Below are 144,179 nucleotides of genomic sequence, written 5' to 3'. Positions count from 1 at the left end.
ATGAAATGGAGCGCGGACCGCATTGGCTTCAATCTCAAAAGTAGCAACTCTCTGATCCTTGGTTGTGCGGACCGCACTAAATCGAGTGCGGTCGCAGTAACTGCAGTGTGCCTGATTTGCCTGAGTTGCATACTCTCTGAACCTCACTTGTGCGGACCGCACAGAATGGTGTGCGGTCGCACTTGCCTTGTTCTGCCTGAGCTTTGTCTTGCCTTGATAATTGTGCAAGTTTCACTCCTTTTTGAGCTGATCTTTGACATCTTGTCACTTTGTTGATCAAACCTGCAATCAAGCACAACTTGTGAGCCTTTGGGACTATTTTGTACACATTTTTAATCAAAACTTAAGCAAGAAGGAGTACAAAATGTAGAAAATTCCTAGTTATCAACTCCCCCAAGCTTAAGTTTTTGCTTGTCCTCAAGCAAATAAAATAAGACCCACCCCTCAAGTGAAAATCCCAGAAAATTCAGTTGTCCCAAAGTAACCTCATCTAGCATCAATTGAGACTAACAATTGCCCTCAATACAAATGAATCATTAACAACATTTACTTCTTGAAACAACATGGATTAAGTGCAACACAAGAGCATCAAGAGTTTGTAAGCACGTGATTTTTGCCCTATATGAGAATTACTCCCAAAAAATTCAAAAATAAAATGATTTTTCTTTGGTGTGCAATTTTGTGATATTTTGTGATATTTTGTGTAACTATTTGTATGTTTGTCTGTGCATGTTTATTTGTTAAATTATTAAAAATACAAAAATATGTCGCATTTTGCATGTAGGATTTAATTCTACAATTGTTAGTAATTAAATTTGTTTTACAAAAATAGGCATCGTTTGCATTTTTAGCATTTAATGTCCAAATATACAATTTATGCTTAAATTTTATGCTTAATTATTACTTAATTGTGCATTAATTGTTATTGGCAGTTAATTTACGCTTTTATAACTTAATTTAGTTCTTAATAATAATTTAAGCATTTTTTAGAATTTAGTTTTAGAAAAAATAAAAGAAGAAAAAGAGCAACAAATAAAAGAAAGTCGGAATTGGGCCTCTTCTTCAAATTCAAGCCACAAGCCCAAAAAATACCCAATCTTCCAAAACGACCCAGTCCATTTTGAACTGGGTCGACCCGGTCCATAACTCAATACCCTTATTATCTTGCATTTCAAAAATAAAACAAAAACAAAAAGAAAAACAAAATCAAAAAAACCCTAACCTAAACACTAAACTACCCGCCCCCCTATCATTCTTCTTCTTCTTTTCTTCATTTTCCCAAAAGCTCAAAACCTTCCAACCATGGCTGCCCAACGTCGACCACCCTCCACCACGACCACCCCATCACACTCACACACACACGCACCAACAACTCCATAGCTGCCCTCCTCCATCGAGCTTCGTCATCCATGGCGAGCTCAAAGCTCGTCCATGGCTACCCTCAACTTCACGTCCAAGTAGACCAGTCCGACGAGGTGGAGCTCGACGTCCATAGCTGCTCGAGTTGGAGCTCGATGAACTGCTGCTGCTGCTCACGCAGCTGCTTCAGCTTCCTTCGTCCCCGTCGGCTTCGTCGCCGCTACTTCTCCTCCTTCCTCCGAGCTGTTGTTGCCGCGAAGCTGATCATTTTCCTCCTTCCAGTCACGACGAGGTCGAGCTGCTGCTGTTTTGAGTCGGCATCTGCTGCTTCACTTCATCGTTCCAACAGCTGCTACTATTTTGACGTTACTTCTTAAAGTCGAGTTCAAGCTTTTGTTCGATCTTTGGTCGATATTTGTCAAAAACAGTCCATACATGGTTCGAGTTCGTTGTTGTTCATCTTAGGTTAGTTGTTCTAAGTTTTATTTTTGTCCATATTTTTGTTTGATATTTTCCGGATCCAAAATCGTTAAATGATTCAATTCTTGTTTTGTTTGTTCGTCGTTGAAATAATTTTTTAGTTTGTTCATGTGTTTTGTTGAATTAATTTTCAAATTTTAAATGAAAATTTAATTAGTGGTTTTTCATGTTTATTTCATGTTTGTTTTATTGTTTAGGTAAAAGTTGTTAGTCTAATGTTGGTGAGATACAAATTGAAGTTTAATTAATTGTTTCTTCAATTCGTTTCATGTGTTTATGTATTTTTAGAAATTGTTAATATTGTTAAGTTCAAGTTTAGGTTCATAAGTGTTTCTTCGTCGATCTTGTTATTTGTCTAAAAGAATTTAGTTGTGTTAGGGAAATATGTTGGTTTAATCGTTTGAATCCATCATGTTTGTTGTTTAAAATAGATTTCATTCATGTTCATACTTTGTTTGTTTGTTCTTGAATCCGAAATTTGTATAGCTTGATTTCTTGTTTACCATTTATTATTATTTCTTGAATTGGTCTCATAATCTTGTTTAAAGTTTAATATAGGAATTGTTTGTTGTAATGTTGTTAGAGTTGATTTTAAGTTCAATATTATTGAATTTAGAAATCTAAATATACTTGTTTGATTGTTGTTGTTGAATCTGAAAATAGGTTTGTTTGTTGCTAAAAATATTGTTCAATCAAATTTTAGTTGTTCTTTGTTGTTCAATCATGTTCATGTGATTTGTTGTTGAAATGTTGAAGAAATCATGTTCATGAGATTTGTTGTTTGAATTTATGTAGAAATTGGTCATATTGACTATATTTTGGTTGAGTTTGATTAATTGATTTGTTATAGCTGATGGGGTAATTCGGTAAATCGCAGTACGTTTGGGGGTAAAATAGTAATTGCAATAAGGTCGGAGGGGTATTTTAGGAATTGTACATTTTGTAATTTTTTATATGAAGCATGGGGGACAAAATGTAATGGGATGGGTTGTGATATAGTTGTTTAATATAAAGGGGGGACAAGACAAAATTTAGTGGGGAGGAATCTTGTATTTATTTAGTGAAGCATGGGGGACAAAAGATAATGGGGTGGTGATGATATATTTATTTAATGTAATGGGGATGAGTGGGAAGATAATGGGTTTGATAGGGGAAAGGGATTGATTTTAATTGATTAAAGAGTTGGGATTATATATAGGAAGTCTTGAACACAAAACAGAAAAACAGAGAGAGAAGAACAAGAGAGGAAAGAATCTGAAATAAGAGATAAAAAGTGACAGAACAGAAAAACACAAAGAGAGAGAAAAAAAAAGAGCTGAATATTTAAGAGAGAGAAAAATTCCGAAAAATATTGAAACTTTCAAAATAAAAAAAAACTAAAAAATTTTCTGCTTTCTTTCATTGTTTGAAATCAGCATTAATTGTTGTTGTTTCATAAAAGTTGGAAGCATTTGTTTTGGGATTACTACTCCACCGGTTTGTTACTGGTTTGTTACTGTTGCTGGGCTGTTGTTGTTGTGTTGTACTGTTATTATTGCTGCTGATTCTCATCTTCATTTTCTTTTGCTTCCAATATCAGGTACACAACTGACACGCTGGTTATTGTAATCCGAATATAAAGCATGAATACGAAAAATGAAGAGTTGAAATTCTGAATTATATTTAATTATATTCTGAATTTTATTTGTATGTACAAATTATTTAGCTTGCAAAAATCAGAATCATGTAGTTGTTTAATATATATATAGTGAAACATCGGATGATAGCTTAACAGACGAACTATCTATATATTGCTTTAAAAATAAATAAATGGTGTAGTAACTTCGTCTAGTTAATTCTCTATTGTTGGATGATTACCATGTCTCAAAAAGCACATTAATTCATCGAATAAACCGTTTCGGAACTTGTAGGAATATTGTTTAGCTAGATACTATTGGTTAATTTCAGCATGTAAATAAATTAGGACTTTCTTTATTTTCATTTTTTTTAAAGACAAATTTAATAGGAAAAGATGTAGGCACTTTAGGATTATCCTTTTAAAATAAATGGGATGAGCCTCGCCCAATAAAACGCACAAATTGCAGGGCCCTCGATAAATATTTAATTGAATACTTAGACTTCGGGATGGGCCGTTTAGCAAATTTCACGGCCTTCCCCAAAGTAATAAAGCGTTAGACTCTTTAGGCACGATTTTAATAATATTACATCCCTAAACTCGGGTGCGCATTTATGCGACCAAAATCTAAATCTCAACGGAGTCAAAATGTGTCAACAACCACGGGTGCATTGATTGTGACGTTGTTCGAAACACATTTTCACGACGTTGCAATTCTATTAAAAATAATAATAATAACGGTTTAAAGTTGATAAAAGCACATAAATTATAATATGTATTAAAATCAGATACCTAGTCATTACAACAGTTTAAGCGACCGTGCTAGAACCACGGGATTCGGGGGTGCCTAACACCTTCCCTCGGGTCAACAGAATTCCTTACTTAGAATTTCTGGTTCGCAGACTTCATTTGGAAAGTCGAATATTTTTCTCTATTCGGGATTCAATCGGTGACTTGGGACACCATAAATTTCCCAAGTGGCGACTCTGAAATAAATAAATAAATCCTGTTTCGATTGTCCTTTAATTGGAAAAACTCCTGTACCCTCGCGGGGCCGGAAAAATGAGGTGTGACAGCTCTGGCGACTCTGCTGGGGACAAGTAACCCAGAACCACTGGTTCAGGGTTAGAAATTCGAGCTTAAAATAACTGTTATAGTTGGCTTTATTTATTATCTGATTTTTACATGTTTATGCTTAATGTGCTAAATGATGCTTTTACCGCTTTAATATTATCTGAATTGTGTATATAAAACTGCTACGAAACCCTTCTTCTTTCTGAGTCTTCTGAATTTATGGTGTACACGTGCGCGTGGCCCACCTTTCTGTTAGAAGTCATACCAAATAAGACGAAGTTGGGACAAGTAACTAGGCCGGGCAGACTTTCGTGCTCCCGGTACGTTGCCCCCATTTCGGCTCAAGCTGTCCACTTGGGTAAGTCAGGGCTAGAACAATATGCCTCAGGTTTTCCACTTAGAATAACTCAACTTCATGTCGGATCCCTAGTAGGAACGATTATTTGCATCACGTGCATTTGACTTTGGAGGCTCAACACAGGGGTTGGGTCTGTCTAGGACAGGTGTACCAAAAAATGAAAATGACCATCCTGATGCATCTTACTTGCTGCTACTTGCGCATTTATTTGATCCGGATTTGTGTGTTGACTGACTTTTGAATATCAGGAATAATATTTTGAAATTGAAAAAAAAAAAAGAAATAGCGGTTAGGGAATTGATTGTTTATTTTTGTAAAAAAAAAACCAATGCCCAAATACTGTCAAAACTCTGCCGAAATTTTGAGAAAATGAAAAAAAAATATTTTATTAGGTGTTTTATTAAAAGCAAAGAAAAATAGAAAGAAAAAAAATTGTTGTTCTGTCTTATTTTTCAATATATATATATATATATATATATATATATATATATATATATATATATATATATATATATATATATATATATATATATATATAAAATAAAATAAAAAAGAAAATAGTTTGTCTTCCCCTGAAAAATGACAATGAAAAAAGGTCTTATTTTAAAATAGTTTTTTTTTTATTTTTCGAAAATGCCAAAATGAAAATAAAAGAGTCGTGCTTGGAAAGTGGTTTTGTTATTTGTTGCTGAAAAAGAAAAAAAATCATGTTTTAAAACAGTTCGATTTATTTGCCCGAACTAATCGGGTTTGATTCTCACCGGATGTGAGATACGTAGGCAACCCTCATCGGGTTCAACCCCCCCCCCCCTTTTGCTAAAATAGCCAAAAACAAAGAACTACGCGGGTTTGATTCTCACCGGATGTGAGATACGTAGGCAACCCTCATCGGGTCCAACCTCCCTTTTTGCTAAAATAGCCAAAAATAAATAAATAAATAAAAAAAATGTCAAAATTTTAATTTTGTCATAAATAAGTCAGGTGATGTCCAACCTCCCCTTTTGCAAAAAAAAATAGCAAAAAAAAGTATATATGTCAAATTTTAGTTTCATCATAAAGAAGTTGGGTGGCGTTGTTTTGTGTTTTGTCAAGACACAGCCGAATGTTCCCGAAAGGGACGCCGGAAGGCTGACTTTGCATAAACAGCCACTTTTCGGGTCATGTTTAAGATTTGGTCTAGTGGACCCACACAGCCTTAAAATATCTTTGTCCCCGAGGCGCTGAAGGGCCGTGTTTGCAACACCCGGTTTTTATTATAATTTGAAAAGAAAAAAACAAAGAGTCAACGGTCAGGTAAATACCGTTTGGATTTTTGGTCAAAATAAGTCGAGCCAGCTTCGGCCGCATCTTAAACCGTTCTTGCCGAATAGCCTTAGAGTATCTTTCAGTTGTCGAAAGGCTATTTTCGTAAAAGAACGGACAAGTTTGTAAAGTGTCATAAAATAATCCTCCCCGACGTCAAATTCATGTGAAATTTGGAGGGGGCCACGTTTGCAAAAATAACCGTTCGGTTGCATTTGTCAAACGGAGAAAGGAAACTGGCCGTTTGTTTTTGGAGTTTGTAAATCTTTTGATTAAAATATGTGGGTTGTTTGATTTTCAAGTTTGTAGGTCATCTTCAAACCATTGAAACCCAGTTTGTTTTAATATGAAAATTGAAAAAAAATGATTAGTATTGTTTATCTTTTATTGGTCCGAACTACGCAAGGTCTGATTCATGTGGGGTCATGATACGTAGGCAATCTCCATAAGATTCGACCACAACAAAAAAATCGAAAAAAAAAATGAAAAAAAAATCGAAAAAAAGAAAAGAAATAATGAAGAAAAAAAAATCGAAAAAAAGAAAGGAAAAAAAAAGAAAAAAGAAAATGAAAAAAAAAGGAAAAGATGTTATTAATAATGGGGACCGACGGAGTCCATTCTAACCTGTTTCGCTTTGAATCACAAAGAAAGTTAAGGTGGTTGGTTTGTGGTAAGCCGGAAATACAAGACCCAGAAGCACACTTTGCGGGGATCAGGCCTGATGACGTAAGCACTCGGATCCTATTGGGGACTTGTTGACTAAAGTTGATGATATTGAAGTTGGCAATGGTCTGGGCAATACTGATGCGAAGCTCAGTGGCTGAGATGCCAGTTTTGATAAAATGGGAGGACGCTCCGTTCCTTGGTCAGCAAGAGAGAAGCTTGTGGTGGCTTATTTTGTTGTCATTTCTGGTGTTCGGATTATTAGGGTTGTAATTCAGATATTGTCTTGTGTCAAACTGTCTTATCTTTCCGTTTTGTCATTACGGTTTGTTTAAGTTTGTCCAGGCTGTGTTAGGATTTTATTCTGGTTGTTTTGTTTGTTTTGTTAGTCAAACCATCTCGCCGGTAGTCTAAAGCAAATCCGGTCCTTTATTATTTCCAGTTTTCTTTTTGTTTAATACTTTTATCATTTTTATTCAATGCCGATTCTAGTGACATGACATGTGCACACAGTTTGGGCCTAGTCTTTAAAGTTAATCATAAAACCCTGGGAAGGTGATCAAAGCATTTAAAGAAAATAAGAACGGTTTGAGATTATTTGAAGCCCGAGTCATGTGGAACTGGGGCAAGCAAAACATAAAGAAAACCTTTAAATGCAAGATTCGCCAAATTGGCATGAGGGTCGTTCATGAGAGTGAGAGTGTCGCCCAACAGTGCTTTAGAAATGACAAATGAAAAAGCAAATGTTTAATATAATTGTCAAGTCCAGCACCATCGGAAGAGACTATAAATCTATGTTCAATTATGATGTTTGCACTTGGCATGTTTTGAAGACTGGAATGACGAAGGCATTTTGTTCTGCTACCTAAACACTTTGTCCTTCGTTACCCCTTTTGAGCCTTATTTATTTTTCTTTCATACCCCTCGTTCGGAATCAATAGCAACGACTAGGAAATACGAGCCTGGAAGGTAAAGAAAAGAAGAAAAAAATCAATAAAAAAAAACGAAAAAAAAAAGAGGAGAAAAATGATAACAAATAAAACAAAAGTAAGTCAAATGAAAAAGAAGAATTGGGAACTACGTTTGACCTGATTCCTCAAAGAGGATACGTAGGCGCCTCACGGCTCGGTCATGGTGTAATAAAAAAAAATAAAAAAAAATAATCCCCAAGCAAGAAACTGGGGCAAGAGTTGTGCTCGTTGTAAACAAAATTGGTTCCGAAGGTTGTAATGTTAAACCCTAAATTTATTTTATTTTTGAGCCTTTAATACCCTTTCTTTCTAGCCTATCCAAAAAACCACATTACGGTCCAAAAAAAGACCTTCTGACCAGTCTGCAAAGGATGCCAAGTCAGACAAATGAGAGTCTTACCGGCGAACATAACATTCTGTTCTACAACAGAAAGGACTCTAATCTCCAGCAGAGAGAGTCATATCGGCAACACTCCAAATCCCCAGCTGGAAAGTGATACAAATGAGAGAGTCTTATCGGTGAAAATCTTCACGGACACCATAAGGCGATGAAAGCTGAGAGAAAAAACCCAAAATGAGAGAGGCTTGATAGTGAAAATCCTTCGGGCACTACAAGTCGAATAAGATTGAGAATCAGATGGGGAATTGCCAATTAAAGGTCTTGAAAGACGATTAACGGCAGAGGATAGGCCACATGTGCATGTCACGACCATTAGAGTCGGTGTCGACGTTTGATAGGTTTTTATTTATAGTTTCTTTTGTTAAAGAGTCATCTTTTTCCGTTGTCTTTTATTCTGTTCTTTTTTTTCCTTTCATAAGAAAAATTCCCCAGTAGAGTCTGTTTGGTCAAAACCAGAGGGAAATGACTTCAAAATAGGCCGTCAGCTTTCCAAGATAAGATCTGACTAGTACATACAAATGGTATATTCAGCAAGGAACAAGCGCGAAGCCAGTGTCAAAAAAGATATCCCCAGCAAAAGGGAATTGACAAAAAGATCAACGAGTGTCAAGAGGGATATCCTTGCCAAAATCAAAGGTTATTAAAACCTCAAGGCCAAAGCCCGTGGACAAAACAAGGAGAGCAATAAGCATGATTTGTGAAATTCATGCGAGACTAAAAGGTCGGGAAAATGCAAGTTTCCGAGCCATGCCACGAAAGAAGAGAGATATCCCCAGCAGAAAAGGATTATCCCCAGCAAATAATATCATCCCCAACAAGTTTTGGAACGCAGAGCAGGGAAGGAGAAAGGGAAAAGTCATCCCAGTAGGCGTATCACAACCAACCACCGTATTTTAAACTAACGAATTTTGTTTGATTTGAAACAGGTAAAAGAAATGGCATTTATAACGGAAATGCATGCCACAAGAAAGATTGTCAAACTGGGGCAGAAAATTTTCTTTTCAGTTAGAAAATTTTCTGGAAATCAGGTACCCATTTGGGGAAGAATAAAGATAGCACCAAGGAAGTGGTCTTTGAACCAGGGTTGCCCCCAACATAATAAGTTTCCAATGGAGGAAGTTGATCCCCAGCAGACAGAACCAAGGAGATGAAATTGGTGTTTAGAAAAAGCAAGAGCCATTATCATCCCCAACAGCTTCCAGAAGAATGAAGCATCGATTTGAAGGGATAAAATTCCCTAGCAACGTTATTCTCAACAACGTTATCCCAAGAAGATAACACTTTTATCCCCAGCAGTGTTGAGAGAAAATAAATAATAATAAAAAAAACCAAAAAAAAAAATTTGAATTTGAAGGAGGGGAAGAAAGGAGACTCCCACAGTGGTATTATCCCCAGCAAGCAAGAACAAAGCAGCACGAAGGATGAAGAAAGGAAATAGTAATCAGGCGTCCACCTGGAGAACAAGGATGAGGAAAGGAAATAGCAGTCAGGCGTCCACCTGGAGAATAAGGAAGAACAATGGAAATGTTAGCAATCAGGCGTCCACCTGGAGAACAAGGATGAAGAATTGAAATGGCAATCACGCGTCCACCTGGAGAACAAGGATGAGGAGAGGAAATAGCAATCAGGCGTCCACCTGGAGAACAAGGATGAAGAGAGGAAATAGCAATTTGTGTCAAGAAACAACCGGTGAAGGAAATAGAAGAAATCAGGCGTCCACCTGGAGAATAAGGAAGAACAATGGAAATGTTAGCAATCAGGCGTCCACCTGGAGAACAAGGATGAAGAATTGAAATGGCAATCAGGCGTCCACCTGGAGAACAAGGATGAAGAGAGGAAATAGCAATCAGGCGTCCACCTGGAGAACAAAGATGAGGAAAGGAAATAGCAATCAGGCGTCCACCTGGAGAACAAGGATGAAGAATGGAAATGTTAGCAATCAGGCGTCCACCTGGAGAACAAGGATGAAGAAAAGAAATAGCAATCAGGCGTCCACCTGGAGAACAAGGATGAAGAATTGAAATGGCAATCAGGCGTCCACCTGGAGAACAAGGAAGAGCAAAGGAAATAGCAATCAGGCGTCCACCTGGAGAATAAGGAAGAACAATGGAAATGTTAGCAATCAGGCATCCACCTGGAGAACAAGGATGAAGAATTGAAATGGCAATCAGGCGTCCACCTGGAGAACAAGGATGAAGAGAGGAAATAGCAATCAGGCGTCCACCTGGAGAACAAGGATGAAGAGAGGAAATAGCAATCAGGCGTCCACCTGGAGAACAAGGATGAGGAAAGGAAATAGCAATCAGGCGTCCACCTGGAGAACAAGGATGAAGAATGGAAATGTTAGCAATCAGGCGTCCACCTGGAGAACAAGGATGAAGAAAAGAAATAGCAATCAGGCGTCCACCTGGAGAACAAGGATGAAGAATTGAAATGGCAATCAGGCGTCCACCTGGAGAACAAGGAAGAGCAAAGGAAATAACAATCAGGCGTCCACCTGGAGAACAAGGATGAAGAAAGGAAATAGTAATCAGGCGTCCACTTGGAGAACAAGGATGAGGAAAGGAAATAGCAGTCAGGCGTCCACCTGGAGAATAAGGAAGAACAATGGAAATGTTAGCAATCAGGCGTCCACCTGGAGAACAAGGATGAAGAATTGAAATGGCAATCAGGCGTCCACCTGGAGAACAAGGATGAAGAGAGGAAATAGCAATCAGGCGTCCACCTGGAGAACAAGGATGAAGAGAGAAAATAGCAATCAGGCGTCCACCTGGAGAACAAGGATGAGGAAAGGAAATAGCAATCAGGCGTCCACCTGGAGAACAAGGATGAAGAATGGAAATGCTAGCAATCAGGCGTCCACCTGGAGAACAAGGATGAAGAAAAGAAATAGCAATCAGGCGTCCACCTGGAGAACAAGGATGAAGAATTGAAATGGCAATCAGGCGTCCACCTGGAGAACAAGGAAGAGCAAAGGAAATAGCAGTCAGGCGCCCACCTGGAGAATAAGGGAATACAGTTGAAGTATCAGCAGTCAGGCGCCCACCTGGAGAATAAGGGAATACAGTTGAAGTATCAGCAGTCAGGCGCCCACCTGGAGAATAAGGGAATACAGTTGAAATATCAACAGTCAGGCGCCCACCTGGAGAATAAGGGAATACAGTTGAAGTATCAGCAGTCAGGCGCCCACCTAGAGAATAAGGGAATACAGTTGAAGTATCAGCAGTCAGGCGCCCACTTGGAGAATAAGGGAATACAGTTGAAGTATCAACATTCAGGAGCCCACCTGGAGAATAAGGGAATACATTTCAAATTTTAAGTAGTCAGGAGCCCCCCTGAAGAATAGAATGGCGATTTATTGGTTGAAGTCAGGAGCCCGCCTGAAGAGAGGAATGACGATTATTTCTTGTTGTTGAAATCAGGAGCCCGCCTGAAGAGTGGAAAGGCATTTTATGTTAGAAGTTGTTGTTGAAGTCAGGAGCCCGCCTGAAGAGAGGAATGGCGTTTATTTTTAAAGTTGTTGAAGTTGGGAGCCCGCCCATAGAACAGAGGCATACATTCAGTCTTTACATTTCAAGCATTGAAGTTGGGAGCCCGCCCAGATAACAGAGGCATACATTTCAGTCTTTATATTTTAAGCGTTGAAATTGGGAGCCCGCCCAGATAACAGAGGCATACATTTCAGTCTTTACATTTCAAGAGTTGAAGTTGGGAGCCCGCACAGATAACAGAGGCATACATTTCAGTCTTTAATTTTCAAGTATTGAAGTTGGGAGCCCGCCCATACAACAGAGGCATACATTTCAAGATCAAGTCATAGGACAATAAAACAGAGGGTTACAATAGGAATCCCCAGCAGGAAACAATAAAATTCCCCGGCACCGGGAAGCAGAAGGTTGCAACAAGAGGTCCCAGCACAAACTCAAGTGCATGTGTCAAAAAGAAGAAAAGCACCGGAAAAAATGCAAGCAGACAAGAAAGCAAGGCAACAAGAAAAATTACAGTCTACCCTAGCTTCTTGTTTTCTTTTAAACACGGTGTAACAAGGAGATCGGTAAGCAGTGGTAATAGCATGCAACAATAGTAACATTGCAGTCCCACGGTAGTCCCAGCTACCAAAACTTCCCGAACTACATTGACCTGATTCCTGTTTAGCCCAGGATATGTAGGAAACCTTTGAAGCAAAGGTTCGGTCAAATCTTTTTCAAAAAAAATGCTTCACACGGAGTACTCGGATGGGCAAAAATCGCTCGCTTTATCTTTGCACGAAAACCCTTCGTGTCTTCGGGCAAAGAGGGGCAGCTGTAAGCACGTGATTTTTTCCCTATATGAGAATTACTCCCAAAAAATTCAAAAATAAAATGATTTTTCTTTGGTGTGCAATTTTGTGATATTTTGTGATATTTTGTGTAACTATTTGTATGTTTGTCTGTGCATGTTTATTTGTTAAATTATTAAAAATACAAAAATATGTCGAATTTTGCATGTAGGATTTAATTCTACAATTGTTAGTAATTAAATTTGTTTTACAAAAAATAAAAATTACAAAAATAGGCATCGTTTGCATTTTTAGCATTTAACGTCCAAATATACAATTTTATGCTTAATTATTACTTAATTGTGCATTAATTGTTATTGGGAGTTAATTTGCGCTTTTATAACTTAATTTAGTTCTTAATAATAATTTAAGCATTTTTAGAATTTAGTTTTAGAAAAAATAAAAGAAGAAAAAGAGCAAAAAATAAAGAAAGTCGGAATTGGGCCTCTTCTTCAAATTCAAGCCACAAGCCCAAAAAATACCCAATCTTCCAAAACGACCCAGTCCATTTCGAACTGGGTCGACCCGGTCCATAACCCACTACCCTTATTATCTTGCATTTCAAAAAATAAAACAAAAACAAAAAGAAAAACAAAATCAAAAAAACCCTAACCTAAACACTAAACTACCCCCCCCCTATCATTCTTCTTCTTCTTTTCTTCATTTTCCCAAAAGCTCAAAACCTTCCAACCATGGCTGCCCAACGTCGACCACCCTCCACCACGACCACCCCATCACACTCACACACACACGCACCAACAACTCCATAGCTGCCCTCCTCCATCGAGCTTCGTCATCCATGACTAGCTCAAAGCTCGTCCATGGCTGCCCTCAACTTCACGTCCAAGTAGACCAGTCCGACGAGGTGGAGCTCGACGTCCATGGCTGCTCGAGTTGGAGCTCGACGAACTGCTGCTGCTGCTCACGCAGCTGCTTCAGCTTCCTTCATCCCCGTCGGCTTCGTCGCCGCTACTTCTCCTACTTCCTCCGAGCTGCTGCTGCCGCGATGCTGCTCATTTTCCTCCTTCCAGTCACGACGAGGTCGAGCTGCTGCTGTTTTGAGTCGGCATCTGCTGCTTCACTTCATCGTTCCAACAGCTGCTACTATTTTGACGTTACTTCTTAAAGTCGAGTTCAAGCTTTTGTTCGATCTTTGGTCGATATTTGTCAAAAACAGTCCATACATGGTTCAGGTTCGTCGTTGTTCATCTCCGGTTAGTTGTTCTAAGTTTTATTTTTGTCCATATTTTTTTTTGATATTTTCCGGATCCAAAATCGTTAAATGATTCAATTCTTGTTTTGTTTGTTCGTCGTTGAAATAATTTTTTAGTTTGTTCATGTGTTTTGTTGAATTAATTTTCAGATTTTAAATGAAAATTTAATTAGTGGTTTTTCATGTTTATTTCATGTTTGTTTTATTGTTTAGGTAAAAGTTGTTAGTCTAATGTTGGTGAGATACAAATTGAAGTTTAATTAATTGTTTCTTCAATTTGTTTCATGTGTTTATGTATTTTTAGAAATTGTTAATATTGTTAAGTTCAAGTTTAGGTTCGTAAGTGTTTCTTCGTCGATCTTGTTATTTGTCTAAAAGAATTTAGTTGTGTTAGGGAAATATGTTGGTTTAATCGTTTGAATCCATCATGTTTGTTGTTTAAAATAGATTTCATTCATGTTCATACTTTGTTTGTTTGTTCTTGAATCCGAAATTTGTATAGCTTGATTTCTTGTTTACCATTTATTATTATTTCTTGAATTGGTCTCATAATCTTGTTTAAAGTTTAATATAGGAATTGTTTGTTGTAATGTTGTTAGAGTTGATTTTAAGTTCAATATTATTGAATTTAGAAATCTAAATATACTTGTTTGATTGTTGTTGTTGAATCTGAAAATAGGTTTGTTTGTTGCTAAAAATATTGTTCAATCAAATTTTAGTTGTTCTTTGTTGTTCAATCATGTTCATGTGATTTGTTGTTGAAATGTTGAAGAAATCATGTTCATGAGATTTGTTGTTTGAATTTATGTAGAAATTGGTCCTATTGACTATATTTTGGTTGAATTTGATTAATTGATTTGTTATAGCTGATGGGGTAATTCGGTAAATCGTAGTACGTTTGGGGGTAAAATAGTAATTGCAATAAGGTCGGAGGGGTATTTTAGGAATTGTACATTTTGTAATTTTTTATATGAAGCATGGGGGACAAAATGTAATGGGATGGGTTGTGATATAGTTGTTTAATATAAAGGGGGGACAAGACAAAATTTAGTGGGGAGGAATCTTGTATTTATTTAGTGAAGCATGGGGGACAAAAGATAATGGTGTGGTGATGATATATTTATTTAATGTAATGGGGATGAGTGGGAAGATAATGGGTTTGGTAGGGGAAAGGGATTGATTTTAATTGATTAAAGGGTTGGGATTATATATAGGAAGTCTTGAACACAAAACAGAAAAACAGAGAGAGAAGAACAAGAGAGGAACGAATCTTAAATAAGAGATAAAAAGAGACAGAACAGAAAAATACAAAGAGAAAAAAAAAAAAGAGCTGAATATTTAAGAGAGAGAAAAATTCCGAAAAATATTGAAACTTTCAAAATTAAAAAAAAAACTAAAAAATCTTCTGCTTTCTTTCATTGTTTGAAATCAGCATTAATTGTTGTTGTTTCATAAAAGTTGGAAGCATTTGTTTTGGGATTACTACTCCACCGGTCTGTTACTGGTTTGTTACTGTTGCTGGACTGTTGTTGCTGTGTTGTACTGTTATTACTGCTGCTGATTCTCATCTTCATTTTCTTTTGCTTCCAATATCAAGTACACAACTGACACGCTGGTTATTGTAATCCGAATATGAAGCATGAATACGAAAAATGAAGAGTTGAAATTCTGAATTATATTTAATTATATTCTGAATTTTATTTGTATGTACAAATTATTTAGCTTGCAAAAATCATAATCATGTAGCTGTTTAATATATATATATAGTGAAACATCGGATGATAGCTTAACGGACGAACTATCTATATATTGCTTTAAAAATAAATAAATGGTGTAACAACTTCGTCTAGTTAATTCTCTATTGTTGGATGATTACCATGTCTCAAAAAGCACATTAATTCATCGAATAAACCGTTTCGGAACTTGTAGGAATATTGTTTAGCTAGATACTATTGGTTAATTTCAGTATGTAAATAAATTAGGACTTTCTTTATTTTCATTTTTTTAAAAGACAAATTTAATAGGAAAAGATGTAGGCACTTTAGGATTATCCTTTTAAAATAAATGGGATGGGCCTCGCCCAATAAAACGCACAAATTGCAGGGCCCTCGATAAATATTTAATTGAATACTTAGACTTCGGGATGGGCCGTTTAGCAAATTTCACGGCCTTCCCCAAAGTAATAAAGCGTTAGACTCTTTAGGCACGATTTTAATAATATTACATCCCTAAACTCGGGTGCGCATTTATGCGACCAAAATCCAAATCTCAACGGAGTCAAAATGTGTCAACAACCACGGGTGCATTGATTGTGATGTTGTTCAAAACACATTTTTACGACGTTGCAATTCTATTAAAAATAATAATAATAACGGTTTAAAGTTAATAAAAGCACATAAATTATAATATGTATTAAAATCAGATACCTAGCCATTACAACAGTTTAAGCGACCGTGCTAGAACCACGGGATTCGGGGGTGCCTAACACCTTCCCTCGGGTCAACAGAATTCCTTACTTAGAATTTCTGGTTCGCAGACTTCATTTGGAAAGTCGAATATTTTCCTCGATTCGGGATTCAATCGGTGACTTGGGACACCATAAATCTCCCAAGTGGCGACTCTGAAATAAATAAATAAATCTCGTTTCGATTGTCCTTTAATTGAAAAAACTCCTGTACCCTCGCGGGGCCGGAAAAATGAGGTGTGACAGAGTTGACTCAACACATCAAAGAACTCTTTCTATTACTTTGGTCATTGTGGAACCCAAACTCAAACATCCTCAACTCTCCCTAAGCAAACCTCACCTTTAGAATAGTGGCACTCAAAACGAGGTTAATGGAAGTTCACTCATCTCTCTCAAGAAAAAGTCACAAGTCCAGCTCTAAGTACCATATGCTTGCCCCTTATGTGAGTCACCACTAATGTAAGCTACATTCAACTCAAGATCATATAGGGCTTTTGTGGAGACATGGTGAAGGCTTTTGGTTTAGGGTAGGAAATGTTTGGTCTAAGTAGGTTTCATCTTCCCTTAAGCACTTCTTTTGTTTCATTTGGCACACATTCCCTTGACTCTTTGAGTCATTTCACTTCTTTCTAAGGGGTTAGAGAGACACACTGTCACTCTTTCTTATACATTTCAAACCTTTTCTCTTTTTTCAACTTTCCACACCTTTCATTCTTTGCTTTTCTTGAATCCTTTTTTTATTCTTTTTCACATTGAACATTCTTTTTGTCTTTTTGCTTTTCTTTCTTTTTCATTGCTTTTCCTTTTCTTTATTTTTGTGTCTTTTTACCACTTTGTTGCAATCCTCATCTCTCCCCCCAAAATTATACTTTTGCCATGTGCTAAAGGAAAGATTGGATGCCAAGAGAGGGTCTCTTTTAGAACGGGTATAGGCTTGTATCATGGTTCTTGAAGGAAAAAGGTCTAAGGCTCAAAAGGGTTGACTAGGGATCTTATCATTGGTAGGTTATGAAAGTGTTCAAGCTATCATTTGGACCAAGGAGAGCCTATAATCATGTCTCAAGTAAAAATTCACTTAGGATTTCACCTCAACAAACATTCAGGGCAAGTTCTAGACCAATGGCTCAGGACTTGGACTTGCAATGCAATTTCTCGCCATACAAGCTATGGGATTGCTAAAGACACAGAGTTGGGGGCCCACAATGACCTTAGATAAGATTTAAGCATACAGTGGTCCCGAAAAATCACTTGATGATTATCGGTCAACACAAGAGTCTCAAAGTCACGACTTTCACCATCCTAAACACAACAATTTCTTTTTGACCATAAGATTAAAGGCAAATGTGCTAGGCCCAAGTGAAGTTTTGCTTGAGGCACCCTTAACCACTAACTAATAAAAACAAAAAGAAAAACGGACTAAAACCCTTAAGAAGGTTGTCACGCCATCCATCATTGAGAAGAGCCACCCGGTTCACACAAACTCCACCTTTGGAAAAAACTGTGGCATTAAGAAAACCAAAGGCTTATTGCAAACTTTCAAAACACGAAGCTATGAACATAAATAAGAAGCTAAGAACGAAAAATTGCAGAAAGTAAAATGAATATATACAAGAGGGGATTTGTCGAATATACAATAGATGGGATGAATATGTACAATGTAACATAACATTATATACAGAATCAAAGTAAAATATAAGTACGATAAATGTAACAAAATGTTAAAATTATATACAACCCAAAGATGAAAAATAAAGAAAACATAAAAACTGTCAAATATATATAGTAATCCAAATCCATAAATGTAGGGCCTACCCCCTCAAATGAAAGCTGGCATTGTCCCCAATGCCAACTAAACTAAATAATCACCAAAAAGAAAAAGGAATAGGATATAGAGACTCCCTATGGCCCGTCTGCATGCATGGGCTCCTGAGTGGTCCCTGGGTCCTCACTGTGCTCGAAAACCTCAGACTGGTTCCTTATGGCCTGCTGCTCTACTGCTGGGACCTGGGTCTGGACTTGGACAAGCTCCTGAGGTGCATCCTATGGCTGACTAGAGGAGGCCTCCGGTGGGTATGCCAAATGGATGACTGCATCGTCCGCTCTGGAATCATCATCTTCCTCTTGGGAGGCCTCTGGGACTGCTCGGGCTGGGGATGAGCTGATAGTACTGGGTCCTGTAGCAATAAGTCCAAAGGCAGATGATCTGCCTTCATCCTGTCAACATCAACCCTCAATGCCTTTACGGACTCCTTGGAAGTCTGCGTCTTCCTCAACTTCTTGTTCTCCTTAGCAAGCTCCTTGAGAGCCTTGTTGTGTGAATCAACTACATCTATGAGCACCTTCTGAGTGTCGAGAATTTTCTTTTGGTTGGCTAGAATCTCCTTGAGGGCATCCTCTATGGACTGTGGAACCTGTGGAGGCGGAGGAGCTGACTGAGCCTCTACTGTGGTAGTAAGGATAGACAACTTGGATGACGCTGTCTGCATCCAGTTATTGATACTGAGAAGAGCATGGTTCAGTCTGTGGGCAGTCACTGGGTAAGCTCGGGAAGAGGGTATCTCCGGATCTGCTGAGGTGGATGGGCTAGGAGGAATGTCTGTGGAGGTGGAGGTAGGCTGAGCAGGAGCCACTACCATAACTGGCTCTTCAGACTGGCCAGTTAGAGCAGTAGTTGTTCCCTTAAAGTTCTTGCTATTTGGGTTGTCATCCCTCTGCATGCTTTACTAAGAGAACGAGGCCCGCACTTTGACCTTGATTTCAAATGGCCTCTTTTCAACTTTGAGGTCCCTGAAGTACATAGTCAAGAAACTGGGGAAAGGGTAGTTTCTATCATGCTCATTGCCTACAAGTGTGATTACCCGAGACATTACCTTCCCGACATTAATCGGTCACCCCGCCATGATCGATGCCACCAAAACTGCCCGATGAAGAGGGAGGGAGTTGTCATGAGTAGTAGGATTCAATCTGCTGCACACAAATGTTTCCCACCCTTTGGCTTCAAAATTCAGACTTCTTCTCAAAAATCTTACTCCCGCATTTAGCCAATCGGGGGTGGTACCTGGGATTTCCAGATACTGTGCCAACTAGGGACGAACTTCCTCGCCCAATTCCATCTTTGCCATATACAGTTCATCATCCTCCTCATCAAAGCCGAGGTAATCATTTATTGTTTTCCCATCAAAAAGTACCTTCAGATTTCGCACCTTGGTCACTTTTGTGCCCTTTTTGATGTGGGCAACATTGGTATAGAATTCCTTGACCATGTGCTCGTTTGCATCTACACATTCACCCAAAAAAGTACTCCCAGTTAACTCTCTCCCTAAATTTCCTCCTCACATTGGGGTTGTGAGGCAGTAAGTCCCTATCCACAAAGCTCCTCTCCGGGATTAATTTCCTCACCGGCCACCATTCCCTAAACTTGTGATAAGCTACCTCACTGACAAATCGGTCTTGCCACACCTCCGGTTTCCTAGTTCTCGCAACCCCGCCAACCTGAGGTTCACCCCCTTCTCCTACTTCTCCTTCTCCTCCTACTTCCTCATCATCTCCTACTGCACCTTCTCCGGATAATGAAGCTGTGGGAGTATTCATCATCACCACCTTCAGCTGAGCCTTCAGACGACCTAGAAGGTACATTTACTGAAGCTTGGGTAGCAGGGGGAGTAGGAGGAGTGTCTCTTAGTCTGTTTCTCTCTGGCTAGTCAGGGATGTACTCCGGGATTGAGTCTGAAGATATCTCCTAGGAGGGCTCGTACTCACTCCTAGACATGTCAATGGCCATATCAGCAGCTTTAATCATCTTCCTCATGTTTCTAATATTTTGTCGGGCCTAAACAGTCAATCTTACAATTTTCTGTTTCCCTCCCCGGGAGGATTCTCCTCTACCTGGTTGTTTAGAGCCCTTGTCCCTTTGTTTCACCATTGTTTGCAAACAAGTTCAAGTATGCTTTGTTAGTATCAGTGGATTCAATTAAGTTCATAGTTTCAGAAGAATAAAGGTTGCAGACAGTTGCAGAAATCACACAGTGCGAACCGCACAAAATGGAGTGCGACCGCACGGAGGCCAATGCGGTCCGCACAAAATGTCAATGCAGTCCGCACAGAGGTGGGGGTTCAGACTACCCACTCTCTGAAAAATTGCTCTAGGACCACATAAAAAGGCAATACGGTCCGCATTGAGGCACCGCGGAGCGCACAAGATGTAATGCGGCCGCGGTCCTCGAAGATCAGCCTTTAGGACTTTCAGCAATGTGGTCCGCAGAAAATGGTACTGCAGACCGCACAAGGGCACCGCGGACCGCACAAAATCGACTGTGGTCCGCACTGGGTGCCCAGCTACAGCACTAACTTAGGGTTTAAAATCATTTGCTTTTAAGTCTAATATTTCACCTTAGTAAGGTTCCTAAGTGATTGCCCATTGTTTTTAACCACCTAATTATACTTTAATCAAAGAATTAATTACCTTAACCTAACCAATTGAAGAAAATACGGGAATACTAGAATAAGAGACAAGAAAAACAAAAAGTAAAGGAGAATAACAAAATTAAAGCAATTAAAAAGAAGTTAAGTTACCAGTTGTGAGATGAAATGAAGATTAATGAATCCAGGCAATTAATTACGAGCAACAGGGGTGACGATTAGTGCTTTAAGAGTTCTGAGAGTTCAAGGATCGAAAAGTGTAAAAGGAGGGCCTCAGGCCCTATTTATAGAAAAGGACTTGGGGCCCAGCTTACCAACCAATGCGGACCGCACAGAATCGACTGTGGTCCGCACCACACAACTTGATTTAAGTTTGAGAAGGCAACCCACTGCGGTCTGCACAAAATGTCATGCAGCCACAGTGGTCCACCGCAGACTGCACAAAATTTAGTGCGGCCGCAGTGGCAAACTTCACAAAGCTGGACATTTCACTCTTCATCAGTGCGGTCCGCAATAAATGTAGTGCGTCCGCATTGAAAACTTCAGAGACCTGACACTTTTTCCACTATGTCCTGCACTGCATCAACACAATCTTGTAGCATCTCAGAACCAGTCAGTTTGGAAATTTAACGATGCTACCATGAAAATCAAAGAAAAACATATGGGTTGTCTCCCAAGAAGCGCCTGATTTAACGTCGCGGCACGACACAGGTTACCATCACATCATTTGAGATGAAGAAGTGCCACAACGTGACTGTCATCAATTTTTCCCAAGTAGTTCTTGACCCTATGCCCATTCACTCTAAAAACTTCACCATTTTCTTTCTTTAAATCAAGAGCATCAAACGGGGTCACACACAACACTTCGAAAGGTCCACTCCATTTTGACTTGAGCTTTCCCGGAAACAGACGTAACCGGGAGTTGAACAAGAGAACCAAATCGCCCACTTTGAACTCGTTGCTACGAGCATATTTATCATGAAGGTACTTCATCTTGTCCTTGTACAAGGACGAACTGGAGTAGGCATGGAATCATAATTCATCAAGTTCATTAAGCTGCTCCACATGAAGATTAGCTGCAACATCCCATTCAAGATTTAGCTTCCTCAAAGCCCACATAGCCTTGTGCTCTAACTCAACCGGTAGATGGCAAGCTTTCCCAAACACCATCTGATACGGAGACATACCAATCGGAGTCTTCTAACCAGTCCTATAAGCCCATAAAGCGTCATCCAACTTCTTTGACCAATCGGTCCTATTTGCATTGACCGTCTTTGACAATATGCTTTTGATTTCCATGTTGGAGACTTCAACTTGACCACTTGCTTGAGGATTATAGGGAGTAGAAACTTTGTGATTGACACCATACTTTGAAAGCAAAGTGTCAAAAGCTCTATTGCCAAAATGAGACCCCCATCACTTATGATTGCACAAGGAGTACCAAACCTTGTAAAGATGCTCTTCTTGAGAAATGCAACAACACTCTGGGCCTCATTATTGGGCAAATCCATGGCTTCAACCCACTTTGAAACATAGTCCACCGCCACAAGAATGTATGTGTTCCCACACGAGCTAACAAACGGGCCCATAAAATCAATGCCTCATACATCAAAAATATCAACCTCAAGGATGGTATTGAGAGGCATCTCATCTTTCTTCGAATTCCCCCCGCTCTTTGGCATTCGTCGCATCTCTTCACAAATCACCCGCATCTTTGAACAAAGTTGGCTAATAAAACCCACAGCTAAGAACTTTAGAAGCTGTGAAAATGTTGGTTTATGTTTAGTTAACAATGGCATGCTGAAAATGTTGGTTTATGTTTAGTCAACAATGGCATGCCAATTGGAAGAGTTGGTGGAAAGAGTTGGTGTGGATGCTAGGAGGAAGCTTCCTCCTTTGATGTCACCCATGACATCAAGAGGAGGTACTTTGATGTCAGCAATGACATCAAGAGGAGGTCTTTACCTCTATAAATAGATGCACTCCTTCACTTGTAGAAATCATCCCAAAATAATACAATACATTGTAGTAAGTAGAGAGTTAAGAGAGAAATTCTCTTAAGTGTAATTGGGAAATCTCCCCTTCCTTTGTTAATATTAAAAGGACAATTGTTCTCTGGTGGACGTAGGATTATTTTGATCCGAACCACGTTAAATCTTGTGTTCTTTCTTTTACGTTTCCGCTAACAATTGGTATCAGAGCGACAGGATCCTTTAACGATCCAAGGAGGAAGAACAAGCAAATATGAGTTCCATGAAGTTTGAAATTGATAGATTCAATGGACGCAACAACTTCAATATCTGGAAGATCCAGATGATGGCGTTACTGCGGAGGGAAGGTTCAATCCATGCTATTGACAGAAAGTATCCTACGGATATATCAGCTCCCGACAAGGAGAAGATTGAAGGGGATGCATTGAGTGCAATCCAACTATCCCTTGCACCTAACGTGCTTTGTGAAGTGAGTACGGGTACCGAAGAGACGGCCAAACAGTTGTGGGAAAAGCTAGAAGGGCTATACCAAGACTGATCAGTGACAACAAGAATGTTGTTACAACGGCGTCTTCACACATTTAAGATGGGGCCAGGTACTTCGTTACAAGATCATTTAGATGCGTTTAATAAACTTGTCATGGACTTACAGATTGCAGGAATTAAAAGGGAGGAGGAGACGCTTGCATGTGCTTTGCTATTTTCATTGACTTTAGGATATCGTGATATTGAGAATTCAATGATGTATAGCAAGGAGCCTATCAAGCTTGAGCAAGTGCGGCAGGCACTTAACTCTAGTGATGTGCGGAGGCACATTGAAGGAGATAGAGATGACCAGGCAAGTGGCCTCTTTGTTAGAAGCCGGACTAGCCAACAGGGAAAGACCAAATCAAAGCACAGATCAAAGTCTCGTGTGAACAAGAAGAATACAGAGTGTTGGGGTTGTGGCAAGAAGGGGCACTTTGAACGAGATTGCCCAATGTCAAAGTCCAAGGAAAAGGCGAGTGCATCTACAGTTGAACAGGTACATAATTTTGATAATGATTATGTACTAACAACATCGTGTAATAATAATAGTAGTTATGAAAACAAATGGGTGTTAGACTCTGCTTGTACTCTGCATATGACGTTCCGAAAAGACTGGTTTAGCAGCTACGAGAAAAGTGGAGGAACCGTAGTAATGGGCAATAATGCAACTTGTGCAATAGTTGGCATTGGCTCAGTTCGGGTTCGCTGCCATGATGGAATCGTGAGGACTATTACACAAGTCCGTCATGTTCCTGATCTGAAGAAGAATTTGATCTCTTTGGGTACTCTGGATGAACAAGGCTACAGGTACATGAGCGAAGCAGGAACTATGAAGGTGACTAAAGGTTCTTTAGTCATGCTGAAAGGCAAGCTGGAGAACGGCCTTTACACATTGGCCGGAAGCACCATTGTTGGCTCTGCAAATGCATCTACAGTGCAGTTATCTAATGATGACAAGGCAAGACTATGGCACATGAGACTGGGTCATATGAGCGCACGTGGACTGGAGATGTTGAGCAATCGTAAACTTTTGGAAGGTGAGAAGATCAGCACGCTTGACTTCTGTGAGCACTGCGTTCTAGGGAAGCAGAAGAAGGTCAGCTTCAGCACTGGCAAACACAAGACAAGAGGAGTGCTAGACTACATCCATTCAGATCTATGGGGTCCTTCTAAACTTCCATCGAAGGGCGGAAAGAGGTATCTTCTCATTTTTATTGATGATTTCTCACGAAAGGTTTGGGTGTATTTTTTGAAGGCAAAAAGTGATGCTTTTGAAGCATTTAAAGAGTGGAGGATTTTGATTGAAAATCAAATGGAGCGGAAAATCAAGTATCTTCGCACAGACAATGGCTTGGAGTTTTGCAATGAAGAGTTTAATGAATTCTGCAAGGTTCATGGGATCTCAAGACATAGGACTGTCAGGCATACCCCACAGCAGAATGGAGTTGCCGAGAGAATGAACAGAACTCTTCTTGAAAAGGCTCGTTGTATGCTCCTACAAGCCAAAATGTCCAAAGTATTTTGGGCTGAAGCAGTTCACACTGCTGCTCATATTGTCAATCGATCTCCAGCATCGGCAATTGACTTTAAGACTCCGAATGAGGTATGGTCAGGTGAACCCTCTAACTATTCATACTTACGAGTATTTGGGTGTCCAGCTTATTATCACGTTAATGAAGGAAAGCTTGAACCAAGGGCTAAGAAGGTCATATTCGTAGGGTATGTGGATGGAGTAAAAGGGTACAAACTTTGGTGTTTGTCTTTACTCAAATTTATAGTTAGTAGAGATGTCACCTTCGATGAATCCTCTATACTTGATCCCCGTAAAGTTTCCGTGGAGTTTTCAGGAAACAAGAACAACGAGCAGGTGGAGCTTCCGGTGGAGCTTGCCAAGGAAAAGGATCAAGAGACTCAGGTTAAAGATGAGTCAGAAGATGTAGGCGTTGAAGAACTTGCTGTCAATGAACCATACACAATTGCGAAGGGGAGGGAGAAGAGGCAAACACGAGAACCGGAACGCCTTATAAATCAAGCAAACTTGATTGCATATGCGTTCGTAGCTGCACAAGAAGAGATTAAAGATCTGGAGCCCTCCTCGTATATTGAAGCAACTTCTTGCAAGGATGCCGCACAATGGCGGTTAGCCATGACTGAAGAGATGGAGTCTCTTCACAAGAATCAGACATGGGTCTTAGTGAAAAGACAAAAGGGGAAGAGGACAGTTGGATGCAAGTGGGTCTACCGAAAGAAAGAGGGAATTTCTGAAGTGGAAGATGTTAGGTTCAAGGCGAGATTGGTTGCAAAAGGTTTCAGCCAAAAGGAGGGAATTGACTACAATGAGATTTTCTCTCCGGTCGTGAAGCATAGCTCAATTCGCGTGCTACTAGCATTGGTTGCACAATTTGACTTGGAGCTTCAACAGCTTGATGTCAAAACTGCTTTCTTACACGGTGATCTAGAAGAGACAATCTATATGGATCAACCTGAAGGTTTCCTAGCTGAGGGAAAAGAAGATCACGTATGCCAACTAAAGAAGTCTTTGTATGGTTTGAAGCAATCCCCTAGACAGTGGTACAAGAGGTTTGATGCATTCATGACTACACATGAATTCTCAAGGAGTGCATTTGATAGTTGTGTGTATCACAAGAAGATGTCTGGTAACTCAATGATTTATTTACTGTTGTATGTTGATGATATGCTTATTGCTGCTAACAACATTACAGAGATAAATGCTTTGAAGAAACTATTGAGTAAGGAATTTGACATGAAGGATTTAGGAGCTGCAAAGAAAATCCTTGGTATGGAGATTTCAAGAGAAGACGATGTTGTACATCTTTCTCAGAAGAGGTATATTGAAAGGGTTCTCGAGAGATTCAATATGCAAACGTGCAAGCCTGTAAGTACACCATTAGCTCCTCATTTTAAACTTTCAGAGTCACAAATGCCTCAGTCCGAGGATGAGGTGGAGCATATGTCAAAGATTCCTTATGCCAGTGCAGTTGGTAGTATTATGTATGCTATGGTATGCACACGTCCAGATATTGCTCAATCTGTAAGTGTGGTAAGTAGATACATGTCCAACCCAGGAAAGAGGCATTGGGAAGCTGTCAAGTGGATATTGAGATATTTCAAAGGAGCTTCTGGTGTTGGTCTTACCTTTCGAAAAAGTGGTACAGGTATTTCAATTCTCGGTTATGTGGATTCTGACTATGCAGGAGATCTTGACAGAAGAAGGTCCACAACTGAATACATCTTTACCCTCGTTGGCAGTGCCGTCAGTTGGAAGTCGACTTTGCAGTCGATTGTCGCTTTGTCTACGACAGAAGCAGAATACATGGCAGCAGCGGAGGCGGTAAAGGAAGCTATCTGGTTGAAAAGTTTAGTAGCGGAATTGAGTTTGGTTCAGCTGGAATCAACTCTTAGATGTGATAGTCAGAGTGCTATTCATCTAATGAAAAATCAGAGATTTCATGAGCGCACTAAACACATTGATGTCAGATTTTATTTTATTCGAGATGTTATTGATGAGGGAACTATCAAGGTCGTGAAGGTTATCACAGATGATAATGCTGCAGACATGTTGACCAAGATAGTCCCGCTCGCTAAGTTTGCACACTGCAAGGACTTGGCGGGGGTGTGCATCAACTGATGCAACTCCGAAGAGAACAGTTGCTAGGTGGAGGTGGCATGTTCAACAATGGTTTGATTCTTCTTGTTTCTTACAACGGGGTTGCCCAGTAAGCTTAGAAGTTTTGGCCAGAGTTGTTCACACGCTCGAAACGCAAACCAAGGTGGAGATTGAAAATGTTGGTTTATGTTTAGTTAACAATGGCATGCTGAAAATGTTGGTTTATGTTTAGTCAACAATGGCATGCCAATTGGAAGAGTTGGTGGAAAGAGTTGGTGTGGATGCTAGGAGGAAGCTTCCTCCTTTGATGTCACCCATGACATCAAGAGGAGGTACTTTGATGTCAGCAATGACATCAAGAGGAGGTCTTTACCTCTATAAATAGATGCACTCCTTCACTTGTAGAAATCATCCCAAAATAATACAATACATTGTAGTAAGTAGAGAGTTAAGAGAGAAATTCTCTTAAGTGTAATTGGGAAATCTCTCCTTCCTTTGTTAATATTAAAAGGACAATTGTTCTCTGGTGGACGTAGGATTATTTTGATCCGAACCACGTTAAATCTTGTGTTCTTTCTTTTACGTTTCCGCTAACAAGCTGTCCTCGCCCCGCCATGATGGCCATCATAGGGAGAGGAATGACAAGCCTCCAAGATACTCAATTGCTCTTCCTATGGGACATGCCTTCGGATCACACAATCCGTGCAAATCTTGAATAAGTACGGCTCAACCCAATAGAAATCCAAACTATCCCGCTTGAGCTTCTTCTTTTGGTTAAAAGAGAGCTCACACGGGATTATACCAGTCACAAGGAATTTAGCAACATCGGCAAACCATGGCATATCATTCATCGACACCAAAAGGAGTTGTTCGTCGGGAAATGAATCATTGATCTCTAGGCCATCACGAGGCCTCCCCTCCTCCTCCAAGCGGGACAAGTGGTCCACCACTTGGTTCTCACTACCCTTCCGGTCCACAATCTCCAAATCAAACTCTTGAAGTAACAAGACCCATTGTATCAGTCTAGCTTTGGAATCCTTCTTCGTCATCAAGTACTGGAGTGCGGCATGGTCAGTTTGAATAATAACCTTAGCACCCATAAGATACAGCCGGAATTTTTCCATTGCGAATACAATAGCCAAAAGTTCTTTCTCAGTCACTGTGTAGTTCACTTGAGCATCATTCATTATCTTGTTTGCATAGTACACCGGATGAAATATTTTGTTCACTCTTTTACCCAAAACCGCCTCAATCACAACATTGCTCGCATCACACATGAGCTCAAAAGGTAAGATCCAATTAGGCGCGGTAATGATAGGAGTGGTGGTCAACTTATGCTTGAGAAGTTCAAAGGCTTGCGTACACTTTTCATCAAACACGAATTTAGCATCTTTTTCCAAAAACTTGACAAGGGATTCACTACCTTCGAAACGTCATTCATAAATCTCCAGTAGAACCCCGCATGCCCAAGAAAACTTCATACTCCCTTGACAGATGTAGGGGGAGGGAGCCTTGAGATTACATCTATCTTTGCTTTATCTACCTCAATATCATGCTTCAAAATTTTATGCCCAAGAACTATTCCTTCTTCTACCATAAAGTAGCATTTCTTCCAATTGAGGACAAGATTGGTTTCTTCACAACGGGCCAAAACTCTATCAAGATTCTTCAAGCATTCATCAAATGAATCCCCCACAACATTAAAGGGAGCCATGAACACCTCCAAAATGTCTTCTACCATATCGGTAAAAATGGTCATCATACACCGCTGAAATGTAGCCGGTGCATAACACAACCCAAAAGGCATCCTAGAAAAGGCAAAAGTGCCATATGGACAAGTGAATGTGGACTTCTCCTGATCTTGCGGAGCAATCAAGATTTGGTTGTACCCAGAATACCCATCCAAGAAACAGTATAAGGCACGCCCAGCAAGTCGATCCAACATCTGATCAAGAAAAGGCAAAGGAAAGTGATCCTTGCTGGTCACTTTATTCAACTTGTGGTAGTCCATGCATACCCTCAAACCGGTAACAGTTCTTGTAGGAATCAACTCATTTTGAGAATTTGTAAACACGGTCATGCTACCCTTCTTCGGTACACATTGCACCGGTGAAGTCCAAGAGCTATCAGAGATGGGGTACACAACCCCGGCATCCAACCACTTGATCACCTCATTTTTCATAACTTCTTGCATTGCCTCGTTCAACCTCCTTTGATGCTCCAAGGAGGGCTTTGCATCATCTTCCAGAATAATCTTGTGCATATAGAATGCCGGGCTTATTCCCCGAATATCAGCTAAAGTCCATCCAATTGCCTTTTTCTGCTTTTGAAGCACCGCCAATGTGGCATCAACCTACATATTAGTAAGTCAAGAAGAAAGAATAACTGGCAAAGTAGAATTTGAGCCTAAGAAGTCATACCTGAGGTGCGGAGGCAGCGGTTTCAACTCCAACACCGGAGGCTCCTCAATTAAAGGTTTTATTGGTGGAGTCTTTCTATTCTCGAGATCCAAAGATAATTTCCTAAGCTCATAAGAGTAAGAGACAATTCCATGTAAAGCATTCACGCATTCCACTCGGCTTGCATCCTCATTGACATCAAGATTCAACAATACGACCTCTAATGGGTCCTCCACAATGATCATTGCACTGGTGTCATCAATTATCACTGCTGTGATGAGGTCCACAAAAGAGCACACCTCGGTACTATTGCGCTGCTTCATTGATTTGAATACATGAAAGACCACCTTTTCATCACCCACCCGGAAGGTGAGTTCCCCTACTTCCACATCAACTAAGGTCCACCTCGCAGTCCAAGATCACAAAGTCAGCTGGCAAGATAAATTTGTCCACTCGGAAAAGCACATCATCAATAATACCCAATGGTCTCTTCATTGTTCTATCTGCCATTTGTAATCTCATGGAAGTCGGTCTCGGTTACCCAATACCCAAAGTCTTGAAAACGGAATAGGGCATCAAATTGATACTAGCCCCCAAATCACATAGAGCTTTAGAAAAATTCGCACTCCCAATGGTGCAAGGAATAGTGAAAGCACAGGGATCTTCAAGCTTCGAGGCCATTGAATGCACTATTGCACTAACTTGGTGAGTCATCTTTTATAGTTTCACAGTCCATAGATCGCTTCTTTGTTAGCAAGTCCGTCATAAATTTAGCATAGCCCAGCATTTGTTCAAGAGCCTCCACCAAAGGCACATTGATGGATAAGCTCTTAATCATGTCAATGAATTTTTTAAACTGATTTTTATTTTTCTACTTCGCGAGCCTTTGAGGATAAGGCAGAGGTGGCCTTGGCAAAGGAGCCTTGGCTTTAAGCACAACCGGCTCTGGCATGTCTATTATGTGATCCCTAGACGGGTTCACATCATTTTGAGTTTCCACCTCGACATCTTGAATATCAATCCTCACTTCTTCATTCACATTTTCATCAATCACATTTTCAACCACCAAAGGAACTTCATCTTCTTGCAACTCAACATTACCATCCACAATTTGCTTTTGTATGGAGGCATGCACATCACCGCCTCTCCCACTTGTTGTTGTTACCGCCATAACATGATTGTTCCCACCCTTCGGGTTAACTACCGTATCACTTGGTAGTGCACCCTTAGGGCGAGTATTTAAAAACTGAGAGATTTGGCCTAATTGTACCTCCAAGTTTCTGATAGAGGTATTGTGGGAAGCCAACTGTGCATCAGAATTCACATTCTTCTTCATCATCTGTTCGAACATAATTTCAATTCTACCCATGTCATTGCCAGAAGAACTAGGACCTTGAGATGGAAATGAGAGTGGATTGTTCGGTTGTTGGTACATTGGGGGCCTTTGAAAGCCTTGCCCCTGGTTTCCTTGGTTTCCATTGTTCCATCCACCTTGATTGTTATTACCACCCCAATTGTTGTTATTACCATTCCAATTTTCTTGGTTGCTTTGATTGTTATTCTGATTTCCCCAGTTGTTGTTTTGGTTGTTTTTCCCCCAATTACCATTGCCTTGTTGTTGATTGCCCCAATTGCCTTGGGGTCTCCATTGTTGTTGGTTGGAAGAATTTCCTTTTTGGCCTTGATAATTATTCACGTATTGCAAATCTTCACTTTGTTCATCATAACCATCATTTTGAAATCCATCACAATCATTATCGAATTGCTATGAATTCTCTTGGTTCTATTGCCCTTTTTGTCTTATTTTGTTGACAATCATGTTAATAGCTTCCATGGCATTCACTTGGCGCGGATTTTGAACTTGTTGCGACTGTGCCTTTGCTAGTTGGTTCATTGTAGTTGTCAACTCAGCTATAGTGTGCCCATGATCATGTAATTCCTTGTGCAAATGGATAACCGCGGGGTCACCCTGGGGCACATTGGCTCTACTTTGCCAAGCGGAAGAAGTGTCAGTCATCTCATCAAGAATGTCACAAGCCTCATCATACGACAGCTTCATGAAGTTGCCTCTAGTAAGTTGGTTCACTATGCATTGGTTTGTTGTATTAATGCCCCGGTAGAAGGTTTGTTGAACATCGCCTCAGTTATATCATTGTTGGGGTATTCCTTCACCATTTTTCTATAACGCTCCCAAATCTCATGCAAAGGTTCCATGGGCTCTCTCTTGAACGCCAAGATCTCATCTCTCAATGCAGTCATATGCCTCAGTGAGAAAAATTTTGCAATGAATTTGTCCGCCAACTCATCCCAAGTAGTGATGGAATGGTTGGGAAGTCGCTCGAGCCAATCCAATGCTTTCCCTCTAAGTGAGAATGGGAAGAGTCTCAACCTAAGAGCATCCTCGGACACATTAGTTTGCTTGCTTCCCCAACATGTATCCACGAACCCCTTGAGATGTGTGTAAGCATTTTGATTTGCAACGCCCGTGAAGTACCCGCGTTGCTCTAGTAAGGTCAACATCACATTGGTTATTTGAAAATTTCCCACCCGGATTCGGGGTGGGACAATAGCACTTACATAGCCTTGGTTCGGAAGCACTCTAGGAGCCACTCTTGGGGGTGGCGGAGGAGGGTCTAGAATATTGTCATTAACATTAGCATTAGCCTGGCGGCCTCTACGTTGTCCTTGAGGTACAAGAGGCACCTCATATCTCCGACATCATCTACCTCCTCCCCCGCAATCACATTTCCAAGAGGGTCATTTGCGTTGTTCGCTGTCATTTGGTACCTGAGTTGTGACACAAACAAATTAGTAACAAAGAAGGAAAGAAGAACAATACACAAAACTATTTAAATAGATAGCCAAAACCGTTAGCTCCCCGGCAACGGCGCCAAAAAGTTAATTAAAGCCTACCTTGCACTACTATTGAGTAGCGAGAGAGGGTCGAAGCAGTTTTTACCCGATTTAGGGTCGAGATCGATTTTCACAGAGAGCTAGATGTTGGAGTCGGGTATCGATCTAATTTAGAGTTGGGTATGTGTTCCAAATTACACTTCTAAACATTTTTGGGTTTTTGTTTTACTTCTACTTTTATCAAACTACAATGGTAAATTAAACTAGAATAAACTAAGAGTAAAATTTGTGGATTGTTCAAATGGTTTAAAAGGCACTAGGGTAGTGACTTTCGCCCAGGTGGTCAATTGACGGATACTTGAGTCTAAGGCATGATTAATATATTTGGGGAATATAATATAACCGTTGCATGATTTTACCACTCTACACCTCTCGGTGGTTCAAGTGGTTTTGCCCGAATTGACTTTCTCAAGACCAATTGGGTATGCAAATTTGCACAAGCAATCAAGGTTCAAGTCGGGTATTACTCTCTTGAGGTTTAACCCTTTAATTGGGGCTATCAATCTCTTGAGTATGCCCCAATTCCTTGCTGGACCAATTTCAGAAACTCAAGCTCTCTTTCTCAAGAAGAGCTCAAGTCAACTAAACACAAACTAGTGCTTGCAACCACTAATTCAGCAATTAAACATTAAATTAGCTCAAATATCAAACACTCATAGTCAATCTAGCCCTAAAACACAAGATCCATCAATCACCCACACTAGGGTTGAGCCACAACCCTATCTTATGGGTTTAGCTACTCATAATTAAAGAAGAAAAGCAAGAAATAGATGAAGAAAAAATCATATTAATTAATTACTAAGATAAACAAGAAGATTCAATGTTGAAATGTAGATAAAATTGCCCAAAATAGCTAAAATATTCGAACTCACGAGCACAGCTCTCAGCTAAAACTATCTGATCCTAAAAATGGGAAAAGAAGCTATTTATACTAAGCTGAAAAATCAGGACACAAATACCTCTGCGGGGCTAGTGCGGCCTCACTAAGGCTCTAGACTTGAAAATCGAACTCTCTGAACTGGGGCAATGCGGACCGCACAGAATGGACTGCGACCACGATGGCCTCTAGTGCAGTCCACATGAAATGGAGCACGGACCGCATTAGCTTCAACCTCAAAAATAGCAACTCTCTGATCCTTGGTTGTGCGGACCACACTAAATCGAGTGTGGCCACAGTAACTTCAGTTCGGACCGCATTAAATCTCATGTGGCCGCATTGCCTGATTTTCCTGAGTTGCATACTCTCTGAACCTTACTTGTGCGGACCGCATAGAATGGTGTGCGGCCGCACTGGCTTTGTTTTGCCTGAGCTTTGTCTTGCCTTGATACTTGTGCAAGTATCACTCCTTTTTTAGCTGACCTTTGACATCTTGTCACTTTGTTGATCAAACTTGCAATCAACCACAACGTGTGAGCCTTTGGGACTATTTTGTACACATTTCTAATCAAAACTTAAGCAAGAAGAAGTATAAAATTTAGCAAAATCCCTAGTTATCAATGGTCACAGGCATAACAGTACAATCCGCCCGGTGTTGTTGGAGACATAACAACATAATCCGCCTGATGTGGTCACAGGCATAACAATATAATCCGTTCGATGTGCTCACAGGCATAACAACACAATCAACTCGGCGTGGTCACAATAATCCAGTCCAAATCATATCACACAGAAGCAAATATACAAAAATACATGTATATGATAAATGAATAACAAATCTCGTGCTCCTGGACTGGTATAAGTGACATGCTAAAGTGTAGGCATGTGCATAGTGAACATTCATAGCTCAAATCGACTATTTCATCACAGAAATAACAATTATCAAGTTCAATTAGGGATTAAGCCTCTATGTAACCTCAAACATGGCTTAAATAGTTCGCAAGAATGTTATATGAGAAACATCATAACTTAAAGCTTAACAGTCAATTTTAATCATACCATAGCCTAAGTACAATCCGAGCATGAAAAGCCTAAGTACAACCAGAGCATGAATAAATACCTCGATGTTAACACATGGGCTCAAACCAACACATGTGCGCACCCATAGCACGTAGCTATCACAAATAATTAAGGCAACTAGGGCCTCAACCATGTTTAGATAAGATACTTACCTCAAGCAAGCCAAATTACTCCCCCCAATAAGCCCTTCCCGCGTGTATCAACCTCCGAAGGCTCAAATCTAGCAAAAATACGTAATACTATCAATAAAAACCATAGGAAGAGATCCCAACAGACAAAGCTAAGGTTTTTAACTCAAATCAAAAAGTCAACTCAAAACGTTAACCGCAGGAACGCACCTCGAAACCTGACGAAATTTACAAATTTTGAACACTCATTCAATTACGAGCCTAACCATACCAAAATTGTCCAATTCTAACCACAAATCGACCCTCAAATTCTCAAATTTCACTCTCCAATAACATAGTCCAAAAATTCCCAAATTCTACTTAAATTTACGAAAATTAGGTGTCATAATCAATGGATATTCAATATTTATGGACAAAAGTGATTAAAAGTCACTAACCTTTTCAATATAGGTGAAAATCTCCCCAAATATTGCCCTTATACGAACTTAAAAATCCCAAAAATGAGAAAAATAATTAAACCCTTCAATTTAAATCACTGCACAGCGATCTCGCTTCTGCGACCCTCAGAGTCGTACCTGCGATGCTGCACCTGCAGATTCAACCATCGCAGGTGCGAGATTTCATTAATTCTCCGACCTAATGCACCTGCGAACAAAGCTCCGCACCTGCGAGAATGCTTCTACGGCCTTTTGCCTACTCTTACGCATCCGCACCTGCGGATCAACCATCGCATCTGCGTCCAAGGCGAGACCATTGTCGCTCTGCATCTGCGGACTCCTCATCGCGGAAGCGCATCAGCTTCTGCGGAAATGCTCCTGCATCTACCATCTTTCCAATCTTTACTTTTCTTCACATCTGAGGCCATCTCACCACACCTGCAGTGCCGTATCTGCGTCCATTTCCACAGCAGGTGCAAACACACCAGATGCCCGAAACTTCAGCCAACACTCCAAGACCAAAACTAATTCTAATTCCAACTGAAACACATCTAGGGCCCCCGAGACCCCATCCAAACATGCCAACAAGTCCTAAAACACAATAAGAACTCGCTCGAAGCCTCAATTCACATCAAACAATAACAAAATCACAAATCACATATCGATTCAAGCCTAATGAACAAATAAACTTCCAACTTAATGTTGAATCATATCAAACCAACTCCAATTGACCTCAAATTTTGCACACAATTCATAAATCACACAATGGACCTATTCCAGCTTTCGGAATCAAAATCCGAACCTGATACCCATCAGGTCAACTCTCGGTCAAACCTCTCAACCTTCCAAAAAGCTTCAACTTCCCATTTTTTGCCAAAATGTACCAAATTGACCTACGTACCTCCAAATCTATATTTGGACATGTGCATAAGTCTTGAATCATCATACAAAGCTAACGGAACTATCAAAACTCCATTTTGGAGTTATATAATATAAAAGTCAAACTCCGGTCAACTCTTTCAACTTAAGCTTTCAACATTGGAACTAAGTGTCCCAATTCACTTCGAAACATCCCCGGAAACAAACCAACCACCTCGGCAAGTCACATAACTATAAATGAACATAGAATAAGCAATAACCAGGGGAACGGGGCTATAATACATAAAATGACCAGCTGGGTCGTCACAATATGAAATGGCAATCCTGGCAGAAAAACCCATGCTGGAGCAATATAAAGGTCTTCCTCAATCTTGAAATTAGGTGACCATTTTTGTAGCCACATTTGTCTTCAATCAATTTCAATTACCCTTTTAGACCACATCGTCTTCCAATCCTCCTCATTAAATAAATCAATGAAAATATTGTAATTGTCAAAAACTCTGAGATCCTTTAAGAGTGATAAGCTCCTTAAGCATTGACCTAATTCTATCAATTTGGGGGCGAGGTTTAAGAAATCGACCAATGATAGTTTGAAGCATTTGCAGGAAACATTTGACATACTGAGAAAATACAACATGAAGCTGAACCTAGAGAAGTGTGCCTTCAGAGTCGGCTAGGGCAAGTTCCTCAGTTTCATGGTGTCTAACCGGGGAATAGAGGTCAACCCAGACAAGTTAAAAGCCATAGAAAATATCATCGTAGTTGACAACATCAAGGCAGTACAAAGACTGACCGGGCGAATAGCCGCATTGGGTTGGTTTATTTAGAGGTCATCATACAAAGCCACCGATTTTGCTTATTACTAAAGAACAAGAACGACTTCTCTTAGACCTCGGAATGTCAACAGGCTTTAGAAGAACTCAAACAATACCTATCAAGCCCTCCTTTGCTGCACACCCCGAAGGCGAACGAGCAGTTATACCTCTACTTGGCAGTCTCTGAGGTAGCAGTAAGTGGTGTCCTGGTCCGAAAAGAAGAAGGTACGCAATTTCCTATCAATTATGTTAGTAGAACCCTAGGCAATGCCGAAACAAGGTATCCGTACTTAGAGAAATTAACGCTCACCTTATTAAGCGCATCTAAGAAATTAAAACAATACTTTCAATGTCACCCCATATGTGTCATGACCTCGTATTTGCTGCCACACCTCCTTTTTTCGAGGGATAGGGAGTTTTTCTAATTAAAGTGACATTAATCGAAATAAAATTATTTGTTTAATTTTAGATTCGCCACTTGGAATATTTGTTATGGTGTCCCAAGTCACCGGTTTATTTTAAAATCCCAAATCGAGAAAATTGACTTTGTTTTAAGGTCCGCGAAAACCACAAGACCGGGTAAGGAATTTTGTTAACCCGAGAGAAGGTGTTAGGCATTCTCGTATTTCCTAGTTTTAGCACGGTCACTTTGATCATACCTGGCCTAATTAAATTGTTTATTTACACATTTTTAGAGCCTATGTACATTTACCTTTTTAGCGCTTTTAATTATGGCGTTACAGATTTATCTTTGAAGCAGATCACATGTGTATAAATTCGCTTTATTTGGGGTACTAAAATCATGTCACGCATACGTGTACAAGATTAATCATGTTTTATTAATTAAGATTATTTTGGCCAAAGTCGCGTGCACGCGTACTTTGATTTATTTTGAAAATCATAATTACGTCACGCGAACGTGTACATAATCATGATAATAGATTAAAATGCGCATAAAGCATTCTACGCATATTTATGTTTTATTTAATTTTCTAAGTCATTATTACCTAAATTAAAGATTGTGGGTGCTAGGTTGCTGACTAACAATTATTGGCGGGTTACCTAATCAATTCTGGTAATGAATTAGGCGGGTCTATACTTTTACAGGGTTATGAAGGTAACTATATTTTCATTAGTCTATATCTAAGGCTCGTATGCATCTGGTTGATTTTATAAGTTGCTAAACTACATCAGATGGAAAGAAGAACGTTTGCATTTAGAAACAAATTGATTCCAACAAATTCGAATATTTAAAACAAAAAATGCGTACAAGCGTTGTTTGGACTAAAATTGAACACTAGATTAATTACAACTCAATGAGAATTTCAGTGATTAGTTGGAAACAAAACAAGTCAAGTAACTTTCACACAGGCCTATGCTAATTCCATCAAAATAAGTTAAAATTAAGTCAAATTAGCAAGTAGCATGGAAGAATATTGTGAATACATGAACAAACATCTACTACATTTTTATATTATTTCCATATAATAACAACAATCACAAAAACTTAAAAAGGCAGATTTATAAATATTAAGCACAAAAACCATCACACAATGGCATCAGTTCCAAACAAACAACAAAGCAATTGCAATTATATCAAATATTTCATTAATTCAAAGTAGGATTACATTCTGGGAGATCAGTCAGTACCTTAGCAAAAACAAACCAAAATGAAAAAAGGCCTCTGATTTTGAGAAGCACAGCTGGAAATAGAGTCAGCTACAACTTGATAAAATAGTAGCAAACAAGCAGAGAAAATAGCATCTTTTGGCAACTGAAATGGACAACTGCCCTATTTTCAGCATCTTTTCTAATAGCTGTCCTTTTTAACTTCTAAGTTAAAACCCTTTATACCCCAATCGGACCTAATTGTTGCATTTTAGTCCCTCTCTTATATTTAGAACATTCTCAAACAGTTATAGCCTAAGATTCTTTCAGATTTAAAGACTACCTTGCCCTTCCAACCTTTTGTAATTACCCCTCCCTTTATCTTTCCCTCAATTAAACTACAGATGTGTATTCGAATTACAGAAACAAACAACACCTTAAACCTCAATTAATTAACACCTAATTAACTAATATTAAAAATAAAAATAATCACACAAAGGATTATATTTTTAGGAGAATTAAACCACATGCTAAAGAGAATTGCCTAAACAACAACTAATCTGTTGATGATTCCAAAAAGACAGAAAAACTCACAACATTAATGGGACTGAAATTCAAAGAGAAAAGAAAAGGAAAAGAGATATACCTTTAAACCAGGCTAGAATAGCAGATTGAACGCCAATAAGCAAAGGCTCAAACACTGACTCTTGATTCGACCGGATTTCGCCAACCGTGTAATTAATCGAAACTAACATCAATAGATTGTTCTCGTTGAGAACAATCAAATGATGTTAATTTCAATCTCACACAGACCCGAATTTGGGAAAAGAAAAGAAAAACAAGAAACAAAATTAGGGAAAGAAGTCTAGGGTTTTAGGTTATTCTGAAATTCAGAAGATTTGGTGGGGGTTTTGGAGGAAACAATGATAGACTAGAGTTGAGGGGAATATGAGGATTATAGGGTGTTGATTTGGGAAAGTTTGGGGTTAATTGATGGTAGCCGCCGGTGGAGGGGGGAAGGTAAGGGATTTGGAGCGGCTAGGGTTTGGTAGCTAGAGAGGAGGAGGAGGGAAATTGAGGGTGTCTTCAGGGTTTGGGGGGGTCTTAGGATAGTTATAACGGGAAGGAGAAAGGAGTTCTGGGCCATTGGATGGGATTGATCGAATGGTGGAGATCAAATGGCCACCAAACGGTGTCGTTGGGTATTAATAAGGGGAAATGGACTGGTTCAAAAAGGGTTTGGCCCGGGCATGGGAATTTGTGGACTTTGGGCCAACTGAAAAGACCTGGCCCAATTCGAGATATAGCAACGCACAAACCTTTCTTTATTTCTTCCTTCTCTTTAATCTAAGAAAATTAATTAAACTCCAAAATTAAATCCTAAGTTATATTTGATTTGCCAAATTAATCTTGCTTACCTATTTTCTAACAATTAACTAATTAATTAAACATAACATTAATGAAATAAAATTATTAATTTAAACTAGAAGCTAAAAATGTAAAATGGCCATTGTATTTTAATGCAATTAATATATGATTAAATCCTAAATGCAAATAAAACCTAAAATGCTATGCAATGAAGATTTTGGATATTTTTTGGTGTTTTCTTATTATTTTAAGATATTAAATATGCATGAAAATGCAACTAAATGCAAATAAACAAATAAAAAAGAATTCCTAAAATTCTATAAAATCAAAAACAATTTAGGCAAATTTATTTTATTGGATTTTTTAGGGGTACTTTTGTGAGGCAAAAATTACGTGCTCACATCCGCTAAGGAATTTTATGCAAACACCCGTGCGCTTGGGTCAACTGGCCAAATGGGTCGAAGAAGTTAGCGGGTACGATTTGAGTACAAACCCCAAAATGCTATAAAGTCTCAGATTTTGGCAGACTTTGTGGCTGAATTTACGCCGACCTTGATCTTCGAGGTCGAGAAAGAATTATTACTCGCCTGGGGGACAAGCTTAAGGATTTTGACCCTATTCATAGATGGTGCTTCTAACGCGAAAGGATCCGGATTGGGAATCATATCAAAACTCTATGAGTAACGTAATAAGGAAATCTATTGGAATTGTGAAATTGACTAACAATGAAGCCGAATATAAGGCTATGATTGCAGGTCTAGAACTGTCTAAGACCTAGGGGCTAAGGTGATCAAAGCCAAGTGCGACTCTCACCTCATTGTTAACCAAGTTAACTAGATATTTGAGGTAAAAGAGGACCGGATGCGGAGATACTTGGATAAGTTCCAAGTGACTTACATTATTTCAAGGAATTGACACTACAATATGTACCCTGAGACCAAAATAATGAGGCTGATGTGTTGGCTAATCTAGGGTCGACAGTCGACTCCGGTGAATTTAATTGTAGAGCGGTGGTGAAATTAATAAACTCGGTGATAGAGGAAAGTCATATTGAGTTAAACTCAACAAGCTTGACTTGTGATTAGAGAAATAAATACATAGACTACCTTCAAAAAGGGAAATTGCAGCCAGATCCAAAAGAATCGAGGTCCTTACGAACTAAGGGTTTAGCTTGGTTGGAGGAAAACTATACCGAAGATCGTTCTTTTGACCATTATCAACTTGGGTCCCGCGGAGACCGATTACGTGATGAGGGAAGTCCAAGAGGGTACGTGGAAATCATTCGGGAGCAGAATCCTTGGTTCGAAAATTGATCAGAGCCGGTTATTACTGGAATGAGATGGAAAAGGATTTGAAAGACTTTATTCAAAAGTGTGACGAATGTTAGAGGCATGCCCTGGTGATTAACCTATCGGGGAGATGCTTCACCCAGTCCTTTCCCCTAGACCGTTCATGAAATGGGGAATGGACGTCGATGGTCCCTTTCCTTGGGCACCCGGCAAAGCCCAGTACATCTTACTTATGACTAATTACTTTTCCATATGGGTCGAAGCACAGGCATTCAAGAAAATTAGGGAAAAGGAGGTCATCGACTTTATATGGGACTATATAATATGCAAGATCGGGGTACCGGCCAAGATCACGTGTGACAACGAGAGAGAGTTAATCGGTGGCAAGATTAATAAATTTTTGAAGATCATAAATCAAGAAGATTTTATCAACACCTTACCACCCAACTAGGAATGGTCAAGAGGAGTCAACAAACAAAACTATACTGTAGAACCTGAAAAAGAGATTTTGCTCGAGGTCCTATGGGCATATCAAACAACTTCAAAGTCGAGTACCGATGAAACACCATTCTCTTTATTCTATGGTGCAAAAGCTCTGATTTTGGTAGAGGTAGGAGAACTGAGCTTAAGGTTCCAATATGCTACAGAGATGTCAGATGACGAGGCCATGGCCACGAGCTTAAATTTAGCGAACGAAAGGCGATAAGCCACCCTAGTTCGGTTAGCATCCAAAATTAACGAATGGGGAGATAATACAACCTAAGGGCAAGTCTTCAACACTTCCAAGTCGGGGACTTGGTACGAGGAAAGTTATACTGCATACCAAGAACTCGAATGATGGGAAACTAGGTCCGAACTGGGAAGGACCATATAGAGTCACCAGTATAACCGGGAAAGGCGTATACCATCTCGAGTCTGGAAATGGGGTACAACTACCCAACAATTAGAATGTGGCACACTTAAAGCGGTACTACTGCTAAAGTATGAAAATAATATTCTTTATGGCTTATTACGCTTTAAACTAACGCATGCAGGTACTTAGTCGAAGTCAAATCTAAGGATTAGGTTTGAAAGCACGAGTTATATTATTTTTCCCTTGGACCAATTTTTTTCTTGAAGTAGGTTTTACGGCAAGATTTTTAACGAGGCAACAGTAAAGAGTGCTACCCCAGTTTTGAAGACTGGTCTAAGACCAGGAACTACGGATCGTCCGTATCAAATCAATAGTATTCGAGCCCTCAAAATTCATTCTCGAATATTAGGGGCCATCACACCCTAAGTCAAGAACCAAAGTCCTAAGTTCGTAAATTTAAAAGGCATTCTTATTCGATATTGAAAACCAATGATTGAATATTAGGATTAGTTTTAAGGGTCAAACGATTCGTTCCCACATAGCTCATTCTTGCCATAGCAGATAGCTTTTGTACCATCGATTATTTATACGACATTCAAAGTAATCATAGAAATTTGCCTTCTATGTCTCATCGGTTCACATTTGCACAAGCAATATTATTGTTAAATTACTTAGAATGAATATTGAGTTCAAAACCCTTAAGCCTACGGGCCTCTATGAACCGGGGATGGCTACCCGATAATAAGATCGGGAAATTCGGGTCGCTTAATCCAGGGAGGCACCGAACCTACTAGGCAGGCCCAAATATGAAAGGCTACGGCCAACTTAAATGGCTCGGAGACGTCTGAGTCCGTACATAAAAAATAAGGTCCTTACTGATGTTTTAACTTTAATACCACAAATGGGGGGATGATTTGTGTGGTGTCTAATTTTTTGCTTAAACTGATTATGGAAGGACTTGGTTCTTCTAAGTGTTCATTAACCTACTATTGTAGAAATAATAAATGCGTAAAGTAAAGAACACAAGTATTTTATGTGGAAAACACCTAGCTCAAAAGGTGAAAAAACCACGACCTACTTCCCAATAGGATTTTCCCAATCTCTCCACTAAATCACTAGGCCAAAAACTACAGTTACAAAACACTTTTGTAAACCTAGGATTAACTCTAATCCCGTTGTGGCAAACAACCTCTAACTATTGCGAACCCCTCAAGTTAACTCTAACTTGAATACTCTTAGTACCTATTACAATTGCCTCTAGATAAAGCTGAAAGGTACAACATGAAAATACCTACTACAATTGAACTAGAATAAAAGATAAATACTTGGAACTGGTTCTTCTATCTGGTTCATGTAGCTTCAGGTTTGCACACTTGAATCACACACGAACTGCTTGTAAAATGCCTTGCTATTTAGCTCAAGTCACGTTTAACTTCTGCTTTTGTGCATAACCTGTAAAGTGAGAACATCCTACACTTTATAGAGTTAGTAGATGAAAATATAACTATAGTTCTAATGCTAATCTTCCTTGGTGGAAAAGTTCTAGTTGATCTCAACTTCTAAATCCTTCCCTTTCTTGGACAGTGTTCTCTTTGAGTATGGAGTCTTTCTCCTTATCAGTTATGAAACCATTTTGATCAGAAGATATTAAATATACCAAGTTACGCTTATCTCCTTCATGTGCATCCCACATGCTCGAATCTGCCCGTTTCTATGCACCACAAGGTATGGACCTGGTTCATGCGTGAGCTTTATTTGTCAATTTTCAAAACTAACCTTCACTTGGGCCAACAAATTTCCCTTTTAATGATGACAAACTCTGTGATTTTTCATAAGCTTGGCCCTGTTTCAATTTAGCTCAACATCAATACAATGTTAGAAATATTTTTCCTTTTTGTCACTTATCATCAAGGACCAGGTTCATTAGGTTATAAACATCACTGTTCAAAGCTAAACATCACTTGTTTAAAACACAATCTTTTTCCCCCTTTTGGCATCATCCAAAAGTTGCATAAAAAATGTGTAACACCCAGATTTTAAAACTTACTCATGACCACTGTGGCTATCCCAAATGCAATCATAGATTAATCATCATTGATCAAGCTAACAATTTCGACCATCAAAGAAATATAAACAAATAGCTAGAGCAAAAACCAGCATATTTCATTGATTTTATTGATAGTTGATATGATTCTTCCACAAAGCATAAAAGGAAATAAAAATACTGAAAACATTAGCAAATAGAAAAACATCCCAAACTGGGTCACTGAAGGAACTACACTAGGCTAGGAAGTTAAGGCTTGGAAGAACTAGGTGTTGGGTTATTGGCTTGGAGAAGCTTCAGCATGTCTTAAAGAATTCCATAATTCTTCTCCTTTTCCCTTACAAAGTTCAGTTATGAGAGCATCTCTCTCAGACTCTACCTCAGCCAACCTTGTCTTCAGCCTTGCTATCTCAGCCTCCTTTGACTCAATCTCCTGCACCAAGGCTCTGACATTGCTATTGATTGGTGCCTTCTTGAATGAACCAGGTTCATTAGGAGTGGCAAGAACCTCATAGTCACAAGCAATCAGAGTTTTCACCCCAAAGTGATCTTTGCTTGTAGCCACCTCCCACTTCTTCAAAGGCACCTTAAAATGTGCAAGAACAGTTGTGAGAATGAAGGCATAGGGAATGGCATGAGACTTAGTCCCACTGATAACCCTATCAAGAAGTTGGATTATAAATCCAGGCCAATTAATCCGCGTCCCATTGTCGAAACACTCCATGAGGACCAAATCCATAAAGCTTGCAATGTGCCTCGTTTCCTGCCTTGGCAGAACACATTTGATAATGAATTCAAATAGCACCTTGTGGGGCGGCTTCATCTCACTCCTGTACACAGCCTTGGGCTCACTTTCCTGCTTATGATCACTGAATTTTCTGGTGATGGCAAGGGAAGTGGGAAGATTTTCTAGACTTGGCCACTTAAGCTTTTTGTAGTCATTGTACCCTCAGCAGGTACACCTAGAATTTCACTCAACTTCTTCATATCAAAAGAGATTTGAACCCCTTTCACCAAGTTAGTAACCCTTCCATCCTGTACAGCAGCATTTTCCATAAACTCAACTATTTCATCCCTAGCCAACCTGCAATCCATTTGAAGGACCATGTCCTTCCAGCCTTGCACTTCTAATTTTTCCGACAGAAACATCATCCCTTCCTCATCCAAATCCTTGAGGAGTCTACCCTTCAAAATAGTTCATTTGCCAAACTTGGCCATCTTGTCCTTTTCACTGTTTGATTCATCTTCCTCTTCTCCACCCCATTCCTCTTCTTTAGCAATTTTTACTTGTTTGGGTTTCACTGCAGATCTGGTCCTTTTTGTCTAGTGGATGGTTCAGCAGACTTTGACATAGGAGTAGACTTCTTAGATGGAAGTCTTGGCTTTCTTGGGCTTGGGAGTCTGAACCTCCACTTCAGCATTTTCATCTTTATCTTGATGGACCAGGTCCATCTCATCCACATCAACAGCCTCAACAGGCTCTCCCACTTTCTTCTTCCCTTTGTCCATTCGTTTCTTTTTGCTTTCTTCTAATTCTTTCTGCATCTCTTCCTCATACCGCTTCAGTTGACCTCTTGTGGGAGGAATTTCAATAGTGTCAGAAATGAGCAACCTTCCTTTTCTTGTTATCCATATCAGTGTCAGGGGTCTTAGTCATTGAAGTTCTCTTCTTCTTGGGGTTGTAGTTGTCACCTACTTTCTTCAATAGGTTTACAAGGGTTTCTTCAACTGATGAACCAGGTTCATCTACTTTTTGCCCAAGGTTAACCAGCCCTTCAGCGGTTTCACCAGATCCACTTCCCCCTATTTTTTTGACACTTTCCTCTACTTTATCTGATTCTGCTCCACAAATAGCCATTTTACCTTTATTAGAAGTGGGTGAAGAATCAACCACTCTTTTCCCCATTCCCATTTCTTCACTTCGAATACCTTCGCTCTCTTTTTCTTTATCCTCTTTATTTTTACCACCTCTCTTTCTGGATTTGAAGTTTCTACATCTACCACAGATCCAACCAAAGTAAACCTATTTTCTAGAATTTCAACTGCTACAGAAATGTCCTCATTAGTAGTATTTGTTCCAGAATTTACCTGTTCAGTACCAGAAGACCCAGTTTCTTCCCCTTCAGTAGTAGACTTGAAAGAGTCGTCAGAGTTCTGGGGTTCTTGGTCTTGGCTAGCTTTCAATTGTGCGTTCAATTTTTTTGATAATTCCCTCCCAACAACTTTCTTGCAAGTAAGCATCTTAACTCTTCGTTTCTTAGGCTGAGGAGTGGTTGAAGATGAGGAATTTGGTGGGGGAGTACCAGGGATATCAGAGGGGTTAGTCATGTTATGCTTGGTTCTTGGAAGAAAGAATAAAGGTAGATTGAATTTTGGAAGATGAGAGAAGATGGAGAGAAATTTTGACGGTTTGAGAATAACGAAGAGAAGGCAGAGATGATGATGATCAATTTAAAGGGAGTGGATAATTAATAAGTAATGGCAGGCTTCATTAGTCTTTTAGAAGTCTAATCAAACTGAAATGTCAATTTGAATAGATGGTGGAGTCTTCCCTAGGATTTAGGTGATTTAATTTGGTTAGGACTCTTTTGAACGGAACTGATTCAAATTAGTTGGATAGGTTTAAGAGAAATTTGGACTTAGGTAGGACTCTACTCAGGATTCAAATATTAGTATTTCAAATTTTGCAGAGTGTAGAAAACATACCTTGTTATCTTGATGAACCAAGTTCTTCACTGATAAGTCTCTTGAGTAAGACTAAATTTGCCAAAATAGAGAAAATAACATTAGAGATTAATGAACCATTTAACACATGGCACAAGAGTATACTATTGAAAGTATGAGACTGAGCAATATTTAATCTAATTATACATAATTTACAGTCTTTTTAACCATTTTTTTAAATTTTTTTCGTTTAACCTTGAACTGGTCCTTTTAGATGATCTTAATCATCCCTAATTCCAACTTGTTCCTCTCAAAGTGATCTCTATTTAAGGCTTTTGTGTATATGTCAACAATTTTCTTGTCAGTAGCACATAACTCCATAGTGATCAAGTCTTTCTCATAGTTGTCCCTCAAAAAATGGTGCCTAACATTTATGTGCTTAGTTCTCTTATGATGAACCGGGTTATTTGCCATACTATGGCACTAGTGTTATTACAAAATATAGGGATGCAACCAATATCAATTCCAAAGTCCAATAATTGTTGTTTGATCCATAGTAATTGAGCACAACATGAAGCAGCAGTAACATACTCAGCTTCAGCAGTAGATAAGTCCACTGAATTTTTCTTTTTGGTAGCCCATGACACAAGACATGAACTAAGAAAGTGTGCCATACCTGAACTGCTATTTCTATCCACAAGGAAACCTGCATAATCAGCGTCAGCATATCCCTCTAGGTTAAAATTACTAACTTTTGGATACCAAAGGCAAAGGTCAGTGATGCCTTTCAAGTATCTCAATATTCTCTTGACAACAGTCAAGTGGGACTACTTTGGATTTGCCTGAAATTGAGCACAAAGACCTACACTGAAAACAATGTCAAGTCTGCTAGCAGTAAGATACAAAAGAGAACCAATCATTCCCCTATACAACTTCTGATCAATAGATGAACCAGGTTCATCTATATCCAATTTTGTGGGTGTTGCTATAGGAGTATCGATTTCTTTTGATTCTTCCATTTTAAACCCTTTAAGCAACTCTTTCACATATTTCTGCTGATGGATCATAGTTCTATTTTAGTTTTGTTTAATTTGTAAGCCTAAAAAGAAATTAAGCTCACCCATCATACTCATTTCAAATTCACTCCCAATTAGTTTAGCAAATTCCTTAGTTAGTTTATCAGTAGTTGCTCCAAAGATTATGCCATTAACATATATGTGTACTACTATAAGGTCTTTACCTTTTTCCTTCAATAAAGTGTTACCAATTTTACCTCTCTTGTAGCCATGTTCAAGTATGAATTTTGATAATCTTTCATACCATGCTCTAGGAGCCTGCTTGAGCCCATAGAGTGTTTTATCAAGTTTGTACATATGATTCGGACACTCCTTGCTTTCAAACCCTAGAGGTTGCTTGACAAACACTTATTCCTTTAAATAGCCATTGAGGAAGGCACTTTTGGCGTCCATCTGGTGAAGAGTAAATTCCATGTAAGCAGCAAAGGCTATGAGGAGTCTTATTGCTTCCAACCTTGCAACTGGAGCAAAGGTCTCATCATAGTCTATGCCCTCCTCTTGGCTATATCCTTGAACCACTAATCTTGCCTTAGTCCTTGTAACAATTCCATCTTCATCAAGTTTGTTTTTGAAGACCCATTTTGTGCCAATATTGTTCTGTCTTTGGGTCTTGGAACCAGATGCCAAACTTGACTCCTTTCAAACTGGTTGAGTTTATCTTGCATTGCATTTACCCAGTCTGCATCCTGTAAAGCCTCATCAACATTTTTACTCAATAAAAGATAATAAAGCATCAAAAGCACAAAGATTATTTAATGAAGATCTGGTTTTTATTCCAGAGGTTGGATCAGTCATTATGTTCTCAATAGGATGAGAACTTTGGTACTTGTAAGGTTTCACAGTCAACTGGTTTCCTCTTGATATTTCTCCAATGTTTTGTTGTTGAGGAATAGGTTCATGGACAGGTTCCATCGAGGTATGAGATTCAGTTCCTCTTCGTTCAGTTCCCCCTGTCAGGTTGCCCTGATTAGAAGAACCTGTTCCATCACCCGTTCCTTCTTCTGGTGCAGCTTCAGCTTGGGCTGTGATTTTATTTGAATTTCGTACCAGCCCAATTGTTTTATCTTCATGTTCCTAGCTATCTCTCAAAAAGAATGTTAGTTTTATCAAAATACATGCACACTTTCTTCTACACATATAGTTCTTTTGTTATATACCTTATAAGCTTTACTATGTGAAGAATATCCCAAGAATACTCCTCATCACTTCTGGGATCAAACTTACCTAGGTAGTCTTTAACATTGTTGTGCACAAAGCACTTGCATCCAAATGCCCTAAGATGGGATATATTTGATTTTCTCCCTTTAAGTAACTCATAGGGAGTCTTCTCTACAAGAGCTCTAGTCATGTACCTATTAATGATGTAACATGTAGTATTTACAGCTTCTGCCCATAAACTATGGGGCAGTTTACTAGAAAGAAGCATAGTTCTAGCCATATCTTCAAGTGTCCTATTCTTTCTTTCAACTACTCCATTTGCTATGGAGTCCTAGGAGCAGAAAAATTATGATCTATGCCATGCACATCATAATATTCAGCAAACTTAGTATTTTCAAATTTAGTTCCATGATCAGACCTAACTGATGCAAGTTGATTACCTAGTTGTTCCTGAGTTTTTCTAACAAAAGAAGTAAACATGTCAAATGCTTCATCTTTAGATGTTAAAAATAATGTCCAAGTAAACCTAGAGTAATCATCGACAAGAACCATCACATATCGTTTACCACCTCTGCTTAATGTTCTCATTGGACCACAGAGATCCATATAGACCAGTTCCATCGTTCTGGTAGTGCTTACCACTTTCTTGCATTTAAAAGAGGATCTTACCTGTTTTCCCCTTGCACAAGCCTCACAAACTTTGTCTTCCTTAAACTTGATTTTAGGCAGTCCTATCACCAAGTCCTTGGAGAATAATTTGTTGAGTTGACTCATACTTGCATGTCCAAGCCGTTTGTGCCACAGGAGGGGATCATTGTCCAACACACTTAAGAAATGAGTTTATTTTCTGAGAGTGTGGACAGATCTACAATGTAAATATTGTTTACTATTTTTTCCTGCAAAACAATCTTGTTAGTGGTAAGATTTATCACAAAACATTTGGTAAAGGTGAATGCTACAAAGTTACCTTTGTCACACAGTTATGATACACTGATTAGACTGTATTTCAAGTCATCTATCAAGTAGACATTCTCAATAGAGTGAGAGTCCGTCTTACCTACCTTTTCAACCCCAATGATCTCACATTTCTTTCCATTTCAAAAAGGAGACATTTCCTCCTTTTGAGGTCCTCAAGTGAAAGGAACTAGTTCTTGCTTCCTGTCATGTGCTTTGAGCAACCACTATCCATGTACCATAACCTGCAAAAGGAAATCAGGGGTTAGTCTTAGGAACCCAAACTAGTTTAGGTCCCTTTCTATAGGCAAAAAGGGTGAATCAGATTCTTTTTGGCCCATCCTGGCAGCCTATTTTTCCCTTGAACAAATATTTTATTCTTTTGACTAGCCTAATATTTTGCAGTACATTCACTTTTGTAGTGCCCAGTCTTACCACAGTGTATGTAGATTTTGTTCTCAGGAAGTGTGAGGTACTTGCTTTTGCGATCCCACTTAAGTACAGGGGTCTCATAGCCAAGTCCTCTCTTATTACTACTATGGTATTCTTGTAGCCATGAAAGTGAATCAGAGGACCTATTCCATTTATAGGTTCTGTCTAGCTCATGCTTGGGCTTTCTTAAATCCTCCTTTAGGACTCTTATCTGCTCATCTCTTTTGTACTACTCATCTTTTATTTTTCCTAGGTTTTCTTCTAAAGTGAGTTGTGTGTGATCAACTTTTTTTTACTTGTTCCTAATTTCAGTTTCAGATTTTTAGATCTAAGCTCTAGGATAGTGGTGTCAACTTCAAGAACCTGGTTCTTTAACTCAGCATTTTTACTATCACTTTCACTAGCCCTAAGTTCCAGATTGTTGCACTTAGCTTTCAAAATCACACACTCCTTAGACAGTTGTTCCTTTTCATTGTTTAGATCCTCAAATTCATCAATGAAATCCAAGAGTAACTCGGATAGCCTTTCTTTAGACAAAAATTTAATATTGTCTTTTAGATGAATTACACTTACCTCAGATTCCTCATCAGATTCTCCAATGGCCATAAGTTCTTGTTCATCTCCATCTTCATCCTCTGAGTCCTCATCTGAGCTTTCTCCCCAGGCATCAATCATAGCCTTTATTGATCCTTTGTTCTTCTTGGGATGAACATGTTCCTTCTTCTTGTGTCTGCGTTCAGCTATTTCCTTCTTCCATTCAATTTCACATTGAGGATAGTATTTGATGTGGTGATCAGTCTTCCCATACTTGTAACATCCCACTTTGGTTTGCTTTTCAGGAACCCTTGGTTTGTTGTAGTTTTAACTTCTGGAAGGACCCTTTCCTCTCATTAGATACTTCTTGAAGTCCTTTATGATCATGGCCATTTCATCCTTCTCTAGACCAGCACCTTCAGTGATTCTGAGTTCCAGGCTCCTTTCCTTCTTGGGTGCATCCATCTTCATGGTTTTCCTTCTAAGTTCATAGGTAGTGAGATTTCTAATTAGCTCATCCAACTTAAGATTGGCAATGTTCTTTGATTCCTAAATAGCAGTAATTTTGCTTTCCCAAAAGACTGACAGAACCCTTGTCAAAATCTTCTCAACTTTGTCTTCTTCAAGAATAACCCTTCCAAGAGACTTAAATTCATCTGTTAGTATGGTGAACCTTGTATACATCTCTTGATGGTTTCACCTTCCTTCATGGTCATATTCTCATATTAAGAATACAGCAGTATTCCTCTGGATCTCTTCACTTGAGGTGTTCCTTCACGAGTCACTTGCAAAGTATCCTAGATTTCTTAGTAGTGGTAAAGCTTTGAATTCTACTGTACTCGTCTGGACCAAGTCCATACACAAGCCATTTCTTGGCCTTAGCATTCTTCTCCCATTTCCTTAAATTCTCAGTAGTGCGGTCAGCTCTTGTTTTTGGCACATCCACTCCTTCAGCAATCTTCTTCATGGTAGCCAGGGGACTATCAATGACAATGTCCCATAGCTCATAGTCTTCTCCGATGATGTGATCTCTCATCCAATTTTTATACCAAGAGTAGTACTGGCTATTAAAGAGTAGAGGCCTAGGAGTGGATTGCCCTTCCCAATTTCCAGGTGGTGCGCTCATCTTGATCTGTTCCTAAGGTGTTAGCCTCTTCAAGGATAACCCGCTCTGATACCAATTGATGTTTTAACTTCAATACCACACAGGGGGAGGGTGATTTGTGTGGTGTCTAATTTTTTGCTTAAACTGATTATGGATGGACCTGGTTCTTCTAAGTGTTCATTAACCTACTATTGTAGAATAGTAAATGCGGAAAGTAAAGAATACAAGTATTTTATGTGGAAAATACCTGCTCAAAAGGTGAAAAAACCACGGCCTACTTCCCAGTAGGATTTTCCCAAACACTCCACTAAAGTTGTGCCTGGAGTTCCTCATTTAGCCAAGACTATTTGTCCGTTTTTTCTTTCATCACCCGGAGTTGTACTGTGGTTGATGCCAAATACTCTTTGGTGGCATCCCGCTCCGAGGATAGGAGATCCATTTTGATCTTCAACTCCTCAACTAAGGCTTTGACCTCGTCCATCTCATCCCTAAGTTGGTCGATCAGGTTTATCTTCTCTTGGACCTGCGAGGTTGTGGCGTTAGAATTTGTGCTTAAGCTCTCGTTATTAATCTCAAACACTCTTACCTTTTTAACCATAAGGGTGTGTTCCTGTTTCTCTTTCGAGGCTTCTTTTCGAGCCTTTTCCAGCTCATCTTGAAGGATGGAATGGTCCCTAAGGACTTCGTCTTTTTGCTCACAAAGAGCTTTGTACATGTCTTTTTGCCGAACTTGCTCCTTGAGCTCAAACTCGAGGTGACTCACCTCCATTCGGGACTGGTGGAAGCTCTCGTGATAAAGCACCGAGGCCTGAGGCGTAAAAGAAGAAAAATCATTAAAACCCACTAAGGCAAATCGAACTTTTTAAAAGATATGAGGGGAAGAAAGTATACCATTTTCAATGCATGTTATGCCTCGTTGAAGAGGCTCGGCGCATCCACCTTGTTCATCTTCAGTTGGTCATCTTCGGTTACCAAGGAACGAAGGTAGCTGGCCACACCAACTGGCTCGGATAGCATCCTAGTACCCGCCGGTACTGTGAACCTGACCATCTTATTTTGGTTGAGGTCCATACACGGGGCGGGGAACTGCTTCTCGAGCTTCGGGATAGAACTTGGCCCACCTGACCTCGGCAGCGCATCCCTTTTCGGGATCTCGAGATGGCCAAAACCGGAGTAATCTTCCAGCATGCCGACATCAACACCTTAAAAAAAATTGAGGACCTCATCCGCATCCCGTGACGCCTCGGTCGATTTTTTTATAACGGCTCGAGCCTCACCTAAAAGAGGCTTCATGTGAGATGGTGGCTCCGGGACGTCAATAATGTCGGCGGCCTCTTTCAGAACCGGATTAGCTTCTCGAGGATTAGTGGCCACATGTTCCTCCTCAGACTCCCAAGCTGAGGAGGATTCAATATTACGGTCTACCCCCTCCGGGGCTGCCTCTCTTGTGCAGCGTCGATCGGTTCATGACTGACAAACTCCAAGTCATCATCCTCGAGATAATCCTTGAGCAGGTAGAGATACTCAAGATCCGGGACCGTGGCACGAGTATTTTTCTTGTTACTCTTTCTGACCCTGACTGCAATCCTCTTCTTCTTGGCCTCGGCGGGAGCATCTGAGGAGTCAAGGGACCTTTTCTTTTTTCATGTTTTCTCTTCCTTATTCGCAAAAGGCTCAGTTGTAGGTTATACCGAAGTGGAGGGTTTTTTATATGGAGACGAGGCCACGGCCTCGGTTTTGCCCGAAGTTTGGTGGTCTTGGGCAAACCTGTGAAAAGAAAGGACTTAGTCAAAATGGCGATAAAATGAAAATGACTTAGAGGGATATTTAACCAAGATAATAGGGACACTCACCATGTGAACGAGCCTCTCATTTGCTTTTAGAAAGTTTGCGCCATTCGCGCTCAGAATATGTTAGTTGTTTTCATATGCCCTCGACCCACTCCCTAAAGCGAGGGACTACATTGGGGACTCGAGCTACGGCTGCATATCAAAAAAGTGAGTATTGGGAAAAGAAGGATAGAGTCAAAGGAGTAGTAAATCAAAAAAGAAATGGCCTAATGTTTTGAGTTCCACTTCTCAGGGAACGATAGGAACTCGGAGGGAATGAGGTCTTCTGTCTTTACCCGAACAAACGTCCCCTGCAAACCTCAGTCCCTGTTCTCATCGATGCTCGAGAAAGGAGCCTTCGTTGCCCTTCGGGTAAGCTTGATTAACCCCCCTCGGCAGATTCGGGGGTTGTAAACATGGAGTAGATGATCGATCGTGAACTGGGCTCCTCCGTGTTATTGGCAAAGTGATGGAAGAGGGTCACGATCCTCCAAAAGGAAGAATGGATCTACCCGAGGACAAACCTCGTACGTCTTACAAAAGTCGAGGACCACCATGTCCATCGGACCAAGCGTGAAGGGATACGTATAAATGCTTATAAGTATCCCTCCATGTGCATCATGATGTCCTCATCAGGGCCAGGAACGACTACGTTTTTACCTTTCCATTTGCAATCCTCCCAGACCACTTGGAGCATTTCCTCGGTGATAGAGCAGATATACCTCCACGCCTCCTCACCTCGATCTCTTTATTTGGAGGCTTTCTCGACCTTAAAGTCGCTATCTATGGAGCATCCTCCGGGGATAAACTCTTTAAGAAGAGATTCTGGGGTTGCTACCGGAAGGGTTGCCTCAGTATTCGCGATCGAGTTAGATGTTGAAGGAGCAGTATTTTGAGGCGCCGATTTTGAAGTTTTGCCATCTCGACCTGAGAATATGTAGGTTTGAAGGTTGGTATGAAGTTCTAAAAATTGATATGAAGATTTGAAGATCTAAGACGAAGATTTGAAGATAAAATAAAAAGGTTTGAAGATTAAAGATGTGGAGAAAAATTTGTGAAGATTTGAGGGAGTGATGAACAAGTAAAAATTTCGAGGGTAACTCAAGAAGATTCGAAATCAGAAAGTAAAAAAAGTGAAAGAAGAAAACCGGAGCTTTTATAGGAAAAAAGTAATAAATGTGTGACGTTTTGCATTCGATGCCTATCGAGTTGGTCAACCGGCGGCTGACATGGGTCCGAAGTCAAAAAGACATGACTGATGGGACCTTTCGGTGACTTGTCAACTCGATTTTGGCGTACGGAGGAAGGAACCGGGGTCAATTAATCACTTCTCGTCGTTTTTATAAATCTACTCTCCAAAAAGTGAGGAGACTATTCGTGTACGGGTAAAATTGGGAAAAATTTATCCCCGATTTCTCGATGAAGAAATAGGGGACGACGTGGTTCATTGCAAGCTCGGGTACAGTCGAGGGTTCCCCAAATCAGAGCCTGGGGACGAATAACACACCGAAATTCGGACATGGTCGAACATGAATGGAATCGAGCTCGAGCAAAATGAAGAATCGAGGCTAAAGGAAAGACTGTTAGAAAGAACAAACAAGGGGCCAAAATATCCTCCCTCAATCGGATTTTACGGCACAAATCTCGCCGTATGTCAGCTACGTATCGTGACTTACTAGAAGAGAAAAGATTTTTACCTTATTTAGACTTGTACTAGGATTTAAACTCCACTACTATATAAAAGGGAGAACCTGTTCATTTTTCACATACTGTTGATACGCATATCAAAGCAATAAAGTTTATTTTTGTTCTCTAGCTACTATTCAAAGTGTTCTTCAGCTGCTTATTTATTTAGTTGCAACCTTGGTCGTCTCGAGGACTCGACCGGAGTCAATTTTCAATATTCATCCTAAAGCCAGGCTTAATTGTCCATCACATTTGGTTTGATTATTTTGTTTCTCTTTAATTTAATTATTTAATGTTCATAGATCATTCGTGTTAAATTAAATTATGTATTCTTTAAACCACGTACAAATTCAATTATTACTCATTTTAAGGGGTAAACAACTATGTCAACCATTCTTCATGCTGAACAAGCTATAGGGGTCTGAATCCAGCCTTACCACTGGAGTCGTCCATCTCAACAAAAGCTTTCATCCTTCCTATTCATAGACCAATAGAAATTGTTTTTAGTAAGGTTTGATGGTCCATTAACCAAAGAGCTAGTTCAAAATTATTTCAAAATTTATAACTATGATTTATGGTGACATGATGTGTGTGTTTCACTTTTCGGCCCCGTTTGGGAGTGGGTTTGGGCATTTTGAGTAAGGGTGTCTAACAGGCCGGGTTTAACTGTAACTGGACCGGCCCAATCCGGTTAAATCGGAATCGGCCCGGACCGGTACAAGGGGGTCAGGTGGGGCTGGGTTAAAGGGGTAGGATGTTTGGTCCGTTCACCTATTTTCAACCGGTTACCCGGACCGGTCAAACCCGATCAACAAAAATATTGTAGAACCGGTTAAACCGGCCCGTCCCGGACCGGCCAAGACGGTTAACGGCTAGTTTCTTTTTATATTTTATGTTTTCTAAATTGTTAATTGGCTTATTTGGTTATCGTTGGCAACGGTCACCTGCCAAGGAGTCGTTGCCCAACAACTGATTTGCACAATTAGCCCTTTTTGGGCCTTTTTTTAAAAATTTAAAATTAACAATTTTTGTAATTACAAATTTAACCCTTTGTAAAACTATAAATACACCCCTCCCCCTCTTTTTCATTTCTTCACTCATCTCTCATTTCTCAATCTCAATTTCTCAATTCAAGTTAAATCATGCCCCATACTTCTAGAGTGCGCTCATATGTTTGGGAACACTTTGAGGTGATAGAAGAAAATGAAGAAGTTCACAAAGTAAAGTGCAAGAACTGTGGTCGAGTCTTAAATCTTCGTCCAAAGTGTGGCGCAGGCTGTTTAAGGAGGCATATGAAGAGTTGTCTTGAGCGTCCTCCAGAAATTCGTATTTAAGTTGATTTAAGACAATTTGTGTTATTTTAAAATTATTAGACATATTTATGCTTAATGTTTTAGTTTGGTAGATTAATTTGAAGTATTATTATGCATGAAAATTTAGTTTTACTCTTTTTTCGTTAATTTACTTGTTAAATGCAAACTTCAATTTCTAATTTTGAAATAAATGTAGCACTTGTAATTTATAAGTGCAATTTTTTCCCATATTCATTGTATTCTTTATATTTTTACTTTATATTAATATAACTTGCAATAGTTATACAAAATACCAAAAAAAAAATAAAAATTACACTAACCTGGCCCGGCCCGGCCCATTGTACCCGTAACCCTTACGGTTCATTTTTTACCCGGATGAACCCAAACCCGTTAAACCCGGTAAGCCCCAACCCATAACCGACCTGAACCCCAACCCGTACGGTTACTAATTTTTCCTACCCAGCTCGGCTCGGTCCACCCATTAGACACCCTTAATTTTGAGTAACAAATATTTTTAGCATTAATTAAAAACTTCTTTCAAGTAATTTATTAAACTTAAATACTACTACGAGTTTAGTCTTTGTTTTTTGGTAGAAGCTCAAATTTGAATCTTTGGAATTGTTTTCGGATCCAAAATTTAGGCTCTTCAAAAGACAACTGGCACAATATCAAATTAAAGAATAGAAATTGATGCAAGTTCACCCTAACAAACACTTATCAAAGTGCTTAGAATTAATATTTGAATACATTTTTCCTTTTTAACCTACGTACTGTGAGGAAAAAATAATTTTAGAATATTTCTGAAGCCCCAACCAAATCTTCTTTTCTGAAGAGTGAAGACTTTTTTTTTCTGGATCCTTTATGATCTTAGTACATCGGTAACTGGGAATTATTGTGGGACATTACACAATTAAAGAACAAAAAGTGTTAATTTAAACCATAAAACGACTTATTTCTCATTGCGCTAGCCTGCTCCAACGTGGCACTACAAGCTAGGAATTAAGGGTGTTAAACGGGCTGGGTTGGATCGGTTCCGGACCGGCCCGGACCTGTAGGGAACCGGCCCGGACCGGTAATAGGGGGCTGGGCTGGGTAGGGGGGTTTGGGGGGTTTACGCGGTTCATCTGGCCCAAACGGGTAACCGGAACCGGTTGAACCTGGTAGAGTGAACAGTAACTCTTATCGGGTTAACCGGCCTGGACCGGCCCGGTTCAAACGGCTAGTTTTTTTGTTTTTTTTTTATTTTTCTGACTTGTGGGCCCCACAGACCGTTGGCAACAGTCAGACCATGTTTTGTTCTGTTGGCCAACGGAAAAATTGCACAAATAGTCTTTTTTTTTAATTTTTAACCCTTTTTCAATTTACAAAACTAACCTTCTCTAAAACTATAAATACCCTCCCCCCCCCCCCCCCTCTTCTTCATTTCTTCACTCATTACTCATTTCTCAATCTCAATTTCTCGCATTCTCTCATTCTCCAATTTGCAAGAATTCATGTTTTCAATCTAATTTTATTTGGCTCTCTTTTCTTGAATTTAATTTATCGTGTTTTGTCATTCGGAATTTGAAGTTTGAACTTTGAACAATTGAAGTTCAAAATTGAAATACTTGCTTGACATTTGTTAGTGGTAACCTCGGGATTGCCTAATCAAGTGCTCAATTTATTGGCGAATTCGGTGCACTCCCTCCAACTCTTTCTCTTATTTACTATTTTAATTGCATATTTAATTTTAGCTTATACTTTAATTCTTACAATATGTTTAATGCTGCTAAAAGAGTGTGTAAAAGAGTTACTGGTAGGGGAAATAAAAAAAGAGATAGTCCTTCAGCATCTGGTAGTAATAGTAATAACCCATTATCATTTACACATGTTTCTGAATCATCGCCTAATGATAATTTAGATATAGATTATGAACAATTACAAGAAGATTTTGGAATAGAAGATAATGAAAATAGGAATGGAAGATGAGATACCAGCTACACCTATTAGTGTTGGAGTTGGTAGTATTGGGGTTGCTACAAGGGGTGGTGGTCGTGGCACTAGAAGTAGACCACCTGTGGCTCCGACTACTAATCGTAGAAAAAGAAGTAAGGTTTGGAATTTTTTGAAATAATAGAAGGTACTGCTAGAGTTAAATGCAAACTTTGTAAAGGTGATTTTAAACATTTGACTGGAGGAAATTTAGGGGGGACTGGGACGCTTAGTAAACATATGAGAACTGAGCATCCCATAGAATGGGGCGCTGATGGTGATGGAAATCAAACAACTCTTAACCCTATTACTGGAGGTCTAGTGAAATATGATAAAATGAAGGATCGTGAGGGGTTAGCAAAAATGATTGTTTTGGGTTGTCTACCTTTTTCTTTTGCTTCTTCATCATATTTTATTATGTATATTCAAAGGATTTACAATCCTTTATTTAAAGGTATCCCTAGAAGTACTTGTAGAGCTGATATATTTAGACTTCATGGACAATATCAAACATACATACGTTATTTGTTTAACCACCTTCCTTGTAGAGTTTCTCTAACTTCTGATATTGGCCATGTTGTTAATGGAAATGATTATTTGACAATTACATGTCATTGGATAGATGATACTACTTGTATGCAAAAACGTATTATCGCTTTTAGATATGATGAAGATCAAAGTCATACTGCTACGTTTATAAGTAGTACTATTTGTGAAGTTGTTGAATTTTATAATCTCAAGCAAAAAGTATTGTGTATGTCTTTTGATAATGCTTCTAACAATAATGCCGCAATTTCAATATTAAAACTGCATTTGCAACCGCCTCTTGAGGAAATTTTTCATGTTAGGTGTGCATGTCATGTTTATAATTTAATTGTTAAAAGTGGCCTTGATTTATTTTCGACTGAGATTACTCATGTTAGAAGAGCAGTTGGTGTTATTCAAGGAAATAATAGACAATCTAGAATAAAGGAATTTAAGAATAAGTGTGTCCAGTATAACCTTAAACCCAGACTCATGCCAGACGAAATTGTTACTAGATGGAATTATACATATATATTTTTAAAATGTTGCTACAAATATAGATTTCCAATAACTGAAGTTGCTAATGTGCATTGTACTGATCCAAACCGTATGCTAACAAGTGGTACTTGGGAGGTCATTAATGATGTTGTTAAACTTTTACATAAATTTTATACAGCTATTGTTGAGTTTTCTGGAGCATATTACCCTACTGTTACTATGGCTTTAGTACATATAGCTGAAATTTCTTTTCTACTCTTTGAATTTAAGAAGAAAGAAAAATATAGGGATGTTGTTGAAAAAATGCAAGCAAAATTCAAAAAATATTTCTTTCTAATTCCTCCGATTTACTTAATTGGTGATGTTTTAAATCCTTCTATTAAGATGTTTGATTGTCATCAATTAATGAATGCTTTATATACTTATATGGAGATTGAACCAACTGAAACCCCAGATTTATATACTTGTATGAACAAGTTAAATGAATATTTACAACAATTATATAATTATTATGCAAATGTAATTGATGATGTTGCTCTTAATGTAGGCAATGTTAATCCAACTATGCATTGTACCACTTCTGCTAATGTGGATGATGAAGAAGGCCTTGATAGTTTTAATATTTTTTCTACATTTTCTAACACTCAAACCAGTAGCAGGAACATTGATGAACTTCAATTCTACTTGCAGAAGCAAAAAGAGCCTCGCACAAAGGAATTTTCACCGTTGGGATGGTGGCATGAGAATGGAAAGCAATTTCCTGTTCTTTTCGCTATGGCTCGGGACGTGCTGAATGTACCAATTTCTACTGTTGCATCGGAGAGTGCATTTAGCCAAGCAAGACAACAACTTGGAGACACCCGCCACTCATTGGGAAGCAATGCTTTGGAAGTTTTAGTATGTTTCAGAGATTGGATTAGATCGGAACGAAGAAATCAAGGACGTGAAGATGTTGATAGCCCAGAAGACGAGGAACTTGGAGATATATTAACACATGGAAACCCATCCGAATTTAACACTCCAGAAGAAGGTCAATCGGTTCATATTGATTATGATGAACTTACTAAGGCAATGCAAAACCTTTGAATTTACTATTTTACTTGTTGAAAAAAATGTAAACCTTTCAATTTGTAAGTTTGAAACTTTGAAATTTGAATTAAGAAATAAAAGTAGCACTTGCAATAAGTGCATTTTTTCCCATCTTCCTTGTATTCTTTATGTTAGTACTTTGTAATGCACTTATTGCACTTATTACAATATTTTCAAAAAAAAAAAATTACACTAAACCCGGCCCGGCCCTCTCAACCCGTAATCCGTACGGTTTAGTTTTTACCCGGTTGAACCCGAACCCATTAAACCTGTTAAGAACCAACCCGGAACCGGCCCGGACCGTAACCCGTACGGGTTCAAAAAAGGGAGGCCCGGACCGGCCCGGTTAGCCCGTTAAACACCCATACTAGGAATATAGGGACCAACTTACGAGTAAATTTTCAGTCAAATCTTATACTATATGTATTAATTTTTTTTACTAAATATACATAAATATCTAATTATAAATTCAATTATTATTTAATATTTCAACTTGAGTTTGTTAGAACATGTGCAGCTGAAGCAAGCATACAAACCAGACATCAAATACATGTAAATTAGATAACGCATTAATAACGAGATTAGAAGCACTAACCTCTTGAAATAGTTGCACAAATCTTCCAAACAACAAGAATCAGGGCTGCAGTCTTCTGATATTTGCCTAGTAAAACCTTTGGACGATTTTTGCTTTTGGGTGGGCAAGAACAATACAACTCTAAAAGTGAGTTATTGGGTGTAATTAGTCTTGCTTTAATAGATTTTTGGCCTAAATTGTGCTCCAAAAACGTGTAGGATTCTCCTTCTACAAGTAGAATCCAACTCCAACGCTATTAGATGACTTTTCTCCCAAGACACTTTTTACCCAAGTCTTGTCCAGGTCTTTACTACGTATAGCAGGGACCACAAAAATAATAAGAGGCTACCAATTATAGCATTAATTTGAAATTAGCATGAATTAATTCTTACTATAATTAATTGCAATTTATTCCACTAAAAAACTGCAATTGAACTCCTCAATATGAATTTTGAAAATTCAATAACACTTATTTTAACTCCCTATGTTAAGATCTCAAATACCAGTTAATTAAATTAAATCACTGAAAATTTAATTTAATCAACTAATTAAATCCTTTACAATACCGCTTAAACTATTTCATGTGATGGATACAAAATCCACCGGCCGAATTTTCACATGAAAACTTATAAGCTTACATAAAGGGATATCATCAAACTCAAAACCGAGTCATGGATTCTATCAACTAATTATTTCTCCATAATGTTATTCGTTACTATCCAATCTATAAGGCATACACTAACTCTAAATAGAGTCGTACCTTTTGATAAATCAAAACAATAAATAAATTACATTGATCATAATAATTATATCAAGATTAGGAGTATAAACTCATTTAATGAAGTAGAGAAAATATTTTATATATTCAGTACAAAAACATCTTTTCTCTACTTAGTCCATTCAATATACACTGAGTATACTAGCACAAGAAGTTGGAGTAAAACTACTCCCATAATCAAGACAAATTATACTATAATCTTGTGCTACAATCATCAAGATATTTTGTCCAACAATATCTTTGATTGTGAACATAATTTATTAACTATGAGAACCAACAATTTAATCTTCTGTGTATGAGCTAAGACTTCATACACTAAATTGTTTACTACATAACTAAAAGGACACACATGTAGCAAATGATCTATTTAAAATAGTACTTTATTGAATTGAATAAATTAAATAAATAATTATTCCATAAAGAATAAGATATAATACTATGTCTAAACCGCATGGTTAATAGTATATCCCAACAGAGTTTACTGTAAAATTTACACACACATACACACACACATATATACACACACAAAGCAACAACAACAACCAGTAAAATTCTACCAGTGAGGTCTGGGGATGGTAGAGTGTACTCATACCTTACTCCTATCCCGGAGGAGTAGAGAGGCTGTTTCCGGGAGATCTTCAGCTCAGAGACAATAGATCCGTGATAACAACAGAAATATATATATATATATTCCTATTTGAATGATGAAAATATCTGTACAAAGAGCATATTAGTAGAGTAATACAGCAGGGAACAAGAAGTTTCATATCATGTCAGCTGAAATTGTTTGACAATAAAGCATCTATAACTTTTAAAATTGATTAGATTCGATGTTATTTTGAATTGCTTTATTAATTGGATAATGACTTGTGCAATGCAATAACTTGATAGTTAAGTTTTCAAGACCATATGACTTTGGTGTCTAGTAACATGAATTGTATTATAAAGAGAATTTGGTGAGACAGTTGGAATCAATATAAATAGAGTTTTTGCGTTCGATTTTAGAGAATGAAAAATCTTTCAAAAGAGAGTAACTTATATTTCTTAGTGAATTTATTTGACGTGAATCCGATTTAATCCGGCCAATAATAGTTAAACCGGAAAAAGAATAAGTGTATATATGTTCTATTGATTGAAAAGTCAATTGTATTACCCTTTATTTTTGGCTTGGTTGTACATATGTTGCTATTACACCAAGTCAGAAATTTTATAGCAAAGCTTAAACTTACACGCACCCCCTTTTTAATTCCAATAAGCCAATCATGTCTTGGTTCAAACTTTAAAGAAGCTACTCCCTTTTGCAAGCTTTGTGTTTGGTGTTTCACGTTGAAAGTATAATGTGTCGTAGTTGGTATGTGAAAGCTACTAAAGAACTGGTAAAGCCATTGAAAGCTCATGGAATAGAGAAAATTAACTAAGTAGATTTTATCATTTTATTGTAGCATATTGTTTGCTCTGGGCAGAATACCTAAAAAAAATCTTAAACTTGGCACGAATTATTAGTTATAGCCCTAAATTATTCGTGGTTTTGATTATCCCCTTAAACTTGGTCTATTGAGAATTATTACCCCTAGACGCTAATGTGGTAAAGAGTGTGGGTGCACCCTCTTTTAAGCACGTGGGAGTGCAGAAAAATTAACAAATCAGCTTCTAAATAGGTTATTTTTTAACTTTTAATTGTCATATAGTCATATATAATGATTTATTTGTTACAACTATGTATTTTTTCTTGCTTCATGTTCATCTTAACATACAATGTGGACTTTACTCTAACTTTTATTCTTTTTAATTTCTTCTAAGATATAATGTATATTTGTTCCAACTGCATATTTCTTTTTTTATTTTTTGACGAATTTGTAAAAAATTTGGTTGGAACTCCATCATTTTAGTCAAATAAAAAACTTTTAGCACAAATAATGGAGTACCAGTTGTGTATATTTTCTATTTTTTATATATATAATGTCTATTTATTTTAATTGTGTATTTTTATTTTCGAGTCAAGTCAATAAAAAAAAATTGGCTACAGCTCCATTATTTTTTGCCAAATAAAAAGAGTATAGCCAAAATAATGAACTTGAAATTGTAGACTCTTTTTATTTCTTCTTTGGATGCAATGACTATTTATTTCAGCAATGTATTTTACTTTTTCAGGTAAAATCTGTAAAAATAAATAAATTAGAACATCATAATTTAGAGCTATATAAAAAATTATAGCCAAAATTTATAACTTTTTAGATACCTTGATTATTTATTTCAATTGTATATTATTTTCAGGTCAAATTCAAAAAAGAATAATTAAAACTTTATTATTTTTAACTAAATAAAAAAATTAGCCTAAATAATGTAGTTCTAGTCAAGTTTTATTATAAATTTTTTTCGAAAAAAATTATCTAAAAAAGTAACATACTTAAAAGGATAAAAAAAATATCTTATTTTTCAGAAAAATACCATATAGATAGAAAAATCTACATGACAGGCGAGTACATACCACTTTTCTGGAATGAGATCGTCCAAGGAGTAACAACTATCGAATAACCAAATATATAGAGTATTTAAAACCATAAATAATTTAAGAATATAATCAATAATGCGTGCCAAGTTTAGAGGTGTTTCAAAGAAGAAAATACATAAGTAGCCACCCGAACTATACACCAAATCTCTGTTACACACTTTCTGAGGACCAATATCACCTTACACATGCAACCTTTCAAAATTGTATCTAGTACACACTACTTTTTTCTTGACCAGCTTTTTGTTTGGAGATTGCATCCACGTTCCAATTAAAATGCGACATGTGTCATAACTCATTTGTAATAAATACTACTCCATATATTTAACATAAACTTTAATTGATTAAATTAAATAAAAAATATTATGTCATCTTCCCCAAGCAACCCCTCTCCCCCCTCTTTCCATCAGCTTCCTCCTCGGTCATGTAGCTCAGAAGAGGAGAGCAATATCATCTACCATCTATCGAGAATAATACATGGAGCTCAGAAGAGAAGAGCAAAATCAAGCGCAACAAACGAAGCTAAGAATGCCATCATCATTATCAATGCAATAACATTTTCAGATCCGAGAATGAAAGAGATGAAAATTGAAATTGCAGCTTCTCCTTCCTCCATTTTCCTCCTCCATTTTCAGATCTCATACCACGACCAAACAAAGCAAAGCAAATTTAATTTCTCGTTTCCATGAATTAAAGAATTTCATTGTGAAAAAATCTTCAATCTTCTCTTATAATTTTATCCATTCTCATGAAATGCAAAAAACTATTCCTTTTTATCTATGTAAAAATTGGATGTTTTGGTAAATTTTAATAGTAGAAAAAGAAGTAAGACAATTTTGGAAGGGTAAGAGACGAAATGGAAGGTTTAATTTCTGCTATTCTTTGAATTCTTTATCATGAGTTTTCATGGATTTTTTTAAGCTACAAGGGGAAGAGACGACACAAAGGGAAATTTGGGGAAGACAAGTGAGGAAAGGGGTGGGTTTGGGGGGGGGGGGGAGGAGCTGGTAGTTTTGGAAAGATGACATATTTTCATTTGATAAAAAGGAAAAATAAGAAAAATGTTATTACTTTGACACGTGGCACTAAATACGGAATTAGACAAAATATTTTTCAAATTTTACGCGCTCAATCTTTTTGTTAAGCACGTGCGTGCCACGTAGTAAAAGTGGTGTGTACTAGATATAATTTTGAAAGATTGCTTGTGTAAAGTAATATTGGTCCTCAAAAAGTGTGTAACAGGAATTTGATGTATAGTTCGGGTGGCTACTTATGTATTTTGCCTTCAAAGAATGATTGCTCTACACAATCCAAAATGGTCCGGGCCGTTAAAGGTTCTTATTAAAATAAAGCTTCAAAAGGACAAAAAAGAAGAACAAAAGCAAAAATGAAAAAGTAGAAAAGTTAAAAAGATGAACTACAAAAGATTCTGTGAATCTTCCATTATTCTTTATTTGTGTTTTCATCTTCTTTTTTCTACAACAAAGAAGACAAAATATGGCGTAGGATAACATAATAACATGGTTGTGTATTAAATTATATTGATAATGCTGTTGTTGTTTTCATTATTAATAAAATAAGATAACGTTTAATTTAGTACTCAAAATGTTATATTTTCAACAACGTAAGTGTTCACAACTTAAATCGATTAGAAATATGAAGGCAGTAGCAAACCAGATCTAGTAATATATATATATATATATATATATATATATATATATATATATATATATATATATATATATATATATATATTAATTATATGGCCCCAATATTTTAAATAAGGACATATTGGATATTTAACAAATAAAATATAAAACAGAAAAAAAAGAATGAAAAACAAAAAGGGCCGAAGCCCATTAGAATTTTTAACGTGTCAAGGTTAAGGATTTAAAAAAAAAACAAAGATACTTTGTCTTCTGAAGGAAACGAGAAACCGAAAACGAAAGAAAACAAAAGCAGAGAAAGAAAGAAGGAAAAGAGAAAAGGGGGAGGAAGAAGTGGGTGCACTACGTTGAAGCCATAGCTATAACTGTTGAGGAATTCTAAGCACTAATTGTCTTTTACGGGTATTATTTGAACTTCTTCTTCTGATAAATTTTAATTTCGATTCTCTTGATTGGAAGATTCTATAGAGTAATAGAAATTACACTAGTTCATTCACACAATTGAGAATTTTCTTCCTAAAGAATCAATAGAACTTTATGAAATTTGGAGTAATAAATTTTATGAATAGGTTGGAGTTGATAAATTAGTAATTACTCATATGGGGTAAAATATAAATCCACAAATTAAGACTCAAGCATGAACCCCGATGATTAGGTATTCTAAAATAGCTATGAATTTGCCTAAATAAGGAAATTAACATGAGATCGATATTATGTAATTATAGATTGATTGGAGGAATTTGTACGAGTTGCTTGAGGTGAAACAGTTGGTATTTTGGCACGAGTACTGTGAGTAGTAATTTTACCGCAATTTGTATTTTCATAACTTGCATGATTTATACATGATTTTTAAGATGAATATGTTACCGATTATTTTGAGTTACATGTGGGACAAGTCTTTTACTCGATATGATACCGAAATAGTTATTTGAGATGGTTACCGTGGTTTTAAATATTTTCGTTGTCACTAGATCTGTTTTACTGTTACTTGAATTTAATGTTATCGAAATGAAATTATATGATTTGATAAGAATTGAAATGCCCTATATAGATTTAAAAGATTTTCTATGAGTATATATGGATTACAGAGACAAGTATAAATGGGAGTAGATATTGAAGGATCTCGTAGCTAACAGCGGATTCGTTAGACCTGGTGCATCTTGTAATTACAGATTACCGTTATAGCTCTCACTAGTGGGAAGGTAGAACTAGCATACCGTTACCGATTTTCCTCGAGTAGGGGCTACCGTTATATTTGACTTCTTGCGAAAAATTTCACAATTATACCGATTACATGATCCGTTCATTGAAACCTCCAAAATATGAATATTGATATTATACAGTGGTTACCGAGCTTATTACTGAATTATTAATTGTATTATACTACAAGAAAAACATGATGAGGCTGAAAATTATTTATTATTTCTGAAAGGGCATTTTTATGTTATTTTCTATTGAGATACTAGCATGTTTCTGACTTGTCCCCAATAAAAACGGTTGTGGTTAAGTGTTATTACTCATTGAGCTAGCGACTCATTCCCCGCTAATTATTTTTTTTCAGAGACAACATTTGACGCGGGCGAGGATTTCGTTAATTAGAGCGCACAGGTTGAGAGTTCTTGGTGAGCCTCGCACTTGTTCGCGTGGGCGGAAACTTTATCAATTGTTATGGTCTTTTCTTTGAACTCTTAGAGCCGCTCCATAGTCATTATTTTAGTGTCATGAGTATTCTTTTGTTATTATAGTCTTATGTTGAGTATCGTTCTCATTTATCAAAGTTGGAGATAAATTAGTATTTCTAGTGGTTAGTTGGTGGTTTAGTTATGGTGGAGACTTTTATTGGTTAATTGACAAGTTGTCAATTGTTTGATATGATATTAGAATGTTTGGTTGCTAATTTGAGACAGGAAAATTTTTGGGATAGTCCAAAAATAGGGGAAACTATGTCCGAATTTTTGTAAAATTACCGATGAGGCTTACTTGGGGCACTTGCTCCTAGGTGCCGGTCATGATCCTAAATTGGGTCGTGACAAAGTTGGTATCAGAGCCTAGGTTATTCTTGTGACTAATGGAGCACATGTCGGTAGTAGAATCTCAATTATGGTTATGTAGTCGGTCATTCCCATAATCATGATTCTGCGAAGGCGTGATAGGATGTGTCTTGTCTTTCTTTCTTATTCCTTCGTACGTGTATGGCGATTAGGGTCAAATAACTGAATCTGTTATTGTTATCATTTTCTTGTATGACTTGGATCGATCACCTTATAATAGAATTTGACTAGAGGTTCAAAGACATCAAATACTGCCACTAGGCAGGAAACCGTCTCCCGGTAAAGAAAAGCAACAGAAGTAGTAGACTAGGCCAATAAAAGGAGCGTTGTTTCATAATGAGAGTCTTACCTCTAAGATGGGTAATACAGTCCATTCCTGAAGTTAGTATGAGTTCACTATTATACTAATAGTAGAGTGACATCACAAAGGTTCTTACCTTTATGGAAGGGGAAATTGAGATCTCGATGGATACAATTGATAGACAAGAGAAGAATGGGAAATAACAAAGGGCTCCAGAATCCTCAAATATTTAGATTAAGTCTGACACTGAGATAGTTTCTCTAATGTAATTTCTAAAATTGAAACCACAAAGTTTACCATTTTTGTTAATGGTGAGGATCCTCATAGGCTCTTGTCGATGTGAAAATACTTGAAGCATTATGAGCTCTAAGATGTTAAAATAAGAAATCTGTGGAGTTAGCAACTTGCACATTGGACAATATGACCAATACATGGTATGATAATGTACTGTTGAAATTAGGACTGCACAACTGATTTGAAAATGAGTTCACTAAATTTTCTTGAAAAGTCAAAAGAGTGAATCTAGTAGTTAAGAGAGGATTCAGAAGATAGAGGCACTAACATATAATACCAGATTTCTCAATTAGATAGATACACATCATCTCATATTTAAAGACTAACATAAGGAAATGCTTAACCTTCTAGACATAGTTGTAACCCCATATATGGATAATATGACCTATTTTGTTGTAGTTAAGCGCGTTAGAAAGATTGAAAATATGGACAGGATAGGCATACAACTAAAGTTTGATGAGAGAAGAACAAGACTTGGCAATTTTCCGACACGCATTTAAATGGTCGTCAAAAAACTTTGGTATGTGAGATATTGACATGATCTTTTTGGATTGTTGCTTATGTGGGAGAATCTGAGTTAATTAAATATGTTCAACAAGCTTGTCTTCAAGTTGAGAATAGAGATATCCTAGTTGATTTGATATTACTTAATGGGGTCTATTTAACATATTGACGGGTACATACTTATTATCTTCCTGCCAAGCTATCCTCAATTGTTAGGAAAGATAATTAAATTCGAGATATCGAATTAACCTTATTTTATTCTAAAAGGGGTCAAGTTCCAAAGATCGGTAAAGTCATCTCTTTTATGAAAGCTCAACGATAACTAAAGAAAGATTATTTCGGTCTCTTGGCAATGATAAGGGACACAAGAAAGTAAATACTTAGTTTGAAAAGGTACTCATGGTGAGAATCCTCCAATATATTTCCTCGAGAATTTACCAAGACTATCGCCAATACAAGAAATAGATTTCGGTGTTGATTTAGTACCTGACATGCAGCCCATAGTGATACCCCCATATAGTGTGGCACTAATAGAATTGCTAGAGGTAAAAGAATAATTACTAGATTTATTAGATAAGATTTTTTTTTAAATCGAGTTTATTACCAATGGGTGCACCGATATTGTTTGTATAGAAGAAGGAAAAAATGACTCCATACAATGTGCATTGACTGCAAGTACCAAATAAGATAATAATACATAATGAATACCCATAATTTCATATAGAAGACCTGTTTAATTAGTTATAATGAGCTGCTCGCTTTGTAAGATTGCTCGTTGCTTTTGGTTATTATCAACTCAGAAACGGAAAGGAAGACATTCCTAAGAAAACCTTTAGGACTCGCCACTGTATTATGCATTCTTACGATGCTTCAGACTGACAAATTTTCCAGCCGCACTCATGGACTTAATGAACAGGGAGTTCAAGTTGTTTCGGGACAGACATGTCGATTTATTTATAGATAATATTTTAGTATGTTCTAATACCTAAGAAGAATATGAGGATCATTTGAGAATTGTGTTGCAACCACAGAAATCGACATATTGTTAAGTTCTCAAAAATAATTTTTTCTAGACTTTGTAGCATTCCTCAAGCATGTTGTATCAAGGAATAAGATTATGATGGATCCTAAGGAGACAAGCATTTCAGCAATATCCAAGACCCACTATTCCTAAAGAGCATCGTAACTTCTTGAGTTAGATAGGCTATTTTAGGAGTTTGGTGCATGATTTGTCTAAAAAAAAAAGCTTCTCTAACCAAGCTAACATAGAAGAACCCGAAGTTTCAGCAGGCGGAGAAAAGTGTATAGATGCTTTCATAAGCTCAAGACATATTTGATTGACACACCAATGTAAGCATTACCACTAGATTTCAGAGATATTTGAATATTTGGTAAAAGTGATGACTGGAACTACTCAAGGACTATAATTGTACTATTCTCTATCATCCTCGAAAGATATTTGTTGTGGCTGATGCGTTGAGTAAAATATTCTATATATATATATATAACTTCGGCAATGAGACTTTTGAAAACAAAATGCACAGACTAGAAGGTGCAAGTATTATATTTATTATGAAAAATTCAGAGGCATTATTGGCTGATATTCAATCCAAGTTTTTATTGGTGTGCACTTATAAGACTATTCAATACGAGGATGAGCGATTGCTCTAAGTACAAGAGACTAGGCCCTAACTGGTGCAAGGATATGACTTTTAATAGTGATGGTATTCTTCGACTAGGTAATCAATTAATGGCGGCAAATATATATGGGTTGAGATAGACTATACGTGATAAAGCTCACAACTCTAGATACAATATATATTTCAGGTCCATAAGATGCATCATGACTAGAAGAAAATTGGATTGGTTGGAAAAGAAAGAAGAAAGAATTCGTTAACTTTGTTTCTAACTATTTGATAGTCAGCATGTTAACGCAAACACTTGCTACTCGTAGGCCCACTACAATAACTCAAGATTCTGAAGTGGAAATACAATAGAATTACAATACCTTATATGAACGAATTACCCAAACCATTAGAGGCATGAGTATGTGTGGGAAAATTGTAATTTGGCTTACAAAGCAGGCACATTTTTTTCTAGTCAAAACTCCTTACAGTGAGGAAAAATATGCATAGATATACATGGATAGAAAATACTCCGACTCAATAGGGTTCTATTGTCTATCATCTATGATAGAAAATCTTTTCAAGCAAATCTTTTCAAGGAGCATTGGGTACACGATTAGATCTTAGTACTGCATTTCATCCATAGACAGACGGGCAGTCTGAACGTACTATACACATTTTGGAGGATATGTTGAGAGCTTGCATTCTTGAGTTTGGAGGTAGTTGGGATGCTTATCTACCTTTAGCTGAATTTGCTTACAATAATAGCTTCCAGTCCAGTATTCAAATGGCACCGTACGAAGCATTGTATGGTAGAAGATGTCGTTCTCCTATTGCATGGTTTGAAGCTGATGAGACTAACTTATTGGGACCTGATCTAGTACAAGAAGCTATGGACAAGGTCCAGTTGATCAGACAAAGATTGCTTGCAGCTCAAAATAGACAAAGTCTTATGGTGATAAGAGAAGAAGAGATTTAGCATTCACAATTGGGGACAAAGTGTTCCTACAAGTCTCCCCTATGAAAGGTGTGATGCGGTTTGGGAAAAGAGGCAAGTTGAGCCCCAGGTTTATAGGGCCGTATGAGATACTAGACTGAGTGGGAGCGGTGGCTTATCGTTTGGCACTTCCTCCTGAGTTGTCCTTTATTCATCCAGTTTTTCATGTCTCAATGCTAAGGAAATGTATATCAGACTCATCACAAGTGCTTGAATCACCTGCTATTAAGGGTGTTCACGGTTTGACGGAAAATCGATCCAAACCGAAAATCGAACCAAACCGATTAAGTAAACCGATAGTTTTCTTGATTTGGATTGGTTTTGGTTTTAAATTTTAAAAACCGATAATATTTGGTTTGGTTTTGATTCTATTTTAAAAAATCGAAAAATAAACCGAACCAAACTGACTAATTATATACAAAATTTAATAATTATTTATATACAATATAATATCTTTTTGTAAATAATTTTAAATATTTTATGCATTTTAATTGTTATTTTGAATTTTTTGGTTTATCCTTTTATATCTTAAAAGATTGCCTAAGCCCAACAATAGGACTCGGCCAATTTTCTTTTCATTAAGAGACTCTAATTCTCTAACCTTCCGCACATACTTTTGCCTAACAGAATAGTTAGAAAAAAAACCAACACAAGAGTAAAGAAAGCAAATTCAAATTGCAAGACAACAATGGCTAAAGCTTGAGAAAGTAAACTTTTAGTTTGTTTTTAGTTCATTCTTTTCATATAAACAGGTAAATAAACTTTCAATTCTGAAAGAAATATATAAAAAAACATAAATTTAGCAAATTATTTTCAGATTGTTGTCTAGCGTTGTTTTACTATTATCGACTTATCATTAGCTTACTAAGAACCGAAAAACCGAATCAAACCGAACCAAACCAATAACAATCAAACCAATGGTTTGTATTTAATTTGGTTTGGTTTTGGTTTTAAAATTTTAAAAACCGATTAAATTGGTTTGGTTTTGGTTTTAATCAAAAATCGAACCGTGAACACCCCTACCTGCTATACCGCTTGATGAGAAGTTATCTTACGAGGAGGAGCCGATCGCTATTGTTGATAGACAAGTAAGAAAACTATGGTCAAAAGAAATATTGTTCGTGAAAGTCTTATGGAGAAATCATACAGTTGAAGAAGCTACATGAGAAGTGGAAGATGCTATGCGAGTCAAGTATCCTCACTTATTTCAATCTATACGTACGTACTTGAGTTAAATTTGGGGACCGAATTTCATAAGGTGGGGAGGATGTAGGGCCCCAATATTTTAAATAAGAACATATTAGATATTTAGCAAATAAAATATAAAACAAACAAATAAAAAAAAATAAAGGATGGAAAACAAAAAGGGCCGAAGCCCATTAGAATTTTTAACGTGCCAAGGTTAAGGATTTAAAAAAAACAAAGATACTTTGTCTTCTGAAGGAAAGAGAAACAGAAAACGAAAGAAAACAAAAGCAGAGAAAGAAAGAAGGAAAAGAGAAAAGGAGGAAGAAGAAGTGGGTGCACTGCGTTGGAGCCATAGCTATAACTGTTGAAAAATCTTAAGCACTAATTGTCTTTTACGGGTATTAGTTGAACTTCTTCTTCTGGTAGATTTTAATTTCGATTCTCTTGATTGGAAGATTCTATAGAGTAATAGAAATTACACTAGTTCATTCACACAATTGAGAATTTTCTTCCTAAAGAATCAATAGAACTTTATGAAATTTGGAGTAATAAATTTTATGAATATGCTGGAGTTGATAAATTAGTAATTACTCATATGGGGTAAAATATAAATCCACAAATTAAGACTCAAACATGAACCCCGATGATTAGGTATTCTAAAATAGCTATGAATTTGCCTAAATAAGGAAATTAACATGAGATCGATATTATGTAATTATAGATTGATTGGAGGAATTTGTACAAGTTGCTTGAGGTGAAGCAGTTGGTATTTCGGCACGAGTACTGTGAGTAGTAATCTTACTGCAATTTGTGTTTTCATAACTTGCATGATTTATACATGATTTTTAAGATGAATATGTTACCGATTATTTTGAGTTGCATGTGGGACAAGTCTTTTACTCGATATGATACTGAAATAGTTATTCGATGTCCGGTTCATTGAGAAAGAGATTAAAAAGTTGATCCTGAAGATTCGCTTTTAACTCTAAAACTTTGATATCGAACAGCTCATTATTTACCGCTGATAGAAATTCAATCGGAGTTCGGGTTTCATTTAAAAAGCTTCTCACTAACTCTTGAGATGATTACCATGGTTTTAAATATTTTTGTTGTCACTATATCTGTTTTACTATTACTTGAATTTACTGTTATCGAAATGAAATTATATGATTTGATAAGAACTGAAATGCCCTATATAGATTTAAAAGATTTTCTACGAGTATATATGGATTACAGAGACAAGTATAAATGGGAGTAGACATTGAAGGATCTCGTAACTAACGGCGGGTTCGTTAAACCCGTTGCACCTTGTAATTATAGATTACTGTTATAGCTCTCGCTAGTGGGAAGGTAGAACTAGCATACCGTTACTGATTTTCCTCGAGTAGGGACTACCGTTATATTTGACTTCTTGCGAAGAAGTCCACAATTATACCGATTACATGATCTGTTCATTGAAACCTCCCAAAATATGAATATTGATATTATACAGTGGTTACCGAGCTTATTACTGAATTATTAATTGTATTATACTACAAGAAAGCATGATGAGGCTGAAAATTATTTATTATTTCTGAAAGAGCATTTTTATGTTATTTTGTGTTAAGATACTAGCATGTTTCTGACTTGTCCCCAATAAAAACGGTTGTGGTTAAGTTATTACTCACTGAGCTAGCGACTCATTCCCCGCTAATTGTTTTTTTTCAGAGACAGCAGTTGACGCGGGCGAGGATTTCGTTAATTAGAGCGCACAGGTTGAGAATTCTTGGTGAGCCTCGCACTTGTTCGCGTGGGCGAAAACTTTGTCAATTGTTATGGTCTTTTCTTTGAACTTTTAGAATCGCTCCATAGTCATTATTTTAGTGTCATGAGTATTCTTTTGTTATTATAGTCTTATGTTGAGTATCGTTCTCATTTATCAAAGTTGGAGATAAATTAGTATTTCTAGTGGTTAGTTGGTGGTTTAGTTATGGTGGAGACTTGTATTGGTTAATTGACAAGTTGTCAATTGTTTAGTATGATATTAGAATGTTTGGTTGCTAATTTGAGACAGGAAATTTTTGGGATAGTCCAAAAACAGGGGAAACTCTGTCCGATTTTTTGTAAACTATCGATGAGGCTTACTTGGGGGGACTTGCTCCTAAGTGTCAGTCATGATCCTAAATTGGGTCGTGACAAAGTTTGCAGTTGACGCGATTGTGATTTAAATAGAAGGAAATATCACATATATTATCTATCTATCTATCTATATCTATATCTATACCTATATCTATATCTATATCTATATTATTATAAAAGCATGAATATAATGTTGATTTACCAAAATAACCTTAAAATATTAATTGTCTTTTATATGTCTAAAAGGATAAAATTGTAATATTAGTTATTATGTCATACTAATTTCACTTGGGCAATGAAGCTGGACGATTAAGAATTTGCGTGTACTTCAAATTCAATTAAAACATTACTCCTTAGAATTTATAATAAACGATAGAGTTCCAATGCCACTCAAATTCACCTGTAAAATAACACAGGTACTTGTGTCAAAATAAGACATTGATAGTGGATGACAAGCAAAGATACATAAAACTAAAATACTCTTCACATTAGAAGTCAAATTATTTTTAAGCTTAAACTCCCACGGCAAATACAAAACAAGAGCTGTATTTTTATTTATTTTTGTTAGGAATTCATCATCCAGTATTCAATCGTGCTCTATCTAATATTAATCCCAATATTAATTAAAGCTATTAGATTTTATCTTTTTGAAAACATCTTATTATGAGTTTAATTGACCGATTTTTATATCCTTTGATATATTTCTTTAATGAAAAAAATTACTTTGAATAAATTGTAATATTTTAAAACCTATCAAAGAATTTTAAATCCAACTAAAATGTTATTCCGATATTTAGCTATAATTATGAAACTAGAAACCCTAAAACTAAATGTTCTTAAGTTTTCCTTCGCTGTGGCAATTCTAAAACGTGCGAATTTCAGATATTTGGAGAAGGGATAGCCTTTTATTTTCTCTTTAATTTGTCGTTAAACAATTTGTTTTCAAGCATTAATTTTTCTTAAAAATTTCTCAAAGCAGACCGATGCATGTTAGATTAGGTTTGAAATAAAATATATGTCGAAGTTTAATATTTTTTTGATTGGCTTATTTTCACAATTAAATTAAATGCGCTTATGCCATGAATTGTCTCCAAATTCAGGATTTATAGTAACTTTATATTCAGATAAAAATAAAAAGGCCATAAAATATTGTTAGTAATATATCATTTGTAGTGCTTGGTTAAAAAGGTTCTTAGAATATGCGTACACTTAACACTTTATTGCTTTAAATAATTTATCCGCAATCGATACAATATACTTTTTCAAACAATTAAAATAACCATTACAATTGTGCTAAAACATAGTGATGGTGCTAAAAGGGATAGAAAAGAAAATTTAACAATTTGGCACGATAGCTAAGCGTTAGTCAGTCGAAATAATTAACAAGAGCTTTAGAGGTATAATGAAAATTAATGAATCGTTTGATAAAAAGTAATGAAATCTGGAGGTAATTTTCATCAAATGTTACAAGTAGTTCCAAAATCGCCGAGAGAGAAGACTGTAAATAGGGGCTAGGTAAAAATTATACTTCTAACAAAATAAAAAAGATTCAGCCAACAATATATACAAGAGTTAGAATAGATCCAGCACTCATGCTGATTATGCATGAGTGTATAAGAAGAGATGATTTGATCTCCTTCCAAAATAATAGGTTATTAATCCCAACAATTATGGTAGTGCTAGATTTTTTAATAATTTTCATCATTAATTAAAAATGTAAGTTCTCCAAAATACATTAAGACAACAATTATAATAACTAGCAAAGATGAGTATATCGGTCAACTAGATAGAGATGTTGATTGTCAAATTATTTTGTGAAAGTAAAAATTTTCTCAGTTTGATCCGTAAAAGATGATAGTAATACATACTAAAATATTTTAATACAAAAGGGCTTTCACCACACATGTTTGTTGACATGCTAAAAAGCTTTTTCCTCATTCCTATAGTTAAAAACTACAACAAAACACAAGTTCTTATAGTTCAATCTATAAATGAATGCACATTGAAATTTCCTTACCCTCTTGGTTTATATAAATAATTAAAACGTAATAGTGATAATAACATATGCTCCTATATGGCATGAACTAGCTAAGAAAGTGATGTTTTATGAGATATAAGTCGCATGAAATTAATAGTATTTATTATTAGTCGTGTCTATGGTACTGTATTTACTTTACCGTTTTATTTTTTTCATCTTTTTCTTCTTAGTTAGATTGTTATGTGTGAAACACGTATATAAAAACTAGTATATATATATATTAGGGAAATAACACTGTATAGCCGCTCTAATAATATCGAGGCTAATACGGTGTCTTATCCGCAAACAATATTCATATCTAAACTTGTTGCTTTTGAAGAAATAATAGCCATCTATAAAGTTGTAGTCCATAATCTACTCATTATATTTACAAGTGTATGAAGGAGTAATTTAATTAGTTCTACCATAAAAGATTAGAACACACTTAAATTCATTGCATCTGTTCCTCGTTGTCGAATCATTATTGGTGGGCTTGCTAATGTCAAAACCATATAATTTTGCTAAGAGTGACAAACACTCATTGAATCACTTAAATAGAAAACAACAAATTGTCCTGTCTAGACGAAAATTCTTTAGCAATATTACTCCCCAATTATTTCGTGGTGATTATGTCAAGCAATTAAATAGTCAATTATTTTAGGGTTGGCCAAATAATTTAGTCCGTTCCATTGTAATTTGTATCTTCGTCCATCATTTCCTTTCCTTTTCTCCGATTTGATTCTGATTTTCGATAAAGCAAACCAATTATAGTTTTTAACTTATTTTGCAATTGGCAATGTATATTATGAAAATTATTTTTAAAAAGACCAATTTTATCCCATCCCTTTGTACATTTCTGCCCTTATATTTGCGGAAGCTTGTCGTCAATCAATATTTTAAGAAAAAGTTAATACTTGCTGGCTGCTGCAGAGCGAGCCAACTCCAATGCTAAATATCTTGAAGCAATCATGGAAATATAATAGTTTTGTTTGACTTAAAAGATATTAAAATCTTTTTGAACAAACAATCAAAGATGAATGGGTAAATCCTAGTCAAACTTAGTTAATTCCAGATCGAAAGGTTTAATAATGATGATTGCATAAGTGAAGAAGGAAATATCGATAATCTTATTAAGATTTAACATCACCCGATGAGAAGAGAGAATTACAATTGTTTTTCTTCCTCTTAGGATATAGAAGTGGAGCTTTTCTTTAGATTTCCTTTCTGAGAGAATACGGAAGCCCCTTATCGAAAGCCTTCCTTGGCTATATATAGTTGAAATCCCTTTACCCTAAATGTGACTTGACGCGTTTTGGTCAATAGTGCATTCTGGTTGTAGCTTTAGGCGTTGCTCTTTTCGATCTGTCGGATATCTCGGAGGAGAAATGGAGTGGACTTTGTTGACTTTCACTACCCGATTGCTGAAAAAGGGGTCGTGGGCAACCTGGTCGTGGTGGTCAGATTTTGACCAATACAGTTAGTCCCTCCGTCTGTCGGGGTCATCCTTTGTCGGGCTCGACAGACGGATCATGTTTGTAGCGAAGTCGATAGAAATCTGACCCCAACTTTCCATTCCTTAGTCACATTCTGTGGATTTTTTGGCGGAGTGGAGGTGTTCTTTCGATACTCGTGGACCATTGCGATAGTTTCGGAATCGAAAAGCCGGTTGGCACTGAAGCGTTGGTTCGTGGTTGCCACCATTATGACACACATTTCTGGGAAACTGAAACGTTTCATGCCCTATCAAATTCAAATGGTGACTCTTGGGTTTTCGTGCTCGGGGAATTTATGTCCCTTATAAATAGGACAACTTGTCATTTGATTGATTCACTTCATCATTTTTGTGAGAGAATTCTTCAGATATTGCTTTTTCTGATATCTCGAATTTCTGCTTATCTTCTTGCTCTCTGAAACCTTTCGTCTCTTCTTCTTATTACTTCTCTTGGCGAGTTTTCTGCTAAAAATGGCTGGTGATTCTTCTCGTGATAATCTTCCTGTTGTTAATCCGGTACCATAGAGTTCTGTTCAGATCACCGGAGAGGTGGATGCGATGGAGGATGAGAAGGTTCCCTCGGTGGATGAGATTCTGCCTCGCCCCGGGAGGGATGCGACTGACTTTAGTTTCGGCGGTGGAGCGGAGCCGGAACTCATCGCTTCCATTGTTAGAGAAAGGGGGATTTTAGATTTGATGGAACGTTGGGGAATCCCCAACTACGTCGATATACGGCCGGCGGAGAGGGACGACAGAGTTCACTTTGATCGTCCCGGGTATCACGCGTTCTACGCCTACCCCTTCATTGTAGGGTACACACTTCCTCTTCCCATGTTGGTGGTAGATTTTTGCCGTTACTACGAAGTGTGCCCCGCTCAGCTTTCGCCTTATTTGTACAAGTTGTTTCTTATGCTGCTCAAGTATGCGGAACTTGCCAGTCGTGAGGTCACTTTGGGCCATATGCTCAGCATTTTTGCTCCTCAACGGATTCGTAGTACGATGATTCACGCGCGTCCTCAGGGGTCGAGGGGTCTGGTGGTGAAGATGGACGACAGAACCAATCGTCGTTTCTATGAGAATTACTTTTATATGCGGACCGAGCACATTGTGGCGGACCCGATGGGATTCCCTGAGAGATGGAAATTCGCACGTAAGTTTGTGTCTTTAATTAATGAAATGTTTGGCCATTTTCTGCGGATGCTAAACCGTCTCGTCTTTTGCAGCTGAGAGATTGTCCCCACCGCCTGTCGAAGGGATTTGTGAATGGGTAGACGCCATTCTTCCCAATACAGTGGGAGTTGTTTAGTCTCTTATGCATCGTTCGTCGTTACCAGGGAAGGTGCGGAGAGCAAGGGTCCCTCATCTAACTTTTTATCAGTCGGCCACATCTGCTCGCCTTGTCGCCGTATCCACTGTACGACCTTCGTCGAGGGCTGCTTCAGTTGAATCTGCGGCCTTGGTTGCTCCAGCAATGGCCACTTTTCAGGACGATGTCCCGACCAACATTGTCTGTCTTACGAACAAGTCATCGTCGACTGGAGAGAAAGAAGGGCTGTCGAAGAGACGGAGAGTAGAGTTTGAGATGGCGCCCCCGACAGTGATTCACCTGGACGACTCTCCCCCGACGGGCTCTAGAGAAGGTGCTGTTATGGCTCCTCCTGTAGAGGCGGAGCAAACTATTGAAGTTGTTGGTGCTCGTGATCAACAATCAGAAACTCCAGCCACCGTCTTGGCTCAACCAGAAGTCCCTGTTGTTACTGATGATCAACACCTTGTCGTGGTAGAGAACCAGACCTCTGGCGCTGCTGTCGTGACTTCAGATGTGCCCTCATCTTCCGCAGCAGATTGTGCTCCTCCTTCAGCAGCGGAAAGGGGAAAAGGTGTGGTGGTTGACGAGTATGAATCTGAGTCAGACCTGGATCCCGATGATGTTAGGATGTTCGAGGAGGGCCTTACTCATTCGGTAGTTCGTGCAGGGGGCTCGGCCCGTATTCTTCAGGTCCCTTCAGGCGTTAACCTCTTGGTAGAAGGGGAGGATCTGGTGCAGCAGTTCAGCCTGTTATGTTCAGAAGTTGAGAATGAGTCCCTTCAGGATACCCCTGATACCGAGTTGAGGGATGAGGTGGTCGTCATGGGCTTGAGGGTACGTTGCATTTGGTTCTTGCTTTAAGCTTTCCCCTTGTTCGAAAGCATTAGTTTAACCTCATCTTTATGATTTTCAGACATACATGGTGGAAGTGGAAAGCATTCGTAGGGCCAATGTCTGGGCAAGGATTTTCTTGAAGATACTGGAAAAGTACTATCGCTACCGTGACAGATGTCGCGAGATGCACGAGCGGCTGAGGTCGGACCCCAGCAATCGGGATCTTGGCGAGGAGTTGGAGAAAAGGGATCAGGAATTGATGCAGACAATTCGTAGCAAGAGCGAACTCGAGGAGCAACTCCGCATCAAGGACGAGGAGCTCGAGTTGGGTAAGGGGATCACGGCAGAGTGTGAGCATTTGCAGGGCAGGATGAGGTCGATGTAGTCGGACATGGACCAGAACTTGGTCAGGGTCGAGGCAATGAGAACGGAGCGGATGAGGAAATTGACTGCGGTGGAGAGCAAAGTCACTGGTTTGGAGAAAATTGAGAGAGTTTGGTCTGAGGCTTTGGCGAGGGCGGCGGCCTTGGAGGACACCATCCGCGTACTCCAATCTGAACAGGAGTCGGAGAGAGCGACAGCTACCCTTAGGGAGGTGAGGCTTGAGGAGCACATTGGAACGATTGATTAGGAGACGTCAATTCTGGGAGATCGGGTGGCGGTCTTGGAGGTGGAAAATGCACGACTACAGGACCAGGTTGAGTCATCCTCTGCTGCCATTCCTCGCCAAATGCAGGAGCTCTGGGTTTATGCTAAAGCCCAGCGGGACACATATAAGAGTTTGTGGGAAGCGGACACCGTGGCTGAGGCTGCTTACGAAGAGGCGCGGGCGACGGCTCGTGAGGCTCTCATCAACATTGGATACTACACGGCGACGCCCGAAGCCAATAGGGATGTGGATGATGATAACAGTGAACCTTGTTGAGATAGTGATGATAGTGGTGATGATGACGGCGGTGATGACGCCGAATGAAAAATGTTGTCCTTTGTTTTTATTTTTTATTTCGTTTGTTGATTGTCTTCTATTCGTTCCTTCTTTTTTTTATTGGTTGGTCTGGGCCGTATGTAAGCGGTAATAGCCCGCGTTGTGACATTGCATAAATAAAAGTTCTTTTCTTCGATATTTCCCTCGTACTTCACTTTTTATTCCAATTGTTCATGGCTTTGGTGCAAGATAGAGGCTCGCCCGACGAGTCCCGATTTTTCTTTCTTCCAGTGGTTGTCAACCATTAACGATGTTGCTTCGAATTTATCGAAATGTCGGCCTGTGGCCGTTCGATGGAGGCTAAAACCTCTTTTTTTTTATGAAGTCCCTTTGCCTTAAAGGGTGTTATTTCGAACTTATCAAAATAACAGCCCATCGTCGTTCGAGCAAGGCCGAACCTTTCTTTTGTTTAATGGCGAAGGCTCTTGGCCTTAAAGGGAGTTATTTCGAACTTATCGAAATAACAGCCCGTCGACGTTCGAGCACGGTCTAACCTTTCTTCTATTTGATGGCGAAGGCCCTAGGCCTTAAAGGGTGTTATTTCAAACTTATCAAAATAACAGCTCGTCGTCGTTCGAGCGAGGTCAAACCTTTCTTTTATTTGATGGCGAAGGCCCTTGGCCTTAAAGGGTGTTATTTCAAACTTATCGGAATAAAAGCCCGTCGTTGTTCGAGCAAGGTCGAACCCATCTTTTATTTGATGGCGAAGGCCCTTGGCCTTAAAGGGTGTTATTTCGAACTTATCGAAATAACAGCCCGTCGTTGTTCGAGCGAGGTCGAACCTCTCTTTTATTTGACGGTGAAGGCCCTTGTCCTTAAAGGGTGTTATTTCGAACTTATCGAAATAACAGCCCGTCGTTGTTCGAGCGAGGTCGAACCTCTCTTCTATTTGATGGCAAAGGCCTTTGGCCTTAAAGGGTGTTATTTCGAACTTATCGAAATAACAACCCGTCGTTGTTCGGGCGAGGTTGAACCTCTCTTCTATTTGATGGCGAAGGCCCTTGGCCTTAAAGGGTGTTATTTCGAACTTATCGAAATAACAGCCCGTCGTTGTTCGAGCGAGGTCGAACCTCTCTTCTATTTGATGGCAAAGGCCCTTGGCCTTAAAGGGTGTTATTTCGAACTTATCGAAATGACAGCCTGTCGTTGTTCGAGCGAGGTCGAACCTCTCTTCTATTTGATGGCGAAGGCCCTTGGCCTTAAAGGGTGCTATTTTGAACTTATCGAAATGACAGCCCGTCGTTGTTCGAGCGAGGTCGAACCTCTGTTTTATTTGATGGCAAAGGCCCTTGGCCTTAAAGAGTGTATTTTGAACTTACCGAAATAACGGTCTGTCGTTGTTCGAGCGAGGTCGAACCTCTCTTTTATTTGATGGCGAAGGCCCTTGGCCTTAAAGGATGTTATTTCGAACTAATCGAAATAACAGCTCGTCGTCGTTCGAGCGAGGTCGAACCTTTCTTTTGTTTGATGGCAAAGGCCCTTGGCCTTAAAGGGTGTTATTTCGAACTTATCGAAATAACAACCCGTCGTTGTTCGAACGAGGTTGAACCTCTCTTTTATTCGTGGCGAAGACCCTTGGCCATAAAGGGTGTTATTTCAAACTTATCGAAATAACGACCCATCGTTATTCGAGCGAGGTCGAATCTCTCTTTTATTTGATGGCGAAGGCCCTTGGACTTAAAGGGTGTTATTTCGAACTTATCGAAATAATAACCCGTCGTCGTTCGAGCAAGGTCGAACCTTTCTTTTGTTTGATGGCGAAGGCCCTTGGCCTTAAAGGGTGTTATTTCGAACTTATCAAAATAACAGCCCGTCGTTGTTCGAGCGAGGTTGAACCTCTCTTTTATTCGATGGCGAAGGCCCTTGGCCTTAAAGGGTGTTATTTCGAACTTATCGAAATAACAGCTCGTCTTTGTTCCTAGTTTCTGGAGAGTTGGGCATCTTCCGTGGGAGTCCCAGATTGTTTGGTATTGCTTGCACCAGATGGTTCAACGCTGGTGAGCACGAGGCGTCAACATTTCACGCAAGCTCGCGCTGTGCGCACATTGTGGTTTTCTTGTCTGACTCCGGATGTTCAGATCGGAGATGCTGCCGGCAGGGAGAGTTTCGACTGCATCGAAGTAGTTTTTGCTCTTCAATCTAGATGTCTTTGCGTACGTTCGTCCACGCAGATCTTATGTGCTTGCCCTGACGAAGTGTGAGAGGTGAGGGTGAGATGTTCTTCACTCTCGTCCGGTGGTTTGGTGGAAGAGAGCAGGATTGTAGCACCGTTTGCCCAATTTAGGATATTTGCAGCTGATGGGGTGAGGAATTTCGGGTTTTGTAAATCCGCTCGGCTCTCCTTCCCTTAACGCGTTGTTCCCATGTCTTGCGTGAGTTAGATTCTCCCTTAGTATTTATTTCGATGAATGATTGTGTTCTTCAGCTTTGATCTGGGAAAAACTAGGAGTTTTCACTAGGAAATCCCCACAGAGGGCACCAAATTGTTTGACTCAAAAGATATTAAAATCTTTTTGAACAAATCAATCAAAGATGAAGGGGTAAATCCTAATCAAACTTAGTTAGTTCCAAATCAAAAGATTTAATAATGATGATTGCATAAGTGACGAAGGAAATATCGATAATCTTATTAAGATTTAATATCACTCGATAAGAAGAGAGAATTACAATTGTTTTTCTTCCTCTTAGGATATAGAAGTGGAGCTTTTCTTTAGATTTCCATTATGAGGGAATGCCGAAGCCCCTTATCGAAAGCCTTCCTTAGCTATATATAATCGAAATTAATGAGAAACTTTTATAACCACACAAATATCATGACCCCACAAAGCTTTTACCCCTTAAGTTTTTAAGACCACAAGTTTCAAATTTCAAAAGTTTTATTTTTTTCTTTAAACTTTGTACCAAGTCAAATTATTTCATCTAAATTGAACTACAAGTTATATGAACGTATTACCGAACCTGTGGAGGGTGATATGTCAATAAGGGTAAGAGACAACCTGCATATATCCCTTTACCCTCAATGTGACTTGACGCGTTTTGGTCAATGGTGCATTCTGGTTGTAGCTTTAGGCGTTGCTCTTTTCGATCTGTCGGGTACTTCGGAGGAGAAATGGAGTGGACTCTGTTGACTTTTACTACCCGATTGCTGAAAAGGGGGTCGTGGACAACCTGGTCGTGGTGGTCAGATTTTGACCGATACAAGTTTTGTGAGACTAATATCTCGATTGGCAGAACATTCGTCCTATTAACGTTTATGCATTAGACTATTTATTAATATGTATCAAGAATCGCAAGTTTTACGCCTTCTCTTCTCTCTCTCTCTTATATATATATATATATATATATATATATATATATATTAAAGTTTTGTTTTTATTTGAATTTTGGTTTAACTATTTGACAATAAGCTTTATTTATAATATCTTGTTCTTTTCTATTAAGAATCTGGTGACATAGCATATTATTATGACTACATAGTTGAATCAATTCTTGTATGTGTTTTTGCTTTTGAATTTGAAAAAATTCTAACATATTTCCTTTCCACATTTTTACAAGTTTTTCAAAATCTTCCCTTATTTTGAAAAGATAAATATTTCATCTGTCTCACATTATGTGTTGTGTTTCTCTTTTACACGTCTCTTAAGAAATATTAATTAAGAAAAGAATTGGACTATTCTACTCATATTTATGTCTTAAGATATAATCTCTCTTTATTGAATATTTATTCTATTTATGTATTATCTCCATTTGATAGGAAGATGTTGAGGTCGAGTATTAGGGTTGTAGGTTAGGAGATAGACTAATCTTGCTTTAATTCGTACCTTTGTGAGACTAGTCTGGTAGGATTTTGTATAAGATAGCTAATGACAATATTGTGTCTTACTGTTTTACTTTCAATGCAAGACATATTTACTAGCTAACGCTTTTGCTTTGCATCTTTCTTCTGGATTTCATATTGTTTCAATTTTTCCTATGATTTCTGTAGTGATATTAATATTGTCTCCTTTTGTCTTTTTGTTTTCTTGAGCCGAAAGTCTTTCGGAACAACCTCTCTACTTCTTTGGGGCCCTCGGTATCCCTCCCTCCAAGAACTTCTCACCTTGCTCTTGGAAAAACTCGAACTCACAACCTCTTGATTAAAAATGGAGGTTGCTTGGCATCCCCTCGTGTCCATATATTCTCCATAAAACACTAGTAAAACCTCTTATAGTAAGGCTTGGACCTTGAAGTTAGCTGTTGCTGACAACTGCAATAAATTATAAACCCCATGTGAGTTTGCTCTTTTTTCCAACTGCCGCTCTTCCCCTGGGTCCCACTCCACCCCCTTTCTTCTTCTTTCTCTTTTTTTTCTTCCCAAAATCGAAACTCCACAAAGAATTGATTTTTGTTTTTGTTTTGGGCCAGTTCTAAATGGACCCGAAGTTCAGCGGAAAGCCTATACCCATCCCGTTTCTAGCGGGTCGGACCGACCTTGACCAGATGCCGGATACTCCGACCCGTATAGCACGTCATCGGCGGGCCCAATCGGAGACTTTCTTCCGGTTCCCGGACTTCGACGATGATATCCTCTTAGACGACGTCGTAGCCGACTTTAATCTGGATATTTCAGCGCCGTCGCTCTCCCCTTCTGCTGATACTCATATGCAACCGGCCAATTCTGCTGACTCGTCGTCGACCGGTGGACCGGCCTTAATGTCCGGACCGGGCGCTAATAATAACCCTAGACCATTGAATCATTTTCGGAGTTTATCAGTTGACGCCGACTTTTTTGATGGTTTGGAGTTTGGAGCGACTACGCCGGGAGCGGCGGAGGAGGAGGAGAAAAAGGTGTTCGGTTCAGGTTCGGGTTCGGTTTCTGGTTCGGGTACTCGACACAGGCATAGCAATTCGATGGACGGGTCATTTTCAACGGCGTCGTTTGAGGCGGAGTGTAGCAGCTCCGTTAAGAAAGCTATGGCTCCTGATCGCCTTGCTGAGTTGGCTTTGATTGATCCCAAGAGAGCCAAAAGGTTTGGACTTCTCTATTTTTTGGTTTTTGTTTTTTATACATTTGTTGTGTGATGTTTTTTTTTTTTTACTTGGAATTATACTTAGCTCTAATGATTAGGATTTAGGAGGAAATGTCTCTTCAAATCATTTGGTTCTTTGAAAATTTCTTGAGAAAATGTAGGGAACTAGATGGTCGCTATATTTCTTGGTTTTGAAGTGATTTGCTGTTTCTTTGGAAGGCCAAAATTGTCTATTTTTAGTTGCAAAGAGCTTTTTTTTGGATGACGTAATAACCTTTTATTTATGAAGGGCATAATATACCAGAAGTATACCAAAAAGTAGAATCTGTGAGGCACTCAATCTTTTATACATATAAAGAGAAGAAAAGCAAAGGATAGGAGTTAAAGGAGGAGGTAGAATTATGATATTAGAAACTATATCCTTTTTTTGGTGAAATTGTATGTGATCAATATTCTCGAACTCAAATCAATGGAAGAGAAGAAATGCATATGATTTGAGAAAGAAGAAGTATGCTGGTGATCATTTGCAGCAATTCTCTATTGTGGAAAATGAAATAAGTTTCCACTAAATTATATGTGAATGGCCAGGATATTTAACAGCGGAAACAAGTAAACTTTATATATTCAAAAAAAGGAAGAAGGGATTGGAGGGAAGGAGGGGAGGACTATACTACTTAAAAGCAGTCTAGTAGAGGCTCCTAGCAGAAAAGCCACATTATTGAGTTAATGAAAAGATGCTATTGTACCATGTATGCTGATTTAGGATGAAAGAGAATGGTGTTCTACTATACTGTATATCTTTAGTGAAGTGGTGTTACCTGAATGGTAGGAGGCGAGGAAATTCAGAAACTACTGATGACATCTCATTATCAGCATAGCAATCTGAAAATTTCAGCACAAAAGGTTATTCTGTCATTTCTCTCTGTTACATAGCATCGTGTCCCAGCATTACTGTTTTGTCATTTGTATGTTTTCCATTTCCTAAAATACTAAGTCCCCTTGTGGCTTGTAGGTAAAGGTTCTAGCATTTAACTTAGTTTTAAGCTTTTGTATAAACTCATCTTTGATTCTGCATTATTACAGGATTCTTGCAAACAGACAATCTGCTGCACGTTCAAAGGAGCGAAAAATTCGTTACACTAGTGAACTGGAGAGGAAGGTACAGACTCTGCAGACTGAAGCTACTACTCTATCTGCCCAAATCACGGTCCTGCAGGTATGAAATAGACAAATAATTTATGCAATACTGTTCATGGTTATCAAATTTTGCTGTATAAAGTGACCTGAAAATTTCAATAGCTTCTCATGTTTGCATACGTTGAACAAAGAGCTTATGCAATATGATCAAGGTAAAGAACTCCAAAAAGTTTTGAAAGAACAGTGCAATCAATAACAAAGTATCTGGGAAAGAAATGTTGGCGTATAATAAAAAGCTCAATGCAACCTGGATGGTTATTACCAAGTCAGTGAAGTGACCTTTAGCTTGTCAGTAATCGGGGCATGTTATTTCAAAATTAACCCTTGTAGGTGTTCGAGTGTGTGTGTGTGGGTTGTTGTGTGTGTGTGTTTTGGGGGGGGGGGGGAGGGGGGGGACAACTATACCCATCTACCACTAAACTATTATCAATATATTGATAGCAATATTTTCCGTTTCTTCCCATTATTTATTTGTTTTGGATTTCTTTTTGACTGAATGAGTATTATGTTAATATTCCTGTCCTTTTTTGCAAGTGATGTAGAATGCTTAGGGCTAATAATGGGAACGGAGAACCGGAGAACAGTGATATGGTGCCGGTGATTGGGAACAGGGTCGGGTAGCCATGGGAAAGGGAGTACTACAGCTAAGAAAGAGAGGGCATTGGAGAAGTGGGAGTGCTAGTGTCATATGCGGAGGGTGCTGTTGCTGGCAATGGAGGATGGAGGGAGGGAGCTAGTGGTTGGGAGGGGACTATTGGGGAAAGGTGAGATAGTGCGGTACTATGACAGTTAGAATGGTGTGGCATCGGGGGGCGGGGGGGAGGTGTGTGAGAATTAGCGAGATGGAGAGAGAGGTGCTGAGGAAGGAATAGGTCCTTGTTGATTTTGCTTTTCTTTTTGTCCCCCCCACCCCAAAAAAAAAACACACACACAAAAGAAAAAAGAAAAAAGGAACTTTAAAAATGAGCAATATCAACTGCGGACATGCTGGTTGACTAATTGGTCAGTCACGTATCTTTCAGCGAGACCAACTTTTTTTTTTTGGACAATTTAGAATATAACAAGTCAAAAGTAGGGTTGGTGGAATAATCTAGCTAAATCCTGATATTAAAAATAAGAGTAGGGTTACCAATTTAGTAAAGACCTCCAGATTGCCTATAATCTCTGCAAACAACTAACAATGAAACTGAAAAAGAAATATAAATAATACTGAAGTAATTTTTTTCTGTGAAGTAACACCATAGAGAGGAATTGCCATTGGAATAATATGAATTTAGGTTGTAAATTTAATTGATAGGATCAGAGTCTCTGCTAGTTGAACTTGTGAACTCAGAATGCAAAAGGAGAATTTTGGAAATTCCATGCCCTATCTATCCCTTATTTTTTTTTTAAAAAAAGGAGAACTTTGGTGCTAAAATGGCAGAATTCTAGATTCAACCTTTGGAACCGAAACTAGAGATTTTTTGGAAAACCAAGTAAGGCAAGTGAGCTCTAGCAAAGAACTTCAGATAATTTCGTCAAATAGATGGAGGGTTTGCAGTACTCATTTCAAGTATTTTTCTGATTGACGGTTTGTTATATATTATTTGTACCTGGGTTTCAGTTGTCTTTTGAGTATTATTTTTCTCAACTAGTTGTTTGAGTTTAAAATTGATAAGCTGGAATGAACTGCTGGAGCTAGAAATGCATCTGATATTGTACATTGCTTCAAAATTTCCCACTGTTAAAATCTGGAAATACTATATATCATATTCTTCAAGGTGTCCTTTCTCCTTTTTTTTTTAATCCTTACACGGATCTTCTATGTTTGTCATCACTGCATAAGATAGTTATTATGGACCAATTGCATCTATTACATGCATATATTAAATTTAATGATATGGAACAAGCTTTATTGGTCATGGTTTTTTAAGATGTAGGCTCCAAACTTTTGCTTTTCAATTACCCACTTCTGTGCCTGTAGATTTCACTTAGAGTTCCTAGTGTAATTTTGCAAGCCATTTCTCTAAACTGGTTCTGACTTCAAATTATTGTGGAAAACATAGTATTTCTTAGGATATAAGGAAAATTTTCAGTCAAATCTTTTCTTTTCCACCACTAGCTGGTCAGGTTATTAGGCTCTTAAAAGCTGTTGCACTTCTCTTTGGTGCTAAATAATGAACGTTGTTTATTGAGAATAGTCATCATAAATTAACAGGTTCTTAGTTATTAAGTACTTAGTATTTTGTTTTCTAGCATCATTACAATATCTGAGTATGGTATCCTGCTAGCTGCTCGCAATAAAATCCTGCTGGAATCTAATTCCATTGCTCTGGTTGGAAATTCATCTTCTTTTCACTCATCTCTTTGTCGTTGAGTATGGATCTGTCTACCACAACATCATGCATAAATAGTTGTGTGACACAGTCTCCAGTTTGTTGTACTGAAGGCGTACCGTTCTTGTTTTTCATGATTGCTCCTTCCCATTTTTCTTTTCTTTTTTGTAAAATTACTTTGGTTGACGGGTTGAGTGGTGCTTTTGAACTTCTTCTCCATGTCTTCATTTGGGCGGTAACATACAGTAGGCAATCCATTTATCCATAAGACCATGACACATATATGCTGTGTGTGCAAAATTGCAGTTTCAAGTTGTGCGCATTTCCTTAGACATGTATCAACTGTATTTCTGTGTTGCCGAATGGAATATTATCATTGCAAATTATGCTATCGCTAACACACTGTTGTCAGAAAACACAGTAACATTGCCTTGACCACTTTCATGCCATTTTTGTATGATGATGCAGAGAGACAATAGTGGATTGACTACTGAGAACAAAGAGCTCAAACTACGGTTGCAAGCTTTGGAACAACAAGCACATCTTAGAGATGGTATGCCTGTTTACTAGCTTGATGTGATTTTCACTGATTTATTTTATTGACATATGAGTGAATATTTTCCAGCTCTGAACGAGGCTTTGAGGGAAGAACTGCAGCGGCTTAAGATAGCAGCTGGCCAAATTCCAGGTGCCAATGGAAACAGGGGGCCACGTCCGCATTTCCCTCCCCCGCCACAGTCATTTGTCCAATGTGGTAGTCACCATGCGCAACAGCAGCAGCAGCACATGCCGCATTCTACCACAAGTACCCAGAATATCGGTGGGCAGACCCAATCTAGCTTCATGAACTTCAATAACAGGGGTTGAAAATGTCAAAAGGGAACATCATAAATAAGTAATTAGCATAGAGCTTTGTATATATTGATATGTAATGGATAGTGTTACAGGCTGTGAGTGCATGCTGCTCAGATCATTTGTACCATTATCAATACTAGTTACTTTAATGCTATAGGAGAAACTTGTTTCATAAACAGCAGCTAGATATTGTTCAACATCTTTTATGTGATGACTATCATAACTTATTATTTGTGAGGTCTCCAGTTGTTACCACTACAGTTTGATCTCAATTAAATAAACCTTGCCGGTGATTAAATTCTTCTGAATGACCTCAAATTCCTGACCATTGAGCTAGAAAACTGCTCTTGCAGGCATGATCTTCGATATGGAAATAAATTTGCAGTTTTTTCTTTTTATTTATTTTCCACAATTACAACTACTTACATGGATCCATAACCTTATTATTTAATGCCACCAACCACTCCTAACAGGACGACCTCGTATTAGTTGAGAAATAGATTATTAAATGCTTTCTATTGAGCTTGATCAGATTTGAGAGTATAACCCGAAGCCAAAGTTTTGATGGCTTACTAAGTAGGTCAGCTTTAGACTCTAGGCCTATTTATCATAACTTGTTTTGTCAATAGAATCTTACAGATTGAAACCCTTTCTTTTTCTGTCTAGTCTTGTTTGTGAGAGGAAAAATGGAGTATGTCAATGAAACAATGATCCAAAGTTGGAAGCATTGTTGGGCTGGTGCACACGCCAAAGTCAACTCAACCATCCCATAAAAGAAGTTTGACAACTTTAGCTTATCAAAGTAAATTAGTGGATGTATTCCTATTGATTTTACAATGAATCTATTTTGACATTATTACAGAAGAAGATGCCATATACTCATAGGCGGTAGCAATGATTTCCACGCCAGAATCCATTGTTGCATTGCTTCAAAAGATTAATTAATCAATCAAGTAGCTCTAATTAGACAAGAATGTTTACACCATCCAAGTTAAACTTGGCATAATTTCAACAGAAACACCATTGATTAGTGGTCTTCCTTAGATATAGCCTAATAGAAAAATCTAAGTATCAACCAATTCGAAGATCAATTAATCACTTCCATATGTCAAGCAGATGTGATTAGACAAGAATGTTGACACCAACTAAGTTAAACTTGACGTAATTCCAATAGGAAAAACAGCGAGATGGTTTCTCCTTGCAGAATATTTCAAAATTGAAGTGTCAACCAATTTATGCCTTAAAACTATTTCATTTATCTTGTCGAGTAAAATCTGAATCAAATTCAAGTTGGTCTTGAATTATCCTTTATCATCAGAAATGTTTATTGTTACATAGTTTGAGCATCCGGTCCTAATTAATCGATTATAAGTAAAGGAGTTTAAGTTATATGCACTAATAGTGTAAGAAATATTTACAAAGTAGTGTAAGAAATAATTAGACAGGTAAATCTTAATAATAAAACATTAATCGATAACCTGGTAAATATGACATTTAAACTACATTAATAGTTAAAAAATGTTTTCACTGTTAATAGTATATAACTGAAATCTTTGAGTAAAGTAGTTTTGATTCACTGTTAAGCATTTTATCTTTCGTATTTAATTCCATGTATTATCCCAACTTTCTACAAATTGTAAATGAAGATAAAGATTTTTTTCTCTCTTCATTTCCTTGAACTTACCTTTTTCTGTTAGTAGAATAATTTGACTCTCTTATTTTCTTGACATTAAACAAAGCCTAGCTAGAAGAAATTGTGACTCCACAAACTTTATTTTGCATTAGTATTAATAATTGTAGGAATTAGAAATTAATAGTAAATCCATTTGGACCCTTGTCTTAGAAACCATCTCATACCAATGGACACATAATATATTCAATAGGGTCAAGTTGTCTTATCCCAACAAGGAATCAGTTTATATTAAAGCTGTTAACACAACATTCTTGAGATCATCACAATATCACATATAAATTCATCATTGTTTGCAGCTTCAACACATTCAAGAATGGAACTAATCATGTTAATGGTGATTGTGGTAGTTTTGGTTTTACTAGTTTTAGCAGTCTTACTGAAAACAAGGGATTCTCCAAAAGAAATGGAAGCAATTCCAGGTACCCTGGGATGGCCTATTATTGGAGAGAGCTTGTCTTTCATATCTGAATTCTCAAGCCGTGCTGGTATATACAGCTTCATTAACAAGAGACAGAAACTGTAAGGCCAACATATGATCATTTTCGTATTATCTATCTAGCTCTCTAGAATTGTCATTTTCTCCAGGGAATCGTAATAATGTGCTACGTTTAGAAAGAACTCAATCACTTGCATTGTGGAAAGAATTTATAATCTTACTCGGGAAGGTGAAAGAAAATTCTTTAAATGCTCTATGTTATTGAAATACTCACTTTAATCCACTGACTGCAGGGGCGAAGCGGCCTTTTGCTAAGGGTGGTCACTTCGTCACTGCATATATTGAACACCCTTGGTCGGGAAATTTGTTTACTTCTTTCAAGTCTGAACACCTTTGGGAAATTTCTGGCTTCACCACTGACTGACTGTATCATGGTTTGGCGCGTGATTGAAATAATGATTGTAGCATGGTTTTGTTTATAGGTATGGGAAGGTGTTCAAGAGTTATGTATTGGGAAGGTACACTGTATTCATGGCTGGAAGAGAAGCAAGTAAAATCTTGTTGACAGGAAAAGATGGAATGGTGAGCTTAAACCTTTTCTACACAGGACAGCAAGTACTTGGACCTACTAGCTTGCTCCAACAGACGGGAGAGTCGCACAAGAGACTCCGAAAAGTAATTGCTGAACCACTTTCACTTGATGGACTTAAGAAGTATTTTCAATTTATCAACAGCTTAGCTATTGAAACATTGGATCAGTGGTCTGGAAGAAAAGTCTTGGTTCTTGAAGAAGCTTCCACAGTTAAGTCTTTTGATAATTTTATTATAGAGTTTGGTTTTTGATTTAGAGGCATTGTTTCAACCTGTTGGATTATGTTTTTCAGTTCACACTCAAGGTGATAGGCAATATGATAATGAGCTTAGATCCAACTGGTCAGGAACAAGAGAAATTTCGAACCAATTTCAAGATTATTTCTGCCTCTTTTTCTTCCTTACCCTTTAAGGTCCCGGGAACTGCATTTTATCGTGGCATTCAGGTAACAACATTTTTCAACAGTATATGCAGATTAGGATTGATGGACAAACTAATGAGATGACTATTTGTAAATTACAGGCTCGTGATCGAATGTATGCTCTGTTAGACTCGATAATTGACCAACGGAGAAGTGGGAAAAGCTTGAAACAAGATTTCTTGCAATCCCTGGTAAAGAAGCATGGCAAAGATGCATCAGAAGGAGATGATGATGATGATGATGATGATAAACTCACCGATAAACAACTGAAGGATAACATATTAACACTGCTAGTTGCAGGACATGATACTACAACTGCTGCTTTGACATGGCTCGTCAAATATATTCAAGAAAATCCTGTTGTATTGGAACGATTAAGGGTAACTCTTATTGAACCTAACACGGGGAAAAAGAGCAACCTTTAACTTTCTGAAATTAGATTATACTAACTTGAATCTTTTATTTGCAGGAGGAACATAGAGAAATTCAAGCTCGAAAACAAGGCACATTAGATCTTGCCTGGTCTGAAGTCAACAATATGCCTTACACCGCCAAAGTGAGCTGCATACTAGTCATAAATTCAGCTTCTTTTCATCCCTGAAATTCAAAAAATAAGTTTTCTTTTTGTTGATCTTTCAATGTTCAGGTAATAAGTGAAACTCTTAGAATGGCAACAATCCTGCCTTGGTTTTCAAGAAAAGCAGCAATGGATTTTGAAATTGATGGTAACTGTCAGCTTTCTCATACCTGGATTTTGTTACATTTCCTGCTATAATATACAGAGCTAAAATAAATCTTTTAACCATTCTCAGGATTCAAAATCAAGAAGGGATGGTCTCTTAACTTGGATGTAGTGTCTATCCACCGCGACCCCAAGATTTTTGTTAATCCTGAGAAGTTTGATCCTTCTAGATTTGATGTAAGTTTTCCAAAATAATAAGCAGGCTCCTTCTATTCAACCCCTGAGATTTTATAACAAAAGTAACTTGTTGGATTCTCTGCAGGGGCCTCTAAAACCTTTCAGCTTCCTTGGATTTGGAAGCGGACCACGAATGTGTCCTGGAATCAACCTCGCCAAACTGGAAATTTCTGTTTTCCTTCATCATCTTGTCTGCAGATACAAGTAAGAAAAACATACATAGGAAAGAACTAGAACCAAACAAGAAAAAGGAAAATAAAGAAAACCAGTCGGTCCTTTTGAAATTTTCTCTAGTTCCTGCTGATAAGCCGTGTTTCTAATTTGAAGAGTTTTCTCTGTTGCAGATGGACACCTTTAGACACAGACGATTCTGTTCAGCCAACACTTGTCAGGATGCCGAAGAACAAGTATCCCGTCATGGTTGAGACACTTTAGATAATGTCTTTCTTTTACATTGTATTAAAAAGAGGAAAAGACAGTATTTTCAGATTTATAGGAGAATGTAACAGCAGAAATAAGGAAAAGGTGCTAACTCCTGGTTCCAGTTGAACCAATTAGTAACCAAGAAGTTGGAATAGTTCCTAAAGATCCATTGTTAAATTGCAAGATAAGGTATGAAACTCTTTGATGATGATAAAAAAATGGTAATCTAACAAAGTGGTATATTTTAAAGCTCAAAGCAAGTACTTTGCTGATTTTGTTCTGCGTCCTCTTTCATGTTCTTCTTTTCTCGTCGAGAGGGGTGGCTGGTATATGGCAGGAGATTGTTACAATCAACCCTTGGTCCTCCTATTCTACCACTGAATGTGATACATTTAACTCAGATGCATAGCTCGAAAACTTACTGGACGTTAGAATTTCCTGGTCAAAGAGCCAAGAAAAAGTCTAAATGTGCATAGTAATTACTCTCTTATAGCCACCTGCTATCAAGAAAAGAAGATGACTGTAACTACAGAAAAAAAAGGAGAAGAAAATGGGAAAAAAATCGAATAGTATACATCCTTTCAACCTTAACCTGATGTTTCTGTATTAACTTCCATGATTTCTTTCCACGCACTTCCTGGATATTCCTCAGCCAAACAACATATAGGCGACAGTATAATAGTTTGCGGATTCAATGAGATTGAGAAATTGTAAAAAGAGAGTTTAGATTCTGTTTGCAACCGAAGAAATTGTACCTCCACAATAAAAATACTACTTCTAGAAGAAGCATTACATTTCTCACATATAGAGTTTCCATGACAATGAAAATACTACAATCATGATAATCCTTATTGTATTGTAGAACTAGAATCTAACACCACAATCTAAACAACCATTAACTTTATCCCCCATTGAGTTTAACGTTGTCATTGTCAGATTTCATAATCTGCCTGCACCTCGTACATATATTACCGCACCTTGCTCTAGGCACTATGCCCCTCTACTGCATAACTCTTCTAACGATGTCTAAAGATATCACGAATATACATGCAGTCCTCAACCTCTAAAGGGGATAAAAAACCAGAAACAGGAACAAAAACAAAAGAAAAAGCAAATGGTTATCTGCTATAGAAATTAACTTGATCAGTTGTTTCGTTCATTTTTTTTTTTGTGTGTGTGTGGGGTGGGGTGGGGGTGGGGGGGGGGGGGGGTTCACCTGCCCCCAGAAATAGAAAGAAAGAAACACACAGGCTCAATCCATCAACCCCTCTTCATGGGCAGAATGCTTACATCCAATAATATGATAGGAATTATTTTGCTTCAACAATATTGAAGTCATAACTGTTGACGTGATTTTTCTGCCAGTTCCATAACCGAACAAGACTAGTACACTACATCCAATCTTAAAAAATTTTGCACAAATGCTACCATAACTTTCTTCCGAGTCATCTGAATTCTCGTCAACATTTTTTCTCAATTTTGCTATGGCTAGGAGTTCCCCTTTTTCATATCAAAGGCAGCTGACTGAGAAAATGGAGAGCACAAAAGATTCACAAAGCTGCCACAAAATTTTGGAAAATCCTTCCTTATGATAACACATTTTTGCAGAAGCAAAAGGGCCACAACAATACACTTCTATGACTCCAAGTCACAATTCAAACATCACTTGTACAATGAATCTAAGGTTTCCTATAGAAACAACGAGAAACTAATAGCTTCTCTAATTCAAACATCAGTGCTACAATGGCTCTAATGTTTCCTACAGAAACAATGAGAAACCTATAGCATCTCTATCTAAGAATTACATCCTCTGTGCTGAGGGCAGCAACAGTTTCGACTCCCAATATCTGCAGCTAGACAAGGAGGGTTGACGTTTTCATCCTTGTACCAGATTGATCGTGCTTTAACTAACTCGTCCAAGAAGTCATCCAGCTTTTCGACTGTGACACTAGGCATTACGACAACATGTGACATATTTCTTTCACAAGCAAGTTGCCACTTGCGAACAAATTCCTCATCTTTAGGTCGCTCAAAAACAACTGTGCTGCTCAGTTCATTCAGCATACCACTGATTCCAGCTCCTATAAGGCGATCTTTTAAGTAATGAGCATTCCTTAGGCACTTCTGGACTTCTTTCTGGAATCCCTTGTACCCTTTTCTGTTCAGGGTGCACCAAAGGAAAAGTGGAGCATGCCCATTCCGACTTCCCATGATAGTGGCGTCCCTTGAAGCAAGGTACTCCACGTTCCTAGAAAGGGCATTAATGTGCTCCAACCTAGTCAGTTGAACACCGCATGGCATTGGACATCCCACAAACTTGTGACCAGAGACGCTCACACTACCAATTGGCTTTTTGAAAGTAACCTGCGGTGCCTGTACATATTCACAATATCACTTAAGAGGCAAACACTGAAACAATAGCATTACCTACAAAAAAAAATCTTCTTTTTGGTTTCTTCCTTTTCTAAGAATTTAAATTTTAAATTTATTGTTCCATAAAATGGTACGTAGGAGTAAAAAAAGATAATAATTAATTTTATGTTTCATAAAAGCGCTGTGGCGGTGGATGGTCTCTGCTTGCAGAATCTCTTTTTTGGTTTGAAGAAGTTACCACGTGACGCACGTTAATACTTGTCAAAAGAAAAAAGGAATATAAACACCACCAACAGGACTGTAGATCTGCATACAGAATCTATTTCATCTTTTTTTGTTTTTTACTGTGAAGAAGTATCCACATAAGGAACACCTACTGCCAACAGGACTGGAAAAAAGATACTTTTAGTCCTTCTAATCAGCAAAAGAAATGAATTCTGCTTCTCTTCATCTTTTCCCCCTTTAGTTCCAAAAGAAATGGTTACAGAGAACGAATTTGACTTTTAACCTTCTGCCTATTGCAAGTGGCAAAGGCAGCAACTTTTCACATTTTCAATTACACAAGAGTACCTCATAAACTCCTGATTCGCTAACAATAGCCAAGTATTTTCACATACACTTCACATAGGCTAGTTTAAGAAATGCAAGGAGAAGTTAAACAATTAAAACAGCCGGATAAACAAATTACTTACACGCTTGACAAATGGCATCATAAGACCAAAGAGAGCCCCGTCACAGTGGATATAAAACCGATCTTGTGAAAACCCACACTCTTCAAGGGTTTTTATGACAAGATCAAGATCATCGACGGCTCCTTTCACAGTAGTTCCTGCCAACCAAAAAAGATGGCACATTAGGAAGCTACGCAGTTGCTGCATTTAGGGAATATCTCAGACAGTGAAAGGGTAAGAGAGTACCGATGTTGACATTGAGGATTGCAGGTTTGTCCTTGTTTGCTAGTAGCTTAACTTTTAAGTCTGCACAATCTATTTCACCAGTTAGTAGAGTGTCAACCTTCACACATTCCATTCTATACATTCGTGCTGCTTTAAAAACAGAATAATGAGACTCCTTCGAAGCATACAAAATTCCTTCAGGAAATACTTCTCTCCTGCATTATTACGACAGTATTTTCCTTAGAATTAGAAAAAAGAGAGGAAAAAGGTGGGAGATCACCTCTTCACCAGTAACCTAATGCTTCCGCCTTCCAAAGGAAAAAATTTAAAATTATACTAACCCAACAAGGATTCCATGAAGATTTCCTTCAGTTCCACAGTTTGTGATGTATCCCCAATATTCATTCTTCTCTATTTCCCAGAGGCGTGCAAACCAGTCCAAAACCCCAACTTCAAACTGCCTTGAGTGCACACCATAGTTACTCTCAATGAATGGATCCCCCAAGTTATTGATGGAAAAATGCTGCAACTGTGTGAGTGCACCATAATCGAAGTCCAAATTATATGGATACCCTGCGAAAATCAGCAATCTGAGATAATAAGGCAAATATCTTTTTACACCTGGAATGCAATGAAAGTAGTCAAGGATGTTGTAAACTGGACTAGTCCACCCACCCACTGGGACATACTGTTGGCTAATTTCAATACTATATCTATACTGTTGGCTAATTTCAATACTATATCTATATTCATTACCAAAAATAACATCAGTACGGTAGTTCGTAATGCTAAAAACAACCCGAAATCAAACTTTAATCAACAGCAAATAAGACAACACATATAGCTATTAAAAAGAAAGACAGAAGCCATTCTAAATTGTGTTTACCTCCCAAAAGGAGGAAAAACTATATCAAACTTAGGTGAAGATATAGATAAGACTATCAGAAACACCTTATATTAAATAACCACCCAATGATTTCATCCAATACAATAGCATCAATACCCCCCCCCCCCCAAATTACTTGCTATGTGATGGTAAAACTGTGTCCTCAACCTAATCTCACGCTCATGCAAGACCAATCTTTTGTTCAACTTTACCAGTCTGCTTCTTTTGCCATAAATAGGCATGTTCTTTTCATGTTGTCCCCAATGAAAATAATAGCAAAGAAAAATATTTAGCTATTCGTTACAACTTTCCAATGCAACAAACTGGACAGCTTAATTAGTCGAGGCCAAAAGCAATAGCCATAAGTTTGCCAATTTCAAACTCAGTATCTCAGAAAAGTGCTACTTTTAAGCCCGAAGAGTAAATTATCAAAATTCTAAACCAAAAAAAAATTGCCCAAAAAGGAAACATAATAGTAAGTCATAACATTCACATTGGAGCTATATCCCCTAGTCTCTCCCGTTTTAAGGGGGATTAACCAATAACAGATAGACAAAAGTTCGCGCTAGAGATACCATTCCTAATATATATGAAACCAATTTAGAAAGCTAAACTGGCCATAGTAGCAACATTTGTCAAAAAAAGAAATATCTAAAGCCAACCTAAGAAAATCTATAATTCCCTTTATGGACCAGTAAATCCAATGGACTGTCGTAGAATTTCAAACTCAAACCTATAAAGTCAAAATCTTGGATTCGCCTCTACAAAGAAATCAAAATCACGTGTCACAATTCAAAATTAAAATGAACACGATACCTAAATGGTACTTAGTTCGATCAGTAAGAGTCTTCCGATACCGAGCCAAAACACTAGCCATATAGGCTTCCTTATCACCGGTAGATTCATCATCAGCATCAGGTTCCGTAACAGCTAAGCACGTTGTATGTATGTTCCTCCCTAACACAATCTCCCTCTTCTGCTCCTCACCATCATTAACCGCGCCATCTACATCCTCCGATTTCACTACTGCCGGCACCGGCTCCGCCACAGCCGTCAGATCAAATTGACTGTCCGCTGCCACCTCTTTTCCGATCACAGCGGAGCTGACCGATTCGATTACTGCACTTGCTCCTACCATAGCTCTGTTCGAATCAACAATCACTGCTTCCATTTTAGTAAAATTTTATCAAATCGTCAATTTTTTTAATTGTATACAAAATTAGTTACAGATCAAATCAAATAAATTAGAAACTTTTAATACAGAAATTCACCGAAAATACATATGGATCTCAATTCTCTAACTGATTATTTTGCACCTTTATTACAGATTCTCATATTAATAAAAAGAAATTTGCGCTTTTATTTTCTTCCGCAATGTATGAATATAAATGCGAAAAAATAGGAATTAGTGGGTAAATGTATGGTTTTACCTGAATTAGGAGAGATTATTGTATAGGAAGACCTGCAGTATCGGCTGAGTAATGATCGGATGAGTTGATTTTGCGGAGAGAGGAAAAAGGAGCAAATATGGTTTTGTATTTATAGCCTAATAACTGAATATTTCTTTTCATTTTTAGTCTTTTTCTTATATTTACTGATCAGTCCCTCGTAGTATTTTTTTAAGATCGGAACTCCCTCATGGAATCATAATGACTTTACTAGGCGCTTAGACGTAGTATTAACTGATATTTGAGAAAATATAATATTTGAAGTTGGTGTTGGAAAAGCATATTTGGAAATTGAAAGTGTATTTGGATATGAAAAAATAATTAAAATTTTGTGAGTAAAATCTTGAAAAACCTCTCTAAATCTATATTTCAAGTTTGAAATTGAAATAATGGGCAATTTGATAGCAACCACCTATTTGAAATAATCCCTAAATATTATCAAGCTTTTCAAACAAAATCTATGTTCACTCCTCGAGTTCTTTAGGACAAGATTTACTTCTCGTGAAATAATTTGAAATGAACAGAGGAGTCTTCCACTTTATTATCTATATCCTGTTTATGAATAACTCTTTTTGAGTTTAAGTGAAAATGATTTGAGTGAATGCTTGTAATTGTGGTTAGTAGATATATATGTTAGAAGTTTAGGATATATTAAAAGAATAAAAACGAGTTTTATTATGTTAATTTGCCTTTTAGAAATTGGTGCCCCTTGAGAGTCCGAACAGACAATTTTTTATTGTCTAAACAAAAAACAAAAAAACGCTATGGGATGGCACAAAAATTTTCAGATTAATTGGTTTCAAAGGAATCTACTAGTACTAGTTAGATACTATTAGAAAAAGAAACCAACGAATAATTATTGTTAATTAACCTTAATTAAATCACACTAGCTAAATCAAGAAGACTAATATAAAACAAAACATTCCCTATTGTTTTCTTAAAGAACACAGTTAAGACTAGTATAAGGTTTAACCACCCCCCTCCCCCCAAAAAAAAAAATCACGAGTTCATTTCTGTAGAAGAAGAAAAAAACTGAACCAATTTGATTTTGAACTGACAAGAGAATCAATTAAAAAGACACAAAAGAGAACCAACACATTAACTTCTTCTCTATTTCTTAGGGAAATCCTCTCTAGCTATATATGATTATAGATTCATAGTTGCATTTAAACATAGTTCATTCCGGCAACGTGAATGCAACTTCAAATTCAATTTAGCCTTTCCTGCACAACAATAGTTACATCTTCAAATTCACGTTTGAACACAAATAGATTCTTTGAACTTGATTTTCTCCACCACAAATTTATAAAACAAATTGTGATAAATTTGTGGTGAACTAATGGTGACCTTTTCATTCAGAAATTAGAAGTAAAGAAAATGAGAACGTTCCTTCATGATTAAGCAGTCACAATTCTAGTTCGAAACTCTACCGTTTAATTAGATTAATTCCTATTACTCCTTCCGTTCCAACTTATGTGAACCTGTTTGACTGGACACGAATTTTAAGAAAAATGAAAACTTTTGAAATTTGTGGTCCTAAACAAGTTTAAAAGAGGACCAGAATATTTGTATGATTATGAAAACTTTTCATTAAGGGTAGAATGATAAGTTTAAGTTAAAATGGAAAAACAAACACATAGTTGCATAGTCGAAAAAGAGGAATCAACGAGGTAGGCCCCAAATTTTTCAAGATATTATATTTAAACTTTAAAAAAAAAAAAGAGGGAAAAAGATACGTATCACAACCAATGATGCAAGAGCAATTGGATTCCAAAGATTCGGTAGGGTAAGCAGCAAAAGGTGACAAAAGAGATAAGTGCAGTTTATCTATCATGTGAAAAAATCTGAATTGTATAGGACCACTTGACTGGCACTTTCTCCTATGACCCATCTTCTTGATTTGATATAAAATATACGTAGCAACAACAACAACAACAACAACAACAACGACCCAGTATAATCCCACAAGTGGGGTCTGGGGAGGGTAATATGTACGCAGACCTTACCCCTACCCCGAAGGGTAGAGAGGCTGTTTCCAGGAGACCCTCGGCTCAAAAAAGCAATAGGAGATGATATATTAGTACCATAAAAATGCGTAATAAAAATAACAACAATATATAAGAGATATGAAATATGAAATACAGGATACGAAATACGAAATACGAAATAGATGGCTGGTATAGTACAACTAGAAGGTACAGCCCTGCATCAATAGACGACCAATGACATTCCTAGTCTAACTCCTAACTAGATAGTCTCCCTCTATTGTGCTGTAGAAATATTCACACTCTCCCCTAACCTACAACCTTAATGCTCGACCTCCATAATTCCCTATCAAGGGCCATGTCCTCAGTAATCCTAAGTCGCGCCATGTCCTGTCTGATCACCTCTCCCCAATACTTCTTAGGTCTCCCTCTACCTCTCCGCGTGCCCACTACAGCCAGTCGCTCACACCTCCTCACTGGTGCATCAGTGCTCCTCCTCTGAATGTGCCCGAACCATCTGAGTCTTACTTCCCGCATCTTGTCCTCCATGGGGGCCACACCCACCTTCTCTCGAATATCTGCATTCCTAATCTTATCCATCCTTGTATGCCCGCACATCCACCTCAACATCCTCATCTCTGCTACTTTCATCTTCTGGGTGTGTGAGTTCTTTACCGGCCAACATTCAGTTCCATACAACATGGCAGGCCTAACCACTGCTCTATAAAACTTACCTTTTAGTAACGGTGGCACTTTCTTGTCACACAAGACTCCCGACGCTAACCTCCACTTCGTCCACCCCACCCCTATACGGTGTGTGACATCCTCGTCAATCTCCCCGATCCCCTGAATAACCGATCTAAGTTACTTGAAACTACCTTTCTTGGGAATGACTTGAGAGTCAAGCCTCACTTCAACTCCCGCTTCCGTCGGCTCAACTCCAAATTTGCACTCGAGGTATTCCGTCTTCGTCCTGCAGATTGCAAATTGGAACAAATTTATGTCAAATCTATGGCCCCCATGCAGATTGCAAATTGCTTCTGTAGTCATTATGTTTTCTTAAATTTTAATTATAACGCTTTAATTTTAGGGAAAAGGGCCAAATATACCCCTTTTACTTTTGGATATTGTTATATTTAACGAAAAAGACCAAATATATCCCTGTACTATGAGAAAAGATTTAAATATATCATTCGTTATACTTTGGATCCAAATATACCCCTGCCGTAATACTATTGGTTCAAATCTACTCTTCTTCTTTAAGTTTGTCCAAGGTGGACATCCAATCCTATATGACACTGATATTTAATGAGGTGGATGCCACATGACATGCCATATCAGCGCCCCTAGTTCATATATAAAAGACTAAAATTTAAAATATAATATTTTATGGTACCGGTAATCGTAGCAATAGTGGTGGAAAGGAAGGATATTTTAGTGGTAGAAAAAAAATAGAAGGGAGGGGTAAAATGGGTTAAGGGCATTGAGGTGGCAAGCCATGTGGAATCCACCTCATCAAGTGTCAGTGCCACGCAGGATTGGGTGTCCACTTTGGACAAACTTAACGGAAAAGGGGTAATTTGAACCAACAATAATGACAGGGGTATATATGGACTCAAAGTATAACAAGGGGTACATTTAAACCTTTTCTAATAGTACGGGGATATAGTTGACCCTTTTTCATATATTTAACATCTGTTTTATTATCCGATCAAATTTATCCTTACCGTTATACTATTCGTCCAAATTTACCCCTACCATCAGTAAACTTTTAAAAGTCACCCCTTGATCTGTCAGGTAATCCAAAATCTCCTAATTTTCTCTTATTTAAATTACTTCTTGTTGTTCTTGCTTTACTATTTTCATAAATTATTATTGATGTGAATGCTAAAGGTAATAGACTATATAATTTTTTTTGATAAACAAGTCTATCCAACCAAAATTGTTCTTTACAGACCAGGAAGTTGCGGATCAACTCCTATACTATTTATGACAATAACCTATACACATCACAGCTAACTAGGATCAAACATGGAATAAAATACATCAGAATCTAACTATGCTATGGAAAAAAGTTCAATGATGCAAGATGTCTCTGCCAGCTGGGAAGTAATCTTCCTCTAATGTGTATATGGACTGCAATCTCTCGACACAAAGTTTGTCTTGTGATGTGCTCCCACCCTGAAACCTAAGCTTGTTTCTATCCCTCCAAATCAGATAGATCATCATACCAAAGACACATGAAACAAATGAACAATGTCCATTTTTCCTTTGGGCACACATAGTCACCCATTGTACCTCCTCCTACCAAGTAGTGATTTTCCTAGAATGTCCAAGCCATGACAGAAGCCTAGACCAAATACTCTTAGTATATGAGCAATCAAAGAAAAAATTTTCAAACAGTTCATTAGTTAAACCACAGAACACAAATGTTTAAGGAACTTGAATTCCAATTTTCTGCAACCTATCCACAGTAGGTAGTCTACCATGAGCAACAAGCCATAAATTGAACTTGAATCTGAGGTGCAATTGTGGTGATAGAATCAAACTCTTCTGAGGGACCCTCTGGAATTGGGGATGAAGAAGCTGGTACAATTTCTTTATGCTAAAGCTTCCACCAGGAGTCTGCAGTTGAGCCAATCTAGAGGTCAAGTCAGCTTGCACATTCTGAAGTTCTATATTAAGACTTCTAAATCCTAGTAACTTCCTCACAAACCAAGCTGCATTCTTGAGTATTGACACAAAATCAACAATCTGATTTTTCATGTAATAAGAGTGAACCCAACGAATCCAAAGACAATAGTTCTTCATGGTTATATCCCATAGATGTTTAGCCACATATACTTTGTTCCAGTGATAGAGATTCAATACATTTAGCCCCCCAGCAGCTTGAGGCATATAAATTTTCTCTCATGACACCAATGCTTTCTTAGAAATACTGGATGTACCTTTCCAAAGGAATGATATACAAATAGCTTCAATCATTTTCAGAACCTTCTTTGGTAGTAGGAATATTTGAGCCCAATAGGATTGTACTCCAAAGATAACATATTTGATGAGTTACAACCTTCCTGAATAAGATAGCAGTTTTGATATCCCACAGTTTATCCTTGCAGTAATTTCTCCACCAGTGGCCATCATTGTAAGATGGATAACTTTCTAGAAGCGAAAAGTACTCCAAGGTACCTGAAGGGTATAACACCCTCATTGTACCCCAACTCCTCTAGAATATCCTGTTTCAAAGAAGCAGAAATTCCAGCTAGATATATAGAACTCTTTTCTGCATTTTCCTGCAAGCTTGAAGACATTGAAAACTTCATAAAAGCTTGTTGAAGCAGTCTAATAAAAGGGAGATCAGCCCTGCAAAACATCAAAAGGTCATCAGCAAAGCACAAATAGATCACACCCAGTTTTTTACATATGGGATGAAAGTGGAAATTCTTGTTCAGTGCCAGCTGTACAAACTCCCTCTGCAAATATTCTGTGGCTAGGACAAACAGGTAGGGGGACATTGGATCCCCTTGCCTGATTCTTCTTTGTCCCTTGAAAGGTTTTGTAAGTCCACCATTTAGGGTCAATGAGTATGTGGTAGTTGATATGTATTCCATGATCCACAACTAAGAGTGTATTCTGGGCCGGGCCCGGGCCTTCGTGGGCCAAATGGGCCGGGCTTCATGGGCCTGGGCTCTGGCGGTCCCGGGCTTCGTGGGCTCACTGGGTGGAACCGGCCCGTGACGGGCCTAAGCCCATGTGGTCCTGGGCTAAACGGGCCGGGCTTGTGGGCTTCGCGGGCCTAGCATTATTTTTTTTAAGGCAATTTCTTGTAGTATCATGGCTATATTAAAAATATATATGTAGATCTAATTATTAAAGTGTTTGACGAAAAAGAAAAATAACAAAACAATAATAAAACACTAAATTGTCATGTATAATATATTGTCTTGTAGTATATATATTGTATCTTATGTATATATATATTATAACTTATTACTTATATATTTTCTTGTAGTATATATTGTATGTTATGTATATATATTCTCTTATATATTTTCTTGTAGTATATATATTGTATCTTATGTATATATATTATAACTTATTACTTATATATTTTCTTGTAGTATATATTGTATGTTATGTATATATATATTCTCTTATATATTTTCTTGTAGTATATATATTGTATCTTATGTATATATATTATAACTTATTACTTATATATTTTCTTGTAGTATATATTGTATGTTATGTATATATATTCTCTTATATATTTTCTTGTAGTATATATTGTATGTTATGTATATATATTATAACTTATTACTTATATATTTTCTTGTAGTATATATTGTATGTTATGTATATATATTCTCTTATATATTTTCTTGTAGTATGTATATTGTATCTTATGTATATATTGTAGCTTATAAATAATTCCAAGTAAAGACAAAGAAATATTGCGAAAAGATATTCAAGGGTATGTCTTATAATATTTATTACCAAAAATGGCATATCTTTCTTAGTCTTCCTTCCCCCAGTGGAATGAGCACAACAAGGTACTAATACCACCATTAGAAGGAAAAAAAACTAAGGAAGATGTGCCAAAATACAAGTTACATATTAGTCTATGTATTATCTCTAACAAATCTCATAAATCCTTCAAGGTTCGGAGGAGGTTACGTTGGTGGTGGTGGAAAAGAAGCTTGTTCATCACCACTTCCGGGCGAAGCCGAATCCTCCGCAAGTTCCGCTATCATTTCTTCATAAGCTTCATCTATCGCCGGTTGTGATTCTGCAATTCCAAAGTTTCTTCTTTCTGAGCGGATCCAATCTCTAAACATTACTGATTTTTCCAAGCTATCCCTCATAGACGCTCTATGATCACCTATTTGCAGTCTTGCTTGACTAAAAGTGCTCTCTGATGCAACAGTTAAAGCTTGAATTGATAAAATATCCCGAGTCATCCTTGTAAGAACCGAAAAATGTTTTTCCCTTGCCTTCCACCATTCTAAAAGATCAAAAGAGTCGTCTGGATTCTCCTTTTCAAGTCCCTGAGACAAATAAACTTGAAGCTCATTTAGATGTGAAGTTTCATCATAATTATCACCTTGAGAACCCCTGAACTCCGTCCAAGATTTAAGAGCTTTTAAGCCCGCAGCTCTTTTAGACGATTGTGAGCTAGACGAAGTAGGGGTTGGAATAGTTGGCCTAGCATGCTCTAAGGCAAGTTGATAAGCATTATAAACTGTTTGAGCATTAATTTTAATTGAGTATTTTTCATCTGCAAGTGTAGCAACTTCCTCATTTGAAAGATCTAAAGCCTTATAAATATTTGAATACAAAAAATGAGGACCTCCCAATTTCATTGTAGGATTTAACATTGCAGCAAGACCATAAATAGGAGGGATAAGAAAAAATATTTTTTAAACTTTTGTTTCATTTCATTTATAGCAAGTTCATAAATGTCCTCACCCTCACCAAATTCAACAAACAAATCAGATAGTGCTGCAATATAAACTAAACAGTTTGAAATAGTAGGATAATATTGCCCAGAAAATGCATTTGTAGCAATTTGAAAATGTTCTAAAAAATCTAAAAGAATTTTAACATTAGTCCAATCTTGAGTGGTAAGCATTTCATCATCATCCTCACCACCTACCCGAGAATTAAACGTTGCATTAATTGGGTTTCTATATTCATATGCTACTACTAAACTTTCGTACATACAATTCCATCTAGTCGGGAAAGGTTTAGGAACCTTTCTTTCTCTAAGGCCATATTCATCACATTTTTTAAAATACTCTCTAAGTCTACTTCTACGGTTTGAATAAAAAAGCCAATTAAGAGCCATTCTAACCTTTTCAATTTCTATGTTTAAAATTCGCATACCATCACCGACAATTAAATGATAAATATGACAAATACATCTAACATGGAAAATATTAGTAAATGCAGGATTTAGTGTTGTTGTAAGCATGCCTATAGCACTAGTGTTACTAGAAGCATTATCCATAGAAATTGCCATTATTTTATCGCTAAAGCAAAAATATCTACAAATATTTGCAAGAGTGTTAGCTATAAACTTACCTGTGTGACGCGAATTAATTATTCTATACGCAATTATGTGTTTTTGCATTATCCATTCATCATCTATCCAATGACTTTTAACAGTTAGATAATCACAATCATTACCACTTCTACAAATATCAGTAGTAATAGAAATCCGATTAGGTATATGAGTAAATAAATACCGCAAATATTGTTCATATTCATGTTTGAATTTATAAATATCACTCTTAACTGTTGCGCGAGGCCAACCTTTATAAGTAAGATTAAAAACTCTTCTAATATAATGAACCCAATTAGGATTAGAAGCAAAAGTATAAGGTAATCACATAATAGTAATCATCTTTGCTAATTCTTCACGATCTCTATTTGGATCGTAATATAAAATACCTCTGGTGACAGTGTTAATTCCTGGTTGAACTAGATTTGAACCTGTACTAGGGTTAACCGCAGAATCTACACTTGTCCCCTCTAGCTGCGCTTTCATTTGTAAAAATCTAGTCTTATCTCTAGAGTGTGTTTTTATGTGCCTAGTCAAACTACCCGTGCCGCTACGGTCTCCAGTATATTTATGCGACATTAATTTCCCACAAGTTTTACACTTAGCCTTATTTTGTTCTCTTACTTGAGTAAAAAAATTCCAAACTAATGATGTTTCTAGGCGTTTAGCAGGTTCTCTATTAAAAGTAGGAGTTTCTACAGGTGAGTCGGTTGGTGCATCAGTTGGGTTATTAAGAGGACTAGTAGGTGTATCATTTAAATCTGGTGCTTGAGTTTCATCATCATCCTCATTTTCCTCATTATTTTCTAAGATAGTTTCATTAGGATAAAGAGCATTCATAATTTCATCATCTAATGTTTCACCTGGTGCAACATTATGGCAAAATTCACTATCGGTAAATTGAAAACAAGGGTGATCACTATCAAGAATTACGGAAGGAGGATGACGTCTAGGTTGGCGACTACTTTCAACTTGCTTATCTTTTCTAGGTCGGGGAGCCGGGGGAAGGGTAGTTGGTTGGCTACTACTTTCACCGGTTTTATCTTTTCCTTTACCAAACATTTTTTTCAAAGAAAATGCCATATTAATTATAATTATGCAAACTAAACCACACAAAAATATATTCTTAAAACGTAAGAGTTGAAACGTGTTTACCGGATTGCCGAACAACTTCTTGAAAATTGAAAATCGTTGAACACTTGAAAACTTCAATTCAACAACTTCACAATTTTTCACGAAATTTCAACAATAAATTAAGTAATTGTAGTAGAGATATTGAGAGAGATTGAGAGATATTGATGAATTGGTGAATAAAAATGAAAGAATGAGGGAGTATTTATAGCTGAGAAATGGGGAAAAGTGTAATTATATAAAGTTTGGGGTTAAAATAAAGTTTGGGGGCCAAATGGCCATTTTCTAAACTACCAAACGGTCAAAAAAAGCATCAAACGGCTACTTTTTAAATATGGCCATTGGGCTATTTTTTTTTTAAAAAAAAATTAAAATATAGCCGTTAGGCCCGCTAGGCCCGGACCAGGCCCGCCTGCCGATCCCGGGCTAAACGGTCCCGGGCTCATGGGCTTACCAAAGGAGACCAGCCCGCCTCGGGCTTTAAGAGCCCGCTAGGACCGGCCCACCAGGCCCGTGAGGCCCGTTAAGACCGCAGGCCCGGTCCGGTCCGGTTCAAGACCGGCCCACAGTACAGCATTATCCACAACACAAACTTATGTGGGAAACCAAGTTCAATCAACAGTCTTTTCAAGAAGTACTAGTCTAGTGTGTCATAAGCCTTCTTAAGATCCACCTTGAGCATACACCTTGCTGAAATACCTTTCCTTGTGTAACCCTTGAACAATTCATGAGTGAATAGAATATTGTCAGTGATACTTCTGCCCTCAATGAAAGCAAACTGAGATCCTCCAACCAAGTCACTGATAACAGTCTTAGTTCTGTCAGACAAAACTTTACTGATGATTTTATATAGGGTGGCACAACATGTTATAGGCCGGTAGTCCTTCACCTGTGTTGGAGAAGGCACTTTTGCAATAAGAGTTATTGTTGTACTGTTTATGGCCCTGTTCATCTTTCCAGTTCTGAAAAAATCTAGTACATCTTCAAGTACATCATCTTTCACCTCATCCTAGTGTTGTGTAAAGAACTTAATTGGAAAACCATCCACCCCTCTGAACTTAATGGCATCCATGACTTCCTCAGCTGTGACATCTCTGATTAAGTCAAGTTGTTGGATTCTGGATAGAAAAATACCATGCTTTATTACCTCAGCATTTGGACAAAGTAGTATATTGGTTGCCTCTCCCAATAAGCTTGGTGAAGAATGATATGAACTGATTTTCCACCTACATAGAATCAGTGATCTTAATTCCATCATCAATATATATAAAGTTGATAGAGTTAGTACTTGTGCGCAGCTTTCATTGAGCATGAAAGTATTTAGTGTTTGAATTCCCACATTGTATCCAATTAGCTCTAGACTTTTGCCTTGGAACCTGCTCCTCCTTATTGCTCCACTTCTCAACTTCTATTAATTCTTCTTTTTCCTAATCAATAAGAGATTGAAAGAATAGTTATAGTGATATACTAGATTGTATTATCTCTAACTTTTGTTTGGATTGAGTCGGTTTTTGTTGGTATGAAGTCATACAGGTGTTCAGATCCCTCAAGGCTTCCTTTAATCTTTTAAGTTTCACCCAAGTTCTTGACATGACCATCCCTCTGATTTCATGTCTCCATACCCTCTTCACAATCACTTTAAACTCTGGATGTAGAACAGTGTTATATAATTTGAAAGGTCCGGGATGTAAGTGCCTATGTTGGTCATCAGAGTCACACTTGATAAATATTGGAGAATGATCTGACACTCCCGGATTGAGCAAATCAGCTTCAACGTGACTAAATTTCAATAGCCACTTATAATTGCCCAAGGACCAATCAATCTTACTGTATACTTTGAGTTATCATCTCTTTTGTTGCACCAAGTAAAGTTCCATCCATTTCTCTTCAAAGGAGTTAACTGTAGTTTATCAAGTAGATCCCTGAATCCTTGAGTTTCTTCTTGAGTAATTGGGGCACCAATTCTATGCTCTGAATTCAGTACATTTCTGAATTCACCACACACAAGCCACTCAGTTGTCACTTGAGAGCCAATATGAGTAAGTTTATCCCATAGTTGTTGTCTATGCACCAGCTCATTGCTAGCATAAATCACAGTGAGCAGTAAACTGAGCTGAACAGTAGCGTTATGCACCATACAATGGATGAATTGATCACCAACCTCCAAGATCTGGACTTGTATATATGCTTTCCACAGTAGCCAAATCCGACCATTATAAGTATGATCATAATTATAACAAGCCTTCCAATCCTTTTGCTACTTTCTGTGTGATCATTTTAGATTGATTCTCTTTCACTCTTGTTTCAATTATCCTCATAACTTCTATTTTATACTTCTTCAGAAAGAGAGGCATCTCTTTCTATTTAAAGGTCCTATTAAGCCCATTAATGTTCCATGTCAGATAATCATGGGGGTTGGAACTGGTTGTGCCACTCTCCCCTAATTCTAGTGAACTCTGACTCTGAGTCAGTATTTCAAATCTGTTGGTGGCTCTCCACTTGTTTGCAGAGGGACTATCTTGGTTAGCATTTGAAAATTGAACAGTTAGCTCATTATCAGCAAACCTTTTTCCATGATTTTGCTGGGCTGGACTCTTTGGGGTTACTACTAGAAAGGAAAGTCTTCCTCTGCTAGGGGAAGAGGAGAAACTTGTGCTTTTTCAGCAACATCCTATTCTTGAGGAGCATCTTGATTAATTACAATTTTAGTATGCTTTTGGCCACCCATTTAGAAACAACCTTTCTCCTCCTCCCGGCTCTCCTCTTCTTCTTAGGGTATTCTACAAAATCTTCTTTTTCCTCCTGTGCTTTTTTCTTCTGCCAGCATTCATTGGGAGTATGGCCAAATTTAGCACAATCAACACAATACTTAAGCCTCCAGTCATAGTCTATATCATGATGAATAACACCAGATGGGGTATGAAATTCCATATAGCTAGGGAGGGGTGGGCTATATCTGTTTCTACTAACACTCTAGCATAGAAAATGCGATCCATCTCAGTTATAAATAAATCAGTGTACAGAGGTTTGCCAATTACACTGGCCAATTTACTCAGTTCCTGAGTAGACCAGTAGCCAACAGGAATTTCACCCATAGAGGAATAACAATCAAGCAATCAGGATAAAAAACAAAGTCAACAGTCTAATTCTTCAATATAAATGGTTTGTTATGATACGTATAAGGACTAGACAGCATAACACGATTCCTGTTAGATATAAAATCAAATCTGAATATGTAATAGTCATCATCATGGTATAGGATTTTGGGTTTAGTGATGAAATTCCAAAAATATTCATTCTCCACATAATTCTCCATAGATTTTACATATGGAGTATCACCTAATACATACCCAATCAGAGATGGCCTCCACTTGTTCTCTAATGTCCTTCTCATCAATTTTGAACAACGAAAGTGTCACCATGCATAGAAAGAGGAATATAAGTGAGTGATTTACCCATTTGTGAGCTACGATTCTCCTGGTAAGGTTTCTCCTCATTTGGGGAATCGTTCTTCAAACCTGATTGTTCCGCCATCGAAGGAGATGTTGTAGTAGCATGATTAGGTTTCGTAGAGTTTGCAACTTCAGAAACCTGGAGTTGAAGAGGAATATCAATCCCCATTATTGTCACACCTCGTTTTCCAGATGGGTCCGGTTGACTTTTCGGTTCTTCAAGGATGGGTTGAAATTTCAGAGGCAGGAAGCTACCGAACATTAATGGACGCATATGTTGTTGAATCCTCTCGTTAGTGTGACTAGTGTAGACATCACCGCTAGCGAAGGTACGGTGGATAGTGTAGAAGTCATTTTCTCACAGTTCTCGATAAACATGCACCCAGAGGAAAAAACATGACTCCTTTCTCGTAAACTTAGGAAATTTCTCGACCATACAAATTATTCAGGGATATTTTTAGTTACCATTGCACCCATTTTTATTTTTATTTTGTTGTGATAATAAGATTAGAATTGGTTTAAACTTTTATTTATTTTTTAATCATATACACACCGTAGAATTCAGTGGGTCTATTTATTGTGTATTATATGCAGGTGTTCATCTTGTATATACATGTATATTCGAATATATTTTGTTATTGTCTGGTTAGTATAAAGTTCGATCGAGTAACTTAAGAGTGCACAATGTATAGACATTTGATTAAAGCAAAGTTGAATTCGACAATGTAAAGTCTCCAAAGAATTTCAACTTCTATCACTAATGCTTACAAAGTCTCCATACCTTTGGTGCAATGAATTTATTTAAAGTTGGGGTGTTGTAAGTACTTTTAGAATTTCGACAAGCTACTAATTTAGATTCTTCAATTTACTATGCTTTGTTTACTAACCATTGTATTATTTTAATATTTCTTTCTCTTAATTTTTTCAATTAAGAAAGCATGTAAATGTCAACTATTTCGAAATAATGAATCAAGAAGAAGAATAAGTGACTTATTGAAAAAATTTGGGAAATTTTTGGTCAGTCGACAGATGAGAGGTAATTTTTAAAAGTTTGCTGATGGTAGGGATAAATTTGATCGGATAGTATAACGATAGAGGTAGGTTTGGCCGAATAGTATAACGGAGATTAAATGTAGACAATATTCAAAAGTAGAGGGGTAAAATTGGATATTTTCCCTTAACTTTAAAATATTTTATAGCTATAGGACAAAGTTTTGTTTACTAATTATTCTTTGTAATAGTTTTGTAAAGTTATAGGATAGATACTTTGGTAGGACGTTGGCACGACCCAAAATCCCACCAATATTCGTGATGCCACCTAACATGTTGGCTAGGTGAACCAATCATACAACAACCAAATAAACAACAATATTTGAAGCAATAATTCAAGTCTAATAGAGATTTATAACATAAATAAGTCTAGAATCAACACCAATACGCAGAAAACAGTAATACAATCCCCAGAAACTAGTATCAACAAGTACATGAGCTCCAAGAGTGTCGAAATACAATAGTGTGAAATCCATACAATAATGTCTGAAATAAACAACAATCTCAAAATAGGAAAAAAATGTAACTTGTCTCAGGATGGACAAGTTGCACTACCTCGAGTCTCCTAGCACCACAATGATCTACTCCTCAGCTCTGCTAGTGCCAATACATGGATCTGCATAAAAATATGCAAAAGTATTGTATGAGTACAACTAACCCAACGTATTCAGTAAGTATCTAAACTAACCTCGACTAAGTAGTGGCGAGATTGATCAACAAATAGTTACTATCATAACTTGAACATTCCATGAATAAATACAACACAAGAATCTAACAAAAATACAGTATAAGATGATCTAGTTCAATTAACAAAAATAATATTATGCTTTTAGATAAGAAATGATTATAACTCACATTAATTCATCGAATCAGTATATAAAGATGATATGCATCATAGAGAATTATTATAAATGTCAAGTATAAGAGTCTATAATGTATATGCATAAATAAGACTTACTCCAACAATTGACACTCCCCAAGTGTCCAACAATGCGCACACAGGGCCCAAGGTACAATGGATGATCACCTAACTCCGGATAAACGAATCCAAATTCATGCACTGCACGATGAACTCATATGCCGATAACATAACACTCGCATGGACAACTCATGTGCCACAATACTCATCTCCAATGGATTACTCATTTGCCTCAATCTCGGTCCATAAAGAGTTTCTACATGCGGAATATGTGCATACACGTCATAATCAACATGACTGATGTATATGGATATAAGAAATATATATCCAAAGATATGTGCATGTGAACAGTGGGAATACGGCTAGAACAAGTAGAATACAATGTCATAGATATCTATTTACGGTTAACAAGATACGAAAACCCTAAAATATGGGTTCTAGCATGATGGAGATAGCCACACAAGAATAACAAGTCATAGATGGCACACGATGTAAATCAAAGCACAAAGTAGCCTAAAAACTATCCCAAGCATGAATAGTCCATGAAACTTGCATATGCCCTCACCACCATGCATATACACTGCCCCCAATACGCATCAATTAGTCAAATAAAGTCAATCTCCTAAGATAGATATTCTTAAGCCAAGTCTAGACAAGATATTTATCTTATACAAACCCAATCAATCTTCCAAAACTGCCTTTTCTTTAGATATCACATGCAACTGGCTTAAATCTAATCAAACAACACTCAAATAAGTTAAATAAGCCTATAGATATCAATTTCAAATAATAAATGTTCGATCTTTAATCAATTATCAAAAAGTCAACAAAAGTCAACCTAGGCCCACATGGTCAAAACCCGAGTGTAAGAGTAGATTCCGTTTACCCATAACCCCATAGGTACAAATATGTCTTTAGTTTTCAAATCCAAGTCCAACCCAATGCTCAAAATCTTAATTTACACTCTCTTAAGTTGTAGACAAAATCACAAAGTTCACTTTAAAATTTCATATTTTAGGTGTAAAATCCATGGGCAATATAGATATATGATCTAATCCAAGTGTAGATACTTACTTCCAAGATAGTAATGAAATATCTCTTCAAAATCTCCTCCTCTTATTCTCCGAAACTCAAAAATGTAAAAAATAGGCAAAATCTCGAAATTTAAACTTAAAATACCCCTGCTACAATTACCCTTTGCGAATGCGGCCTTAGCTTCGTGTTTGTGAAGCACAAGATGCCACCGCGAGAAATTTCTTTTTTGCGATGGCAGACAGACCTTTGCGATCGTGAAACTTCACTTGGCTCCTCTATGCAGACGCGATCAAGCGCCCCACGAACGCAATACCCAACTGCCTCCACCCTTTGCGAATGCGACACCCCCTTCGCAAACATGAATTGTAACAGCCCCTAGTCGAAATCCTGTATCGCGAACGCGATAAATACCAGACACCAGAACATCTAGCACCACCAAACATGCTCAGGGTGGTCCAACCATGTCCAAACATCTCAACAAGTTCATAAATACTACCTGTACCTATCCAAGATCTCAAAATACATACGGAATTATCACATCTAAGAATCAAAGGTCAAACTATATGTTGAACTCTCTTAAGTTCATAAACTTCTAAACTTCTAACCAAGCATCATATTCATGCCTACACACCTTAGATCTCAACCAAGCTTTTCACACAAGTTCAGTTTAACAATATAAAACTATCTTCAGTCCCGAAACATCAATCGAAATTCGATAACCTCAAAGTCAACTATCGGCCAAACTTATGAACTCTCAAATTCTTCAAATTGCCAATCTTTGGGCAAATAGTGCCAAAATCTTCTAGGAACATCCAAAACTAAATTCGAACATACGTTTAACTACAAAATCATCATGCAAACCTATTGGAACCATCAAAATCTAATTCCGAGGTCGTTTACCTAAAAGTCAAAGCTTGGTCATATCTAAAAAATTAAGGCTTCCAAAATAAAATTAAGTGTTCCAATTTACTCTCGAACCTCCTCAAAACTAAACTAACCATTTCCCCAACTCATAAAATAACAAATACATATACAGAAAGCGTCAAATAAGGGGTTGTGATTCTAGTAGTCAAACGACCCGTGAGGTTGTTATATTCTCCATCTCTTAAACATATATTTGTCCTCGAACAACATTAAAAACATACATGAACTGTTGAAAAGATATGGATATTTGCTCTGCATATCTGACTTGGTATCCCAAGTAGCCTCCTGGCTCGATTGGCCTCTCTAAAGCACCTCATCGACATGATCTCATTTGACTTCAACTTCCAAACCTGCCTATTCAAAATGGCCACAAGCTCTTCTTCATAAGTCAAATTCTCATCTAATTGCACTGTATTGAAGTCCAAAACATGTGACTTGTTTGCATGATACTTCCGGAGAAGAGAAATATGAAATATCAAATGAACTCCTTAAAGACTAGCAGGCAAAGCAAGCCTATGAGAAATATCTCTAGCTTTCTATCACACCTTAAATAAACCAAACCTCGGACTCAACTTGTCTTTCCTCTCAAATCTCATCACTCTCTTCACAGATGAAATCTTCAGAAATACCTTCTCACCCTCCAATGATGCCACATCGTGAACCTTCTTGTCCGCATTAATCTTCTGTCTAGACTGAGTTGTACGAAGTCACTCCTAAATCAACTTCACCTTATTCAATGTATGACAAACCAAATCTACACCCAACATTTTAGCTTCACCAAGCTCAAACCAACTAATAGGAGATCGACAATGCCTACCGAACAAGGTCTCATATGGAACCATTTGAATGCTAGACTGTTGTTGTATGTAAACTCCGCCAATGGTAGAAACGATCTCAAGCCTCTGAAATCAATAACACAAGCTCTCAACATATCCTCTAGAATCTTAATAGTCTGCTCAGATTGGCCATATGTCTGTGGATGAAATACTGTGCTAAGCTCCACATGTGTACCCAACTCATGTTAAACTTCTCTCCAAAAGTGCTAAGTAAACTGAGTACCCATGTTTGGAATTATAGAAATAGGCACACCATGCAAGCTAATAATCTCTCTGATGTACATCTGTCCAAATTCTTTAAAGTGTAAGAAGTCACCATCAAGTTTTGAATATCCAAACATCTGCAGCCATTTTTCTTTACTGGTTTAGGCAACCTTAGCTTACTTTAGTGATTAAATATTAGATTTTTGTCTTGTAATCTTTCAATATGGGTTTAATTGTCATTTCTTCTCTATTTTATTCATTACCCATTATGAGTAGCTAGATTTTTAGCTAGGGTTGTGACCCAACCCTAGCGTGTAAACCTTATGGATAATTAATTTTATGCTTGTTTATGAATAAGTGTTTGTTATTTAGCAAGGTTTATGCTTTATTTGTGTTTAATTAATGGTTGCAAATATTGATTTATGCCTTTTTAGCTTAGTCTCTTCTTGAGAAAGAAAGACCTAGTCTAGGCCAACCTAGCTAACAAGGAATTGGGTCAATTGAGAAATTGATCAACCCAATTGAAGGGTTCAACCTAGAGATAGTAACAACCCGACTTGTGCTCTTATCAAGCATTTCAGTAGATACTCATTTGGTTTTGAGAAAGTCAAATTGGGCAAAATCATTCTCTAACCGAGAGGTATTGAGTGGGCAATGCAGTGTTGTGAGCCATAATACGCACCATTCAACAAAACATCATAAAAGTCTTTATCCCATTAGGCAAACACCTAGGTCATGGTCATATCCCTAGTCCTTTTTCAACATTTGAAAATCAACCAAAAACATCATTTCTTAGTTTCAACTATTTAGTTGCAATATTAGCTTAATTTAGCTATAAAACTAATCAAGTTTGTGGAAGTGCAATTCAGGATAATTCAAGCTCATACACCGTAATATATACTCCTAAATCCCAATCTCATAGCTCCTTGTAAAATTTGACCCCGACTCAAAGTTGGGTATTACTATTGCATCGACCGTTTCACTTCCTCAAATAGAGGGTGTGACTTGGACGACATCATTGCTCAAGGCATCTGCTACCACATTCGCCTTACCTGGATGATATAAGATAGTAATATCATAGTCTTTAAGCAATTCAACCCAACTCCCCTACCTTAAATTCAAATTCTTTTGCTTGAACAAGTACTAAAGACTCTAATGATCAGTGTACATGTCACATGATACACTGTACAAGTAATGCTTCTAAGTCTCAAGCACATGCACAATAGCTGTTGTAGACATGTGATTTTTGACCCTCCCAAAGACTTTACATATTTTAGCATGTAAATACTTAGTTTATGTCTAATATAGTTATTTCAACTAATTTTAACTATTTTACATTATTTTTATCACAAAATTAAAAAATACAAAAAATAGTTCCGTATTTCTCTATTTAATTTACGTATTAGATATTTTAGAAGGATATATTACTTGGACTTATTTTTATTTTATTTTAATATAATCTTTGAAAATTCCAAAAATAGTTTCAACTTTAATTTGTAGTTTTATTTTAAATATAATAGTTTATTAAAATCAATTGAGAGTTATTTTATACCTTGTTATAAATATTTTTAAAAAAAAGCAAATTAAATTTTTAGCATTTTCCTAGCCCGATTTGATAGATTTAGAGTCCAATTCAACCCTAGCCCATGTTTTATTTGACCCTAGTACATAAAATACCAGACCCTTTTTCATTTTCTTCTTCTTCCGGAAAAAAGAGACTACAACAAAAACCCTAATAGACATTTTTTTGGAATCAGCCGTTACCCTCACAAAAAGACACGCCGCTGACCCTTTTCTGCTTCTTCTTCAGAACCGGACCAACACACAAGAAAAAAAAACCCGATAGAAACTCCTTCACCATAGAAACGACCGGCGACATCAATGAACAGATCCATCAGCGAAGACCCCTCCCCTCCAGTCTAAAAACTAGCCTTCCACACCACCTTTCAGCCGCACACGCCACCAAGCTCGCCGAAGAACCAACGGCAACACCACCCCCACCAAAATCGTACCGCTCATCACGTCCCATATGCAGCCAGCTTCTTTCTCGTCATCTCAACTTCCAACATAGCAGCAAAACCCCAAGCTCAATCAGTAATTAACGCAAGCCTTATTCATTTGAGATAGAATGATTCTTGGTCAGCTTTGGGATAGTGTCAATATCTGACCCTTCAAAGTCTTGGAACTGGAAGACATTGTATATCTATGTTTGATATTTGAAGCTTATGGATGACCATACTAACTAGCCACTTCCACCTGGAGTTTGAATTTTGAGTTGGGATTACTCTGTTCTTCACTCAAATTCCTGTCAAAGTCCGAGGTATTTTCGAGCGAGGCTTTCTGGTTGAAATTCGATCTGTGGTCCTGTCGCAATTCGAGGTTTATTTTCTCTTTTTTTCCTCTACTCTTTTCACTCGCTTAATGTCATGCTTTTTGTTTTTTTTATAGTCTTGTTAATTAGTGTTTGCTCTGTTTTCTTTATATTTTGTTCCTCTGTTCATGGAAGTATCTTAGTAGTATTTGGTGAACCCAGTTTGATTTTGTTGATTATTGGTTGTGTATTGCTTGGTTTAATCTGCTTGGATAAATTTTCATAACTAAATTGAGTTATGGTTTCCATGGTTCGTTATCTCCGTTAAAAGATGTTTAAAGCTTCACAATCCATATCTTGATGGCAAAAGAATTAAGTCAACTAAAACTAAGTAGCTTGACTTGTTGCTCAGATTGTTGAAAAGTCTTGGGTCATGGGAGTAATAATTGATCTGCTTTCACGTTATAGGAATTGGCCATGATTTAATTAAATAAAAATGAAAGGTCATTAGAAAGTCACATGGAATGAATGTTTTATTTAGCTTTATTTATTTCTGTTTTTCATATTTATCCACTAGTAGTATGTTTATGCCGACCACGCTTGGGTAGGTAAGCCTTAGGATTTTTGTTAGTTTCGAGGCGAAAGGTCGTTCCCTTAGTTAAATTTATCCGGGAATGTTCCGAATGATTTGTATATATTTTATTTCGGGGAATGCCTCGAAGTGAATGTAATTGGAGGCCGAAAGTGAACTCGTAGTACTTTTATTCTTGTTTTATATTTATTTTATTAGGTGGGGACGACTTCGAACCTCTTTTGATTGTTTATTTTCTTTTTGTGTGTTTTTACCTCAATTTGAATATCTTAAAAGCCAAGTTGATCGAGTGCGCAACCGTACTAGTTACGAGACTTGGGGAGTGCCTAACACCTTCTTCCCGAGTCAAATAAACCCTCTTACCCGAATCTCTGGTGCGGACTCAGTTATGGAGTCCAAAGTGTTAAAGAAAAAATCATTTTTAAAAAACAGTGACCTGACACACCGAAATCAAAGTCAGGTGGCGACTCTGAGTTATTTCCTTTTGAACAAAATTTTGTCACTTTTTAATTAAAAACCCTTTGAAGCTTTACAAATCTTTTTATTTACTTAAGAGGGTTAGTGAGGTTGTAAAAAAGGGGTGTGACATCTCTGGCGATTCTGTTGGGGATTTGCAAGTTCGAGCTGGTACTTGATCTCGTTGGCTTTTAGGATATTCGGTTGAGGTGTTTGTTTTCTTTATTTGCTTTGTTTGTCTTATTTCCTTGTTTTGTTGGTTATTTGTTTATCGCTTTTCTTAATGTGTTACTGCTTTATAAACTGTCATCATTTGCATAACCATGGTCTTCTTTCTGCAACAAGTCTCGGAGTACGCGTCGCGTGCACGAACTCTATGTTGAGTCACCCTTAATTTAGGAGGGGGGGGGGGGTCGGACGTATGGAGTGGGTAGAAAGCTTGAGCAGCCACCATCGACCATACGCTCCCCCGAATTGCCTTGTTAGTGAAACCGAAACTTAGGTCAGCCTTTAGGTCATATTTATTTGCATCATGCATTTAGACCTAGCAGGGTTCGGTCCCAGGTACCGTGTCCCTTTGTAGGAAGCCTATCCAAATTTTGTCAAAATAGGCCTGTGGCCCAAAAAGACATTCAATCATCCCTATGTGATACATGTTGCATCTTTGAGGGTAAAAAGGTCATTTGGTGGACCGATGCTTGGGAAAGAAGGGTGAAAGACGAAGCAAGTAGGGCCCAATTATATTTTTCTTTCACTACTTTTCCAAAAAAAAGAGACAAAAAAAAATGAAAAAGAAAATCCAAAAGATTTTACACTTTTTATTTTCCAAAAATTAAAAAAAAAGGAGAAAAAGAAAATCCAAAAAGATTTTACATTTTTCATCATATTTCAAAAAGACAAAAAAATAGTTTTTCCAAACTAGTTGCATTTCATTTTTAAAGCTTTCTTCCATGTTCGATCTTCCCGAACTACGGATACCTGATTCTCGTCTTTCGGGACGTGATACGTAGGCAACCCACATAGGGTCCGGTCTTCTTAGTAAGTCTTAGGTTCTTGGCTTTGCGGGGTCTTAACCATATCTTGCATGTTTAACCACTTTTGGCCACATTGGCCATTCTTGCAAAATGGGTCATTTTCGCAAAAGTGGTTCAATAACCCATATCTTAGGATCTTGAGTCCACAACTAGGTGTCATATTACTTTAAGGTCCGTCCTTTTTGAGCCTGCATCTTTGGCCACTTCTGGCCATATCGGTTGTTTTTGCAAAATGGGTCATTTTTGCAAATTGATTTTGGGCCATGATTATTTGGAGTTGAATCCATATATGCCTTAGTGAGGTATTTTCATGTCTTTGAGGTCACCTTTGTTGAGTTTACATTTCTAGTCATCTTGGCCACATAGGTCATTTTGCAAAAAATAGCCTTAATCATGCCTTGCATGTGTCCAATAGAAGGTGTCGTGGCGTCACATATGTCTTAGGCCACTAACTCTATTTGATCTTATTTTGCCCATTCAGGTATGGATCAATTTGCTTGAGTTTGAGCATGACAAATAACCCAAGACCATTCTAGTCAAGACTATTGCATGCACGAGCTGCTTGAGGAAACTTTTTATTTTTTTTAGTCTATCTTATGTTGTCTTTTAATTTTTAGTCTTGTACAGTAGTATCGAGTCTGTCAGTCTAGTTAAGATTGTCGAGTCTTTTGTTATAGTACTTCTTGTTTTGTATTTGAAAATCCAAAAAAAAAAAAATTATAAATGAGAAATCCAAAAAGATTTTTGTTTCTTAGTTTCTGTTGTCCATTACTCTTCTAGAACTACGCTTGACCTGATTCATGAGGGACATGATACGTAGGCAACCTACATAAGGTTCGATCGAATCATCATTTAAAAAGAAGAAGAAGAAAACAAAAAGAAGTAAAAGAGAATGAAGTTGTGGGACGTGAGAAATGAGAGGAAAGAAAAGAGGGAGAAAGAAAGGAAAAATCAAATGGTGTTTGAAAGGAAAATGAAGAAGGAAATGAGGCAAGAAGAGTGAAATTGGGATGATGTCATATGACATTCGAACCTTCGAAGCTATTCTAGAACTGTTAATTGTTGTTAGGGGCATTGCTAGGGGCATTACATGCAATGTGATATTTCTATCTGATAAATGTCCTAACGCTAATATGTTGGCTTTGTTTTGCTCCCGTTACTTTCATTGTTATTATAACAGAGGGTGGTTAGTTTGTGGCACTTTGACAAGTCATCTGTACAACACAAGGTCAGAAGAGCAAGGTAGACATGGCTAGTAAAGACTTCGACACTGGAGTTGTAGACCCACTAAGGGAGATTGTGGAGTCGGAGTCTGAATTGAAAGAGGAGGTCCAAGGGTTGAAACAATGACAGAAATGTATCAGTCTTGGATGAGGGGGCATCCTCCACCCTCATTCTCCACTAACTACACTGAAAACCCTGCAACTATCCTACCACTATCACAAACCCAGATTCCCACTTCTGTTGATATCTCCCCACAATCTTTTCACACTCCACCCCTCAAAAGCACATCATATCCCGCTCCTATGACCACTCGTGCTTTTGTAGCTTATCCACCAGCTACTCTTCCTCGATCCTCCAGCGAGACTGTGTTCAAAGTCCCCGATGCCCAAGGAAAGGGACCCAAGGAAAGTTTTAGGGAGTTTTGGTTTAGATGGTACGAACAAGTTGCTCAGGTCAGTTGTCCGATTGATAGAAAAAATGTTGCTGAGCCCCGCCAACGATATGATCCAGTGGGCATTCCTGCTAAACGCTTTCAGCCTCAATACCGACCCCATGAATATCCTCGTACTCCAGATAATCCTCACCGATGCTACTTTCCTCCACAGAATCCCCGAAGTCATACCTCACCTCCCCAGTACTCTATCCACAATGCACCGCCATATGCTTCACACTCACAAAACCCGCAACGGCTTGCACCGCCTCCACAAATGTCTTACCCGCCTCTACAAGAATCTCAACCCCTACCAAAAAGAGGTTCCAACCAAGGCCGGAGTACAAAATGAGAAGGCAGCAGCAAAGAGAAAAGTCTTTCACTCCAATCAGAGAATCCTACACAAGCTTGTTTGAAAAGTTAAAACGGTCTGGCCTGATTGAGCTGCTCATCGGCTATACTGCGGACCCATATGCAAAATGTTTTGATCCTACTATACGGTGCATATACCACTCTAATGTCCAAGGGCATAACATTGAAGATTGTCGTGCTTTGAAAAGGGAGATAGAAAGAATGATTCAAGAAGGGATAATTGTGGTCCAGGACAGTGACACCCAGAACGTTGCACAGAATCCTTTACCTGCACATAATGATGCACACTTTGTGGGGAGCATGCATGGTGACACGGAGTATGAGAATCCTTTTGGAAGTTTGTTGACTCAAGTTAATGATATTAAAATTGGTGAAGGTCCCAGTAATTTTGATGTGCAACCCAGTGGCTAAGATGTCGAGCTTGGTAATTGGAAAAACACTTCTTTCTTGGTTAGCCAGGGAGGAGTTTTGGTGGTTTATTTTGCTGTCATTTATGTTGTCCAGGTTATTTCAGAGTTGTAATTCGGATGTTGTCTTGTGGCTTAAACCTTTCTTTTTCTTATTTTGCCTAGTTTGTTTAGTGGTAGTAACTCGTCTAGTGTTATCTAGGATTGTTCCAGGATTGTAACCCATGTCTATTTTGCTTGTCTTGTTCAAATCCTTTTCATCATCTGTCTAATGCAATCTCTTATTTTCTGTTAGTTCTAGTCAATTTTTTGTTTAGGTCACTTTTCCTTTTATAGTTCTTTTCATGCTGACTCTAGTGATATGACATGCACGCATAATTCTCAGCATGGTCTTGAAAGTTAGTCTAATCATGAAGCAATGACATGGTTTTGAATATGATAAAAGGAGGCATTGAGGAAACAAGTAAAGATTCACGCATTCTGAGATAACCTGAGGCTTGAATTGAGTGAAGCTGAGGCAGTAAGTCTGGGAAATCAAAAGGTTGATAAGAGCATACATCAAGGAAATGTCTCTCAAGCAGTTTGAGGTAAATCAGTCGGGGCTGAAATGCATTCTTCCACATCAAGATAAGGTTGAGTCAAGTCTGCTTCGAACTGGCAAGGATCATTCATTGGGACAAAGGTATTGCCCGTCGGCACTTTCTATTTGTGATGGTGCCATCAATAGATACTGTGCATGATTATTTTTGCTTGTCTTCAATTTCACGTTTGTACCTGGCATTTTTAAAGTTTGGTATGACAAAGGCATTTTATTCTGCTACTCAAACACTTTTATCCTTCGCTACCCATTTTGAACCCTAATTTTTGTTTCATACCCCTCTTTTGGAATCAAAAATAGAGTTAGGAACTAGAAAAGGAAAAGAAAAAGAAGAAAAGAAGAAAAAAAAGGAAAAAAGAAGGAAAAAAAGGAAAAAGAAGAAAAAAGAAAGAAAGAAAAAGGAGGAAAAAAGAAGAAAAAATAGAGAAAAGAAAAAAGAAAAAAATAACTTTGTCTTTTGAACTATGTTCGACCTAATTCTTGTCACCACAAGATACGTAGGCAGCCTTACGGTTTGATCACACAAAATAAAATATTTCATAATCCCTGAAGTCAAGAGTGAGGCTGTTTTTCTTAGAAATCCCATCAAAGCAAAAATCCAAAAAATTCCCCAAACTCCAAGAAACTGGGGCAGAAGTTTTAATTTTGCCAAAAGGCCTGATTCCAAAAGTTGTAATTTTGAACCCTCTTCTTAAATTATTTTGAGCCTTCATACCACCCTTTCTTTCCAACCCTGTCCAAAAGCCTGCATTACGGTCCAAAGAAAGACCTTCTGACAAATCTTTGAGGATGCCAAATCAAGTGTGTGGTGAAAGTATGATCTTTCTGCATCATGGATAATACCTTTGTTCTCAGCACAATGAGAGAAAATGATAAAATGAAAGAGTCTTATCGGTGAAAACCCTCAGGGGCACCGTAAGGTGACGTGAGTTGAGAAAAGGACAAAATGAGAGAGGCTTGATGGTGAAAACCTGTAACGACCCGAACCGTTGTTTCCTGTATTTTCGTCCCACATTCCCGTTAAATACTTATTCATGTTTCAATATGTGTACTTGATGAATTTGAGTCAATTCGGATCGAGTTTGGTATGAAATGGGACAATTAGTCTCTTTAAGGAAGAATTAGTTTGGAAAAGTCAACCGGACGTTGACTTGTGAGTTAGAGGGCTCGAAATTGAATTTCGATAATTCGGTTAGTTTCGGGGGATGATTTAAGGCCTAGGAGCGCAATCGGAATTAATTTTGGAGGTCCGGTAAAGAAATTAGCTCATTTTGGCGAAATTAGTATTTTGGCGATTTCCGGTTGATAGGTGAAATTTTGATCCGACGGTCGGAATGGAATTCCGAGAATTTCTATAGCTTCTTATGTCATTTTGGACTTGTGTGCAAAATTTGAAGTCAATCGGACGTGATTTGATAGGTTTCGGCATCAGAAATAGAAGTTGGAAATTCTAAAGTTCATAAAACTTGGATTGGAGGTTGATTCATGATTTTAGCGTTGTTTGATGTTGAGGCCTCGAGCAAGTTCGTAATGTATTTTAGGACTGGTTGGTATTATTGGTCGGGGTCCCGGGGGCCTCGGGTGTGTTTCGGATGCCCAACGGGTCATTTTTGGAAGATTTTTGCCGTTTTGAGCATAAATGTAATGATCTAAAGATTCATTTTTAGTTCTAGAGATCCAAATTTGATTTCGAGACTTCCAGAATTTAAATCATGAATTATAGGACTGATCTGAAAATTTTGGTTTAATTTCATCAAGTCGCGATTAGGTTTTTGATGTGAAATGTGAGTTAATTGTTTAACGAGCGAAATGGGTATTGAACTGGGCAAACGAGCTCCGAATTGAGTTTCAATTGAAGGTTTGTGTTCGTATTATTATTTGTGACTCATAGGAACAAGAATCGTCTAATTCCGAGTTCGTATGATGGAGTTAGAGCCATTTTAGTGAAAAAAGGCTGTGCTGCAAATTTCTTAAAAGCTGTTGTATTTTCTGCAGCAGTGAACAGTACCCGCGCGGGTGAACAATGAACAGTGACTTCACGCGCATGAACAGTGCCCCCGCGTGAACAGTACCGAAAATTTCTGGACAGATTTAATGTCCAGCAGTCCGAGTTTGGTCATTTTTTTTGACTTCCAAGCTCGGATTTTGGGCGATTTTTGGCAAGAAATCTTGGGAAATCTTAGGTAAGTCACTTGTGATTATTTCTACTCCATAATATTGAATTATCATCGAATAATCCGACTAGATTACATGTTTTTGAGGAGTAAATTGAAGATTTAGGCATAGGGATTTGAAAATAAGATTTGAAGATTTGAGGGGTCATTTGAACTCCGATTTTGGTAAATTTTATATGTACGGACTCGTGGCAAGACGAGGAATCCGGTGATGTGACTTTCGTAATTTTTCGAGAAGTGGGCCCGGGGCTCGGGTTTTGCGAATTTCGTGAATTTCGATATTTTTCGAGTCTTTTTGATTGGGTTATATTCCCTTAGCCTATTGTAATGTATTCGTTGTGGTTTTGACCAGATTCGACGCGCGAAGAGGTAAATTCGAGAGGCAAGGTGAGTAATGATTTTAAATGATGCATTGAGGGTTTGAAACCCCGGATTGCACAACATACTGCTATGTTGAGATGAGACACGCGTTGTATGACAAGCGCGGGGTCATTTACTATTGGGGATTGTGACTTGGTCCATCCCAGTTGATATTTTTACTGCGTAATTGATAAAGATTTGTTGTTTTTCACTATGATTGGGCTTATTGCCATATTTGGGCTTCGTGCCAATTATCTGAAATCTTTTGTGAATTTACATCACTATTTTCCTCACGAATTGAAATATTATTTGAACTCAGTCCAATTGAATTATATTATTTTGTGAACTCAGCTACATTTATACTCAACTCGAGATTTAATGATATTTATAATGCTGTTGAGCTGAGCACTATTGTTTTACTGATGCCCAAGAGGCTTATGATTATTTTCTGGACTGATTGAGGCCGAGGGCCATACGTGAGGATATGTTGAGTGATGTGAGGAGGCTTTCAGGCCTCGAGTGTTATATGAGGAGGCTTTCAGGCCTCGTGTGTGATGTGTGAAGGTTTTCAGGCCTATTGATATTGCGCTTGGGATGTAGGAGCCCCTCCGGAGTCTGTACACACCCCCAGTGAGCGTAGGGTACCCAGGTGAGTTGGGAGTGGGCCCGAGAGACCGTTGCTTGTGTGTGGTAAGTTGGGAGTGAGCCCGAGGGGCTGATGTTGTGTGCTTGTGAGTTGGGAGTGAGCCCGAGGGGCTGATACTATACTGAGATTTACATATTGAGCCCGAGGGGCAAGCTTTTGATTTATCCTTTCTGTGAAAATTATTTGTCTTTACTGTTTTAAAAGAAGAATTATCTGATACTCACTATTTTACTGTATAACTGATTTTACTGTTTGGGATAGCGCTATATTGTGCCGTTATGAGATTTCATGTTTTCAGTTGTTATTTATTTTTATTACTCACTGGGTCGGAGTACTCACATTACTCCCTGCACCATGTGTACAGATACAGGCAGAGCTGAGTTCGCTCCTGAGCGCTGATTCTTTCCAGACCAGGCGGTGACTAGGAGTAACGAGGTAGCTGTTGACGTCCGCAGCCCCGTTTTCTCCCTTATCTTTGTTATTTATGATAATTCCAGACTTTGTAAAATATTAGTAAACTCTGTAGTAGCTCATGACTTGTGACACCCCGATTTCAGGCTGAGTTGGGAGGGTTTTCCTTGTTCTATCACGTTTATTTCACATTTAAGATTATGTTGCCCATGATTTAGACTTATTCCTGCTAAGTAATTATAAAGAGATGTACTGTTTTGTTGATTGGCTGACCTTGTCCTCACGAGAGGCGCCATCACGACCGGGTTGGGATTTTGGGTTGTGACAAGTTGGTATCAGAGCCTAGGTTACTAGGTCTCGCGAGTCATGAGCTAGTTTAGTAGAGTCTCGCAGATCGGTACAGAGACGTCTGTATTTATCCTCGAGAGGCTGCAGAACCTTTAGGAAAACTTCATATTCTTGAATTCTTATCGTGCGTCATTGATTCAGCTGGAAAAAAACAAGTAACTCTTACAATTCCATCCACGTGTTCATATGCGCGAACGAGCGCTCAGTATTAGATGTGCCTTGATGGCTTGTAATTCCCCGGACGAAGGGCGAGACGTAATCGCTATGAGTTTGATGTTAGGCCAGTCTGGAGGACTTGAGGCTGGATCCTTGCCTATGGCTTGAGCACCGAAGTGCGGATTGTGCGAGCAAGAGTTTTGAAATTATATGTCCGGTATTGTCCCTATTAGTGGGAATGATGGTTGGATAGCCACGTGAGGAGTATGTTAGTACTGCGAGATATATCTATATGACTTGGAGGTGACGAGGAAGGGCGTCAGGATAATAGATCTATTAAGTGTTTGATTTTCATTGTGATCTGATGTGTAGCGCCGAGTTATGGGCGCGTGAAGAATCTTTTCATGTCTCCTGTTTGGAGTGAAGTAAATTTCATGTTACGGTATGAGTTTAGACTCAGGAAGACTAAGTGATTGTGTAATGTGAATGATGGTGGAAGGTATACAAAAATATTAATTAGAAGTGAAACATGTGGGTTATCTGCTACAGAGTGTTCTAAGGTGGTGCAATTCTTATACTGTCTATTAGAAGATCTCATTTACAAGTAAAGAATATGCGTTGAAATCTAAATTTGGTCGCCTAGAGAGTGGGCTTAACTGTTATGTGAGTGAATGCAAGAATTGCAGAAGAGTTAAAATTCTAGATGATTTGTGTTTCCACAAGCTTATGAAGGAGTGAGTTCAATCTCACTATGGTATTACGACAATAATCGAGTATGTGCGTTATGATTTATTGAGTGCGTTTTGATCTATGTCTTTGAGCCAAGTTGGGGAGTTTGCTATTAAATAAGTTGATTGTACGATTTTGTGCTATATTGGTTCCAGTTTGAGGCGTGTTGGTGAGTCCGTTATTGCTTACGGGGATTAAGGTCGATCAGGCAGTGGACGGGCCTATTTTTCTTATGTTATTGTTTCAAATGATGTCATTACAGGAATTGTCCAGTCTGCCACCGATATGCCTCTATATTATTCGATCCCGGTTCCACCTATTCTTATGTGTCCTCATATTTTGCTCATTATTTGGGTACGCCCCGAGAGTTTCCTTCTTTACCTGTTCATGTATCTACCCCGGTGGGCGATACTGTTGTTGTGGACTGTGTGTACCGGTCATGTGTTGTGATTATTAAGGGTCTGGAGACCCGAGTTGATCTATTGCTGTTGAGCATGGTAGATTTTGATATTATTCTGGGCATGGATTGGTTATCTCCATATCATGCTATTCTAGACTGTCATGCTAAGACAGTTACTTTGGCTATTCCGGGTGTTCCGAGGATCGAGTGGCGTGGCATGACTGATTATGTCTCTAGCAGAGTAATTTCTTTCTTGAAAGCCCAGCGTATGGTTGGGAAGGGTTATCTATCATATCTGGCTTTTGTGCGGGATGTTGGAGCTGAGACTCCTAGTATTGATTCTGTCCCAGTTGTGAGGGACTTTCCTGATGTATTTCCTGCAGACCTGTCGGGCATGCCGCCAGACAGGGATATTGATTTTGGCATTGACTTAGTGCCGGGCACTCAGCCCATTTCTATTCCGCCATATCGTATGGCACCAGCAGAGCTGAAAGAATTGAAGGAGCAGCTTCAGGAACTCCTAGATAAGGGGTTCATTCGGCCTAACGTGTCCCCGTGGGGTGCACCTGTTTTATTTGTGAAGAAGAAAGATGGCACAATGAGAATGTGCATTGATTATAGGCAGTTGAATAAGGTAACAGTGAAGAACAAGTATCCTTTGCCTCGCATTGATGACTTATTTGATCAGCTTCAGGGAGCGAGGGTATTTTCTAAGATTGATCTCCGTTCGGGCTATCACCAGTTGAAAATCAGGGAGTTGGATATTCCCAAGACTGCCTTCAGGACTGTAAGCACGTGATTTTTGCTTCACGGACAGTCACTCCAAAAGAAATAGTAACAAAGGACCTCGCTGTACAATTTTCAAGTTTCCGTAACATGTGCTGTTAGTCATGTGTGGTTCTGTCCATTTTGTCCATTTTTACATTATTAAACAAAATACAAAATGTGTATGTCCTGGTAATTAGACCATAATTCATTCAGTAAAAGAAAATTCACAAAAATATTCTAGGGTGCGATTTAACCTATTTAAATATTTTGATAATTATGTTTGTTTGAATTTCATTTTTATTTTTTAGTTTTAAGATTAGAAAAAAAAAAAAAAGAAAGGAAAAAGGAAAAAAAGAAAGGGAGAAAAGAATGAAGGAAGCGGTTTGGGCCAAGGAAATAAACCAAAAATAGGCCCAAACCAACGATCTGACCCGGTCCAAACCAGGCCTGCCCAGGCACCTCCTGAAACGACGTCGTTTCAGGCAAATCAATCTGAGCCGTCCGTCCCAGCCGATCTAACGATTCAGGACTTCTTTCAGCGACCCACGTGCAAACCCGACCCAAATAACCAGCCTGACCCAATCCCTCACTTAAACCAAACGACCCCGTTTAACTGCCAAACGACCCCGTCTCATTTCTCAGCATCAGATCCAAGCCGTTGAGATCATCTGATCTAACGGCTCAGATCCAATCCCATAGACCATATATAAACCTTCCCTTATACCCACGCCCCTATACCAACACCCCACCCCTTCGTCCCCAAGTCGAACCCGGACCTCCCATTAGAAACCCTAGCCGCCCTCGTCTCCCTCGCCATTAAAGCCGGCGGCACGAACGCCGGTGACCACCTCCTGAACACCCTAAGACCCCCTCACTCTCCTGAACAGGGATCTGTTACCCTCTTTCCTCGAATCACCTTCCCTCGTCTCGAATCTTCGTTTGAAGATTTGAGTCGAACCCGGACCTATGCCAAACCACCCCATCTTCATACCAGACATTCCCCTGACCTTCCTCGTGACCAAACCAAGCTTGGTTTGGTCCGAATCTACCCACAACTCCTAAAAATCCAGATCTGGAAATCCAGAACTTGAAACACATGCACCTGGGGAACCCGGCCAGTTTTGACATGGGTTTGAGGTCTAATAGACCTTAATCAAGGTGTTCTCATGTGAGAACACCCTGATTAAAGTTTGTTCGGCCTCAGAAGGTCGAAGTTGAATCAGATTTGGGTCTGTTTGATTTAAACATTTTGGTAAGTTTTCCTTTCTTTTGTTTTATTTCTAAATAAGTTGTCAGCATATCTCTTTGTGTTTGGTTGTTATTTTGTTATTTTTTTGGATTTCTTTCATCTCTGTAAAGACCTTTTATTTGGTCAATTGTTTTCTGTGTATGATTTGAATGTATTCTGTGATGAACATGTTCGATTAGATTAGTCGTCAAATGAATAAACTTATATAGGTTCCCAGTAATTGAACACAAAATTGTCTGATGCCCTTTAGGTCCCTGAACATATTGTTTATGTGAGCGACTGATTATTACCTGCTATAATTAGTATAGTCGACTCGATAAATGTCGTTGATTAGTTTCTATAACTAATGAATCAAACGAGCTAATAATGTCGCATGACTAATTGATACTTTGCCACTGATTGAAGGCCCCAGCATTGTTTGAAATGGTTTGTTTGCATTGAAAAAAGACTGAAAGGTTCAGTCTAGGCAGTCCTGAATTTGAACTTTCATCAGTTCAAAAATGCCCTGATGCTGCAAAGGGTCAAGACAGTGATAACCAGGGTTTAACAGGGGTAGTCTGGGGTTTGAAAAGGACAAAAATGATTAGTTTAAATGAGCTGACAAGTAGGGTACTAATTTAGGATTAAACTAATACCCATGGGGAGCAAGACATAAGAGTATGGGGCTTAAAATGAATAAATAAAACGAGCCCATAACTCTTGATTAAACAAAGACCAGGCGTGGGGAACAAAGGGGCTGGCACCAAAGATGCTTAGGCATGGGCTTAAAGGGTATGGGCATTCTGCCAATTGGCAGGGCAGGCAGCTCAGCTGTACTGGTTCATTTGGCCTATAAATAGGCCATTTGATAACTTAAACAAGGGTAGAGATTTTAGTCTGGAGAAAAGAGAAAAACAAAGTGAAAATTTTCAGAATACTTTGACTAAAACATTGCCCAAAACTGCACAAGGAACTAAGTTGGTTGAGCTGTTCTGGCCAAGTCAGTTATTCTAACTAGGGTCATCACTGTTCCGTTAAGAAAAGGCTGTGTGTTTTCTGCTGTGATTGTTACTATACTGAGTTTTTCTGTGAGCTGTGGATTGAGTTTTAGCCTTCTTGATTGTTGGAACTGTACTGAGTACTTGCTGAGCTTTGTGATTATTGGATCTTCTGTTGCTGTTACATTTGGTATCTCGGGTTTTCGGTTGGTTCATTGTTCTTTTTCTGGAATTTGTCTGTCTGATGCTCAAGCACCTGTGGGCTACATAGTTGCTGTTGGTTGTGTTGCTGCGTTGTTGCTATCTGTTGTTGCTGTTGATTACTTGCTGCTGATACTCTCTCTCTTCCTCTTCTTATTGTGCAAATATCCAGGTACACGACTAATACTGTCAATGTAACTTGAAGTTGAGTATGAATGCAAAAGAGAAGAATTGAAGATTGTTTACTTTAAGCATAGGCTGTTGTATTGAATATCATATAATGCATGATAGTTTACATTTTGTTTGGATACTGAAGGCAACTTGCACGCATAGTAAATATCAATGTATGGGGATTGAATGTTAGTTGTATATGTAGGCTGTTAGATGAATATTCCTAATGCAGTAGGTTGTATCCCAGACTTAGGTTTAAATTGTGTAACATACTCTTTAATGTAGGCCAGGCATGTAAACTATCCACTACTAGTATAGTTCTTTCCCCTTTTGCTAGTTTGTCACATATAAATTGATAAAGAACAAAGAATCAGTTCTAGGCCTCCACCCCAGGAAGGCCGAGCCCAAATCGAAAGTCAGCTAGGCCTGTATCGGAAAAACAGGGCCCAAGTCGGGCCATCTCGCATGAGCTGGGTTTGGGCCCATAATTTGCGACTAGTTGGCCATAAGTGCAGTCACATTTTATTATTCTGTAGTAGCACTTTAAATACGGTTTTATAATCAACTAAGGCTATTTACTGCTTTCAATTGATAGAGACAAACACGACGAGAAACATAGTTGCTATAGGATATCCCTTAAAAATAACAACGAGATGAGCCTCGATAAAAATAAACAAAACGCAGATACGGGGCCCTTGTTAAATGCATATTAGTGAAGCATTTAGTTTCCAGGACGGGTTGTTTAGCCAATCTCACAACCTCCCTAAAAATAACAATACGTTAGGCTCTTAGGACGCGCCTTAATAAATCTTACCTTCGTAAACTCGGGTGCACATTGATGTGACCCAAATCCAAATCTCAACGGAATCGAAAAATGTGTTTCTAATCACGGGTACATTGACTGTGACGTGGTTCGAGATGCGTGTCCATGACGTTGCAAATTCATTTTAAAAAATAAGAATGAGATGAGCCTCGCCAAATAAAATACAAATTGCGGGGCCCTCAGTAAATATTTGCTTTAAAAATTATTTGGACTTCGGGATGAACCGTTTAGTAAAATTCCACGGTCTTACCCAAAATAAATACGCTAGTCGCTTTAGGCGCGCCTTTAATAATTTAATTTCCTTAAACTCGGGTGCACATTGATGTGACCCAAATCCAAATCTCAACGGAGTCAAAGTGTGTCGACGACCACGGGTACATTGATTGTAACGCGGTTCGAGATACATTTTCACAACGTTGCAATTCTTGATAAAAACAGTAAATGATAAAAGCGGTTAAAAGTTAAATTTTGCACATAAGTTCACACTTGTATAAAATCAGATAATCAAGCCGAATATAACAGTTGAGCGACCGTGCTAGAACCACGGAACTCGGGAATGCCTAACACCTTCTCCCGGGTTAACAGAATTCCTTATCCGGATTTCTGGTACGCAGACTGTAATATAGAGTCATTATTTTCCTCGATTCGGGATTAAAATTGGTGACTTGGGACACCCTAAACCTCCCAAGTGGCGACTCTGAAATAAATAAACAAATCCCGTTTCGATTGTCCTTTAATTGGAAAAACTCCCCTTGCGCCCCCTCGGGTGCGGAAAAAGGAGGTGTGACAGCTCTGGCGACTCTGCTGGGGATCCTTTAACCCAGAACCACTGGTTCAGGGTTAAGAATTCGAGCTTGAAATAATTGTTATTATTTGGCTTTATTTATTATCTGGTTTTCTTTTTACGTGTTTGATCCTAATGTACTAAATGCTGCTTTTACTGCTTTGATATTATTTGGACTGTATATATAAACTGTGCCGAAACCCTTCTCTTCTCTCTTGAGGAGCGCACGCTGGTCGTGGCTTCTTTCTGTTAGTGTCATATGCCAAAATAGAACGAGGATTCAGAGGAGTTGCAAAATCGGATGGCCTTTTGGTTACCGGTACACAGCTCCCATCCTTGGCTCGAGTTGTCCGCTCGGGTAAGCCAGGTCTAGAACAAACACCTAGGCTTTACAGCTTATCATAACATAGCTTCATGCCGGATCCCTAGTAGGAACGCTTATTTGCATCATGTGCATTTGACTTAGGGGACTCAGCACAGGGGCTGGGTCCGTCTAGGACAGGCAACCTGAGAATAAAGGCCATCCTACTACATCCTGTTTGCTTTTACTTGTTTCAAGGCTTGCATGCTGACCGGTTTCTGAATATCGAGAATGTTTGGAAAGGGAAGAGGAATAACGGTTAAGGGGTTACTTATTCTTGAAAAGTCACAAAAATGGTCAAAGCTCTGCCAAAATGTTGAAAAAAGAAAAAAAATGTGTGTCTTATTAATTTGTTTTAAAAGAAAAAAAGGAGTCTTTGATTCATTTTTAGGAGAAAAATAGGGTGTCCCCAAAATTCGATTTATGCCCGAACTACGTCAGTTTGATTCTCGCATGGTGCGGGATACGTAGGCAACCCCCATCGGGCTCAACTTGTTCTTTCAAAATAGAGGTACAAACCAAATAACGAAAGTTTTAAGGTAACATCGTACTTTTCAGAAACAACCAAAATTTCGTTTTTCTAGAAAAAGTGTGTCGATTTGTGTGTTTGAGTCTAATGAGTCTGGATCTTCGCTTAATCACCCCAATAAACATGCAGAATGAGCATGAGTCCAAGTTTGCCGATGACAGTTAGAAGCAAAATTCCCCTGGAGGTGCGATTATGGTGGGAGGATTTGGAAAGGCCAGAGCAAGACAAGGTCAAACTGCACCTGGGGGGTTTGGTTGATTTGTTGAAAGTCAGGCCTCGGTGCGACATCATAAAGGCTTTGGTTACATTCTGGGATCCGGCCCACAACGTGTTCCGTTTCTCAGATTTTGAACTCACCCCAACCTTAGAGGAAATGGCGGGTTACATGGACGTCACTGAAGGTTTGAGACACAAATACCTGATCGCTCCAAGGGCTGTGAATTCACACAAATTCATGGATCTGTTGAAGATAAGCAAAGGAGTCCCATACGCTGAACTGGATAAAGGTTTTTCTACCCTACAATTCATATACCAGAGGTACGGGAGCATAGGAGGATTCAATGATCCAGAAAGTGGTGTTTGCAGCAGGGGAAATCTGGTAAAATGGAATGAGCATAGACGGTTCGCTTTTATGGTGGCATTTTTGGGCCTTGTGGTGTTTCCCCGAAAAGATAGAAATATCGACCTAAAGGTGGCTGGAATCGTCAGAATCCTGATTACCAACGACAAAAGCATCCTTGCTCCCATGATAATGTCAGAAATATACCGAGCCCTCACGGCTTGTAAGGCTGGAGCAGACTTCTTCGAAGGGTGCAACTTGTTGTTACAGATGTGGATGATCGAACACTTGTGTCACCACCCTCAGTATATGCGCTACATGTCTACAAATGGGGGCTGCATCGAGGGTTATAGCCTAAGGGTTTCAGGTTTCCGATCACCGGGAGGGTTTGAAGAATGGATATCCTATCTCCGGATCATCACCGCAGACCAAATAAACTGGACTTTGGGTTGGCTTTCTGTGGAAGAAATCATATACATGCCCGCCACTGGTCCTCACTTCCTCTTGATGGGACTCAGGGGTGTTCAACCTTATGCCCCTTACAGGGTAATGAGGCAGTTGGGAAGATGTCAAGTACTACACCCGGACGAAGATCTCAGCACTTATGCAGTCGAGGTCAGCAGTGACGGCCAATTTCCTGAAAAGACAGTTCGTTGCATATGGAGTGAATGCCAGTACTTAACGGCGAATACCCGAGTAAATGATTTGTCTAGGGGTGAAGTCTCGCCGGCCTATATCACTTGGAAGAACAAGAAGAACATCGTAAAACGGCCAACCAAACGGCCTCACCTCCGAAATTTTGTTGAGTCATCGCAAGAACAATGGGACTGGCTCGCAAAAGAGGAAGGTTACCTGGTTGAAATTAGGAAGCTGAAGCGACAAATGAAAAGGATGGTATTCGAAAACAACGTACAAGTCGCCCAAGAGCAGGTTGAAAAAGACAAGTTAGCCCAAGAAAACCAAACCCTGAAGGCCCGGCTTCGCCAAGCCAGTAAGAATAACATCGACCGACAAAGGCGTTGCTCCGACGAAAGATTGATAGCCAGTTTGAGAAATCAGGTCATCCAGAGCCAGGTAGAATTAGACCTATCAGAGGCTTGCATAGCAAGGATGAGGGCCAAATGGGCAGAAGGTACAATGGCCCGGAGAAAGCGCCTACAGCAAGTCATGAGGAATTGTGAACTGAGCGTCAAAGCAGCAAAGGAAACAAATTCCGCTTTGCAAGAGCGGATCTTCAAGCAAACGCAAGATGCCCAGGCCGACCGGAGACGCTATTACAATGCAATGACAAGGATGGAAAGGCAAATGGATATATTCCAGGATCAGCTCGCCGCCAATGCACAAACGCTAGGGTTAAAGAGCCGACAGATAAGGCAATTGTTCGCAGAAAGGGACAACATTCGTGCAAGAATTGACGAAGTTGGGCATTACATCTACCTAAGATGTTTGGCATGCGAGCAGACACCTCGGGAAAACCTCATTGCTTCCATCATGGGCTGCGTCCATCGGATTATGAACAAGTTGAAGGGCTTGCAAAGAGACCTTACACCTAGGGCCGCGAAAGGGCCGAAAGATGCCTCGTGGGTCCCTAAGTTGGAAAATTAGTTGTTGATCGAGTCCTGGTTGTTTTGTTTGTTATTTCCCCAATGTTGTTTTCTTTTCCTCAAACCAAGTTTAAAACCCTGGAGTCTGTACTGTTGCTATTTTGTTTGAAGTAATGTGTAATAGCAAATTTTGATAATGAAATTAAGTGACTCCGGAAGAATTTCTATGTGTCTTTACTTTAAGGCAGAACTACGCCTGGTCTGATTCACGCGGGGACGTGATACGTAGGCAATCCCCATAAGATTCGACCGCTTTTAATAAATAAAGAAAAAATGTAAATAAAATAAAACGCAGGGTTTCGCAAAATACTTTAAAAGAAACGAATGAACAAACCGGGATGACGCATGTGGTTTGAAGCAAAGCATGTAGAAACGGTTAACTGCCTAGGTGCATTGCATCCTGTATGTGTTATGATCAAATCTGTTAAGCTCTAACACTAACAAAGTTTGTTGTTGTCTGACATCAGACAGTTAGTTGTTAAAGAATTCTGGCAACACATTCATACCAAACCAGATCCAAAGGACCGGTAGCAACAAGCATGACTACTTCAGAGAATAGTAATGAGGAAGAAAGGCCGATGAGCCAGTTGCTAAAAGAGGCAATGGAAAAGATTGAAAGGATGGGACTAGAGATGCATGCAATGCATCTAGCCCTGGCCAAAACGCAAAAGAGCCCTGAGACAGTGGGACACGTGCCGGAGTACCCTCACTCTGGCCCTTCCACAAGCCGCCCAAATCCCCTCTATCATCAAGAAAGAAGCCCTCATGATTCCCAAGCTCCACCACCCCATCAACCTCTCCCAACACCCAATATTCCCATTTTTGTGGGACCTGCATCAGCCCCTTTGCAGCGAACGACCAGTGAGCCATTGTTTCAGGCTCACGATACACAATACTATCCCCCTGAGCCTACATTCCATGCACCGGAACCACAGGCTTACAATCCCCATTTGGAAATACCGGCAGAGGTTGAGAAGCCGGTTAAGGCCCCTGAACAGGATGAAGTGTTAAGAAAGTTCAAAAGCCTGGAGCAATCCTTCAGGAACTTGCACGGGCTGGGCAATCAAGTCAGCGTGGCATACAAAGATCTGTGCCCTTTCCCAGATGTCCAACTCCCGGCTGGGTTCAAGATGCCCAAGTTTGATTTATATGAAGGGCACGGTGATCCCATGGCACATTTGCGGGGATTCTGTAGCAAAATGAGAGGGGCAGGAGGCAAGGATGAGCTTTTGATAGCTTATTTCGGCCAAAGTCTGAGCGGATCTGCACTGGAATGGTATACCAGGCAGGATTTCAGCAGGTGGTACACGTGGGATGACCTGGCGCAGGCTTTTGCAGGTCATTTCCAGTACAATCTGGAGATAGTTCCTGACCGTCTCACGTTACTGAGAACTGGGAAGAAACCCGGGGAAAGTTTTCGCGAGTTCGGGTTCCGCTGGAGAGAACAAGCAGCTAGGGTCGATCCTCCCATGAGAGAGGGAGAGATGGTAGACTACTTTTTGCAGACATTGGATCCAACCTACTTTGGTCACTTGGTGACAACGGTTGGAAAATCTTTCAACGAGGTGGTCAAAATAGGGGTCATGATAGAAGAAGGTTTGAGGTCGGACAAGATCTTAAACTATTCGGCACTTAAGGCCACAACCCAGGCTATTCAAAGCGGCACGGGAGGTGCGTTAAGAAGAAAGAAAGAAGAGGTTGCCACGATCGAGGCAGGCAGTTGGTCCAGGGCTGGCAGGCCGCACTACAACCAACCCAGGCCTCACAGGTCAAACTACCCATACAACCCACCACAAAATTTCTATCCACCTCGAGAACCACATTGTTCCGTACACCAAGCCCAGGTATACACTCAGCCTCCGGTTCGCCCACAATGGCGCGCACCGGCTCCCCAGAACATATATGCACCACCACAAAACACTTGCCCTCCACCAAGGGCATATAGAAATCCTTCAGGGGCAGGTTTCCGGGGAAATCCAGATGCCAGAAATGACAGGTTGCGGAAGCAAAGAACCTTCACCGAACTGGGAGAAACCTACACCGCTGTGTTCCACAAGCTGCGGCAATTAGGTTTGGTTAGTCCTGTCCATACTCGGGAACCAAATCCCCCGCCTCAGAATTTGGATCGTTCAATCAGTTGTGAATACTGTTCAGGGATGCTCGGGCACGACACCGAGAAGTGCTGGAAGTTAAGGCATGCCATACAGGATCTTATTGACACCAATAAGATCGAGGTCCAGACACCGGAGGCTCCTAACATCAACCAAAACCCACTGCCAGCGCACCACGAAACTCACATGATTGAGTTGGTGTGTGAGGGAGGAGAATTAAGAAAACCCTCACAAACAGTGATGATGATCCAGGCTGCCCCAAAAGAAGTCTTAACCAGTGGAGGAACAAATGTACAGTCGCAGGAAGAAGGCGTCAAGCCGGTAGTAATATGGGGGAAGAGCCCGTCCGTCATAGCAAGCAAACCCGAGCCAAGCAAGTTGGTAATACCAGGGATCCTGCCCACACCGGCAGTCATGTTGAAAGGGGTATGTGGAGAACGGGTGACCATAAAGCCGGTGGTCCAACTGCCAATGCTTGACAGCAGGGCTGTGCCCTGGAAATATGAAAAAGCAGTGGTGACGTACCAAGGAAAACAGGTGGAAGAAGTCAGTTGTGAAGCGCAAGGGCTGACTCGATCAGGTCGATGTTTTGCTCCGGTGGAGTTAAGGAAAACCAACCCAGTGGCAACCAAGAAGCCAGTGTCAGAAGAAGAGGCTGAAGACTTCCTGAGGAAGATGAAAGTGCAAGACTATTCTGTGGTTGAGCAGCTGAGAAAAACACCTGCCCAGATCTCACTATTGTCATTACTCCTCCATTCCGAGGAACATCGCCGGGCCCTGTTAAAGATATTGAACGAGGCCCATGTACCCAGTGAGATTTCTGTAAACCACCTGGAAACCATTGCCAGCAAGATTTTCGAGGTGAACAGGGTAACATTCTCAGATGATGACCTGCCGGTGGAAGGTACGGAGCATAACAAAGCTCTATACCTAGCTGTCAAATGTGAAGACTCGGTAGTAACTCGAGTATTGGTGGATAACGGCTCAAGCGCCAATATTTGTCCATTATCCACCCTGGACCAGTTAAAGATTGACCGTGGAAGAATCCGGGAGAATAGCATCTGTGTCCGAGGGTTTGACGGAAACGGAACAGCCACTGTGGGGGATGTTGTACTTGAACTAACCATTGGCCCGGTCCTGTTTACCATGGAATTCCAGGTATTGGACGCCACGGTATCTTACAACTTGCTGTTAGGACGACCCTGGATTCACGCAGCTAAAGCGGTGCCTTCCACCCTACATCAGACAGTGAAGTTCGAGTGGGAAAGACAAGAGGTCGTGTTGCACGGCGAGGATACAACATGCACCATGGGCGGAACCATTGTGCCTTTCATAGAGACCACTGATGACAAGGGTCCCTGGGTCTACCAGATTCTCGATACAGGGTCGGCCAACAAAATTTCTGAAGGAGAAATCATCCCGCACCCTAGGGTAGCTGCCGCAACAGTCATGATGATATCAGAAATGCTGGGTAATGGGTTTGTGCCGGGAAAAGGCCTGGGAGTTGAACTTCAAGGGATAGTCCAACCTGTCTCCCTTCCTAAGAATCTGGAAACTTTCGGGTTGGGGTTCAAACCAACCGCAGCAGACAGGAAGCAAGCACGAAAAATGAAGAAGAGAGTCTGGTTTCTGCCTAAACCAGTGCCACGCCTCTCAAGGTCTTTTGTTAAAGCTAGTGCCAAGGGGTCAGCGATCCCAAAGATTCGAGGACCTTTGATCGGCATAAGTGAAGACCTGAATCAGAGTTTTGAGAGACTATTCGCGGATGTCAGTATGGTGGAAGCTGGAGAGGGTTCCAGCAGAGCAGAGATAAAATTTGTGGGGCCTGAGGCCAAGACCAACAATTGGACGGTTACTCCTCTTCCTGTCCGAGGGGAGTCTTGGTAGTAGGCTTTGATTAATGTTTTGTTTGTTTATTTGTTTGATCGGATTATTCAAGGGTGTAATCCAAATTTTACTTTCGTTTTGTAAAAGTGTGAACCCTTTTTATCCTGCAAATTTAATAAAGTTCTTTTCTTTTGTCCCATTTTAATTTCTTGTTTTGTTCTTTTTCTTTCTGAACAGTTCTCTTTTTACTGGTCCTAATGACATGGCATGCACATCGGATCTTCGACCTAGTCTAATAAATCAATTTGAATCTGACTCAATGATGCAAGAGGTCGTTTGTGATAATGAATCCGAAGGTGACGAAGGGGAAGCCTTCGAAGAAATAAACCGAGAACTGTGCCAATTTGAAGAGAAACCCAAGCCTAACCTAAATGACACTGAGGCTGTGAACCTAGGAGACGCTAATAACATCCAAGAGACCAAAATTAGTATCCACATTGAGCCGAATGTCAAAGCAGAATTGATCGAAACTCTCAGGGAATTCAAAGATGTTTTTGCATGGTCATATGATGATATGCCTGGATTGAGCACCAATTTAGTGGTTCACAAACTACCCACTGACCCGGCATACCCTCCGGTCAAGCAAAAACTAAGGAAATTTAAAACAGAAATGAGTGTAAAAATCAAAGAAGAAGTGATCAAGCAGTTGCAATCGAAGGTCATTCGGGTCACTCGATATCCCGAGTGGCTGGCCAATGTGGTACCAGTCCCAAAGAAGGATGGAAAAATCAGGGTGTGCGTCGACTACCGCAACCTCAACAAAGCAAGTCCCAAGGACAATTTCCCGTTACCCAACATTCATATCCTGATCGATAATTGCGCTGGGCGCGAGATCGGATCCTTTGTGGATTGCTATGCGGGTTATCATCAGATCCTAATGGACGAAGAGGATGCTGA

The 144,179-nt window shown here is 38.4% G+C and overlaps 3 protein-coding genes and 2 long non-coding RNA genes across 7 annotated transcripts; 4 read left to right on the top strand and 1 right to left on the bottom strand.

Annotated features, from left to right (window-relative positions):
- The first annotated feature begins 66,033 nt into the window (after positions 1–66,033).
- LOC107782499 (uncharacterized) lies at positions 66,034–74,836 on the top strand. Of its 2 annotated transcripts, XR_001647245.2 has the most exons (4): positions 66,034–66,237; positions 66,561–66,624; positions 73,517–73,580; positions 74,503–74,836. It is a non-coding gene; the product is annotated as an uncharacterized LOC107782499 (long non-coding RNA). The 2 variants fall into 2 exon arrangements; XR_012700128.1 differs by lacking the exon at positions 73,517–73,580 and having other exon boundaries at positions 66,042–66,237.
- A 10,920-nt stretch (positions 74,837–85,756) lies between these two features.
- On the top strand, positions 85,757–91,166 carry LOC107782500 (transcription factor VIP1-like). Its single transcript, XM_016603381.2, has 4 exons — positions 85,757–86,559; positions 87,643–87,775; positions 90,540–90,624; positions 90,697–91,166. Exons 1-4 carry the CDS (start codon positions 85,961–85,963, stop codon positions 90,936–90,938), a joined length of 1,059 nt encoding a protein of 352 aa, XP_016458867.1. The 5' UTR covers positions 85,757–85,960; the 3' UTR covers positions 90,939–91,166.
- A 1,584-nt stretch (positions 91,167–92,750) lies between these two features.
- On the top strand, positions 92,751–95,683 carry LOC107782498 (abscisic acid 8'-hydroxylase 3-like). The gene is made up of 9 exons (XM_016603379.2): positions 92,751–93,138; positions 93,538–93,856; positions 93,940–94,092; positions 94,170–94,448; positions 94,538–94,624; positions 94,715–94,793; positions 94,881–94,987; positions 95,073–95,191; positions 95,332–95,683. The coding sequence occupies exons 1-9, from the start codon at positions 92,933–92,935 to the stop codon at positions 95,420–95,422; spliced, it is 1,440 nt and encodes a 479-aa protein (XP_016458865.1). The 5' UTR covers positions 92,751–92,932; the 3' UTR covers positions 95,423–95,683.
- A 1,296-nt stretch (positions 95,684–96,979) lies between these two features.
- On the bottom strand, positions 96,980–101,133 carry LOC107782501 (serine decarboxylase-like). 2 transcript variants are annotated; one of them, XM_016603383.2, is made up of 6 exons: positions 100,996–101,133; positions 100,382–100,707; positions 99,021–99,252; positions 98,701–98,894; positions 98,476–98,612; positions 96,980–97,783 (listed from the first exon to the last, which is right to left on the bottom strand). In XM_016603383.2, exons 2-6 carry the CDS (start codon positions 100,701–100,703, stop codon positions 97,205–97,207), a joined length of 1,464 nt encoding a protein of 487 aa, XP_016458869.1. In that variant the 5' UTR covers positions 100,704–100,707; positions 100,996–101,133; the 3' UTR covers positions 96,980–97,204. The 2 variants fall into 2 exon arrangements, with proteins under 2 accessions (XP_016458869.1, XP_016458868.1); XM_016603382.2 differs by having other exon boundaries at positions 100,382–100,726; positions 100,996–101,119.
- A 19,123-nt stretch (positions 101,134–120,256) lies between these two features.
- On the top strand, positions 120,257–123,757 carry LOC142170722 (uncharacterized). Its single transcript, XR_012700129.1, has 2 exons — positions 120,257–120,989; positions 123,485–123,757. It is a non-coding gene; the product is annotated as an uncharacterized LOC142170722 (long non-coding RNA).
- Positions 123,758–144,179: the final 20,422 nt, after the last annotated feature.

The sequence above is a fragment of the Nicotiana tabacum genome, chromosome 16 (genome assembly GCF_000715075.1).
Source record: "Nicotiana tabacum cultivar K326 chromosome 16, ASM71507v2, whole genome shotgun sequence".
NCBI lineage: Eukaryota > Viridiplantae > Streptophyta > Magnoliopsida > Solanales > Solanaceae > Nicotiana > Nicotiana tabacum.
The sequence above is the reverse complement of the archived record's forward strand: the minus strand, read 5'-3'. Positions and strand labels throughout refer to the sequence as shown.

Excerpts from the sequence above, each read along its gene's own strand:
- LOC107782501 (XM_016603383.2), bottom strand. The coding sequence starts at position 100,703 with ATGGTAGGAGCAAGTGCAGTAATCGAATCGGTCAGCTCCGCTGTGATC. Across the intron at positions 98,613-98,700 it reads AATCCTCAATGTCAACATCG|GAACTACTGTGAAAGGAGCC; the intron begins GTACTCTCTTAC and ends TTTGGTTGGCAG. Across the intron at positions 97,784-98,475 it reads TGATGCCATTTGTCAAGCGT|GCACCGCAGGTTACTTTCAA; the intron begins GTAAGTAATTTG and ends GAATATGTACAG.
- LOC107782498 (XM_016603379.2), top strand. The coding sequence starts at position 92,933 with ATGGAACTAATCATGTTAATGGTGATTGTGGTAGTTTTGGTTTTACTA. Across the intron at positions 93,857-93,939 it reads TTCTTGAAGAAGCTTCCACA|TTCACACTCAAGGTGATAGG; the intron begins GTTAAGTCTTTT and ends TATGTTTTTCAG. Across the intron at positions 95,192-95,331 it reads CATCTTGTCTGCAGATACAA|ATGGACACCTTTAGACACAG; the intron begins GTAAGAAAAACA and ends TCTCTGTTGCAG.
- LOC107782500 (XM_016603381.2), top strand. The coding sequence starts at position 85,961 with ATGGACCCGAAGTTCAGCGGAAAGCCTATACCCATCCCGTTTCTAGCG. Across the intron at positions 86,560-87,642 it reads GATCCCAAGAGAGCCAAAAG|GATTCTTGCAAACAGACAAT; the intron begins GTTTGGACTTCT and ends GCATTATTACAG. Across the intron at positions 90,625-90,696 it reads ACAAGCACATCTTAGAGATG|CTCTGAACGAGGCTTTGAGG; the intron begins GTATGCCTGTTT and ends AATATTTTCCAG.